We start from the raw sequence: 123,898 nt of genomic DNA, 5'->3' as shown, positions 1-123,898 counted from the left end.
AAGAGTGTGTGTGTTTTTTAAAATATTATCTTGAATATGAAGTTTAGATTTAATTATAATTAGGACAGGCCAAGATTATTTAATTTTTAGCAATGTTAATAATTTCCCAACTTGTTTGATAGAGAACGGACGAGGAAAAAAATTGCCCAAATTAATGGGAGTTATGTAAATTAAATATGTTATATATATAGGTATATTTCAATTTTCAATTTAGAATTGATCCCAATTCTTGAATTTGAATTTTGAAGAAAAATTAAAGATTACAGCTCGAGTGGGCGTAACGTTATGGTGCATTGTCTATGTGGGTGTTTCTAATTTGATTGAATGAGATAATAACATATTGACAACATAATTGGCATGACTTCCTCAAATAAATAAATAAACATAATTGGAATGAGAGATTTTAACATATTTTAGTTTGAACGTCAATTCAATCAATACATCAATATTTAATAATAATAAATAATAAATTACGATAACTCTCGATTCAATCAATATATCAATATGAGTATACACAAATTACAATAACTCACATAAAATGAGATAAAAACTCACGTAAAGTGAGACAAATACCCACACATGCATTCGATGGGATTCAAATCCATGATCTCGAACTTGTTCATGGGACCTCAACCTTAACTTCATGCACGGGCTAAAACATCGTTGGTAACTATTAAAATTATCATAATTATAATTATGTATATTTATTAAATGCTAATAATTTTTTTTAACAGTCGTGCACTATTAAAAATTAACAACATAGGTAATTTTGGTAACCCATTAACAATAATTTCTTTCTAATGCATAGTCCAATCTATTAACATTGATTAGGTCTAACAAAAGTGATTATATTTTGTACATGAGTAGTAGCAACTATAGTCATAACATATATGCCTAATAATGTAATAAATTCTGATGAGACCTATTGATAAGGGCATAAGGCCGTTTCTTGAACGTTTTTAATTAGGGCAGCAATTGATAATTATTGGATTAATCTATTAATAATTAACTACCTTTAATTAATAATTCCAAACCAATATCCCTTAAATTAATACACCATGTCTTTAATTGGATATAATTTTGGCTGAAAATTAAAGATTATATTTGATTCATAATTATAGCAACAGCAAATTAATTAAAGCACACTTGTCTAGATAATATAACATACAATCATGCATGATGTTTAAAAAAAATTAGCACTAGAAAAAATATTAACGACAAAAAAAAATCATTAAATGAAAATTTTAATATTTTCAATAATTATATATATATATATATTTAAGCTTATAAGAAATTCTAATTTGAGATTTTCTATTTTGCATTCAAAACGATGGGTTTTAATTATTATTTTGATAGCGATAATTATTTTATATAGTTGTCACTAGCAAAAAAAATATTAGCAAAAAAGTTTGTCCATAAAATTACGCACGTTGTCACTAAATATATGAAGTTGTCCGTATATATTGAGTTACGAATTGTCCATATTAATAATTTTATGCATAATTCTTATCATTAATAATTATATTTTTATTAAATAAAAATTATTATCACTTAATTTGTATATTTTTAATGACAAATTTAAATTTTTCACTTTGATGCTTTATCATTAATATTATATTTTCCTGAAGTGGTATCTTCAAACGACGAATAAATTCGTACTTTTATATGTATAATATTTTATAATATAATTACATATTAAAAATACCATTCATCAATACTACTTTGCAATCAATTATCTATCTTTTACATATACACCGATGCATTAAAAAAAAATATCGTATATCCGAATTACTCAATTATATTTAGAAAGTAATACACTTTATTTTTTTTTTTAAAAAAAAATCACTTTATAGCAAAGTCATACACTTTATTTTTTTTTTTAAAAAAAAATCACTTTATAGCAATGTGTAGGCTAATCATTAAATATATATATATATATGTATATATTATTCATCGTGAAAGAGACTGAATTAATTGGCTAAATATAATTGCAAAAAAGTGATGTTAATTATGTGGGATATATATATATATATGTATGTATATAACTTGTACATTAATTGAGGCACTAACCCTCCAATGATGTGTAGTGGAGTTGAACTTATGATTTGAAATTGTTAGGCAATATTCCACTCTAATGAAAAAAACAAATATAGGGGTATTTGGAAATTTTCAGGCACCTGTACTAGGATATCAAGTCAAATATGTAATCATATCCATGAACAACTAGCATGCCAATGTCATAGAATTTTTTTTTCTTTTTTATTAGTATAAAACAAATTAAGATAAATTATACCGATAATTTTTTAGATTAGATTTAATTACACAAATACCTTAAATTCATCAAAAAATTACAAATATACTGCCTAAGTAATTCACCTCAAGGGCTATATATACTTGTAAAGTTTTCTCCTGAACAGGGGGATGTACTTGTAATATATATCGCAAATATTGATATGAGGTATTTGTATAATTAAGTATAACCTCATGAATTATCAATGTAATTTATCAAAAATTTTGATGACTTCAACCCTACTCGCCAATATAGGCCAAGTCAAGTCCCGTATATATTTAAATATGTTTGTATTTTTATTTTTAGTGAAAAATATATATATATTTTTAATTTTGTATAGATTTTTGTGCGAATTGAAAATATATTTGGATTAATTAATAAAATTGTATTTTATATTAAACTCTGATATCATATCAATATATTTTTATCGAGAACACCTACAAACAAATATAATTCTGCCATAAAATGAACTGTTTTTATCCATTGAAGTAAAACGTGTTTGCATAATGTTCACAGTATGCTATTACAAAATAATGCAAGGACAATATGGGATATGTTGCGAATGCTTATTACATGTACTCTTTTGACATTTACAGCAACTTTTTGGATGTCTTGTCATAAGCTTATGTGGTCCTCCTTTGAGTGTTCACCAGAGAGACAAAGTGAAAATTGAACTCGTTATCTTGGGTTGTCGTGTTTGGTGCAAAATTGCTCATAAAATGCTATCATTATGCCCATTGACATTTTTTTTTTAAAATTCAAATACAACTTATTACGTTATGATAAATTAGATCAGAGAGAGATGGGATGCGACACAAAAACAAATATGACTTTAACTATTATAAAATTATGACGAATATTACTTAATTATGACTATGTAATGAATATTAATCGTTGTTTTTACAAGTGATGTCAAAAAATTTGTTACAGCAAAAAATTACAGAAAAATATTTTGATCACAGGTATATGGCGGATGTTGATTAACATGATCAAAACTTAAATTTTTGTGTTGATTTCTCTAAATCGTAGTAGAAAATATTAATTTATTATGATTTTTAAATTTTAATAATTTATAGTATGGAGAATAATAACTTTGTTGTAGCGTGAGCAGGGTTGTGATGCTACCAACTCTCAAGTCTTTGGCCACTTAATTCTCAATCAATACTATGAATTAATCCTAAATTATGAAATTAGGGTTAAATTCATACTATATTCGATTACTTGTATATTGAGTGTATGTTCATAATTTTATAATTAATTATAAAAAAATATAGTTAATTTTGAAATTAACCTCATTTTTAAGATTAATAAAGGAATTAAAAGAACATATATGATAAGTGATTAGATGAAAAACAATTATGGTGGGATTAAAAACTACAAAATTGTAGGTTTTATCAAAATGTGATTTTGATTAAATTCAGTCCCAATAGTATTTCTTTTTTTAATTTGAAGTAATGAAATATTATTAATTGAAATAAGTCGAGTACAATCATTCATGTCAAATATCTATACAACGCCTACTATTACGGAAGACAACACATAACTATGGAGTAAAATAACATCTCACGCATATATTGGGGTTCGAATCCATGACCTTTAAGGTAAACTTCGTCAATTGAGATATGACTCGTTATTTGAACAATCTGAATGGAATTAATTACAAGATAGCATCATTATTTTGTTGAAAGACACACAAATATATCACTCATACGAGTGATCCCACAACACAATTACAATTCAAAATCTACATATGATCCACCCAAAGAGTAGACATGTTCAACCTTTACACACACACACAACAACAACAAAAAATTTTAATTGGTTGGTTGAAAACTAGATAGTAAAACGAAAAGAGAGCATGGGAGTTTGTCCATATGCAGTAGGGGATGAGGAGTGGCCGACAAATGGATGGGGAAGCTGATGTTGAGGGCTCCTAATATTCTGCTATCCTATGACCAGATACTATGTTTATTATTTATCTTTAAACCCTACAATGCATGTTCCATGTCCCTAAACTAGGGTTTTTGGATAAGTATTATTAAATTTACGGGATAATTGCTTTTACACCCTAATTTATCATTTATTTATATAAATTGTCCCTACCTTTTTAATAATTAAACATGCACTCTCTAAAAATATTAATATCACTTATACAAACCAATCTAAAATTACATACATACCCTCAAAACGTCATCATTACATAAACTAATCCTTTTTTTTTTTTTTGCTATCATAAGTTGTTTCTGTAGTTATGCAAAAGATATGAATGATTTGTATAAATAGATGATTAGGAGTTTAAGAGTTATAAACCAATGAAAAATCTTATTACAGTTTAAGGCATAATAAATTAAATGTTTTTGTGACTTTTCTGGCCTGACTATATTTTTTTTTTGTATATTTCGAAAACGCCCCTCCGTATAATGGCTGGAATTATTCACCTAAAAGGGTAGTTAGATAATTTTATAAATAAACTGGTAACACACCAATATTTTTATCAAAGACTTCCACGTCAATATTTTTGTACTTATAATTATTATTTAAAAATACTCCCAACTTTTACATTTTAATCACTTATCCACTCTCGAAAAAGCATAAGGTTTTACAAACTTCCTTTGTTATAAAGGTGCTTATGTGATAGTAAAATCATTTTCTTTGTGGGTGAGAGGAGAATTATGACCAATTAGGTATAAATGCAGGTGCCCATCAAGAAGAAAAACTTTAGGGTTTGTCAAAATGTGAGAGCAATTATGGGTATGATGCTTTTTGAAATGAAGTAGAGGAATCACATGGGATTTCTTTGTCTGTATATCTTTGTGCAATGATATCTGTGTTTTCATAGAACACTGAAGTGAAAGATGTGGGCATTTTCCACTCAACTATCTATAATTAAAGAACCCCCCAAACAGGACTAAATTGTTTTCCTATCTTTTCTCCACTCAAACAAACACTCAAAACAAACAATAATTTCTTGGCCCCCTTTTGGCTGTCCATAATGTTTTTTTTCAGACCAAGCACAAAAAGGGTATGATTTATTGGCAGTGAACTAGGTTGTTGAAACTGAAAAGCCTGGATAAGTTGTATTGGTTTCATTGTTCAAATTGACCAATAGGTGGACATATGAACTATTGAATCAAAATACAATGATGTTATAAAATAAAATATTGATATAAATTCAAATATCTGTTTCAAGTTCTTCGTTTTGAGGGTTGACAGTAATGCCACGCGTTCTACATAATCGATTATAAATTATGAGGAATTTGAGTGACTTATAAGCCTTAAGACCTTCTCTTCTTATCAATATGTCTTTTCAAGATACAATCGAAAACTAATATGAAGTTAGAGCGAATGATATCTAGGGACAATAATTGCATTACATTGCATTATTTCAGAGAAAGTTGCTTAAGAGTGTGTTCAAATTATTTTTCAATTGAATAGGATTGTCTATTTCCCCTTGAGATATATATATATATATATATTTGCTACATCAGATATATATATATATATATATATATCAAGGTAACTTTTTATCAATTTTTCATTTTTTTCATTATAATAGGTTGGGTCCAAGACACTTTACATTTGATCCCAAGACCCTCTCTTTAAGGAGAGTAATGTCAACTCAATCAATTTGATGAAGCAATTGCCCAATGGGTATTTTTAGGGCTTGGGCATTGGGTACGGAAGATTTATTACAGACCATAACCCACACAAATTTTCAACAGTCTTTCATATTCTTTTCTATCAATTTTATTATTCTTCTTCTTACAAAATCCCTACCCGCAGCGACCAACCTACAAAAATTAGGTGGCTGATGAAGACACAATGGGGGTGGGGGGGGAGGGGGATGATTGAAGGCCATGGTCGGGCGAGGAGTGTTGAATTGGTTGTCGGGCGACAAAACGAGTGGTGAATCAATATTGGTTGGCAGCGGCGAGTGGCAGATTGAGAGTCGAGAGAAAATTTTTCACCTGGAGAGAGTTGTGTGAGTTTGAAAGAGAATGTTATTTGGATAGAGATAGGTTAAATTGGGAACGAGACTCTTGCATCTTGCTGTGTATATTATCCGATCCAAACCCAATCATTTTAATGTGATGAGTATGGCCTAATTTAAAATTATTGGTCTAAATCTGGGCTTGAGTATGGGCCCATTAAAAGTTTATAACGAGTATGGGTGTGGGCAATTTTAGCCCATTGACAGACCCAGATGACAAGTAATTTTTCAGTTGAACCGAAAGGAAATACAATAACAGTAGTGGTTTTAATTTGGGTCCAACACAAATCATTCACAAGGATCAAACAGCCCAGGCTCAACTACTTCAGACCCAGATCATCTGGGCAGTAGGTACACGGCCCAATAGCCCCAATCAAAATAGCCCACAGCAAATTTGTTTTTTTTTTGTGGGAAAAAGCCCACAGCAAATTGGGATCTAATGAAAAGGGGGGATTTGTTAGGGTTTCGAAGTTGCTCCCCTCTCCCGCTTTCCCTGGTTCGCTACTCCCCTTTCCCCAGTACGCGTTTAACATTAGAAAATTTTATTTGGTTCTAATTGTCTATCTGCAGAAGTATTAATATTCTCAGTGTGATTTTATCAGCAGTAGAACAACCGAAAAATCATGGCCGCGGAGGAGGCGCCGCCGCCGGCTCTGAACTACATACCGGAGGTGGTGTTGAAGAAGAGGAAGAACAACGAGCAATGGGCAATCAGAAGGAAACTAGAGGCACAAGAGAGGGCTAAACGCCTTAAACCTGAGAGCTTGTTCATCAAGAAGCCCGAGCAATTTATCCGAGAATATCGGGATAAGGTATGAGTTTTTCTGGGCTGTTAGTAATTATTTGTCATTTGATGCAGTTGTATCTTTGTAGATGTAAATTTGAATTTTAGGCATATGAAGTATTTTTTCCCTGGAGTAAACGGTTGATTGATTAAGGATTGATGTTATGTGTTGTTTTGCTGTTCAGGAGTTGGACCTCATTCAAATGAAGAGTAGGGGAAAGCGAAGAAGACAAGCGCCAGTGGCGGCAGAGTCCAAGCTCCTATTCGTCATACGCATAGGAGGGTTAGCTCAAATTGCCTATCGCCATTTTGCCGGATTTGTCCTTTAATAGTTTTTGTATGACCTAATATGTTTGTCTTTGTAGTAAAAATGACATGCACCCAAAAACTCGGAAGATGTTGTACTCTTTGAGATTGAGGAAAATATTCAGTGGGGTATTTGTGAAGGCAAGTGAAGGGATGATGGAAATATTGCAAAAGGTGGAGCCTTATGTGACCTACGGGTACAGCTTACTACTTCTAGTTGCTGCTTTAGTTTAATGATAAAGATATAATTGACCTTGCTTTGTTTAGAATTCGCCAAAATCAGCCTTTGTCCTGTTCACTTGTGGCTATCTTTGCAGTTTGTGTCCGGTTCGAAGCTGCATTGCACATAATTAAGACTTGTATGAACTGTTTTTGAAGAGAATGTGAAATTGGCAAGAAGATGTAAACGTTTCCTAAGGGATGGAAAAGCTGATCGTATAGGCACTTTTTGCGACTCTTCAAATCAAATAAACTTGTTCGATCTTCTTTCATATTAAAACCAATCCTAATTTTCAACCTTCTAGTCCTTAGCATATGCATTTGATGTTTCCCTTCCTTGACGGCAAGATCCTTTTACTATCATTCTGCGAAAACCTTCTGTAATGCACTTGTCATGCTTGCCTAAGTAGATTTATTGAGCTGAATTCGAGTTCTTTGCATATTTGCAGCAGTGTGTTTTGCTTATCTGAGAATTTGTTACTGTTCCTATTTGAATAAGCTGCTCAGATGTACTTCACAATGAGATCTTCGATTATGTTGCCTGCTAATCCTTTCTTCTCACTCACATAATCTTTCATTCTATTCCTTGCCGGTGTAGTTTCATCGTGTAACTTCATTTAATGACTGATGGAATTACTAAACTCTATGTTATTTGTCGTTGTAGCTATCCCAATTTCAAGAGTGTGAAGGACTTGATTTACAAGAAAGGTGTTGTGAAAATTGATAAAGAAAGGGTTCCTCTAACTGACAATAACATTGTGGAACAGGTATGAGCTACCTTTCTCATTGGGCTGCCCATTTCCTAGTTATTTTGTTTCTTAAGATTTCTGACGTCATCTTCTAATTCTCTAGGAACTAGGCCAACATAACATCATATGCATAGAGGATATTGTGAATGAGATTGCAAATGTTGGTAAACATTTTAAGGCAGTCACAAGTTTTCTCTGCCCCTTCATGCTGAACAATCCAGAAAAGGCGTTGCGTGGTAAGAAGAAACGATTTGAAGATGGCGGGGACTCTGGAAATCGTGAGGATCGTATAAATGAGTTAATCAGCAAGATGAATTAGCTAGCTTAAGGAAAATATATCTTGTAAGAGATGAATGTTGTGGAAGTTTATCCTTATACTTGGAAGTCAATCCTGGATTTTCTGAGATAGTAATTCAATTTTGGCATCAGTTTGGCTTGCTTGTAGGTCTGCAATCCTTTATTGATTAGATATATTTTCTCTTTGAAATCTAGTGAAATTAATATCTGATCTGGTAGTGAGATGTCATTGATCAGTCAAGTTCAGTTTTTGAGGTTTAATAAGTAATAGGTTACGAGTTTGCAACATCTTCAAGCTGCATTCGTCCCCTATATCTTACACTGCCTTATGAAAATGTTGACTTGACATATTTATTTCTAGGCCATATCCAATATATATCAGTCTTCTCAAACAATTAAGAGAGAACAACTCAAAAAAATTGCTTGTTTGTGTGACATGAGAAGTGCTCTGTGATCTGGTGTGTCAACATGGTCGCCTCGACGAATCAGAAGGGGTCCAACGATTGTGTGGGAGGTGTTGCAGAATGCCTCAAACCACAATAGCTAGTTAAGATAGCTCGCGTAGCAGCAAAAACCGTCTGAATGATCAAGATGCTTGTAGGGGTTGGTCACCTGTGTTTTCCAGACAAGATACATGTATTTTTGGAGCAATGTGATCATGATCTATATTGCTGGTAATATTCGGATCAGATCTGGGCTGGGTATGATCCCCGTAAAGCTGGAAACTTGCTCAAATCCTATTCTATTTGAGCATCCCTTTTTAGTGTTGATGTTATGTTTGTCCATATGAGTACAATGTCACTCCCATCGAAGAACACTTTTTTATTTTAAAATTTGATGTCACTAATGGCATATCTCAACTTCTTGCATGTTTCTATATGGTCTCTCTTTTACTCATAGACAACTCCCATATATGGGCCCTTACGGCAGTTTCATGTCATATAAAGGAATCTTCTGGCACGGCGACGATCCCTTTTCATATATTGGTTTGATGTCAGCTGCGCTTGCTGTCGCTGTTACATCCATGACAGTTCTTGTACCACTTTCTGCTGTGTATTGCTGAAAAGTTCGAGAATTACACAAGTATGCAAGTAACCGTACTACATTAGTATATAATATCTTCTGAATGATGTATAGTTATGATCACAAAAGCAGTAGATAATCTCCATCTACAACACCCTGGTAATAGGTATGCAAGAGTCTGTTGTGCGCAACACTTCTTGTTAGCATATTCAAGAATGTATAAGTGTGCGCCCACTCGCCCGTCCCGAACCAAGGGAGGGTTCTAACTATTTCCACCCGTGACGCTCTCGTTCCTTCAAGTGTTATAAATCATGTCCTCCATCTATACATAGGAAAATACAAGATAGGCATATATATATCCATCTTATTACAACGTGTAATATACATATAATCCTTCCTACTTCCTTGATAGAACATGTTGAGTTCCGTGCGTTTAGTCATCTTCTGAAGCTGTGTTCTGCTAAGGGCTTGTCATGTGGTTTTGGATCTTCGTCAGGCAGCTTCACTGCAGAGTAAACACCAGCCCCGGCCAGAGCACCAAGAATAGGCGCCGTCAGGTAGATCCATATGGCTGTATAGTTGTTTACAGCAATCGCGGGCCCCAAAGTTCTCACCGGATTCATCGAAGCTCCTGTAGTTCCCCTGCAGCACAATCAATATGAGAAGTCATTCTTGTATAATTCATCTCACCAACGCATATTAGTTCAATCTTCTTCTAAACACCAACCCATTTTTTTCAACGAATTTCTATGTTCAGTGAGATAAGTTGTCAAGTTTTTCGTCCCACACAAGTTGGGAAAATTCATCTCCAAATCACATTTGGTCAAATCGAATAAATTATATAAAAAATTTACTATATTTTTCATTTAATTAATTCCATATTAAATCAAAGAGAACTATATATTCATGTTTTTTACATGATTATAAATATATAAATATAAAATAAGCATTACAAATATGGGTAACACACAATATTCATAATAAATCAAAAAATTTATGTGTAGTAATATATGTACGTCAGATTCAGGTTCAAAAATTAAAATTCCAGTCCCACTCCAAGACCATTTTATGATTTTAAATCCGTCCAGACAAAACTAAATTGGGAATAGTACACCCTATGCACAAGCCCGCATGTGCATCTAGTAACATGTTTGTCCACATGCAATTAATCAAGAAAGAAAACAAATTAAAATAATTCCAGAATAATGAAATTTCAACGAGTTCAAGCGAGAAAACAAGGAAAGTTCCCGTTCAAATCAAATTTGATCATATATAATGATACTTGCTTTAGCATTTTTTTTCATTTATTTCCATTCGTTCCAAAAATCGGCAAAACGACAGCATAACTTGGGAGGAAGGGGTGCTCTCATGATTGATAATACTCTATACACTGAAAATCAATCATATGACAGTATAATACATTTAACGAATAATTTGTTCAAATTTAATCAGATTGAGTGTGAACAAAAATCCGCCGAAAAGAGACGAATAGTGTGCATTATTATTACCCGGCTATCAAGATATTGAGCATGACAGTAGCTCCGACCGCAATCCCCGCGAGCTCCCCCACCTGTTTTTCGAGACCATACGTTGCAAAAATATTATTATTATTATTATCAAAATTTGAGTCACATTAAAAGATTCTGCAAATGGTCTGTGCACTGTAACTGTATTAAGTTTAAGTATTCAGTGGGATCTCAGATCCTCCCTTGGTTTTATAACATTTTTTACATATATATATCATATCACCAAAAGAAAGAAATATAATTCTTTGTTTTTTGGATTATTTTTTTTAATCTTTATGATCCCAATTCAATTATTATGATCAGGTCATGAGTAGATCGTATTTAACTGGTGGGGTTGGCCTCTTTTATGGAAAATCTTTTTTTTTTCTTAAGTTTTGGCAATTAATGTTTATTGAAGTTTGGACCTTTAGTTGCCAATTTTTACTATTTAGGCATTGACTCTTTGTCAATTTGAGAATTTATTGGGGAACTTTGCAGTAAGGTTTCTATTTTAAATTTTGTTGTATTTTTTATTTTATTTTATATATTTATTATATAAAATAAAATAAAATAAATAACATAATTTTTGTATTCGCATGCGGTTATCAGTCACATAACTATCTTGAAAAGAAATGAGAGAAAATCGAACTATTATACTAATAGTTATGAAATTTAAGCATATAATAAAATTAATACATCAATATAAGAAAATTTAGATCTTATACAGTCATGTTTTACATTATAATTCCCTTATAAATATTGCGAGATGGAGAAGAAATTTATAATATAAAAATACGTTTATTGTAACATAATTTTTTAAAAAAAATAACGAATTTTTTTGTAATATGGCCAAAGTTTAGGAGCGTTGATGCAATTACTGAGAAAAGAGACAGAAAAATAACAAGAGAAGGAGTGTGCTTACCGCTCTTGTATCAGTGGCCACTGCAGTGACAACGAACATGAGGTTGAAGGTGATGATGAACTCCAACGCAAAAGCCTGAGCGTGTCCCACTGCCGGAACAGTCACTCCGCCCCCCATAACCGGGTGGAAAATCACCTTCAGCATAAACGCAGCACATATAGAAGCCATCACTTGCGCTCCTATGTACACCGGAACCTGGAAATTAACACAATTCAAGACCATCAGCCCCACATGATCAGATCGTTTCTCGAGATGTTCACCAGTGGTTTCTTACGTGTTTCCATGGAAAATGCCGGAGAGCAGCAAATGCTATTGTAACGGATGGATTCAGGTGCGCGCCGGAGATGTGGCCTGTGGAGAGTATTACTATCATCACGGCCAGCCCGGTGGACGCCGCCAGGCCGAGGAGCGTCTCCGAGCCCTGAGTCTTTTGGTTGACGATGGCTGTGGCCGTCCCGGCAAAGATGAGTATAATAGTACCGATGAACTCAGCTCCCACCTGATTTTACTCCGCCAGGGAATGATATTTGTCAGTAGAAATCAATGTGTGCGTGTAAGTGTGCGTGAATCAGCACTGGAAATTGAGCATTAGGCAGGGATAGATGTACCTTTCTTGCGAGAGAAACTGGAGGTGGAGGCAATGCACAAGAGACCGGCGGGAGGGCGCCTTCTTCCGAGTCCCAAGCTTCAACGCTGAAGCATTTGAAGCTGTTGCGGAGAGATGTTTTTCTCCAATTCGAAATTCTTTCCGACCTCAATCCTCCGAAGAGAGGAGCGCCGGGCGTCCCTGGCGTCACCGGCGTCGACGGGGCTGATCCGCCATCTTCGGTTTCCATAGCTGAAATTGCAGAAACAAGCAATGTGAATAAGAACAAATTAAGCTAAATTTACAAGCTCAAGTAGTGCTAGCTCTTGTCTTTTGCGTTTCCACTGCGCTGAGGGCTTGATGCATTTATAATGTGTTCAAGGTGGTCGACTTTTCTTACAGCGTCGAATCTGACTCAACATTACAAGTTCATTAAATTATTATGAATTATATACGGCTACAATAATACTATATATGCACCTCAGCATAAATATTTGATCTGTAATTTTTGTTATATAAAACCTATGCTAGTAAAGTCAATTTTGAGCGACCATAAATATAGAGAATTTCTTGAAAATATTGCATTTTGATTCAAACTTATTTTTTATTTCACCAAATTGCATCCAAAAACTCCAGAAAAAGAATAATTTTAATTTAAATCTTAATTCCGTTAAATTCTGATGGAAAAAACCTTATATGCCTTCAATACTTAATAGAACTCGTACCATGGATGAGTTGTTTTCATCAAAATTTAATAAGATCAATGCATGGCCTAAAATTACAAGGTTTTTAAAGTTTTGAGATGCAACATGGTGAATTCAAAATAATGGAACCAATATTTAAAAAAAAAAAAAGGGGGGGGGCTAAAATATGTGACTAATTAAAACGTAACATTCACAAAATTTCTACAAATTAATTAAATTTTTATTGTATATTTTTTTGGACACAAGTTGAGAATCCAAATGGATCCAAGAAAAGGTAATATTTTAGTGGATAATATGATAGAGAAGAAGAGAAAAGGTTGGTTTGGAAGTGGAAGGGGGTTAGGACATTGATCAACATCCTTGCAATAGGAATATGAAAGAACAATATTTGAAGGTTTGAGACAAGAATCATGGTTCCTGCTGTCCCTTCCACTTGGTTCTTGTCTGAGTTGTCCAAGGAGATGTCTCTGGCAAATGGAGGGACAGGAAGCTGAACGTGGATTCCATTATTTTAAGTTGATGATGAGATTTTAGAGTGTTGTAATGATTATTACTTACTAAAATCAAACCTTAAACTTGAGTCATGACAAGGTGAGGAAAGAATTTAAAATGAAGAGCGGCAAATGGCTAACAGGTTGTCTGTTAATATTTTGTTTACTACATAATTTGTTGTCATAATTATTGAAATACATTATAATACAGCCAGCAGATCTCAGTCACTAGAATGGGAATGCCTTTTGATTTTCAACTTTATGTGGTACATTAATTACATTTATACTCTTGAAATTAAGTTTAATTACATAAACACATTATGTGAATTGTATAATTACAAATACAATCCTTAAGTTATTAGTTGTAATTATAAGTAAATTCTTTATTTATTATCAAAATTTTGCACAAACACTCCGTATAAATTTACAGCCTGTAATTTGACGAGTGAGATGAGTATATGTAATAATTACGTCTAATTTAATATTTATCATGATTTTTAATTATTAAAGTGCTTGGCTTAGTTGTGACAACTGAAATTAAAAAATTAACAATAATAATAACGTAATTATTAAAATTTGTGAAGATATTGTTCAACTTGATTATTGCAATACTGTGTTGTATTATGTAGTCCAAATCAGCTATCATCAAATCATAATGCATCAAATAAAGTAACGAAGTCCACATTTTTAGGGTAAATTACAACGACTTTTCTTGAGATTTGACATAATTATGAATATCCTTTCGATGTTTGAAAAATTACCAATACATCTCTGATTTTATATGGTCGTCTAACAATTAGCCCAATTAGTTAGGTTTTTATCTATTTTTTTGTAGTGAGCTGAAGAAAATACCCCTATAAATTAAAAATTATAAAATTAAAATTTTTTTAAAACTAAATATTTTTCATCCACCCGTTCGATTTTCTTATAAGTTTTTATTTTTTAAAAAAAAATACAGTAAGGACAAAGTTAACAATTTCATACTTCCTTCCAAAAATTACATAATTTCATCAAATGTTAGGGGAGCATTTATAATTTTTCAAATAATAAAAGAATATTCATAAATTATGACAAATCTCAAGGAAGGTCGTTATAATTTATCTAAAATTTTAAAACATTTAAATAAAGAATATAGTAATATTTCTTTGTGCATAGGAACAAGTGAAATTAAGAATATGATGCAGGGTCAGTAAATAAGGAAATTGAGCATAAAGCTGAGGAAATAATATAATATTCCTTAGTTATCGTAAGTTCCTTTTTTTCCGGACATTCCCGTGAACGCGTATTCATAAATAAAAGGGATTCCATTTGTTCTTTGAAATTTATTATAATTATAGGTATTTTTTTTGTAATTCAAAATATTATATTTAGTATTTTTTATATTTATTTTTATCAATTAAAATTCAATAAATTTGCTGAATTTAGCAAAAAAAATTTGAACGAAAATCCATGTTTATCCCTTGCTGACTTATTATAGGTTAAATAAATTTTTTCTTACTAAACTACCCTTGTAAGGGCGAAAATGTACAAGTAAGACCTACATGTTAACTGCAATCTCTGCACATACTGCTGTTGCAATCATCTCAGCATCTCCAGGGGGATAGGTACATCCTCCCTGAGGAAGTGTTCGAGTTGGTGCCATTGCGAGCTGGGCCTAGATAGTCCACGGGATCAGATGAGTCTTTGCCTCCTCGGCTTGAGGGCGCTAATGGTGCTCCTGACACCACGTATAGGGCGTGAGCATCTCCAACTTAAGAGTCAAAAACTTTCTACTTCTCTATCCCACTATTTGGTATATCCATATTCCTCACGTCTTAACTTTGTATTACCCATAAATTGCTACTTGATGCAAATAAGAAGTTGCTCATTCGGAAAGTCCAACCTGGAATATTTGGGTTTAGCTTTTTCATAGGTTTTGGAATTGGGACATGCAAAAAACACGTTAGCAGTCTGACATTCAAGTCAGTAACCAACAATTAAAATAATAATCAGAATTGAAAAAAAATATAATAGCAAGTAATAAATTAGTGTTAAAAAGATTTTTTAGCTGTAGTGTTTTCCGTGTGCAAGTATTAAGAAAGCGTTATCCTCTACTGAGGTGACAGAAACCTCTTTTATAGCCTACCCCCTACCAGCTTGAAGAGTCTGATTCCCTTCAAACTCAAGAAGGTGGTTGTTGGTGCGGATGAACTCCAGCAACTAGTCGAGGGATATTCTCCTCCTTATGATATGATCCTTGACCTTGTGGAAACTTATCACTAAGGCTCGAAGGACTCCTTTTTCAAATAAGGCCTCTACTTTTTCTAGGGGGAGCTTGAGATGGGTCGAGCAACTTTCCTAGATCCTGGACATCACCCGCGGCAGGGAGATAGGCTTTCCTCTGTGTTGTCTGATTGAGGCTTGGCTAAGTTCTAGTTGCGTTTCTCTAACCTAGCCATCATGCATGTAGCCCCATGGAAGCCTTCCTGGGCCTCTGTGAACCTTATCGCTTAATGGACATCCTCTTACAGTTAGGGGGCCAGGATCTTTTATCCCTTGGTCTACTTGTAGCTTTAGATCCTTTTCGGCTTTCCTTCTGTACTAGGCTCTTACTTGAGCTTTGTATTTTTGAGTCATCATAATTAATTATTAAATAATAAATTATCTTATAAATATTTATAAATAAAGTTAGTGGAAAAAGATTTAAAAAAATTATTGTCTCAGATTTTACAAGAAAAAAGCCCATTTGTCTCCCACATTAATAGATCTCATCGCCTTTTCTTTTCCTTTAACAAAAAAAAAAAATTATTTGCCCATGAAAATTTTTCACGCAGAAGATGTAATACTTAATGTCCGTCATCCCTCATGCTCCCTACGTACATCTTCCGCTTTGAGATATAAATTCGACACGACACGAACTGACACGACACACCATCGATGTAGGCCACCCGTATGGCGCTACTTTGTGACAATGTATGAGACCATACATCTCATGTGCACGTAATTTTCTGCATCCGATTCGAAGAAGATGACAATTTAATCCAGAAGAAGAGCTACACAAGCTTAACCTGTTGATGGTCCTAAGAAAAAGCATTTTATTCTATCAAAAGTGAGGTCTTGGCAGTAGCCATTGCTGAAACTTTGTTTTGGTCCAACAAAAATTACGTACGGATACGATTCTTTCGTCAACATCAACACTTAAACAAAAGAAGAAAGATGCATATCTTTCTGGACGCATATCAGAATAATGCCACTCCCCTTTCTGCAAATTGCTCGTAAATCGGAAAATTTTTACCCAATTGTGTTTTGTCATCCGATACTAAAAGTATTGCAAGTAATATTATACTTATCGTGTAATATTTTACACAAATGTGTAGTGCATGCGCCCGCTGTAACTATTTTTATGCGTTTTAATATAGAAGGACTGAAGATTCCGAAAAGCTCCCCCACCTCTAGGTGGGTTTTGTTAAAAAAAAAAAAAAAAGTGTAGTGCATGCGCTGAATACTTCAAATTGAATTTTTTGTTTTGAATATTGCATCTTTTATTTATTTAATGTGTGATACTGTGCTCAAAATACGTATAAAAATTACGCCATCTTATACGAATTGAGTTATACCCACAAACGTAGTGCAGGTAATATTATACTGATCATGTAATATTTTACAATAACATAACAAGTGTTATTTGAAAAAGAAAAGTCAAGTTAAAGTAAGTATCACTATTCACTAATCATGATTAGATAAAATCGATGCAAAAATTTAGCTTATCAACCATGAAAAATATTTTTTGCCGTATTTATGATCCATGGCAAATATTATTGCCATGACTTTTAACCACGACGAATACACATTCGCAAAAACCACGACCAATAATTGCTGATTAGACGTAATCACTAAAGCTATTTATATATAACTATGTCTATTGACCATAATAAATGTTATATTTATTCTAGTATGTAATGCATTCGATGTACAATTTGAATTGAATTTTCGACTTCAAATCATATTGCATCATTTGTTAAATTTAACGTGTACGGACAACTTGTACAAAAATTACTCCATCTTTTTTATTTGATAAAAAAAAATGTACATATACACATATATATAAACGAAATAAAAAAATATAATATATAAAAAAATTGAATATTAAAGCCAAAAATAAGCCAAATCTCATAGAAAAGAATCATTAGCATGTAAGGAATAGTATGATAAAGTTTGGAACAAATTCGGTCAAATCTAAATAATGGTGCATGGTTTTGTTCCTTTGTTTTTCCCAATATTGCCATAATGTTGATAATTCGATTGGCGAGGAAATGAAGTTCTTTTAGTGTCACTTGGTGGAGGAATTTGAAGTGATTATTGGACTCGTGTCTACCATTTATGGGTATGTGGTTAGGGCTAGCCTAGGTATGGACATCGACCTCGTTTTGTCTGTTTTTGATATGCTGTAGGGCCTAACTTGAGAAAATTATTCCAACTACCAAGCCTTTTGTTTTATCAAATCTTTCAGGTCTTCTGAGGTTTGCATGTCAACTGCAATCCCCCGGTTCACATAAATTTGAAATTAATATCACTAATCATAAATTATGATAGCCATCAATCAAGATACTTCGAAAGTTAAGTTAGTATGATTTGAATATCGTTTAATAAGAGCAATAAAACATTTAAAATACTTGAAAATTTGACTTGATCAGTATTTATAATTTTCGATCAACGTACGAATGACATGTATAATTGAGGGATCATGCAACGTTGACCCCCAATTGGGGGAGGGGGGGTCCTTGTGGGCTGGTGCGGGTCAAAAATCGACTTGACGCATCTTTCTTAGGTGCTGGTTAGGGCTCGGGCCTTATTCCTTCGGCCCATATCATGTTTTACTGTTAAGGCTAATTTTTTAATTTTATATGTTTTAAAATTGAAATATCGATCATTTATTTTATTATAAATTTTAAAAAGTTTATTTTACCACATCTTAGAAAACTATCATAAAATATCTTCTTTTTTTTTTTTGGCACAAAAAACTATCACAAAACATCTTAGTTTAGATGTATTTTTCTTCTATCATGTCTTTTTGTATAGAAAATTATGTCAAAATATCTTAATCCAAATACATTTTCATTCTATCACCTGTATTTATATGAAAATCTACCATAAAACTCGATACAAAAGGAGTCAAATCCTAAACAAGTGTCGGAACTTGAGAAAACGAGTAAAAATTAGGTTTGATGGGAGGTCTCCAATTAAGGCATACTTAAATTGGTAAGGTTCCAAGATCAAGGTGGAACAAAAAGTATATTCTTTCAAAAATGGTGTACCTTCACCTTAGGTGGTTTTGAAGTACTTATAGGGTCAAATATTTGTATTTTGTATGAACACATGTGTAATAAATTTCACATTTCAAGTATAAAAAAATCAACGATAGTTATTTTGGATGGGTATAACTCTGATTCAAGTAAAAAATGCATGGGATTTGTGTCATGTTTGGGAATTTGAAATTTTGTGGGCTTCTTTTTTTTTTTAATCTTTTAAGCAACCTTCTTGTTTTTCTATCACCTATTAATAGATTTTTTGAATAATTCCATATTTGGAAAGAATTTCAAAATTTTCAACTTTCATTTCGAGCTAAATTTTCTGAAATTTTAATAATTTTAAACTCTTTTGGTACTTGAATCCTTTTTAAAAATACTTTTGTTTAAATCTAAATATTTCCATCCAAATGTAACCTACAAAAATTTATAAATTTTAAGTTTGAACTTTTAAAATGAATATTCTAGTTGACTCCAAAATCAGATCATCCCACACTGGGCTTGTGGAAGATCAAAGGCCCAGCAGCTAAATCTCATGGGCTGATGTAATTTAGCCCAAAGTTTGTTGTGGAGCCCAAAATTGCCCAATAATAAACATAGACGGATTTTTAAATATATTTTAAAAATACTATTTTAAAAAACACAATTTGATTTCGTAATACCTTTGAAAGATAAGAAAATTGGGTTCGGGGAAAAAAAGTGCTTATAATCTGATAGTTTTTTAGAAAAAGACAAAAATAAAAGTAATATGCAATTAGAATTAAATACAAAATCATAATAGTTTGTAGCAAAACCATTATTTAACTTTTTTGTAAATTAAGCTTATGCTTATGGGTCTTCTAGTTATAGTAGGTTGCAGCAAGGTTTTTTTATTCGTATTGTTACAGATAAAGAGTTTGAATGTCTTATAAATTTTAAGAACTCTTTCTTTATAATGTGATGTTCTTTTAGACGAGAAGAAAAAAATTTGAGTTTTGCACGAAATCACAATAGTAAATATCTTGTGCAATATTATAGCAATCGTCTAAATGTGCATTATTTGGCACTATATGTGGGAATGAGGTTATGCGTCCGTTTCGAATTCCTAGTTGAGGGGTTGATGATATAGGTATGCGTTCCATAACTATTGTGGATGAGGAATTTGAGTGATTTATAAGCCTCAATTCTAAAGAATCTTTCTTTGTAACGACATACATTTTTAGACTATCAAAACAAACAATACCTTACGTAAGAGAACTTGATTGTACCGTATATCACATTTAACCATTTTAATATTTTTTAAAGTAATTTTAAGTTAATCTATACATAATCTTTTATTTTAAGTTTTTTATCCTACTTATTAACACTTGTTACACGCACACACACACAGTAACACACTCTATTTGTATTATAATTCAAATTTCAATTTAATATAAAACTTATTAATTTTCTAAAATAATTTACAGGATCAGAATCTCTTATGTTGGTCACTGTTACCAAACCCAATCCAACCCAATTCTGCCTCTTTGATATTGAGACGGACTAGTCGGGACTTGGAGCTGAAACTCGGACCCACTTTTTCACCCCGAAACCACTTCCCGATTTTCATAATTCAGACGTCCGAAAATTCATAAAAGCTGCTGCTCAATTTACCACTGACCAAAGCTCCTCCCTCTCTCTCTAGGGTTGTTTCGGATTAACGGAATTATACCGGCGATCACCTTCGGAGGCGGTGTGGTTCGTCGGAGACGTCAGTGCACCGATCAGAGAGTCTAAGAGCACCGGCATTTACCCCTGGCGTTCTCTGTATATTGAATATTGTTTGTTTCTTCGAGGTGAGATAATTTTCTCGCTTCTGAATGTTTGATTTTGTAGTTTGTACCAAGCGAAGGATGAGTAGATATGTGGTTGAATGTTTTGGAGTTTATGTGTGAGTGCTACTGACTGGCTGATTGCGCCTGTCGTTTGTTGAGTGGACTTGGTCGTACCTGGTTGACTCAGGTAAACCGGAGTGTCTCTTTTTTGGAAACGAATGGCTTGTGGTGAGAGTCAATTTGTGATGACTGTGGTAGACTGACACTAGTAGCTTTGAGATAACTTTGTTAAAACTGGCGTCTTTGTGAGTGTAATATTTTTGTTTGATTGTTCCATGGTTCGCTTGCGAGGAGAATACTTGGCACATTGTTGGTTATTGTTTTCATTATATGTCCATTTGCAGATTCCGTTCATTTTATCTGCATTAACTAGTCATTTGTGAACTCCTATACCATTTAAAAACTAGTCATTGTGGAAATGCTTCTGGAGCAAACTATAAAAGAAATGAATCCCTGGATTTTCACTCGAGAAGTGTTCAATGAATAACTTCTGCTAATTCTGTTCTTCAAAGGACATATTATGCTCGATTATGAGGTGTTTGCAAAGCTCATATTTTTTTTTCCTTCTCTTCATATCAGAGTAAGTCAGGCTCAAACAGCGTCTCGATGGTGGTAATATGAAATCTTTGGTGCACTAATTCTTCTGTTAAATCCCCAATTTCCATATATATAGTCATCTTAGGTGGTCTTAGGTTTGACTTGCTGGCTTTTGTGTAAATCGGGCTGCATTGTTGGTTTGTCTATCTATGGCTATCACATGATTATGGTGCTTAATTTTTTCAAAGAGACACCTGGGTTCTACTGAAGTTCACCTTCACTGGTGCTTGTCTAGTTTTGCTCTAACAACATCAATGTTCATATAGTCACCCTGCATTCTGCAGAGCAAATATCAGTTTATCAAAATAATGTTTCTTTTGCATATATCTTTCATCTTTCAGCACTGTAAATATGCAAGTTTTCCTTTTTCGAAATTTTTCCTGAAAAAAGATTATCTTTTGCCTGTAACATGACAAGAATCATGTTAATGGTAGCAGCCGACTGTAAACTTTAGGTTATCAATTTATGGATTAATTCAGACCTTCTTCCTTTTTTTTTTGTTTTCCCTTTCTTATTGCATTTCTCATTACTTATCATTTGTGACATTCCTATCACTCAGATGGGTAGCAGTTCAGACGAAGAGTCAGACTTCAGCGATTCAGAGATAAATGAATACAAAGAGAAACCTTATGAGCTACTCAAGGCTGGCACTTATAAAGTAAAGGGCCCAAATGGTTCCCTTAGGTGCCCTTTTTGTGCTGGTAAGAAGAAACAAGACTATCAGTACAATCATCTTCTTCAACATGCGATAGGGGTGGCTAAGGGCTCAGCCAGCCGAAGTGCAAAGCAGAAAGCAAACCACCTTGCACTGGCTACATTCCTAGAAAATGACCTAGCTAATGAGGCTGAGCCACTACCTCAACATACTGCACCTTTACCTGCAGCTAAGCCTGAGAAAAGTGAGTTGTATTGTTGGCCCTGGGTCGGGATAGTAGCTAACATACTAAATGAGCCAAAGAACAGCGATTGCTTGGCTAGCCGTGGTTACTGGTTGAATAAGTTCTCCAAATACAAGCCTATAGAAATTGAAATATTCTGGGATGATCAACAACACACCGCACAAGCTGTTCTAAGATTTGATAATGATTGGACTGGGTTCAAGAATGCGATGGAGTTTGAGAAGTCCTTTGAAGCTAATGGCCGAAGTAAGAAAGAATGGAACGATCGAAGAACCTGTCCAGGTCCAAATATTTATGGTTGGTTTGCTCGTGAAGATGATTACAAACTGGAAGGGCCTGTTGGAGATTATCTTCGCAGGAAAGCAGAATTGAAAACAATCTCTGATCTTATTCAGGAAGCAACTAAAGATAGGAACAAAGTTGTGGGTAATTTGGTCAATGAGCTTGAGTTGAAAAACGAAAATTTGGATCAATTGCAGATCAAGTACAATGAAAAGACATTGTCACTCAGTAGGATGCTTGAAGAGAAAGACGAGCTTCACCGTTCCTTCTATGAAGGTCTGATGTCTCCTATTCTCTCATCCTACATCATGTTCTTATGTTACTGTGTCGTAGTGCATGAGTGTCCGTGAACATACATTGCATAATTGTACAAACATTTGAATGTTGTATTCAAGGCTATTACTGCACCAGAGATTTTCTATTCTCAAAGCTGTTTGATTCTCACTGAAGTCCCTTCTTCGCACTCTTGCCTTGGGATTTCAGCTCCTTATAATTTATATGCTCAAAAACTTTTATGGAACTTGCCTGAGGATACTTGAGTTTTTAATTCAATGACATTTTGGAGATAGCAAAGTGACTAATTAGATGCTATTTGAGCCGAAGCTATTGCCCTGGAGCTCTTTCAGCGTGTATGGTCTTACTGATGCCAAATTCAATGTCTTCTTTTCCCTCAGAAACAAGGAAGCTGCAACGCATTGCTCGCGAGCACATTAAGAGAGTTTTGGACGAACAGGAGATGTTGAACTATGAGCTGGAGAATAAGAAACGAAGACTTGATTCATGGAATAAAGAATTGAACAAGCGTGAAGCATTAACTGAACGTGAGAGACAGAAACTTGAAGAGGAGAAGGCAAAGGTTAGTCTTCGTTCATACTACATTTACATTTGCGTGTAAACTGACACATCCAAATGCAAATTCACACTTCATATCCATACTTGGAGTCAAATATGAGTTTCTGGTCGATTTTGCCAAAGCAAAATATGTGCGCGCATCAATTACTTCGACAGTTTTTATGGCATTCACAATGCAGATCATGTTCTTTGTATGTTTTCGTGATCTACAAGAAGCCTCTGTCTCCTTTCTATTACCATTGAATTTTTAGCTTACCTTGACCGCTTATCACAAGCCTTTTTGACACTCCTACTTGGTTATTATTCTGCTTGGAGATAAATCTAATTTCTTCTCTATGTTCCTGCTTTTAGTATTAATTACACGTGCTTACTTTGTATTAGTAAATATGAGTTGTTGATAGATATGCTGTAATATTGCTTGGTCAGAATGATTTGAGGAATAATGCGCTTCAATTGGCTTCAGAGGAGCAGAGGAAAGCTGATGAAAATGTCCTACGGCTAGTGGAAGAACAACAAGTACAACTGTTGACAATTTTTTCCTTCCATCACTTGCATATGAAATATCTTACATATGCATTGTTTAATACACAACCTAGTCAGTACTACTGAATTTATTGCTTCTCTTGCATTTTGATATGTTTTATAATATGCAGAGAGAGAAGGAAGAGGCTCTTAAAAAAGTGCTTGAATTAGAAAGGAATTTAGATGAGAAGCAGAAATTAGAACTTGAAATTGAAGAACTTAAAGGAAAACTAGAGGTGATGAAGCATATGGGAGGTGACGATGATGGAGTTATTCAGCAGAAGATAGACAAGATGAACCAGCAGTTGGCCGAGAAAAAAGATGATTTGGAAGGTCTTGAAGATTTGAATCAGCAACTTCTCGCAAAAGAGCGCCAAAGTAATGATGAGCTACAGGAGGCTCGCAAAGAATTAATCGAGGTATGATATCTCTGACATCTCATCTAATCTTCCAATTTCTGGCGGGATAGCTTAATATACCAGATTATAAGATTATAACCATTTAAAAAGAAAAAGGTATATGGAAATGCTAATGAAACTACATAGAAGAGTGGTTGAATTTGCAACTTATTGCTGACACATATGACATAAATATACTGTTCAACTGGTTGTTAAAAGATATTGGATGAAACTTGAGTAGAAGCTGATTAGATACATTTGAAATGTAGGTTAAAACTCCCAAGTTGCTAAATTCTTGAGTACTACAATGGCTTAGTAAACTTTATTGTTTCTTTTCACAGCCTAGGAAAAATTATGTTTATGTAGGGTAACAATAGGAATGGTCTAACAGGTTAACTGTGTGCCAGGGAGGTAATGTAATGCCCAGGCCCATACCAAAAGAGACATAATGTATTAAATTAATATGCAAACCCTACTCAACCCTCCTTAGGACCCAATAGATCTCTAGACCCAAGCCCACTGTTTCAGACCCACTTTTTTGGGTCGTGTTTTGGCTGGACCCATTGTTTTCTTCCCTAGTATTGTTGAATAGTATTTGACATATTTAGTGAAGAGAAGGTATTTAAATGCTAAATAAATTTTAAGTTAAAGCAAAATGATAAAATATGTTAGATATATATTTAACACATAATTACTTAGATCTAAATCAGCCAAACGAGGCAAAATAGATTAGTTATTTATATTTGGATATAAATGATATAAAAATGGGTACTTGCATTTTGAATCAGCAATAATTTACTACGTACATTAGATTTATCAATGTATTCTTAATTTTTGTTTTTCTTTTTCAGTTTTACAAATAATGTATCAATAAATTCACGATTAATCGATTATTGAGACCCGATTCACAAATAACTCTTTTTTGATTAAAATCTATTGAAGAATATATCATTTTAAGAAATAATATAATATGAAAATATTAAATCTACGTATTTATGGCAATTGAATTTAATCTATAGAATTTTAAGCTTCAATTTTATCATTTCAACCAAACATTACTGCCTATCAAGATGTTGAAAATTTTTCCTAGCATAATTAATATACTTATATAACTAATTATTCAATTATTTGTTGATTATATATTGTACATGGTTAAAGAATTATATGATTTAGTTTGTGAGATTTGTTCCCTTGAATTTAAATCGATTTGAATGATAATAATCTGATTGAATTGGGGAAAATAATAGAAGTATTGTTTCAAGTCAACATTGGGTATAATGGCCCATGGGTGACTGGGTATGATGGGTAGAGACTCAATCTATATTTTTCTAATGGGCCTCGGCCTAGGCCTAACAATATATATTAGGGCTGGGTATAGGTCTTCTTTTTTCCTATCAAACTGGGTAGGGCCTTACATGAAGGGGCTAGGTGAGCTTAAGGCTTAGAGGGTTGAGTTTTTGTTCTGGTTTTATGCCTAAGCGAGTTTTAGATGGTTTATGGGTCTTGGATGCTGTCATGTAAATTTACAATGTAATGTAACAATTAACGTGCAAAAACAATTATGGTGAGACTTATATATGCTAGTTACATATAATATTAGTTATATACAGAACAAATATACTTTTGATATATATGCAAATTTAAATCATATCTAAAAACTATCAATTTTAAGAATAAGCACTTTTTTGAATATGCAGCATTTGCCGCTTTAAGAATTACATTTCTTTTATCATGGTTTTGAAGGTTACTAGTTTACATGTTTTAAATTTTGGTCTATGTTAATAGTGTTCTTAAGTCTACCTCTTTGGGGTTGGGCGCTGAGGGGCTTTTGCTGGGGGTGCGGGGATGTTCCTGTGGTTGGCCATGTCTCCATCTCTGGCCCTCCTCTACTGCCAAACCCAGCTTCAATGCTGATTCATGCAATTGGCTTAGATTCCAATGAAATTAAATATTTTTTTTAATGCACTTCGCTAAACATTCTCATATGTAACCACATTTTTGTTTTATTTATTTTTAGGCCTTGAAAGATATGCTGAGTAGCAGCCGTGTTAATATCGGGATAAAGAGGATGGGTGAAATTGATGAGAAAGCTTTCAAGAATGCATGCAAGGAAAGATTCCCACCTGGAGAAGCTGAGATGAAGGCTGCAGAAGTGGTCTCCTTGTGGCAAGAGAAACTGAAAAATCCTGAATGGCACCCATTCCAGATCATCGAAGATGAGAAGGGGAATCATCAGGTAGTAAATGACCTTCAGTCATATTCCCTCATGCATTGGGTTGAAATTTTATTCATTTTTCTTGTCCTTAATTTTTAAAGGGGCACAGACATGAGATCCTCCCTTTTAGCATTCATGTTCTCTCATTCAACAACCTTTATGATCTTTTGCCCTGGCCCAAGTATGTTTATTATTGCTCTATAAGTCAGTGGGAAATGTGTTAGACATAATAATTGTTGGTGCTTTTAATGTAGAGTTTAATAAAGGAGGACGATGAACTGCTACAAGGCCTTAAAGAGGAATGGGGAGATGCAGTGTATGATGCTGTTACTGTGGCCTTGAAGGAACTGCATGAATACAACCCAAGTGGATGTTATGTGGTTCCTGAGCTGTGGAACTTCAAAGAAAATAGGAAGGCCACTCTGAAGGAAGTCATTGCTTACATCTTTGCTCAGTTGAAGACACTCAAACGCAAGCGAACTTGAACAGGTTTGCTAGTCTTCATAGTTCGCGATCGTTTAAGAGCCTACTTTTTCGGTACAAAGAAACTGAACTCGTATCTTTCACACAAGTCCCACTTGTTTTCCTGGCTTGCAATCTATGAATTAAGAATGGTTTATGCAGGTGCATATGTTGCGACCATGAGGAATTGGAGCCCACGTTGAGCATCATCCGGAGTTAACTAGGTGCTACCTAATGTTGAATATTGTAGCTAGGTATTGAGTTTTTACTGGAAATTATGTAATTGAAGTTTCAGATACCAACGTACTGCCTGCAGCTAACTTTGGCATGCTTTTCAGCAATTAGGTTGATGTTATGGATTATAACCCCTTGATTATCAAGTTAACCTGGCATCTACATAGATGCCTCGTTGCTTTTCCTATTGATAGAGCTACAAAGGTGACCAAAACCGGCTTTTACATTGGTGGATGGAAAAAATGACTAGTTGATAAATAGGGTAAATTACAACGTTCTGAGTTTTGGTTTAATTACGAATACTTTCTCGGTGTTTGAACGATTATCTATACTCCTTTGATTTTAACGGTCGTCTAGCCATTAGTCCAATCTGTTAGGTTTTCATCCATTTTTATGGTGAGTTGATCAAAATGCTTTTATGAATTTTTTAAAAAATTATTTTTTTTATGTATTAAGTGGATAATTTTTTCATTCATACTGTTAAAGTTATTTTTTTAATTTTTTTTAAAAGAAATTAAAAAATACAATGAAAACAAAGTTGATAATTTTATACTTTCATTTAAGAATTATATGATTTTATCAATTATTAGGGGTAGTTATATAATTACATCAAATTTCAAGGAGGTCATTGTTATTTATCTTTGATAAATATGTGATTACATGAGGATGGGATTAGGTAAAGATGAATAATATTTTGATTACGTGTATCGATAAAATATTAGATATATCTACGACATGTAATGTTCATATTTAGATGGATAAAAACTAGGATATAATTTTAAAATTTCGCCCATAAAGATTAAAACAAATTTTCTGGGCATTTCGTTATATTTTTATCACGTATTTTCTTTAAAGCTATAAAAAAAATTATCAGAACAAGATATGATTTTTTGTTGCTCATCAAAATTAATCATCCCCTGAGCTTGGGGAGGACTATGTGTGTTTACAGGTTTGCGGCAAATACAATAAGTTAGAAAGATTGGGAAAAGAATAGATAGATCTTGAATCAGTGCAAAGTATCTGAGTTAGCTCATCTCTCTGGCTATCATATTTAATGGATATGATTTTGTTTTATTATTCTGATGCGTTCAAATATTATAGCAATGCTGATCAACATATTAACAATTCTAAATTATATAAAAATTTAAAAGAGATGAAGAAGAATTGTAAATACACATTCACATTTCTACAATTTGAACTTACAACAAAACATGAACCTACAACATTTTAATTTTGAAGTTTCAATCCAACAGCTTAAGCTAGAAATGCAATTCTTATTCGTTTGAGTTCGTTAACAACATCCGCTATCACCATTCGATCTTGAGGCAATTCTCTCGAACACACCACTCCAATTCTTAGTATAGAAACCACACAATCCCTAATACTACTATTGATCATCTCACATTCCTTTTGCAAGATAAGTGGATCTATAATTTTCATTACACAGTTTAATTCTAAGCTAGTGGCTACATAATTTTGAAGACTTGCGTGGTCACTTAGCACATCACTTGTCGGGCTTATGTTTGTGAACAACTCCAATAAAAGAATACCGTAACTATATACATCTCCTTGTGTGGAAGCAATATCAACCATTCCATATTCTGACAAAAAAATCAAGAGGAAATATCAATTTCCTGGAAAGAGGAAAATGGCTCACTTTTGTATATATATGATTAAATACAAAAAACTCATGCCAGATCTTCTAACTCTCTAATTTATCACATTCAAATTCATCTCAATTCATTTTTTTATTTTTGAAAGCATCTCAATTCATTTATTTAATGGGATATAAATGTTATATTTTGAAGATCGTAAGATTGTATTTAATCATCAAATGGGGATAACATAATTTATGTCTTCAATGTGAAAACATACAAGAGGTTTTTGTAATTTTTAAAAATCAATATTATACGTTAAGGAAGAGTATCTCTATATTTTTTGGTCTTTTATTTACATCTGATTTAGTGTTTTTAATTTTTCATTTAACTTCCTACTCCCCATTATTTTTTAATAGTTATTCTTTCTCTTTCGTTTTAAATTTTCAGTCATTTTTTCACCATTTTTTAAAAATTTAAGACTGACTTATTATTTTTCAGATACTTTATTAAAAAATAAAATTTTATAAGTATCTTATTTTAAATGATATTTCTAGAAATTGCACAGAGTATGCCACAAATTACAAGTTTATAATAATTGGGAAAAGATGCCATTATAATTAGTATTTGATATGCAAAGGAGTAAAAGAAAAGGCTCGGAAGCCAAACCTGGAGCGATATAGCCGATAGTACCCCTTACTGCAACTGAATGGCTTTCATCCGCTGCGAAGCTGCTTGAAACATTGGATATCACTTTGGCCAGTCCAAAATCACCAACATGGGCAGTCATATCATCATCCAACAGTACGTTACTTGGCTTCAAATCACCATGCACTACAGCTGAGCCGGTGCCATTATGCAAATACTCAACTGCAGATGCGACATCAATGGCGATATTCAGCCTCTGCATCAGAGTAAGATACGGCATATTCTCATCTTGTCTGTCAGTATCCAGGTGCAGCCATTTGTCCAAGCTCCCGTTAGCCTTGAATTGATAAATCAGCGCCTTAAAATCATTGCCCTGATAGTCAATGCTAACGGAGATACTTAGTATCTTCAAGAGATTTCTATGTCTCACGCCTCTTAGCACATTGCATTCTCTCTTAAAACTTTTGTTTGCTCCTCGAACGTGGAGATTGAGCACTTTAACTGCTACTGTTGTGTTCCCGTTGCCGATAGTTCCTTTGTAAACGGATCCAAATCTCCCAGACCCCACCATGCTAGCCTCAGAGAATCCATTTGTGGCTCTCAGAAGGTCCCCGTAAGAAAGCCTGCGAAACTGGCTCTCAAATGGTGAGGTGTATTTGCCGTTTCTTGGTTTTGTTTTGCACTGAATAAATATGTATGAGGATGCTATGATAGCAATGAATATGGCTCCAGAAATTGAAACAGGAACTATGATTTTGAATGGGATGTGAGAGTTTTTCTTCTTGGGAATTGCTGATGGACAAGGAGGAAGTTTCAGCTCTGAAATGCCTCCACATAACTCATAGTTTTCCTCAAGTGAAACTGCACTAACATTCCGAAACACTCCCTCCACTGGAACTGGACCTCGAAGTTTATTAAAGGAAAGATTCAACTCCACCAAGCTTAGATCTCCCAAGAAACTCGGTATTAGCCCTGAAAAATTGTTTCTTGAAAGGTCCAATTCTTGTAAACCTTTCAAATTGCTCAATCCTTGTGGTATTTCACCATGAAATGAGTTCCCCTCTAAGTGAAGGTACTGCAAGCTTATGCAGCTGCTTATAGTGTTTGGAACTAGACCAGATAATCTATTGTTTGACAAATATAACTCTTCAATATTTCTCAACGTACTAACTTCAGATGGAATAGAACCTGATAAGTTATTGTTGGATAGATCAAGGTAACCAAATACATAAGACGTGCTCATGATTTCTCTGGGAATTGGACCACTAAGGTTGTTATCAGAAAGATCCAAAACTAACAATTTGGAACAATTACCCAGACTTGGAGGTATAGTTCCTGAAATATTATTTCTGACCACAAATAGAGTGTTCAATAGAGTTAAGTTACCAAGTGAAGATGGTAGCTTGTTCGTGAACCTGTTAGCACTCAAATTGATTTCTTCCAACTTCGTGAGTCCACCAATGGATGAAGGAATAGGGCCGCTGAAAAGATTGAAAACAAGAGACAAGCTGCTCAGACCTATAAGATTTCCAATAGCTGAAGGAATGGTTCCACGTATCATGTTTCTACCTATGGACATATAGCTTAATTGAGTACTGAGATTGGCAACGGACTGTGGCAACGAACCGGTTAAAAAGTTAGAGGACATATCAAGATATATGAGGTTAGTGCAATTTGTCAAAGATGAAATTACACTAATGTCATCTTGAATGTTATTGGACCAAATGGACAAAAATTGTAGATCCGGAAGCCTGTCAAGATTTTTAGGCATGGGCCCTGTAAACTTGTTTTTGTTGAAGTCTATGGTTTTAAGAAAATAAGCATTCGATAGTGAAATTGGAAGAAGACCAGTAAAATTATTGTCCCCAAAACCAAGAAACCGTAAATTAGGGAGTGAGAAACCAATATCAGAAGGAATGTTTCCCAAGAGGTGGTTAGAACTCACTGAAAACACTTGAATGGTGGAGATATTGTAAAGACCAGATGGGATTCTGCCAGTTAACATGTTTTCTGATAAGACAAGGAATTGCAAATTGTGAAGGTGGACTAATGACTCAGGAATCTTTCCTTGGAAGCCACAGTTGCGAAGAGAAAGTTGCCTCAAAAATGTAAAGTTGCCCATGAATGATGGAATAGTTCCTGATAGATAGTTCATTGCCAAGCCTAGAGCTTCAAGCTTCGACAAAAAACTAAGCTCAAACGGCACATTTCCTGTGAGCTTGTTGTCTATCAAGTTAAGATAGTAAAGATATTGACACTGAGATAGATTTCTTGGTATCTCACCATCAAAAGAATTATTGCTGAATTCTATATACTCAAGTCGTCTTAGGCGACCGAATTCTTGGGGGATCGGGCCATGGAGGCTGTTGTTTTGGAGATTAATGCTTCTGAGGAAGGAAAGATTACCTAAATGAGGAGAAAGGGATCCCACCAAGCCCTGAGAGTTGAGGTCGATGGACACGACTCTGATTCTATGTCTGCGACTGCATGAAATGCCTTTCCAGGTGCAGTAGCTCACAGTTTCATTGTATCTCCATGAGTCTAACGCCCCTCTTGGGTCCATGATGTTTTCCTTGAACGACAGTAGTGCATGTAAATCTGCTTCGTTGATTGAGCATGTTGCTGGACTGCTTGCAAAGTAGAAGAAAATCAAGAGGACCAAACACTCAACAGTTATAGAACTTGTCATGATTCTGATGATATCTTGGCTTACAACTTTAGTTGATCAATGCTTGTTTTTGGGTGGCGATCCACTCCACCCCCCGGGCCACACAATTCCACTCGCCAAAGAGATAAGATGGAAACAGTAATGGAGCTGACCTTGACTTCTACCTCCACAAAGTATGAACGTAAAAATTGGGAAGTATTAGTTTTCCACTTCCATTTATATATGTAACATCTTGGGCATAAATAATTGCTTCCTGCACTATATATATACACAACCCCACATCACACGCCAAAAACAAACATTGGCCTCAATAATAAAGTTGATCTGAACTGTGATTCCAATATATATAAAATTCATGTCACTTAATTATGTATTACATAAAATAGAATATGCTATTTTATTAAAGATATGACCCCTTAATAAATATATATAATATATAAAAAAGTATTTTTCCTTTACAGACAGAATAAGAAACGGTTATTCGAAAACTTAGTTGTTATTTTTGATAAAATAAGAGATGGAAATTTTTTCCTTTCAAAAAATTACAGACGGGAGTTATCCTTTCCTTAATTTAGACACTTTGTCTTCAACTATGACATGCGGTAATACATGCCTTTAAAACTTACACACTCTGTTTTCAAATTACAAATGGAGTTCTCCTTTAGCCCCCATGTCATATGCCTAATTTCTTGAGAGCTTGTTTAGTTAGAATGATGGAATTAGGCATGATGTGTATACTTTAAGGTGTTACGTATTAACATCTGACCATAATTGTTTCAAATATACAGTCAAAATTTTTAGAGTGATTTTTTTGGGAGGAAAATGTAAGTTCGTATTTTAGAGGGAACCAAAGTGTAATTAACCCTTTTCCTTAGCCATATACTTGTAGAGGAGCACAGATTGATACATGACTCAGAATATGAGATCCTCCCTCTTTTAACATTTATGTATCATTCAAGAAAAATCTTTAATAATTGTTCCCCTATAATGGGCTTTTACGAGCAGTATCTTTTAAACAATCATTAATTTTAGGAAAATATTTCAAACAACAATAGGGGTTACTTGTGATTATATATGGCAAACCTCAAGGGAGTGAGTGTATATACTAAATAATTTTTCATATTTTTAAATTTATTATAAATAAATATTAAATACATAATTCAACATATTAAAAGAAATGAACAAGAATCGTAAATATAGATTCACATTTTTAGAACTTGAACTTACAACAGAACTTGAACCTATAATTTTTAATTGTGAGGTCTCAACCCTTGAGCTAGAACCGTCATTCTTATTTGTCCAAGTTGGCTAACAACATCTGTTATCACCATTCGATCTTGATGTAAATCTCTCGAACACGCCACTCCAATTCCTAGTATAGAAGCCACACAACCCCTAATACTACTATTGATCATGTGATGTTCTTTTTGCAAGATAAGCGGATCTACAATTTCCATTACACGATCTAATTCTAATTTAGTGGCGACAAAATTGTGAAGACTTGCGTGATCACTAATTAGTACATCACTTGTCGGTCTTATATTTGTAAACAACTCCAATAAAAGAATACCGTAGCTATATACGTCCCCTTGTATCGAAACAGTACCAGCCATTCCATATTCTGACAAAATAATCAAGAGGGTATATTAGTTTTTTTGAAAGAGGAAAATTTCTCAATCTGTATGTATAAATAAATACAAAAATCAAATACGAGTTTTCCTAACTTTCTAACTTATAACATTCAAATTCATCTCAATTCATTTATTTACTAGGATATGAATGTTCTATTTTGGAAATCGTAAGATTGCATTTAATCACAAAATGGAGATATTTGTAAATATTATTTAATGTGAAAACATAGGTAAGGTTTTTGTAATTTAGAAAAAATGAGGGATTTAATCAGTATTTATAATAATTTGCAAAAGATGTCATAATAATTAATTTTTCATATGCAGAGGAGCAAAAGAAAAGGCCAGGAAGCGAAACCTGGAGCAATATAGCCAATAGTTCCCTTTATTGCTACTGAATGGCTTTCAGCAGTTGCCAAGCCGCTTGAAACATTGGATATCACTTTGGCCAGTCCAAAATCACCAACATGGGCAGTCATATCATCATCCAACAGTATGTTACTTGGCTTCAAATCACCATGCACTACAGCTGAATCTGTACCATTATGCAAATACTCAACTGCAGATGCAACATCAATGGCGATATTCAGCCTCTGCATCAGAGTAAGATACCGCATATTCTCATGTCGTCCGTCAGCATCCAGGTGCAGCCATTTGTCCAAGCTCCCGTTAGCCTTGAATTGATAAATCAATGCCATAAAATCATTGCCTTGATAGTCAATGCTAACGGAGATACTTAGTATCTTCAAGAGGTTTCTATGTCTCAAACCTCTCAGCACGTTGCATTCCCTCGTAAAACTCTTGTGTGCTCCTCGAACGTTTAGTTTGAGCACTTTAACTGCTACTGTTGTGTTCCCATTGTCGATGCTTCCTTTGTAAACTGACCCAAATCTCCCGGACCCGATCATGTTAGCCTCAGAGAATCCATCTGTGGCTGTGAGAAGGTCTGCGTAAGAAAGTCTTGGAAACTGGCTCTCAAAAGGTGTGGCATGTAGGTTGTCTCTTGATTTTGTTTTGCGCTGAATGAATATGTATGAGAATGCTATAATAACAATGAATATGGCTCCACAAACTGAAACAGGAACTATGATTTTCAATGGGATTTGAGAATTTTTCTTCTTGGGGTTCGTTGGTGCACAAGGAGGAAGTTTCAGCTCTGAAATGCCGCCACATAACTCAGTGTTCTCCTCAAGTGAAACCGCGCTAACATTCTGAAAAACTCCATCTATTGGAACCGGACCCTGAAGCTTATTGAACGAAATATTCAGCTTTTCCAAACTTAGCTCTCCCAAGAAATTTGGAATTAGCCCTGAAAATTTGTTTCTTGAGAGGTCCAACTCTTGTAAACCTGTCAAGCTGCTCAACCCTTGCGGTATTTGACCATGAAATGAGTTGCCATCCAAGTTAAGTTGTTGCAAGCTTATGCAGCTGCTTATAGTTCTTGGAACACGGCCAGATAATCTATTGTTCGACAAATCTAACTTTCTTAGATTTGATAAAGAACCAATTTCAAATGGAATAGAACCTGATAAGTTATTGTTGGATAGATCAAGGTGAATGGAAATCGAAGAAAGACTCACTATTTCTTCGGGTATAGGACCACTAAAATTATTATTTGAAAGATCTAAAACTAAAAGATTAGAACAATTACCAAGACTCGGAGGTATGCTTCCTAAAATATTGTTTCTGTTGACTTGAAGTAAGTTCAATAGAGTCAAGTTACCGAGTGAATATGGTAGCTCGTCCGTGAATTTGTTAGCACTCAGATAAATTTCTTGCAACTTAGTGAGTCCTCCAATGGACGAAGGAATTGGGCCACTGAAAAGATTTGATTCAAGATTCAAATAGCCCAGATCTATAAGGTTTCCTATGCCAGAAGGAATGGTTCCTTGTATCAAGTTCATACCCATGGATAATCTGATTAATTGAGTGCTGAGATTGGCAATGGATTGTGGCAACAAACCCGTAAAATTATTACCATAGATATCAAGAATTCTGAGTTTGGTACAGTTTGTCAAAGATGAAATAAAACTGATGTCATCTTGAATATTAGCCAACCAAATGTTCAGGCCCCATAGATCCGGAAGTCTACCAATATTCTTAGGCATAGGCCCTGTAAAGCTATTTTCAGATAAGCTTATGTACTCAAGAAAAGAAGCATTCGATAGAGAAACCGGAAGAAATCCACTAAAATTGTTGGAGGCCAGAGAAAAAAACCTTAAATTAGGAAGCGTCAAGCCAATATCAAAAGGAACGTTTCCTTGGAGCTGGTTAGAATACACAGAAAAGTGATGGATAGTGGAGATATTATAAAGACCAGATGGGATTCTGCCAGTAAACCTATTTTGTGCTAAAGAGAAGAAATTTAGATTCCGAAGACGAACTAACGACTCAGGAATCTGGCCATGGAAGCCACAGTCGCGAAGAGATAGTAGTCTCAGAAATGTAAAGTTGCCAATGAATGATGGGATAGTTCCTGATATATTGTTTTTTGCTAGGGCTAAAACTTCAAGTTTCAACAAAGAACTAAGCTCAAACGGCACGTTTCCCATGAGTTTGTTGTCTATCAAGTTAAGGAAGTTAAGATTACGACATTGTGACAGGTTTCTTGGTATCTGACCATCAAAAGTATTGTTGCTTAATTCTAAATACTCAAGGCGTCTTAGGCGACCGAGTTCTTGGGGAATCGGGCCGTGGAAACTGTTGTTTTGGAGATTGATTCTTCTAAGGAAGGAAAGATTACCTAGATGAGGCGAAAGGGATCCCACCAGGCCTTGAGAATCGAGGTCGATGGACACAACTCTTCTATGCATGCTGCTGCAAGAAATGCCTTTCCAAGTGCAGTAGTTGGCAGTTCCATTGTATCTCCACGAGTCTAACACCCCTCTTGAATCGACAATGTTTTCCTTGAACAACAGCAATGCGCGTAAATCTACTTCGTTGATCGAGCACGTCGCAGGATTGCTTGCAAAGCAGAAGAACATCAAGAAGATCAAACACTCAACAGTTACATAACTTGTCATGATCCTTATGACCTTAGTTCACTATTTTATTATGCTTGTTTGCTGGGTTTTCTTTGCTTATTCCTTGAGGCCTATATATAGATATGGACGAACACCCCCACCATTCATTCCGCGGCCTCTCCTCCAGTTGCATACAAAACATTGGACCTGACAGCATTCACACGTACCACTTGCAATTTTCTTATGAATGTATAGAACCCCACACCCACACCCCCTTCCCTATTCCACCACCCAAAGAGAAGAAACAAAAAGATTGGGACTGACAGCACTCAATCCACTACTCTGTCAGTCAACATCAAGTAACTTCTCCGAAAATGATAGTAGTCAAACTGCGCGTTCTAAATCATTCTCTGTACGCAGCATCCTTTCCACTTCCTCGACCCTAGTTGAATTTATTTATTTATTTTTCTGTCTGCAACATTTCTTTGATTTAATTTCATAATTTTGATAATTTTAGTTTTTTGTTGTCAAAAAATTGCATGCGACTTGTACACGACTTAATTAAATTGCATTACAAAAAATTGGCTTCATAGCAAAGAAAAAAAAATTAGTGTCGAGCATTACGAGAAATATAGCATTTAACCATGGCTAATTGCTTTGATTAATATTAAATAGTCATACCAAATAATCATTGACTATGGTCATGCAACGGTTGTTGCCCGTAATTTTTGAGAGAATGGCTAAATCATTTGTCATGGATAAAAGTCATGACAAATATTTTTCCCATAGCTCTTGGTAAATAATTTTTTCATAGTGGAAAAGCTAATTTTTTGCATTGGTTTATTTAATCGTGGTTAATAATAATTATTTACCATGATTTAGCCATATCCATTAATAGCCAATTATAAATTTTTTTCTAGTGAAGCTAATTAGCAAGTAATATTCTCTTTGCTAATTTACGTTATTTAATACAAGAAAATTTACTTACCAACTAATTTAGCAACAAAATATTTAAAATATATATTAAATAATATAAATTAACAATAATAATTTTATTTGTTAATTAGTTCAATGTAATTTTAACTTTAAATTCATTTTATAATTATTGAATAGTTTTCTTATAGTGTTGCAATTTTAGTTCACTGTTTTTGTTTGCTGGCTTTTCTTTACTTATTCCTTGAGGCCTATATATACATATGGACATTGAACCTGAGAGCATTCATATATACCACTTGTATTTTTAAATTCCAGTTGCTTTTTTCTCATAAATATATGGAATAATTACATTCGCCCCCTAAAGTTTGGTATAATTATATATAAATTCTTTATGATTTAAAAAATTACATCTAGCACTCTAAGATTTGCTTACATCTAACAAATAAATCCCTTTATTGATTAAAATTCTTTGAATTTGTTCATATTAACTAAAAAAGTGAATGAAAATTGATATTTACTCTCGGTTGACTAATTACTGACTTATTAGAGTCAAATATTTTTTTTGGACTAAACGTACCTTAAAACGTTGAAAATATACCTCTTTATATGCATTAACACGTGAATACGTATGAGTGTAATTTGGTTATAAAATAATCTATTTAAAATAGAATATGTTGTTTATTAAAGATATGACCCCTTATTAAGTATATACAATATATAGAAAAGTATTTTTTCTTTACAGACAAAATAAGAAATGAATTATTCGAAAACTTAGTTGTTATTTTTTATGGAATTAGAGAGAGAAATTTTTCCCTCTCTAAATTACAGAGGGAGTTATTCTTTAAAAATTTAGACACTCTGTCTTCAACTACGACATGCGGTAATAAAAAACTGAGATACTTTGTCTTCAAATTACAGACGTGAGTTCTCCTTTAAAACTTTAGCCCTCATATCATATGCCTAATTTTTGAGAGCTTGTTTAGTTAGAATGATGGAATTAGGCATGATGTGTATACTTCAAGAAGTTACTTATTATCATCTGACACTAATTGTTTCAAATATATAGTCGAAATTTGTAGAGGGAACTTTTTGGGAGAAAAGCCTAAGTTAGTATTTTAGAGGGAACCAAAGTGTAATTAACCCATTTCCTTAGCCTTATACTTGTAGAGGAGCACAGATTGATACATGACTCAGGATATGAGATCCTAGCTTTTTTAGCATGTATGTTATCATTCAAGAAAAACTTTTATGAATTGTTCCTCTATAATGGGCTTTTACGAGGAGTATTTTTTAAACAATCATTAATTTTAGGAAATATTTCAAACAACAATAGGGGTTACTTGTGATTATATATGGCAAACCTCAAGGGAGTCAGTGTATATACTAAATAATTTTTCATATTTTTAATTTTATTATAAATAAACATTAAATATATAATACAGCATATTAAAAGAAAAGAACAAGAATCGTAAATATAGATTCACATTTTTAGAACTTGAACTTACAACAGAACATGAACCTATAATTTTTTAATTGTGAGGTCTCAACCTTTTAGCTAGAATTGTCATTCTTATTTGTCCAAGTTGGCTAACAACATCTGTTATCACCATTCGATCTTGAGGTAAATCTCTCGAACACGCCACTCCAATTCCTAGTATAGAAGCCACACAACCCCTAATACTACTATTGATCATGTGATGTTCTTTTTGCAAGATAAGCGGATCCACAATTTCCATTACACGATCTAATTCTAATTTAGTGGCGACAAAATTGTGAAGACTTGCGTGATCACTAATTAGTACATCACTTGTCGGTCTTATATTTGCAAACAACTCCAATAAAAGAATACCGTAGCTATATACGTCCCCTTGTATCGAAACAGTACCAGCCATTCCATATTCTGACAAAATAATCAAGAGAGTACATTAATTTCTTTGAAAGGAGAAAAATTTCTCAATCTGTATATATGATTAAGTACAAAAATCAAATACGAGTTTTCCTAACTTTCTAATTTATAACATTCAAATTCATCTCAATTCATTTATTTAGTGGGATATGAATGTTCTATTCTGGAAATCCTAAGATTGTATTTAATCACAAAATGGAGATATTTGTAAATATTGTTTTAATGTGAAAACATAGGTAAGGTTTTTGTAATTTAGAAAAAATGAGGGATTTAATCAGTATTTATAATAATTTGCAAAAGATGTCATAATAATTAATTTTTCATATGCAGAGGAGTAAAAGAAAAGGCCAGGAAGCCAAACCTGGAGCAATATAGCCAATAGTTCCCTTTATTGCTACTGAATGGCTTTCAGCAGTTGCCAAGCCGCTTGAAACATTGGATATCACTTTGGCCAGTCCAAAATCACCAACATGGGCAGTCATATCATCATCCAACAGTATGTTGCTTGGCTTCAAATCACCATGCACTACAGCTGAGTCGGTGCCATTATGCAAATACTCAACCGCAGATGCAACATCAATGGCGATATTCAGCCTCTGCATCAGAGTAAGATACGGCATATTCTCATGTCGTCCGTCAGTATCCAGGTGCAGCCATTTGTCCAAGCTCCCGTTAGCCTTGAATTGATAAATCAATGCCATAAAATCATTGCCTTGATAGTCAATGCTAACTGAGATACTTAGTATCTTCAAGAGGTTTCTATGTCTCAAACCTCTCAGCACGCATTCCCTCGTAAAACTCTTGTGTGCTCCTCGAACGTTTAGTTTGAGCACTTTAACTGCTACTGTTGTGTTCCCATTGTCGATGCTTCCTTTGTAAACTGACCCAAATCTCCCGGACCCGATCATGTTAGCTTCAGAGAATCCATCTGTGGATTTGAGAAGGTCTGCGTAAGAAAGTCTTTGAAACTGGCTTTCAAACGACGAGGTATATAGGTCGTTTCTTAATTTTGTTTTGCGCTGAATGAATAGGTATGAGAATGCTATGATAGCAATGAATATGGCTCCAGAAACTGAAACAGGAACTATGATTTTCAATGGGATGTGAGAGTTTTTCTTCTTGAGATTCGTTGGTGGACAAGGAGGAAGTTTCAGCTCTGAAATGCCTCCGCATAACTCAGTGTTCTCCTTAAGTGAAACTGCACTAACATTTCGGAAGACCCCCTCCACTGGAACTGGCCCTCGAAGCTTATTGAATGAAAGATTCAGCTTTGCTAAACTTAGCTCTCCCAAGAAACTCGGTATGAGCCCTGAAAAACTGTTTCTTGAAAGGTCCAACTCTTGTAAGACTTTCAACCTGCTCAACCCTTGTGGTATTTCACCATGAAATGAGTTTCCGCCTAAGTAAAGTTGTTGCAAGCTTATGCAACTGCTTATAGTGCTTGGAACAAGACCAGATAATCTATTGTTCGAAAAATCTAAGCCTCCAAGATTTCTCAAGGAACCCACTTCAGATGGAATAGAACCCACTAAGTTATTGTTGGATAGATCAAGGAAAATAGAAATCGAAGAAAGACTCACTATTTGTTTGGGTATTGGACCACTGAGGTTATTATTAGAAAGATATAATATTAAAAGATCATAACAGTTACCAAGACTCGGAGGTATGCTTCCTGAAATGTTGTTTTTGTGGACATAAAGTAAGTTCAACAGAGTCAAGTTACCGAGTGAAGATGGTAGCTCGTCCGTAAATTTGTTATCGTCTAGGTAAATTTCTTGCAACTTAGTGAGTCCACCAATGGACCAAGGGATAGGGCCACTAAAAAGATTGGATGCAAGATTCAAAACACTCAGTCCTGTAAGGTCTCCTATTCCTGAAGGAATGGTTCCGTGTATCAGGTTTCTAGACATGGATAATATGCTTAATTGAGTGCTGAGATTGGCAATGGAATGTGGCAACGAACCTGTTAAAAAATTACCCAAGATATCAATAGCTCTGAGTCTAGTACAGTTTGTCAAGGTTGAAATAAAACTGATGTCATCTTCAATATCAGTTAATGCAATGGACAAGACCCATAGATCCGAAAGTCTGTCAAGATTCTTTGGCATTGGCCCAGTAAACCTATTTTCAAATAAGCCTATGGCTTGAAGAAAAGAAGCATTTGACAAGGAAACTGGAAGAGATCCAGTAAAATTGTTGTCACCAAGACTAAGATACCGTAAATTAGGAAGTGTGAAGCCAATATCAGAAGGAATGGTTCCTTGGAGCTGGTTAGAATAAAAAGAAAAGTAACGAATAGTAGAGATATTGTAAAGACCAGATGGGATTATGCCAATTAACCTGTTTTTATCTAAGCTGAGGCGTTCCAGATTTTGGAGATGGACTAATGACTCAGGAATCTCTCCCAGGAAGCCACAATTGGCCAAGGAAAGTTCTCTCAGAAACGTAAAGTTGCCGATGAATGATGGGATAGTTCCTGAAAGATTGTTCTTTGATAGGCCTAGAACTTCAAGTTTCAACAGAGAACTGAGCTCAGACGGCACGTTTCCCGTAAGTTTATTGTCTATCAAGTCAAGATAGTAAAGATTTTGACACTGGGACACGTTTCTCGGTATCTCTCCATCAAAAGAATTGTTACTAAATTTTATGTACTCAAGTCGTCCTAGGCGACCGAGTTCTTGCGGGATGGGGCCATGAAAGCTGTTGTTTTGGAGATTGATGCTCCTGAGGAAGGAAAGATTACCTAGATGAGGCGAAAGGGATCCCACCAAGCCTTGAGAATCGAGGTCGATGGACACAACTCTTCTATGCATGCTGCTGCAAGAAATGCCTTTCCAAGTGCAGTAGTTGGCAGTTCCATTGTATCTCCACGAGTCTAACACCCCTCTTGAATCGACAATGTTTTCCTTGAACAACAGCAGTGCGCGTAAATCTACTTCGTTGATCGAGCACGTTGCAGGATTGCTTGCAAAGCAGAAGAACATCAAGAAGATCAAACACTCAACAGTTACATAACTTGTCATGATCCTTATGACCTTAGTTCACTGTTTTATTATTCTTGTTTGCTGGGTTTTCTTTGCTCATTCCTTGAGGCCTCTATATAGATATGGACGAACTCCCCCACCATTCATTCCGCAGCCTCTCCTCCAGTTGCACACAAAACATTGGACCTGACAGCATTCACACATACCACTTGCAATTTTCTTATTAATATATAGAACCCCACACCCACACCCCCTTCCCTATTCCACCACCCAAAGAGAAGAAACAAAAAGATTGGGCCTGACAGCATTCAAACCACTACTCTGTCAGTCTGCATTAAGTAAATTCTGCGAAATTGGCATTAGTCAAACTGCGTGTTCTACTTCTAACTCATTCTGTGTAGGCAGCATCCTTACCACTTCCTCGACCCTAGTTGAATTTACTTATTTATTTTTCTGTTTGCAACAATTCTATAATTTTCTTTTAATTTTAATTTTAGTCCTATAATTGAGGGGTGGCATTTTTGGTCTTGTGCAAATTTATTTTTGAAATTTAGTCCTGTAATTTTATAATTTTGTCAATGCTAATACTTTTTGGCCTAAAAATTGCATGTGACTTGCACATAATTAATTAAATTGTACTATAAAAAATTGGCTCCATAGCAAAGAAAAAAAAATTAGCGTCAAGCTAACTAATTAGCAAGTAATATTCTCCTTGCTAATTTATATTATTTAATATAAAAAATTTACTTGCTAAAAATTTAACAAAAAAAATTTACTTACTAACAAGTTTAGCAACAAAGTGTTTAAAATATATATCAAATACTGTAGATTAACAACAAAAATTTTACTTGCTAATGAGTTTAACGTTGATTTTAACATTAATTTTTTTTGTAACTATTGAGTCATTTTTCTTATAGTATTGCAATTTTAGTTCTTTAAATCATGCATACAGAACCAAATTAAAAGGCCAACTTTTATAACTTATAGGACTAAAAATGCCAACATCCCTATATTAGAGGACAAAATTGAATTAGTTGGATCATGTGCAAATTATATGCAAATTTCAGACTAAATTGGTCGAAAAGTATGAAAATTGCCAAAATTTTAAAATTAAATGACTAAATTCTGAATTTCTATTCATGCGAGACAAAAAATGTCAGCTCCATATTACAGGATTAAAATTGTACTTTTTCTCATTTTCTTTGATAGTCTTTCTGTGGACTCGAAATTCTTCCATTTTTGTGTTAAGTTTCTTTTGTTTTTTTCTATTGATTCAGTTTTAGGCACATCAAGTTATATCAAGGCAGTATTTGTAATAGTTTAAAAAATATATTTTATCAATTTATTGTTGAAAAGAGTATTTTTAATTTATGACTTTTGCTTTTAAGCTAATTAAATTGAGAGATATTTGTAAAAATTTCTACTTTTATAGAAGTAATTTTTTGTAAAATAAGTTGGACGTTGTAGCAGTACAAAAGTGGGTGTAATTTGTAAAAAAAAAACAGTAAAAAATAGAGACAACTTAAATTGGATACTATTTGGGGAAAAAATACTTCTTAAACAAGCTTAATTAATTCAAGACATTTTGTCCCCATGTGTGGAAAAAAAACATTTGCTGCCAAAACGACTAGAAACTGAGACCTAATCTAAAAAATGGATGACCTCACCACTCCACTAAGTACACTACTTAACCATTTTACTAAATGAAATATTTTTTACACATAATGCAAAAAAAAAATTAAAATCAACCAACATCAATTATTGTCATTCTATATATCTTGATAACAAAAATTAAAATATAAAACCAATCAAAATATCACAAACACCAAACAATGTCATAAACTTTTATGTGCTGTGATTTATGATATTGTTTGGGGTTTATATTATTTTAGTTGGTTATATTTTAATAATAGATCAGAAATATTTCATTTAATAGAACAATATAGTGTTGTACTTGGTGGAGTGGTGAGGCTACCCATTCTTTCATGCTATGTCACGGTTTCAAGTCCTTTTGGCAGCAATTTTTCTTTTTCTACATAAACCCATTAAAACTTATGGATAGATAAAGGTAGGGACCAGAATTGATGGAATCTATAAAGTTGAGGGACTAAGTCTGATGAGGGATCAAATCTAAATAAGTGACATAGTTGAGGGACCAAAAATGATATTTATCCTTATAATTATATATAAAATATTACATATATATTTTGATTAAGTTTTATATAAATATATATTACTGAATTTACTATCTATAGTTCTATACTTTTGATCGGAATGAATTAAAATATAGAACATAGATCTGTTACTCAAATTTGAAGTTGATTCAAATTAAATCCAACACTTTTAAATAATGTAAAAGTTATGTTACAAAAAAGTATATAAAAAAAATAATAAGAAAAGCATGTGCAACACCCGCAACCACTTGAGAAGTTTTCTTACTTTATTTTTTAAAATATAAGGGGTTAAATTGTTATTCTTTTTATTAGGGATAAATTGTTCATTTCCGTTATCACTCGGCCAAATTGCATTACCCTTTATTTTGACACTCCTCTCCTCTGAGATTTGGTGTAATTATACTTAAACTCATGTAGTTTGAAAAATTATTTAAAACTCTTAAATTTGCTTCCGTCTAACAAATAGGTCATTTCGTTAGTTAAAATTCACCGAACACCCTCGATTGACTTATTACTGACTTATTGCAGGTCAAACAATTCTTTTTGACTAAATCACGCTTATAACGATGAAAATATACCTCCTAACATACATTAACGGATGAATATGTATAAGGATAATTTAATCATCAAAAAAAATTATTTGACTTGCAATAAATGAATAATAAGTCAATCGGAGCTAATATAGATTTTTATTCTATTTTTTTTTATTAATATCAGCAAATTCAATAAAATTGACTAACGAAGTAACTTATTTTATAGATGGAAGCAAACCTCATAGGCACCGAATATAATTTTTCAAATTACATAAAATTTATGTATAATTACATCAAAGTTCAAATGGATGAGCGTGTAATTTTCCCTTTTATTTTTAATATAATAATATAACAACCCAATGGAATAATACTTGGTGGGATCATAAATAATTTCGCCAGGAGACCAAATCAACTTGGTTTGGCCGAATTTGGCGCCTCACATCTCATTTTCAAATTTCTCTTATATGACTCTAAATTTAGGTATTCAATTTTAATTAATTTGAAAACCCAAAAGAGAAAAGTCTCATAGCCCAACCCATGTCATAATATAAAAGAATTAATTTATCTTGAATGGTCAAGCAATACAAACTCAATTGGGTCTATTTTGAGATATTTTTACAATCAAATAATGATTATATTTGAATTTTTAATAGAAAGCGGAATTAATTCGCTAATGACTCAGTTAACAAGTTTAGACTGTATATTTATTAAGTTATAGGTTCAAATTCCAACAATATATGAGTATTTATTTATTCTGATGGTAGTTGTTTATCCATTTAAATAATTGGTTTAGGTTATTTATAAATTATAATTAGATTGTTGATAATTACTAGAGTCAGCAGTACTCCAAAAGAACAAAGGGCCGATCGAGAATTGTAAGATTTTTTAGAATTTAACACTTTAATACTTAATTTAGTAATAGTTTTGCAGAAGAATAAAGCAAGAATATGTTGATAATTTATGAGAACGTATAATATGCATTTGACAAGTTAGTGAGCTGAGTGGACCGAGTAAGTATTGTAATTCACGTAAGTTACCTCGTTTGACCTAACTAGTTATACTCTCATTATATGAATCAGATGAGACAACTGTAGGGTTGGTTGAGCATGATCTTGATATCCCCAGATTCTTGGAGAAATCTATTTTCATGAAATACATTAGTCCAACTGTATGTTACATCATCCATGACCAATGGAAGTAGGAATTGAAACTGCCACGTTAGTAGAAAAATCTCTTGTTTATGGAGAAATCTATTACATATTTGGGCCAACCTAAAGGATTGATGCTAATAAAAACATGGAACTCTCATGATTGCAATATTTCATCGTGACAAAGAGCCTTTTGGATTTGCTCTATTGTGCATTTTTGTTGTGTGCATTCATTATGATGTTGAGTATTACATGTGGTGGAGGCCCATTTTTACATGGACGAGCAGGACTTAGGTAGCTTAGAACACTTCTATTGGTTGGAACAGTCATGGATCCTGACATGGACCAGTCTCTTAAAAGACCATATCTGAACATGTCTTAACCTATTTAGCAAATCCAAAATAAAGGACAAAGTTCAGTTTATCTTGGATCATTTCATCATGATGCGTAAAGCCAAGTTTGGCGTTGCACAATATATTATTTAGAATATATATAATGTCCAAATTTGTTATGAACTTTACTTTAAGACTGAATTATTAATTAGTTTATTTGAAACTTTAATCGATAATTTATTCTAAAATTTTATTATCAACAATAAACACAATTAGAAAATGAATGTAATATTTAATGTCAACAAATTTAATAGACATGTTCGTTTAGCTGGTGTAGTTTGTTTAAAAAATTGTATAAATTAGTCAAATAAAAATTAATTTTCTGAACTTGTTATGAATTTCAGAGTTTGTGGATGTTCGTCTTCAGGTCTCATGCTCTTTACTCGCCGTCATAAATCATAAACCCTTATGATTCATCTCTCGTCATCATGATGAGACCTTTGGTTACAATTTTAAAGCCTTTAGGCCATTTCTTTTGTATTAAGATGAACAAGAAATGACATAAGAATAATATTTCCTTCCTCTCAATTCTTATATTGCTACAATATTATATGATTTTATAATAGAACTGTATTTATACAGTGAATCATCAAAGATTTTTTATATATTTATTTGAAATTTAAAATATATATAAATTAATTAATTTTTCTTGTAGATACAAAAAATTACTATGAAATTGGAGATAAATTAATTTTATTACATAAGCAACGTCTCCTCAGTGAATTTGGTGGGAAATGTAATTGGCTATTAAGCTTAATATGGAAAGGACTAAACTCGCCTAGTATTTTAAAATGAGGAACCTAATTGAAATTTTCAACAAAATACGGGGTTAGAAATGCATAGCCCCTATCTCGTGGGATTAAAAGCAATTTCTTTCCTTTTTCAAAATTTGAAGAGTTAGGGTTTTGGTGAAATGGGGGGTTTTTCACGGAATTTGATGATACTGATAGAGGTTATTTTAAATTTTCATGCCTAATTCCTTGAATCTATTCCTCACTTATTAGTTATATCTCCCGAATTTTGTTTATTTTCGGGTTAATTCTCAGTGGAATTATATTTCGTGATAGTCGAGCGAATTTTCTTTCAAATCTCTTCTCCCTCTTTCTGTCTGCGTAGTGCATAAGATCTCCCAATACGTAGTGGGTGGCCAATAAAGTGGACAAATCGTCTGATTGAAGCGGTTTCTCGGTCCTCTATATGTACGGTAGAAATGGAGGCTATACTTACGGATTGTATACGGAACAGCCTACAGCAGCTGATGTACCGTAATGCCATTTTCATGTGCGAGCGCCTCTGCGCTGAGTTCCCTTCTGAGGTCAGCAGTGAATCATTTTTGAATAATGGGTGGCGAATAAAAGTTCAAATGCAGTTTAGAATCTTTAGAATGGATCCAATTTCTGCTGCAAGTTGCGTTTGCGTTTGCTTTTACTTGTGTCTTCATAATTACATATATTGATGCACTTGACCTAATTGGGATTTTTTTGAAGTTGCTACCTATTCAGATTTGAGCTGAATATGGGAACGATGCATCTTTTGTAGTTTGGGTAATTCAAATTGCCTGCTTGTCTATTGTAAATGGTATGAATCTATTTCTGTTGATAAGTATACAGAGAACTTATTTCTGATTCCTGAGTTCTGATATTGAATGTGGAGAAGCTAAGTAATTGAGACTATTGGTGGGAAGTTGTAATGCCATGTAGTTCAGACATCCTTTCACTGTACTGGAGCCAGTTTTAGGAGCGAGCAACATCTTGATATGGGGTGTAGACCCGAATATGTATTATTTCAGTTCTAATTCGTTTGAAACAACAGTCAGGTTTAGGGTTTGGCTTGGTTCAAACTGTGAGTGAAATGTGGAACTTTCTTGTGTTTAGTACTTTAGTGAAAATGGCATGGGTCATAGCTTTTTGTTGGAATGAGTTTTCTGGTCATTTCGTATTATGTTTGCTGCATAAAATGAATTGGTGATGCATATTGAAAGCCACAATTGCAATTTTCTTTTATGATTTTAGCTCCAGATGTTTAATGAATTATACAGATGACAAGTTTTGGACTATTTTCAATTGATTGCAGAAAAACATGCAGCTGCTTGCTAGCTGTTACTTGCAAAACAATCAGGCACACTGTGCTTACCACATTTTAAAGGGTATGTGGCGCTGGTCTTCTCATCTTAATTTGGCCAGCTGATCCTCCTTAAATGAATCTCATATGATCAATTTTTCTCATGTCTTTGTGGGATCCTGTACTTAGATATTATTTCACTTCTCTTGGAAAATGCTTTAGTTCATTATTGATGTTGTCTTTGCTTTTAAGGGACACATATGCCTCAGTGCCGCTACTTGTTTGCACTGTCATGCTTTCAGATGGATCTAATGAATGAAGCAGAAGCAGCATTATCCCCTAATGAGTCTTCAGAGGTATGCTTATTAAATATGATCCAGGCAAGCACATGTAATTCATTTTACAAAGTAATAGAACTCCTGTCATTCACTATTTATTTGAGTTTGAAATTTGCTGTTATAATTATTGTAGCACTTATTTTGTTCTATGCATGTTATTTGCTGAAATGATCATTTCTGGAGGTTGAGTAGTGTGTTATTTTCTTGTTGCAGGTTCCAAATGGAGCTGCTGGGCATTATCTTCTTGGACTTGTATACAGGTTCTTAACATGTTATGTTCAATTCTTCAATGCTCAAATTTTCATGCAATTTGTTCCATTTCATGTCAATTGCATCAATCAAGCTAATAGAGCTGGATTGTATTTCCATTTATGGGTGTCACCAGAATGTAATTATTAACTTGTAAACTATCATTATAAGACTAAATTGACGACTTCGCGCTCGCATTTTCCATATAAAATGCTGTAGTTTCTTTTCTGCTCTTTATGGCAAAGTTGTTGCATATTTTAATTGTGTACTGTTTTTTGGTGGTGAAGTCATATTTAGCTTTTTATTGTTAGAAGAAATGACTGGCAGTGATAGGTTGACTAACTTAATTGAAACTTGTGCTGTTAACAAGTTTGGACCTTGGAAGCAACATATAATATATTGCTGGAACCATTTGAACCACATGTCTCGAATGCTAATAACTCTCAGACAAAAAGTTGGACTATCTCGTTCACTTGATAATAGAATCTTATTATTTTTAGGGAAATTGTCCTGCAGATTTTTCCCTGAAGGTCCATGCCTTTTCTTTTGTTCCTTTTTCTTAATGATAGTAAAGTCCCTTTCCTTTGCATGTTGGCCACTATGCTGCTGGCCTTTTGGTGCCACTTGATCACTAATGACAGTTGATAAATGAGTGTGTCCTAGTTTATCATGAGATCAGCTAAACATTCTTTGAGAATCTCCTCTCAAGCTACCTGTAATCTCATCAATCTCCCAGCAATACGTTTCTCAGGGTAAAAGTCCTCCTAATACATAGACCCTAAATCTCTCTCCTATCACTCAAACTGGCTACCCAGTCTTGATATGTCGGTCCTTGAGACATCCATTTAACAGGAGAACGAGGTGAAAGCATGTCATGATGGATTTTAGCATTGTGATAGTGCAGAACAGGAACATTGATGTATTTTACTTTGATTTAGTAAATAAAAAAAAAAAGTAAAACATTTGGGAGCATGCTTAGAGGCATAACCACTGAAGACTTACAAAATGACATGCAAAGTGTTGTTTATGCATTAGTTTGTTCTGTAAAAACTCGAATACAAGTTTTCTTTCTATTCTTCCTAGTATAAACTTGTACAGTTGTGGCTGGAGAAATAGGAAGGGAAAGTGATAGCTTCTGCTGTAAAATGCACAAATAAGATGAGAGTTGCAGCAAGCTGGAAGTCACAAGACAATGTCGTTTTCTCTTGTTTAATGTTTCTGTTGTTTGGGTGTGTAACCCACTGTCTTATATTTTTCTGTTAGCCCGATTATCATGCAAAGATGAAAAGACAGAACTTGTGCTCCGATATATCAATTTGTGTTTAAAAATGTAATTCTCATACTTCAAGATGTTGATTTATTATCATCATGTCATAATAATTGTTTCAGGTATACGGACAGAAGGCAGAGTGCTATTAATCACTTTAATCAAGCTTTATCACTGGATCCATTATTATGGGCTGCTTATGAGGAACTTTGTATATTAGGTATGTTCAGTGTATTAATTTGGTTTCTAGTAATTGTTCACTGGCCTCTAACTTGCCTTTTAGCTCTGTCCAGTAAAGTGAATGGCTTTTTCAAGCTTCTTTCTTTTAAGGTTTTCTTCATGCTTGTGTTTGGCTACCGTCTTGGGATATAAAAGCTAGAATAGATAGGTTGATGGTTCTAATGCTTTAAGTTGAGGTTCATCAAAGCAACGAATTAAAGGTACAATCATGCATACTTTATAATTTTATGTAATGTTGTGTACGTGGTATCTACATAAATAATACACATAATGTTTTTTGTGAACCTATATTCATTATAATGTCATATATAATACATATATATGTCTATGCATATATAGTAAAGTCCACATATTAAATCTTATTTATCTAAATGACAATAACTCTCCAAAGGTACCCTTAGAGGAACGACATTAACTCCAAAACTACTTTTGATGGCTAAAATGTTGAGATTCTGAAATCGTTCACTTTTTCAACTTCCACCTGCAAACTTGATTCAAAATAGGACGTTTGAGTTCGGATGGCCTGAATCTACTTTGTATTGTGTATAAACACATTTTGTAATTAGATTATAGCTGCACCAGAGATCTTTACCTAGTGAAGGCGTAGAGAACTTAACACCAAGGGAAGAAAGAGCGTTTCTTTTACCAAACAGTGCCTATTAATTTTGAAGTTTTGATCATCATGTGTTGCACTGCTACCAATTCTTGAACTGGGTAGTGGTGCAAACAAGCAGATTCCAGCTAAACATTGGACAAGTTTGAGTCTGAACTTCATCCAACATCTGGACCTTGAGCAATCATTCCAGTGGCTTGAATTTTCTAATTCGCCTTAGTCTTTATAAATTCTACACAATAATAGAAATACAGATGCAATCTAAAATTAATTATTCTAAAACACTTCTAAGAAGGTGAGGAAAAAAGTTGAACTGAAAAACCACAGTCTTGTCTTTTTGTGGTGTTATTATTGTTGTCACTGTAAGATATCGCCGAGACCACATTGGAGGAGGACTCTTGCGGGAGCTTGCAAGGAAAGTTTGTTTACTGCTCCCTAGATTTTCACAGCTTGCCTTTACCATTTTTGTCACCGTCAGTTCGTAAATGGTGGACATAGAATGGGAGATCTGATTTCTCAATCCCTGACCTTTGTAACTTGTGATGCGAGAATGAGAGATTGATTATTCTAATGGTAAGAAGCTTAGGGATCTGCATGGGGGTTCAATTGGCATATCTTATACTTTCCAACGGGGAAAGAAGGAAATTCGTCTGGAGTTATGACAGGTTAAGATTGATGCCAGAAAGTGCAGCAAATCTAGGCAATCTGCAAATCGGTGAAGGGGCAAAACAGTAAAATAAATGGGAAAACCTATATTAGCTTAATATAGTTAATGTAATTATATAAGATAAAATTAAAGATATTCGTACCACTTAAAACCAGCTTAGTCTGATCGGTGTGTGCTCAAAATGGAATACATTCGTGCCAGTTTTAAAAGCTTCTGCATTGTCTCCATTTATTTGCACAGCTAGACTAGACCGGTGCTTTTGTCTTTTTAATTTCAATACTTGAGATAACTCGAGGAGAAGTTCAACATTGTGCATGGTGCACTTTTCTTTCATTTGGCATAAAAGTTGGACGGCTACTTTGATATCGTGTATGGTAGTCTCTTCCCTGAATTGGTATAATAATTTGAGTTGATGAACCTTTTAGAGATGAAATACATTTTCCTTTTCCATGTTGGTTTGCAAATCTTTTATTTTTACTCTCTCTGTCCAGATTTATGATTCTGGAAGTTCGGCATATGTTGCAGTTCATGTTGTCTGGTTATTATAAAAGTGAAGAAATCTACTGTAATAACTGATTTAGATTGTGATCACATCTATGTTATGATGAAGTCATGGTCTCCATTAAAATGATAAGAGAAAAAGAAAATCAGAAGCAGGAATCACCCTAATTATGGCAGTGTAGTTGATCAAAACATGTGGTCTGCCGATGTCCTGTTTAAAAAAGCCTTGTGTTACTCTTTTTACTCCGGAGACTTCCCTTTTTTGGCCGGCTGCTTTTCTATTTTACATGGACTCAAGCATGGCTCTTAGAAAAGTTGAAAAAGCATTAAAGATGCATGCTTATTTTTATTGTCCAATAGAGACCTTTATTTGTAATGCATGGCTGTGTGATTAAATTAGAGTAATCATTATATGAAATATTAAACTAATCATTTTCTGCATTCTTAGCGTGCATTCTTCATTTTTGTGTTGAAACAGATGAAGACAAAAGATATCTTGAAAATTAGTGAATGCCTAAATCTATTTCCATTTCCAGTTATTGCATGTTTGAACCCTGCAGCTGTCCTGAGCCAAAACAAGCTGTGAAACTCAGCCATGCTCTTGCAAAAGCACCTATCATACTCCTTTCTTCTGCACTGAAGAAATGAAAGAGATACTGAATTGGGTGCATTTATTGTGTTCATACTGTGTCCCTGACATTTCAGCATTCTGCCTTGAGTGAAACTGAAGATCTGTTTAACATTTGTATGAGCAATCAGGTTCTAAGAGTGGCATCCTAGTGCTTATGTGCGACAACTTTGCCATAGACCTTTACTTGACTGTGTTGCTTCCATTTCAGTTATTATATCGCAACATCTTGGATTTCTAATCTGTATGTTCTTATCTGGATAATTGGAATGATTTTCAGGTGCTGCTGAAGAAGCAACTTCAGTCTTTGATGAAGGGGCTTCTCTGTGTATTCAAAAGCAATACATGCACCATGGATTGGCTTCCCAGAGTTTGCATGCACCTAGTGAGGAGCATGATGTTGCTTCTACTAGGAATTTAAGCTCAGAAGATGTTAGCCCCAGGAAATTGAAGCACATACATGGAAATAACCTACGGGATATAAACGGGACAACTTCCAATCAGTCTATGAATGGTGCTCCCACTAGTTTGCCATTTTATAATACTCCTTCACCAATGGCTGCACAGTCACAGGTATAATCATTTATAGCATGAGACTGTGCTTTTGGGGTTTCTCGTGGTTGATTCTTTGTTGTTTTTTCCTCTTTTCTTCAAGAAAAATATTTATTTGTTTTTAGTACATTTCCTAGGCCCAAACTGATGCAATCATTGTTCTCATCCTAGATGTCGTGTTGTGACAATTGTTATTCGCCTTATTTTAAATAAGCTGCCTGCTTATGAACCAAGCATGACACTTTTTTATTTCATTGATGGTTTTAGGACTAACCCACTGGCTATTGTGTTTGGTTTTTATGTTTCTGCTCATTCTGTGTTTTATAACTGAACGATGAAGGTTGGTCTTATTCACTTTGACATTATGTTCTTTGTTCTTTTTTCTTTCTATGTGAAAACATTCTGACCTGTATTTTGCCAAAACATAGGATCATGCTTTTCTGTTTCTTTAGATTAAATTGAGCTTGATACTTCTATTGGAGAATGAAGTAGAGCATTCAGTTATGATTGAGAGGATTGGTTGTCTCTGTTGCATGCATGTGTTTTTTGTAGATTCTTTAGAAGTTATGTTATACTTGTATTTAAATTTAAACTATTTATGTCTTGCAGTTTTCAGGTGTTGCTCCACCACCTGTATGTAGAAATGCACAACAAAATGGTCCAAGCATGAGAACATATGGAGCAGATAACTCTCCACGAGTAACAGTGAACTCTGCTGTTGCAGGCCCTAGAAGAAAATTTGTTGATGAGGGAAAATTAAGAAAGGTTAAGACATTTTACTGCTTCCTTTGTCTGGTTCTGCCTGCCACAATCATTATTTTGTTGCATGCTTTTCTTTCATTTTGGTCACCTGTTCTTGGATATTTGTCTCCTCTTATTCCAGATCTTGTTCATGTCCTTTTCTTACTCTTGCATTTCTCACTAGAATGGGCAGACGTGCAGATGTCCTTTGCAATATTGCTAATTGCTGACAGTTCAGACTTAGTTCAGTTTTGCTTCACTTCCCAGTGTTTCCCTTTTGTAGTGTTGACTGCTAAGCTGTGTGTGAGTAAATTTTGTCTTATTCCAGATCTTGTTCATATCCTTTTCCTACTCTTGTATTTCCCACTAGTATGTGCAGACATGCAGATGTGTTTTGCAATATTGTGTCCCACTGGATTCCGCATAATTGGCAATTCGTATGTACTTGTTATTAGCAAAAGTCACTTTTCCCATTTTTCTGCTTGAAGTTGGCTTGGACACCAACCCTCATAGGATCCATTCTTATATGTTCCTACACTTTTATTACTCGTTACTAAGTTTTGTTTCATCTATATGCATTTAGGTATCTGAGAGGTTATTTTCTGATTCCGGCCAGCGACGGAGCATGAGACTTGCTGGAGAGTCCGTCAGCACAAATTCAAATGCGTCGGTAGTTTCTGGGAATGGAATTAGCCACTCCTCCAAGTATCTTGGAGCTTCTAAGTCAAGCTCTTTGGCGTCACGTTCTTTGACAATTCGAAAGGGTCAGTCATGGGCAAGTGAGACTGCAGATGAAGGTGATTAAACTTTTAGCATTTTAAAATAAATTAATTATTTTAGTTTGACTTTTAGATGGAATGTGTGTTCATTTATATGCATGTAAGTATGAAAGCCTAAAAACTCCATGTGATGTGACTTTGATTAGTTTCAAACTACTGGACAATAGCAAGCAATTGTAAGCAGCTGAATCATAATGTTCAGACAACATTCCTTGTGAATGTTAGTTTGTCAAATTTAACTTAAAGTAATCCACTTATTCAACTTTTGTGTTTTTCTGCTTTCACTATGGATGGTAAAGAGGTTAAAGTTATAAATCTGATTACATAGTATTAGTAATCATTGATAATGATGAAGTTTAACTGACAGTTGTTAAAGCATTGATCAATGCAACTGTCCAACGAATTAGTTAAGCGTGAAGTCTGAAGAGAAAGAGATGGCTAAATCAAAAACTATTGCTTGTGCTGCTATCTTGATCCTCATTTGATTTATACCTGACTGACGAAAGAAATATTGCTTGCCTAGGAATTCATCATGATGCGTACGATGATTCTAGATTAAACATCACTTCGTCGAGCTTGTCCCCCGGCGTTGATAATAGGTCTCTTGAACCAGAAGGAGCAACCAGGTCTTCGAGTGCAGCTGTTTTGAGCAGCTCGAGAGTCATTGATGGTGCTTCCGATATACTGAGTCTTTTAAGGCTTCTTGGTGAAAGCTTTAGACTTTCCTGCCTTTGCAGATGTCAGGTAGTAGTTCAAACTCCTTGAAGTAAACTGGTCGGTGGCATTGATTTTCTCACCATGTAAGTTATAATCATGCTTGTTCTGGACAGGATGCGCTAGATATCTACACCAAACTTCCACAAAAGCATTATAATACTGGATGGGTCCTCTCTCAGGTAGACTATACCTTTTTTATTTTCCTCCATTTTTGGGAGAGCATTTTCTACTTATCAAGTTATTTTACCTCTAAAACACGACTAGATGGACTAGATTTATCCTATATCATAAGGAGGTCTTAAATAGTATTTGATAAAATCCCAAGCATCTTTTCATATATCGAATCCAAAAGCAAATCACGGGACATTATTTGTTCTTATGTTGCTTAAATGTTCTGTCATTTTCTTGGTCTTCTAACTTCGGAATATTATTCTGATCTGACATCAATTTCTTTTTCAAATAAAAGAAAATAAAATAACATAACAATAAAATAATTGTCTGTCAAAATTATAAAAATATATGAATGGTAGATAGATTGTGAAGTCGAAATTCTTTGAAACTTAGCTTTCTTTACCATTTTGGTAATCCTGCCCGAGACTGATGAATCTGAAGTTGAAACTTATTGATTCTTTGCTCTCTATACTATTTTGGCAATTTATGCCCTGGACTGATGACTCTGCTTCTTTTATAGACTTGTACTGGTAGAACTTTATCCCAAGTTTATCTTTCCAAAAGTAATTTAAGATAGCTTTAATGCAATAGATCTCGTGAACTTCTCATTATTCATACATTTTCTTCTTCAGTCTTGGCGATTTGATATCTGTGGTAGTCCTATGCATTTGTGAATAAGCACCTTGGACCTTTACAGTTATATCTGACCATGTGGCATATCGTCTTACTGGAAGACAGGTTGGAAAAGCATACTTTGAAATGGTTGATTATCTTGAAGCTGATCGTGCCTTCAGTCTAGCACGTACTGCCTCTCCGTACAGTCTGGAGGGAATGGATATATACTCTACAGTTTTATACGTAAGTTTGTTTTGTTGTTTTTCAACATCTCATTCATTAGCTCCAGTGTCAAATTGTGGTTACCTTGCCAAATATACTACCTGTATAAATTTATGGTCCACTCCCATCTGGTGCTTGTATATGAGTATGTCTGTAAGCACATGTCATTCATATCTCCTATTTTTCCCTAACTGTGTTGCTCTGATCATTTAAATTAAGGATGATAATCGTATCCTGGATAACTCACTCCAATCTAGAATGATTTCCTCTTCTTTTCTGGATGTAATGTCATTTTTAGGTTGATAGGTATGCATCTTGTTATTTTAGATCACTTAAAAGCTGGCTTAAAGATGATAATAAGAGTCAGAGATTTGGAGCATTTCGTCAATGAAGTAATTTATTGACAATTATAATGAATCAGACTTGTCCATACAAGAGCTTAGTTCTAATTTGAGGAGCTTTGGGATTTTGACCACGGCTAAATTTGATGTTCTCTTAGTATGGTCATATCTCTTGATCTTCTTTAGATGTAATATGGTCATTGTCATTCAGTTGCTCTTTGGCTTAACTTATGCGTTTTACTTTTTATTGAGTCAATTTACCTTCATGTTTTAGCATTTGAAGGAAGATATGAAGTTGAGTTACCTGGCTCAGGAGCTGATATCCACTGACCGTTTAGCTCCTCAATCATGGTACCTTCACCTTTACTTGTTATTTCTAGCTCCCATGTATAGATGAAGATATTAGCTGTTTTACTTATTTGTGTTCGCATATATACACACACACATATTGCAGTTTATTAAATCATCCTCTATATGCATAGATTGCTTTTGTCTACCTTGTTACAGACATAATGCTTGGCCTAATTGAGGGAACCCTATAGGACCATGTTAAATCAGCTTTTTTATGTTGGTGGCCTGAAAAAATATTTAATTAGTATACCTGTTGACTTGTTCTGTGTGTTGTTTTATGATTTTTTGAATGTGCTATGGCAGGTGTGCTATGGGAAATTGCTATAGCTTACAGAAAGACCATGAATCTGCTCTTAAAAATTTCCAGCGAGCTGTGCAATTAAATTCAAGATTTGCATATGCCCACACCTTGTGTGGCCATGAGTACGGATCACAATTTCTATCCCCCTTCTGTAGATTAACACACTGCTGAGTGTTACCTTTTAATCTGGAAAGTCTTTATTCACAGATACGTGGCCTTGGAGGATTTTGAAAATGGTATAAAGAGCTACCAGAGTGCCCTTCGTATAGATACCAGACACTATAATGCCTGGTATGGGCTTGGAATGATATATCTCAGACAAGAGAAATTTGAATTCTCAGAGCATCATTTCCGGATGGCTTTCCAAATCAATCCGCTTTCCTCTGTTATAATGTCCTATCTTGGGACTGCTTTGCATGCATTGAAGGTTAGATGAACTATATGAATAAATCCCAAAGCTTGGAATTAGTTTGGACTTCATCATTGATTAACTTCCTCTCTTAAATTTTGACAGAGAAATAATGAAGCACTGGAGATGATGGAAAGAGCTGTTTTAGCCGATAAGAAGAACCCTCTCCCTCTGTACCAGAAGGCTAACATCCTTGTGAGCGTGGGAAATCTTGATGGGGCCTTGGCAGTTCTTGAGGAGCTGAAAGAGTATGCCCCATGTGAGAGTAGTGTTTATGCATTAATGGGTAGCATTTACAAGCGGCAAAACATGTATGATAAAGCCATGCTTCATTTTGGACTAGCATTGGATTTGAAGCCATCGGCAACTGATGTCGCTGCTATTAAGGTAACAAGTTTCATCTCACCTCTTTTGTCTGTATAGCAATTTACTTTGCAACAAATTTTGCCTGGTTATCACCTGATGAATGATGCTAGAATCCATAAAATAGCACCAAAATTTCCTAGCAAGAGAAGGGCTTTCACCGAGTGCTACTCGTATGTTTTGTGGTGGTTACAGAAACCTTAGATGTTCGCTTTGCAACACTGACTACTTGATTCAATCCCTTGTTGTTCCAGACATCTTATCATCTCTTCCTACCTAGTTTCTGAGGTTCACCTTCTATAATCTGCCATCTTTCGAACAGGCTGCCATTGAAAAGTTGCATGTACCGGATGAGATAGAGGACAGTTTGTGAATCCATTTGTTAAATTGTTGCTGAAGCTAGGGATGGTTTGAGTCACATGGCACATGATGATCCTCTACAATTGCACCACCTTGTGCTGTCGGCTGGATGCTATTCTGCCCTTCTTGCATATAGAATCTGTTGGTATCTGCTTCCAATTGGCAGGACAAGCAAGAGCGCCGTTCCACAGAGGTTTCGCTTTGTATACAAGAAAAGCCTACACCTCTGTCAAAGTTGTATATGCATGTGCCAACAAACCACTATGCCGACTGCAAAAGTAAGATGCCTCAACACCCAAGTGGAATTCTTCATACACCTCTCAGAATCTTAGCTCATTATGATCCATGTATTTAGGCATGTAAGCTGAACTGCAATTAGTATTCTTTTCCTCAGTTATTGAATTTCAGATTGTGATCTATGTCATGTATCTTATCTAATTTATTCCAACCATTTTGCGTCTTCTACTTTGCCATACTTTTTTAGTAATGAACACTGTATTTTGGAGTGATAAACAAGGAAGAAAAGAAAAGCACCCTTAGAGCAGATAAAGAAGTGAGAATGACTTTCTGTGTTTCTCTTTCGCTTGTAGGATAAGGGCGTGGGAGATGTGCATGAATAAATTCCATGAAAATGAAACAACACAATGTTAGCACCACAACTATTTCCTCCTCATCCACCGTGAAGGTGAGAGGAACATTTCTTTCATTTTCAATCCTATAAATATGGATGTGTTGCACTCTTGGTCCTTTATTTTTTCAAAAAACATATTTGATCCTATATGTTTTATAATTTTGACACGTTTAGTCCTGTTATTACATACTGCATGTATTTGTGTAAAACACATTTAGTCCTTTAATTTATTTAATTTGACACTTTTAGTCCTAAACTTGTCACCAATTGAGAATTATCATTGCAAAAAAAAAAAAAAAAAAGGGGGCGGTGTATAAAACACATTAATGATTTTGACAATGAAAATGGGAAGTCTGATGAGAACAATGCCAATGGAGACGACAAAATGGTGGCCAGAGAGAAAATCGCCATTAGTTGCGTCCTCGCCAGGCTCAGGGGCGACAGAGGACTCTCAGAAGGATATGCCACGCTTTATCTGATGCTTGTTTCAATAGACATGGATGGATATTCTAACTTTGGAGATTTTAGTTCAAACTGAATTTGGTGGGAGAGTTAGCTAGATAACGAGGAAAGAGATTGTGCGCTCCAGGCGTAGATTCTATTATCAAGCTTCTCTAAAAACGGTCTGCATTGTGCAATTCCTCATTAAGAGTAGCCGCGGACTTAGACAGAAGAAGTTGTCTTAGAGGCCAGACAGCTGAGCAAACTGACGTCGGGCATACGCCAATAGTATGATAGAATGCCCCTCTGCTTTGCAAAAAAACAATAGGTCATCTGAAAAGCTAAATATAAAGAGATTCATTTTACTGCATTTCCAATATTATGCAGAATTCACCGTCCTGATGTATATGATACTGAATTATATATATAATTAATATACAGGCATAAAATGAGTAATCGATCGAGCGTGCTTAAATTTATCTAAGTTGGGAATCTTCGTAACACATTAATATTTTAGGACATAAAAAGTATTAATTATATGGATAATATTGCGTATGTGATCATGTTTATTAAAAACTTGTCATATGACCTAGATATTGTGGGATTAGATAAGTAGGATTCTTATCCTTTAGAGATGCCCTACACACGGAGAGAAAGAGAGGAAAAAGTTGTGCCTTTCCACAAAAGAAAAGACCACACAGAGGTCTGATCTGATCAAGAAGAGGCCACATATAAAAAGACAAAATGAAAGTGTGAGAGTTGCTGCCCATTCAGACAGCAAAAAGCTAAAGCAAGAAAGGCCAAGTAATTAGACAATGAAGTAGACAACATGGTAAAAATTTCATCTCGTACAACTATTACTTCAAATGTTGTACAAGATCAGCGTGTGCATCATGCACAAATACGTAGTTTAATCAACACCTACACTTGCGCAATTCTTTTTTCTTTTTAATATTTTATTTTTCTGTCATTTCTACCTATTATCCACTCTCAACACCTAAGCCATACAACACACCGGCATACTTGTCCATCGAACCGCTGAAGAAGTTCCCTTTCAACTTCATGAACGTACAACAAGTGAGCAAACTATCTGACCCTGCCTGATGGCACACCCCGACTCTCTCCACCTCCAGCAACTCCGCCAGCTTGTTCAGCCCACCGTGCAAACTGTTACAGAACTTCATCAAATGCTTTATATCATAAACCACCGGAAAATACACATTGATTAATGTAAAGAACGCGGCCTGAGCATCGGGCAAGTTCTGGCACGTCAAGAGCTTGAGCAAGTACCCGAAATCATATCCACTGTGAAACGTCACCCAATTCACGTTGTCGTTCAGAACGATACCAGACGACATCAAGAGCTCCGCAAAACGCCTGGCGTCGATGCCGTTTTCATTGTTCCTCACAAGATCAATGCCGCTCTGGCTCAACAGCTCAATCGAGTCATTGGCAAAGACATCCTCATCGGGATTGAATTCGCGGAAATTGAATTGCCAGATGCAGAACTTGTCGGTTCCGCATGTTGGCAGATTCCCCTTCTCGTCGGAGAATGTGAGTCCTAACTGGATCAGCTTCAACAAGTTGACATTCTCCTTCAATGTCTGGTAATGGTAATCATTTGCATTCTTGAAATTGCCGACGGGCCGGAGGACGATGCCGGGGAACTCCGTGTCCATCGCAATATACGGGTACTCATCGACAATTTCACGAATCAATGCGAATTCTTCATCCAGATTGCCAGCCCAAACCTCCCGGATTTGAACCGAGTCGCTTTTGGGCAGAAGGGACATCTCCACCAATGAGAATCAGAACAATTTCAAGCCAAAATCCAATCGAATTCTCCTGTTACTTATTCACGACCGTTCAAAACTAATATTTTAGAAAATCCCTAAATAATTTCAAATTAAATCTGCAGAAAACAGGCAAGAGCACGTAATCAGCCCCAATTTCAACGTAAACCCTAATCAATAAACAGACGAATCACACCCCTGATTATACATTTCAATAAAAACCCAAACCCATATCTGAAACTAGACAACAAATGAACCCAGCCCAGATAGGAAACTCACCTTGCAATCAACAAATATCGGATCCCCGAACAACGGATGAACAATTGAAACAAAATCCAACCTTAGATCGTCGCGCAACAGACAATTTTACAGAAATAAGATATTCGCATAAGTAACTTCGGAATATATGGAAACAGAGGATGCTGACAGAAGGAAAAACGATAATGAATGTAAGGCGGGTACGTGAGGAAGAAAAGATGAAGATTGAGTTACAGCTTTAGAGAAATGTGATTCTTGTTTTTGTTTTGGAATTTTTGGTTTTTGGGGGAAAAAGACAAGTAGAAGAAGGGAAATAGAGAAGATGAACACGGATGGGGGACCCTTTTCCTCTGTTCACCTTGAAAAGAAAAAGGGAATTGCTCTGTTGAGAGCTTCTTTATCAAGCAGTTAGATCAGTTGTGATTTTGAATTAGCCGTAGATGTCGCCAGAGAGCTTCTCCTCTTGCCAAGCCACCAACATGCCTCAAATGACATGCTTGTCCTTTACTCATTTCACCCACAACTCCCACTCCCACCTCCACCTGCCCATAATCTTTTTACATTTTCATAACCACACCCTCCTTTTTTTAAATTATTTAAAGTAATTATACTTTGTATTTTTTTTTTCATCCAATAAACAAATTATTGGGTTAGAATTTGCTAAAATTAAAAAAAAATTGAATGAAAATCTATATCATACCCCCAATTAATTTATTATAAACTCATTGCATGTTAAGAGAGCTTTTCCGACCAAATTACCTTTATATATCTCTACAAATTAATGCATGTGATGAGGTAAAAATTAGCTCGTAAAGATGTATAGGGGTAGTTTGGTCAAAAAATTGTTTGACATGTAATAAGTCTATGGTAAGTCAATTGGCAGTAAATATAAATTTTCGTTCTATCAATTTGCTGATGTCAGCAAATTTTGTGAATTTTACTAATAGAAAAATCTATTTATTGGACGAAAATAAAAATTAAGGGTACAAAATATAATTTTTTAAATTACAGAGTCTACATATAATTACATCAAACTTAAAAAAAAGGTGGCGTAATTATCCCATAAGATAAATTACAATGACAACCCTTAAAGTTTAGTCTGAATACACATACACCTCCTACCTTCAGTAAAATTACAAATACAGCCCTGAAGAGGTGTTACTGTGATATTCCCCAAAGAGTATTTGTGTAAAATTTTTATCACTAAATATGGGAATGTATTTATAATTATAACTATAGTATCAAAGAGTTTACTTAGCAAGGGACGTTTGTGTATTTGGATGTTATTTATTACATTAGAAAATTGGGTTTTGGTGGTGGGCTTGCATGTTTAGGTTCAGTTTTGACATTTGGTTGTATAATTAATTATAAGATAATTGATTTTCTAAATAATTAATTTTAAATAAAGTGATTTTAGAATTTGATTTAATAATTTTTTATAATTAATTACACAAATACATATTATGACTAGTTCTAATACTAACCACATTTTTAAGGTCAATGAAAGAATATTTAATAGACATAATAGGTGGAAATTGTTGCGAGTATCAATCAATTAGTGGCGAATGATATCTGAGAAATTATAAAATATTTTTAAGTGTTTAATAATTTTTTTTTCTTAAATATATCACATTTGTCCCTCACCGTTAGTTGAAGTTAACGGTGTTAATTTTTTGTCAAAAGACCATTATGCCCTTATTTATTATATATTATTTTTTATTTTCTTTACCGTTGGATTTTTTTAACTGCATAAATGTCGTATGATTTAATTAATACATTTCAACCGTTAGATCTAAATTATTACGAGTCAAGATTTAATTATTTTTTTTATATGTATTATATCTATAATTATAAAATATAAATTATTATATTATAAAAATATAAAATAACAAAATTAACCCATTCCCTCGCCACCAAGCCCCCCTCTACTAGCTGCATGCTGCCCCTCCCCACCCCAACCCCCTTACCCTGTCCATTTATGCAATTTTGAAATCTAGATAAAGTGAATGAAGTTGGTAAAAATTGTAATAACATGTGATAACGTGCTTGTAGAGTGCTTAGAGAATATTTAGAAAGTAAGAAAGTGCGAGGGACGTGAGGGGGACGTCCAGAGAGTGACAGAGGTGTCGGGAAGGAGTGAGCAACGTTCAAGAGTGTGGTCAAGGTGTCCTCTGTATGGATGAGTAAACCTGTATTTATAGAGGATGCCCTATTTCGATAGAGCCCTGCACGTTTTCTCCATTTTTGGAAAAAGTGGATAAAGACTGTTTCGATAAGTCATAATTTGTTTTTATCTTCTATTAATCTTGTTGTTGTATGGGTATCTCCGAGTTGAGGGTCCCCTTCATTAGCAAGGATTCCTAACCGCCAAGGAGTCCAGGGCTTTGGAAGACCTCCATTGTCTGCAAAGAGTCCTAGCCATCAGGGATCTCTCCCTTACTAGGGCTGATGTGGTTTCATGTTACTCTGGGCTGATGAGGTGCCACGTGGAAGAGTGGACTGCCACGTGTATGGGTTTTTTAGATCGAATATTTTGTTAGACTTTGATCATGAATAGAGTAGGAGGATATCCTAGGCCTCCTCCCTTTGCCAATTTGCTCTCTAGGGGGCACTCGCCAGGGTCGCCTGTCAGGTCCTTTTGAATCTTCTAAAATGTTACGAGTCTCTCCTCTAGTTTTTTTTTCGCTTTTAGGATTGCTTGGGCCTTTTTGGTCCAACTTATTTTTATTCATATCACTATGTATTATGTAGAAAAATACAAAGCAATGAAATTATACGTACAATCAAAATTTTATTAAAAGAACTAATTATTTATAATTTTTAGATATTCTTTCATACGCAGCGAATATGTCATGTATCGCTAGTGCATAGGAAAGAAATGGGTCGAATATGCAAGCCCAAACTACTTGGGCCCAAAGGGAATGGAGAACCTCATGAATGGGCCAAGCTATGTAAGCCCAAACTCCTTGGGCCGGAATCATAATTGTTAAATCCAGTAATTGGCGGTAGCTAGGGTTTTAGGGTTTTCTTGTTTTTCTTTTGATATAAAATCGCGAAATTCACTGATAGAGTCTCCATTTACAGTTGCATGCTGCCTCCATATTTGCTGCTCCGCCTCCCCCCAAAACCTTTCTTTGGTAGGTTTCTCCCTATACTGTAATCGTTCTTCCGATTTGATATAGTTGAGTTTCTTTGTGCTTGTTCACTTTTTTTTTGGTAGGTCTTGTGAAAATGTATTCAAATTGATCGAAATTTAGTCCAGAATAATGTTCGTTAGCTGAAAATGATAAAAAATTTGGGTTTGATTTGAAACTGGAATGGTCTATGATATATGGTTTAGCATTTTTTTAGTGTCGATTCAGTTTGTTTGATTAATTTGATTTTGACGTTTGTGGTTCGTGTTGCTTAGTAGTGTTTGCTTGTAAATCAGCTATTCAAAAGCTTTATTCATTTATCATGGTTTAACATATTGTGGAGTTGTTATATCTGTAGATGAGTATATTCGTGAAAAGTTTTTTGTGAATGATTTGGTAGAATGCCGCATTCATAATTTAAAATTTTCTATTTTTATATCTTCTTGCCTAATAAGCTTTGTGTTTATGGCAGGTTTTAATTAAAGAACTTGTCTACCGAAGACAAAATGTCTGGGTATGTGAATCTATCACTTCTTTGATCATATATATATTGGACCTCAAGTCTCTGTATGAGTGTATATAATTCATTGCTTTGGGTTTTATGACCTGAAATTAGAATCAAGGCATTTTTGTGTGATCTGATACAATAGGAAAATTATTTTTGGAGGAAATATCTCCTTTACAATTAATAAAAGATGGTCGGTCATAAATTGCCTATTGCTGAAGATCCTTATTAATCTTCATCCAATTGTGTTGCAGTGAAGGGCCTGTTGTTGCAGAGACACCAGCTCCGGCAGCTCTTGGTGAGCCTATGGATATCATGACTGCCTTGCAACTTGTGCTTAAGAAGTCTTTGGCCCATGGAGGTCTGGTTCGAGGCCTTCATGAAGGTGCAAAGGCAATTGAGAAGCATGCTGCCCAGCTCTGTGTATTGGCCGAGGACTGCAACCAGCCTGACTACCTTAAATTGGTCAAAGCGCTGTGTGCTGACCATAATGTGAACCTAATAACTGTTCCAAGTGCTAAGACTCTCGGTGAATGGGCTGGCGTAAGTTCATTCTGCTGATTCCTTTTATTTACAATTCAAGATGTTAATGCGTGTTTAGTGATAGTACAGAAAGGGATACTGTATCTATGTTATTGGATGTGAATTCCTCTGAAATATGTATATAGGATTATGAGATATTGATTCAAATGAGTATTTGTTACTTATACTTGAAGGTATTTAAGCCCTTTTAGTGTCAATTTGATTTATCCTGGACAACAATGGTGATGACGGATGATCTTGAGCCAGTTGTCTTTCTTATTGCACAGGACACATTGAGATAGTAGTTGATTGTAGTGTTGATTGATGGTTTTGCAGTTGTGCAAGATTGATTCTGAAGGAAAGGCCAGGAAGGTTGTCGGAGCCTCTTGCGTTGTCGTGAAGGTAGTATAGCAAACTTGATGGTTTTCTTCGTTATTTGACCTAAGTATTAATCAATCATATTATTTTTCCCCACCTAGGATTTTGGAGAGGAAAGCGAAGGTCTCCACATTGTTCAAGAGTATGTCAAGTCTCACTGAGACAGACTTGCAGGGAAGCAAATTACCCAAGATGTTTTAGGGAGTTTAGAGATAGAAACTCTCTTTCATTATGCTTTAATATTTCCCAAGAAACAGTTTTGATTGATTATTGCTGAACCAGCAAGTGCACTGGATTTTGCCCTTCAGTGCAGTTAGTGCTCATGGAATTCGATCACATTTCTGAGGTTATTATGCGTTTAATGTTATTGGGGGATTTTACCTCGATTCTGAGGGTTTATAGTTGGGGTCAAAGATACTTTGTGGTAGACTTAATTGAGTTTTGAATTTTAAAAACTTTCTTGTATTTTAAAAATGGACAAAATGCCCTCTCTATTTTTTAAAATCTAGTTTATTTGCTCCTCCCCATCAAAATCATTTAACAATATTAATTTTTTATTGAACGACTGATGTCATTATATTATATTTTTTATTTTAATAACTAGCGGATCATTTTTTATGATATAAAAATCGTTAGATCTAGTTAAATCATCTCAGACATTCGGTTTATAGAAAATTAAGGTTCTAGATTCAATTAATTTTAAATATATATGATAAATTTTAAAATATTAAAAATAATATTTTAAAAAATAAATTTCCGGCGGCCCCTCCCTTCCATCCGGCCCCAAGTCTAAATGTTTTTATATTTCTGTACATAATAAAATTGAAATATAATGACTATTTAAGCAAGCATCATGTATGAACATATTTGATTTGGACTTTGAAATATGAATAAGTATTTTTTATTTTTGTTTAAATTTGAATAAGAACTTAATTATTTTGTATTTACCCAAAAATTTTCATAAATTTTTTGGATATATTATTTTGTAATATAATTTATAAATCATGTTGACCTAGTATAATTCTTTTATATTTTTTATTTATTGATTTTTTAATTCAAAATTTTAATTATGTACCTAAAACTTTAATAAGGTTCGCATTTAGAAATTACGAAACTTAGAGGAATGGTAATTTCATAAACACCGCAATTTTATTTCTAATTGTTACTATAATATTTTCAAAGTATTTGAATGATTATCATATAAAGTTCAACAAATTTTGATTCTCATTTTTTTAAAAAAGAAAATCTTTGAACTAACCTGTCATGTTGCAAAATTAACCTAAGCATTTTCAGTTACCAAAATATATATTTACGTTGTTCAAACAATTAAGAATTAAGTATTAGCAATTATTTATTAAAATAAATTGAATATAATCATTCCTACTATTCGCTCCGACTATTCAATAGACACAATATACCCACTATTGACGCAACATTACACACATAAAGTGAAATTCACCATCTAAGCTGGACTTTATTAGCCATTTTCATTGAATTCAACATAGGTAATTTAGAACCTGCAAAACAACTTTTATAATTTTATTTAAATAACTTAATTTACAAGATTTTGTAAACTTAATTGGGTAGCTGTAAGATTCAATTTATACCTTTATACTGGACACCATGATCCTGACCTTAAATTAACATAGAAAATCATCGAGAGATTTTAGAATTTAAGCGTAATCTAACTATTGGCAAACAAAAAGCCAAAATGCAAGACATAATGAAGGTTGCTGAATTGATAATGAAATCTAATCTCCCTGTGGGAAAATTACATAAGACCATTTTCAAAACTGTTTCGACCCTTGTATCTTCGTAGAAGCTTACACTACATTCTGTGACGGCAGTTGGAGGAAATTAAAGGGAAGAGGGAAAAAGGATTTGTCGTGATGATGATAGCAGGTTTTGGGCAACTTCACTTGCTTTCAGCTATGGGAAGATACACTCCTTCGGCTGCCAACCAGACGTTATCAGGTCGCTTTTCTCGAACACCACACACCTGCAAGAATTGTGGCATCGTTGAAGGTGTCAGAGCCGTGTGCTGAAGCATGGCCTGATGATAGATAGTCTCAGTAATTTGGTTCTTACCTCTTGCTGACCCCCAGCTATACGGGTATATTTCTTGTCATGGCTGTGGAGGTACCCACCAGTATCTACATGCCGAAGCCTGATCCTTTGATCTTGTCTCCAAGTCTTTCCACTCCCCTCAATTTCAAGTCTAAAGCAAAAAGGATTATGAATTACGGCTTTGTACAATAATCTAATGGCATAATCCAGAAAGGTTATAAGTTAACAAAAGGTCTCACCTCCAATAATCTCCAGTATCAGACTCTCCATCACTGCCAAAGCAACTCACCTGTATATTTTGATTTTCATGAATCAAGTTATTTAGGCATTAAAATTAGCCGCACTGGCTACAAACTTGAGTAGTGTAAGAGTGCACATCTTTCATCTTGAAGCCACACATGACGGAGCTATAAAAGTTTATCAGTTGATGAAGACAACAAAACATGGTTTCAGATGTTAAGTTCAGCATTTTCTTATGCTGCAGCACATAATCCACAACTTGCAGTAATCAGCAGGAGGATTTTACTACATTCCTCCACTACACATAAATAATAGGTCCTGAATTTGATGATGTGCGACTTTTCTGGATAGGTTCACAATATTTTACAGCAATATTAAGTAGCTGTATATTTCTCGCAGGCTAGATTTACGGGATGAGATTTCAAATACTAATCTCAAGATTTCTTTCAACCTGCAATTATGTCTAACACAAACCTTCAAGCCACTCTAGGCAGAAAAATATGGCACAAAAACATGGCATAGTAGAATATGACTCCATTTACTACAAATTGCATTCCATCCCAAAGCATTATTATTTTCACAAAGGGAAAAGAAAAGAAATGTTTACCTAGAAATATGTCTATTTGGTAAAAGATGATAACCATCCAGTAGAAGAAATTAGATCTCTGCTGCAACACACCTCAGGCCTAGAAATATGCATGGCAACTTAGGTCCAAGCATCCTTAACAATTGTTTCTCTAAATCTTAATACTTTCAGGCTGACTTGTCTAGCAGAGCGTAGTAACTCTCAACAGGCTATTACACGATTTGCTATATGGTTTATCTAACTCAGTGCAATCAAGCTTCCAAAAGCAAAAATTAGATTTGTCACACAAAAGATTGTAATGCAAACAATGAAAGAATTATTTGTCGTATGATAGTGCTAGTGAGAGTACATGATTAAAACTCAATCACCTGCTAATACTCATGAAAGAGTGAAAAACTGTTTCACTTTATTTCTATTGACAGGGGAAGACAATGATGACAAACTTGATCCAGATTAATACTAGAAATCAATGGTTGAGCCATATGAGTACTTTGATTTGAGGAAAGTTAATTGTCACGCCATTTACATGCTTATAAGAAACATATTTAAATTCAACATATTCCATCATCATATAAATATAGGGCTCAGTTTGATAACACTGAGTAGAGGAAAAATATGAGATTTGGCGGTCTTATGACTCCAAGAGAGTACTTGCATTTACAGGTTTTATGCAATACAAAGGATGTCTCTTAACAGACCCATGCGTACTAACCTCCAAATTTCCAGTTATGGGAGATGCGTGCAAGTGACTGTGCAGCCACCTCCTAGTTCTCATATGCTGCAACCTGATGAGCGTTCCGCCTTTGATTGTGTCCCCTTGCTTCGCAGATGAATCTACTGTAGGCCTCACAATCTGCAAATGAAGCAACAATTCCCATTAACACCGGAAACCTGCAGTGGCATGTATTTCATACTCTACCAAGCAGACACATATAATAGAAAAAACAGGTGGTATAGCATTTACATACCCAGTAGCTGTTAGCATCATCGACATTAGGAAAACCAGTAACAGACTGCTGCCCACTACCAGAGCCATAAGGAACATCATGTGAGTGTAACCGGAACTTCGTTCTCTCATGCATGAGCTTGATGACAGAACCATATGTAATCTACAAAACATTCGAGAAAGGCATAAATTCTTGGTACTATAACAACTGAAAACCAAAATATAAGAGTCTTGCACATGATGTTGGCTACAAAATATTTAACTTAGTTAGGCTAAAGTATATATGCAAAAGCAGCAAAATAGTTTCATTTAACTTTTAAATCGTGTCATTGCAAATAATTTCTCAAACTTGATGCCACGCAAGACCATGGGCTGAATCCCTCCTTCATTTCTGCTTATTTTCTAAACAGCCAGGTACTTCATTCTCACTCTGTTTTCTGGGCAATCCTATAGTATTAATACAATAACCAAATGAAGGAGAATATTTGAAAACTAGCTTAAAGCTTAGTAAATCAGTCTTAACAAGTCCACATTTCTTCAAGAACACAACAAATCAAGTTAGATATTTAAATAATTCACCACCAATTTATCAAGTTACTTGATCTATTCCACTTATCCAATCACTAATATCCAGCGTTCACTTCGAACAAATTAGTACCCGGAAATGAAAAGCAAGCCCGAAATATAAACCCAAATGTCATTCAAATTCAAGTACAAGCTTCAAACAACTAAATTCCCCAATTCACAATGCCAAAACTCGCTCAACATAGCCAACCTACACACACACACACACATATCAAGCACACCAAAAATCTCCTCCCTCACACACACAACATCCGTTTCAAACAAACAATTACGTGATCACATACCTGAACGCCTTCGGAGGCCGCGGAAACCGGAGCCGACGCATAATCAGAGTCGAGTGTTAGCAGCAGGAAAATCGCGAGGCCAAAAAACGAAACTGCCATGGCAAGCAACAAAACTATGAACCAAGTCTTCTGCCAAAACGGTAGGTTCAGATCCGAGTCGGACGAGGGGCCAACAGACTCCCTATACACTATTCGGGTCGGACCCGATGTCGAAGCGGAGGCAAAGGCGGACGCCGGCGCCGATTTTCTACGGGTGAGGCTGCTGTTTTGATGCTGGTGGCCGGAGGGAGCCACGGTTGGAGCTTCTTTGCGGTGCCGGAGCTCCGAATAGGATCCGATTGCGTTACAATTCGGGTCTTCTGAATCGAACTACGAGAGAATGCGGTTCATTTGAGGGGAATCTTCTGAGATTAAACGGGACGCCAAGGTTAATTAATTGAAGGAAGGGTGGGGATTAGCATTTTTGGATCGCCACGTGTATCTCACACTGGCTGCCAATAATATGCTTCCACGTGGATTATTGCTGACGTGGATTTACACCATTGGATGCTAGGCATAACAGGCTTGTTTGTTTTTTAATTTACTAGATACGGTGGACACATAATTTTTAATAATGCTTTTATTTTATTAAAGTCATAATCATTTCTTTATATTAAAATTTGTTACTTTTTTACAAACTCACGCGTAAAAACTATTTGGTAACTTTTTTTAATGTCGTAATTACTAATACATATTTTGCTCAAATTAAATTAAAAAATTAATACTTTATATGATATATGTTATATTGATAATGATGATTATATACATGTAAAAACAAATACTATTATGTTATTTCAATTAACAATAAGTATAAATAAAATGGGATTAAATTTAATTTTTTAGTCCATGTAATTGCATGGAATTAATTTTCTAAATGAACTTGATTGAGTAGTTAATTTAACACGAGTTAGGAAATAAAAGGTATTTTCTTTTGTATTACTAGTCGTCATGGTACGCCGCTCTTGCGTGCATATAATAAATAATAATTTATATTTTAAAATATATTATAAATAAGAAAAAATATATATAAACCAATACTTCATATTTCTAAAAAATAAAAAAAGAAACGAAGAAAGAAAGCAACAAGAAAAAAAGAAAATCAACTTAGGGGTATTATTGGCATAACAACAAAATTGGGGTTGTAGTGTCATAACCCTATTTGTGAAAGAAAAATGTTTTTTTTCTTTTTTTATAGTATAGATATAGATAATAATTTGGTATAGTGATATTATAATAATTCTAAAGCGGTTGTGGCTAAATACAGTAGGTAAAATAGAATTAACTTGAAGGGTATTTTAGTAAAATATAAGTTCTGATATAAATCATATGAAAACTACCCTTCTCTTTGTAATAGTATAGATGTAATTTTCTGATAAAGAGAAAAATATATCAAATTGTCGGGATAGAATAGATCGATTAAAATTTATTGAAATTTAATTTATTAATTAAACTTGAAAAAAAATTATTTGATAAGTTTGTGAGTGCGATCGAATTCAACTTAATTAATGTCAAAATAATAAAATATATTAAACTCAATTTTTCCATTCAATTAAAACTCGTTTAAATTCGATTAGATTAATAATCAAATAAAATTCAAATACAATATTTTTTTAAGTTCGATAATTTTCACATAAGCTTGAATAAAAATGTATTCAGCTCGATCCAAATTATTTGCTACCTATTTTGTCACATAGATAAATGAATTATTTTTTTTAATACGTATAAATCACGCTTTATGTATGTATAAGTACTTAAGAAAATTATTATATTTTTCAATCAAGTAAAAATAAAAAATAAATATATATTAATAGTGATATTAATAGTAAAACTCGGTACTAATTAAGTTGTTTTCAATTATTTAGATACCAAAATGTCATTAATGGAAAAATTAGAGTACTAATTGAGTTTTTTTATAATTATTTAGGCACTAAAGAAATATTATTGCCACTAACTTTACTATAAATTTAAACGAGCTACAATATTTCTTTAAATTCAAAAAGATAATGCTAAATATTTGTATTGTTAAATACAATTTATCTATCCTGAAACAATAATTTACTTGGGCCCGTTTACTTTATATTATTATATTGAATAAATTGCTCAATATATCTTATATAAAGTGTTTATTTTATATTATGAAGGTTCACTTTTTATCTTTAAATTCAGTACAAATTATTATTCCTTTTAAATTATTCAGTCCACCTAAATATGTGGGCTAAGTTATTTAATTCAAACAGTCAAAGTAAACATGGGATACTAATACAAGTATTTTTTTTTTAAAATTTTATTATCCAAATAACTCATATCATAGTCCTTGATAGTTAATTATAAAAATAATATGATTTTTATTAGCGTATCAATTTGATTATTCTATCAATTCAAAAAAGAACGCTGAAAAATACAAGCACCCCTCATGTTATATAAGGCATGTGCAAAATACCCCATGTAAAATAAATACTGAATTATCTTCGTGTTCTTTTAAAATAACGCAATTTAACCCCTTGAAGGAGGGGGTAAACTGCTCTATTTTGAAAAGGATAGGAAGGTGATTTGCTATTTTTTTTATAGGGCTAATTTGTTCATTCGCAATATTACAAGGGGAAAATTGCATTAAACTAAAAAAAATAATTAAATTTAATATATTTAGTGAGAAAAACATTGAGAAAAAAGGTATTGCTTAAAACACACTAATTCTTTTGCTTTATGCTTTTTATTTTTTCTTTGATACTTTTCTTTATTGACCACTGACCAGTATTCAGATGGACCTTTAGTGGTATCAAATTGTAATGTTTTAAAGTGAAACTGCTCAAAGCGTCAATAGCAGAAACCTGAAGGGGCTAAGTGAAAATTCACGAATTTTATTTCTATCAACTACCTTCCTTGCTTTGAGGCTTGAGCAACATTACATATCCTCTCCAGACAATGCTGCCGATTCTATCGTAGTAGTAGTGAAATATCTCTGGCGCTTCTGCTGCAGCTTGGACAGAAGGTGTTGCATTCGTTTCTACAATTGAATATGAACTTTGTTTATCAAGAATTTATCTACTCTCTATGGTTTTTTTTTTCTTTTTCTTAGTTTATGTATTTCGTGTTCAATCTTTCATATTTCACGGAGGATTTTTGCTTCAGTCTTGTGGAGTTGGGCTGAGGAATTGGTTCAAGAATTCTACCCCCATTTTACTTGGAAAGGAAAAGAAAAGTCAATCATGGGACTTTGTTGTGGGCACTGATTATGGGTTTATGAACTTTGAAGCTCAAAGATATTGCCAAGAAAGATTGTTACTTTCCCGTTCTGGGCTGGAATTTTGGATCCGTTTGGTACTTTGAGAAAATTATATGGCTGGGAAAGGCTTGATTTGCCTGACATTTTTTGGTGAAGTTTCAACTGAGATCACTACATGGCTTGTTTGGGTTCGTATGCAGTATGTGGGGTGGGGAATGAATGTATTAGGTTATGTGGTATGGGGATTTAGAGGTTCAATTACAGTCTCAGTTAGAGGTATGAGAATATTTGTAGCTAAATCAGCTCATAAATGGTAGAAATATGATTCTAAGTGACATTACCGTCTCTGTCAGTGTCTGTGTCCGTTTCTATGACTCAATTGGTAATAAGACATTTCATAAGTCAGTGCTATATTTTGCTGTTTTTCGGGCAGTTAGAATGGCGAGTGGTTTCAAAAGTTGTGATGAGAACTTAGTTGGCTGCAGGGTAAAGGTCTGGTGGCCAAAAGACAAATTGTGAGTGCTTTTGAATACAGCTGCTTTCAGTTAGTATCTGGTGTTTTCCTTTTGACTTTAACGTTCACCATTATTCCATGCCTTGCATGATCCATCGGTGTATATCACCTTGTTTATCTCATGGCTTGCATAGTTAATCTTTGGATGTCCCATGTACCGATTTTTATTTTTTTATAGAAGGTTTCTATCTATTTATCAGTTGCTATGCATGTTTTTCATATTCAGTGTGCTATTCTGTAGGTTCTGTGAGGGGATTGTGTCTTTGCACGGTCATTCAGGGAAGAACTTGGTAATGACTCTATCTGATCCGTTTAGTTCTAATGGCTACATGGTATTTCTGTTACTGGATTTAGGCAGCCCAAACTGTCTAGCTATTTCTCTTCCTTCTTTTCTGTACTCAAGATCTCTTTATTTGTTATAAAGTATGATGTAGCCATCAATCTTGACTTTTTACTTCCTTATCGACTGCTATAAGGTGGTTTGCACTGATGGTGTTGAAGAAATTTTGAAACCAAGGGAAAGAAACTACGGAGAACCACTTCCAGATGTTCTAGCCCATGAAGTAGGCAACCAGTAACGTTAAAATGCTTCTCTTCGTGGTGGTTCCTCTCTTCAAGTAGTATGCGTGTTTGCTCATTACCTTTTTTGTTTACTATAGGGCACAGAAAAACACTGTCCAGCTCAAGCTTCTTTCCGTATGTAAGTGTTTCAGAGATAGCTGTTTGGCCTTTTATATGCTAATTTATAATGCACAGACACTCTGAAAAATCACTGTGTGCAATGTCAGACATGTATGAGACACGGATATGGCAGGGGACACAACTAATGGCGTGTCGGCACTTTTCCCACACAATGGGTTTTTTTTCATATTCTTTAAATTTTAGGGTTTATATAAAAATTAAAAGAATTCCTAAAATAGGTAAGAAATGGTGTTCCTCATGAAAATGCACTTTCAATTTCTTATAGTTTGTTTATTCCTGCAACACCATTGTCCACATGTCACAGTATTCAATGTTCGTCATCGCTCCAACTTCAGTATCTTTCTCTTTATAAATCTTTGCACAGCACAAGTACACTATGCGCACATTTATATACAACACATGTATACATACTATGTATATATATATGTTTGAACTTTAATATAGTTTACACTTCACACTATAATTTGAGGGTTGGAAAAATATGTCAAATTGTGTTTCACTGAACCTTGTGTATATTGCTTTTCCCTTTTCTCCCTTAATGTGGAGGGATTAGTTACCTTGCGATTGGAAAATGGAAGTGAGGAATTAGAGAGGACTAATTTCCTTTTCCTTTTATCTTAATCTAAAATCTGGCTGAAGTTCTGAGTTTCTAAGACATACTCTAAGTCTTAACATTCAAGATAATGAAGTGACATTATTTTATTTAGAGCTGTAAACAATGAAGCTTTGAAGGCTATAATCTTGCTTTAATCCTGAATATCTTATTGCTGCAACATCTTTGCTTCTTCCAAAGAATGACATTGAGTTGTAATACAATGTAACTTATGAATGCTTGTAGTTTCTGTTCTGTTAAGAGGAGAATTCTCTGTATTCAAATGATTCACTAATTAGTTTCTTAAGTCCAGGCCTCCGGAAACAGATAATGTCAAAGATTATGGTGAAAAATTGGTTGGCTGCAGAGTAAAGGTTTGGCGATCCAAAAGCAAGACGTGAGTGTTTTAAAATATTGGCCACTTTTGTGTCAGAGCACTTCCTAGTTATTGCTAAGGGGTCTAATTTGCAGACATGCATCCTATTCAGCTTATACCACTTCCCCCAACTCTTCCATTTTCCTTTTGACCCTCCATAACCTGTTAACTGATTTCAGATTTGTTTTCACCTTAAGTATTCTTTTTCATTATTTTCTCACTGTAGTTCCCATTTTGCAGGTTTTCTGAAGGGGTTGTTGCTTCATATGACCTTTCATCTAAAAAGCATTTGGTAAGTTGGCTGCTGCAAACCAGCCCTTTTTGACTGATGTACTTCCTCAGTTTATTTCATACCACCTAATCCTTTTATCACCCTTCCTACCCACCTTCTTGTCTTAGTCATTTAACATATAAGTATGTACATTCTCTGATGTTCTTTCACCTTGTTTTACTATGTCTATTTAGGTGGTCTATACTAATGGTGTTGAAGAAATGTTGAACCTGAGAAATCATAGAGAAACAGCTGAAGACATTTCCCTTGATCAAGTAGGCATTTCAATATATTAGTATATTTCCCTATGTCAAGTTTATATATCCTTTTAACTTTCATTGTTAAATATGTCTGCTACAGGCCCAAAAAGCACGTGCTCGTGATTCATCTTCTATGTAAGTGCTTTTAGATATTGGCTGGAGGCTGTTGGCTTCCAGTTTTGCACACAAAGATGAAATATCTTTCACTGCATCTTATGCATTAAGGCAATTGATTGCTTTACCAAAGAACATGCCACAAAATTTTTTGATTGTAGTGGTATTTATATTTCGACTGGAGGTATCAGAGCCCACTCTGAAAATCTTCCTGCCATCAGTCTTTGTATAAATCGTTGAGGACAGAACAATAACTTCTGTAGTTATGTGCAGGTATTCTGATAGTGACATGGATGCTCATTGGCACGCGGCAAAAAAGCATAAGGTAGCTACTTCCTTGCACTGAGCGTCTCTGTCTATACGTGAAAGTGTGTTTGCTTTGAGAAATACCAGTAATTAAAGTATAACCATTTGAAGTTCAGTGTGTGGACGAAAAGAATTGAAACTTCATAGAGAAAAAAGTTAAATGATTTTATTATGTTCCCATTGTGGTTGTTTTAACAACTTAACTTTCGTCGACAGGGTCCGACTTTTGATCTTATGCCTGCTGGAGCAAGTCCTCTTTTGTAAGTGTGCAACCTACATAGGACTTTACATTCAAAGCTGCCTTATGTATTGAAATTTCAAAAAATTAATCTGTACAAAGAGGCTCCAAATGCTTGTTTTTGGTGATTCTTGTTGTGTTGAACCATGAGCTTCTTGGATTGGCTAATTTCCCAGGTCCAAGAATCAGAAAGTGCCGAAACTGGAGGTTGGTATTGAACCTATTGATCCCAAAGTATCAGCCGTTCTGAGTGATGACGGTCTGGTTAATATCAATGGCTACAAAGTCAAGAGCGCTACTGCACCAGTACTCGAGGCCATATTTGCAAAGTACGGTGACATTGCAGCCCATTGTTTGTACAAATCAACATCTGTCAAAGCTTCTCTACTTGAAGTAATATGTAACATTGTCCAGAGACTGCAATTCTATGACTTTGAAGCCATTTTATCTGATCTTGAAGCCATGGAAAGCGAAGTCTCAGATGTAGAAGCTAGCAAAATCAAAGTATCATGGCTGCAAGAGCATTTAGTAAATGTCCGTAAAGTTGCAGCCTTCAGAGCAAAGTCTTCCCAGCTCAAGAAAACAAAGGTAAAAACTGGCCTCATCACTAAGGCAGCCGCTAAAGAGTTGAAACAACGTCAGGCTGAGCTGCTTCTCGCACAGGAGCATTTCAAAGAGGCCGAGAAACGGGTGAATGCTATACGACTAGTCAGCCGGAAAATTGATGACGACATACTTGAGTCCGAGTCAGAAGAATACTTCTGGAAGAGACGATTGGACGATCTTCTGTAGGCTCTGTCAATGCTACTCTTTTGAATATGGAGTCTACTGCTTTCTCTGTCGTCTATTTTCTTAAATCTACTGAACATGCTGTCTTGATGAGATGCTGTTCTTGTATAATCAACTTCAGGACATTGGTCTGGGTTGTGAGTTGTGCATGTAAATATATATATATATATATATATGTCTGTATTCTGGATTTTGTTCTCGTCTGCTGTGTTTTAATGACTCTTCATTTAATTTCTGCCGACATAGCAAAATGGTTCAATTTTAGTATGTACAAGCCGGAAACGCACACTCGACCCGTGTGCAAATGCGATATATATAAAATACTTCTGTTGAAATAATAAATTTCTTGTCAAAATACATATTAATGAGTTAGGAACACGTAAATCATGAAATGGTTATTTATACATGTCGAAATTTTCAGTTATCTATACTATGTACAATTTGATGAGAGTGTTTGCTGTCATGGTCTTGCATGAATACTTTCCGCAGTTCTTTTATTCTCTTCTCTCACTATGCAATTATTTTCTTTCGCTTCATTTTCAGGCACTATGCAATTATTTTCTTTCGCTTCATTTTCAGGCCTAATTTTATATTCTTTTTTTAGTCAAAACATTGTTCATACGTACATATAATAAATAATATTTTAAATTTTAAAATATATTATAAGTAAAATATTTGAATCAACAAATCACATTAAAAAAATAAAAGAATTGATGCAGTGGTGTTAAAATAACATAAAAGTCACTTTTGTTAAAAAAAAGTTACGGTTAATTTTTAAAATTATATAATTAAAGGTATAATTTAATATTTAAAAATTAATGTAGCAGCATCACAAACGACTAATCGTGAGTGTAGAAGTATTTATATATATGTATATGTTTATAGATTATAGATGTTAGTAAAGATTATATATTTTTAAATTTTGAATTTATAAAAATATAAAGTAATACGTAATTAACAACATGATATCAAAATCTCTCTCTCCGTTTTCCAGTGAGACCCCTCTCCCAACCAAATTCCACAAGACATCTTGTTATAGTCTTATCCCGCCGTTTCTATCACTTTTCAACCCACCACCACCATGACTGCTTCTTTCTCCGCTGCCCCGGATGAAATCGAAGGTATCAACTTCGTGTTCATCCATGTACAATTAATTTATGAAGAACTTGAGGTGTCTTTAATTTTTCATTTCTTTTCCTGGTTAGGTCATTAGTTTTTCAGTTGCTTTATTGTTATTATTTTTTGGTTGATGGACTATGGTGATTTATAGTTGTGAAGGCGCTTCAATGGAAAGAAGTAATGGATTTCGAGTGGATTAGGGATTGGAGTGAAGCAGGTCCGGCCAACATTGATAACCGCAGCTGTAATGCTATTGTTGACCTTGTTCTTCAGCTTTATGAGAAATTATAGAATATTCGGAAGGTTAAGTTTCCACTTTTACATTCTTAATATGAGCAGTATTTCAATTGTTAACTCTTGTCATTCTGTTGTTTGTATCATGATATTTGGATGAAGTGATTGCGTTCAATTTCTGCCTACAGATAAACCAAACTCTTTCTCACTTATTTCCGGTGATTTGGTTGTAAAATGCAAGTATGGGAGGACAAGGTTCGGTTAATGAACTTTTCAGCTTCATTTAAGTGAAAATAACTGAAAATTTTGCGAGATGACATTTAGCTATGGTATTAGCAAAGATCTTCTATGTCTTGACATTTGTAACGATTCATTGATGATAATAAAACTCATTCTCTAGTTATTCACTTGGGCTTGACTTAATGTTCCTTTTCCACTGCAAATAATTGACATCAACATGAGTTGTTATTACTGATTGAGTTGCATACTTGGAAGCAAATGCTTCATTTACAATAACTACTTTATTTTGGTTTTGAATATTTTTACCAAATTGAGATTATGATGTGCTGAAAGCATTTTAATAATAATCTTACAAATCAAGGAATTCTCTAAAGACAAGTCATTGTCAAATGTGCTAGTATTCTGCACACAACTTTCAAAAACACGTTCTTTTTTTTTTTTTGGGAAATTGTCTGTTCACTTGTCCGTATTGCATTCTGTGCTTTCTTTTTTATCCCTGTATTGGTATATGTTGTATCTATATTGGATCCTCTGAGCTTTAGAAATTGATAGAAGGAGTTTACCTGTTGCACTTTTATGTCTTACATCAACATCTCATTTAATGTTCCAAGTATGTTTAGTTCAGGTGGAAATCTTAAGAACAGTGTTATTACCCTTGAAGAAGACCCACTCAAGCTCACTGATGAACTCCAACAGGCAGCATAATCGGTGCCAAACTTGATGCATCCAGATGTTCCAGTAGGCTCAGAAGATTGTTTTATTGTAGATAGAAAAACAGGTATTTGCTTCTCTTGAACTCGTATACTCTCAGGCATAAACTGCCCTCGGACCACTTTTTTTCCTCTATCTCTTACCGTTTTCCCCCTCCTTTTGTAGGTTGGTAAATCCCATGTGTTTGACTTCTATCTAAATTAATACACCCAGCTTGGAAAATATTTTGATTTTATTTCGTTTCAATGTTGCCGCTCAGGTACTTCTCTAACAAAATCTTTCAGTCATCCATAATCTGGCAGGGAGGAAGGAGCTGGCTGTTAAAATCTTGGAAATTGCTAATTCTGTTTTAACAGCCACTAAAAAATTCTTTTGCAGGAAAAGACTACTTCACTTATGTGCCCCAAAGGCCAGAGCAATATAGCTAATTAAAATCTTGTGTTTTCCTTTTGTTTTGTGAAGCAAAGAATGGGTGCTTCCACTAATTATGATTCACAGAATGAGCTTGAAGATGAGTTGACATCTATTGATGTGCAACTACTCGTCCTCCTTGAGGTATAAAACCCCTAACATTTATTTTACATTCAGAAAATCTTTTCACAGTTGCAATGCTGAAAAGCCTCGTTAATGGGGATTGGGGAAGGAATTATGTGAAGGGTTTTGGTACTAGTTAGTAATTAGTTTTGGCCTCATCGGCATATAAATGAAGTATCCAGAACAAAAGGCTGGTGGATCCTGAAGTTCTATTAGAGCTGAAAATTTGACACAATTTTGAACCAAATGGTGATGATATAACTAGCAATATAAGCAAAGGCGCAAAATATAAAAAAGAAAATCAAGATAGAGAAAACACATAAAGGAAGAAAGTTAAGGTAATGCAGGCGGACATGACCTGTGAAGAAAAGTATTAAAGATTAGCACAAATTGAAAACTTGTGAAGAATATTTAAGAATAACTTTAATGGACGACTTTAGGAAATGGGGGAAAAAGTTAAAAATTTTGACGTTGTGCACATAAAAACACAATACTAGGTGAGTAGGTGCCAATACTTGCTGTTCTGGACATTAACTATCCTACCATGATTTCTTGGATTTTTCCTACCGAATTTGAAATAATTTCACAAATGACAAATGCCACGTTTTGCGTTCTCTCGTGCATGGTTCCCACTTTTCAGAAAATCCGTAATCTGATTTCAGTAATATCTCGTGATGCCTCTCTGTCAAACCTTGTGCGTTACATAAACCACTGGTCATTTCAATTTCACAGGGCATTTGAATTGAGGTTCTGAAATTTATATTTTTTCCTTTGTGGGTCTTGCATCAGCAGCGGCGCTACCCCGAGTAGAGGTTTCTCTTGGTTTTCTGGATCTCGACACAAAGAGGAATGGCTTCTTCAAGTTTGGGTTTTACAGAGGAGAAAGGGTCTGAACATGAGACTTCTGATGTTGTTTCCTCAGAGATGTTGGAGGGAGATCTCCATCAGGATCAGGTGGAAATTCTCTTCTTTATCGTCCGTCTTTCTCTGACTCTTGCAAATATGGGATGAATCCCTCATCTTTCTCTTTCAATCACATGAATATCTAATGAGTTTCATGGATCTGGCCCCAGAGTTAATATTTGGCTCTTGGTGGTTTTTGTAATAGATTTTCTTTTAATGATTCGTGATAAACTGATACAAAGTTAAGAATGGTAAGTTTTTTACTCCACTAATTGATGATTTTTCTGCTGATTATTCGTACAAACTTGGATGCGTTGTAGCCCACATCAGAATTTGCCTAGGTAACCATTGCCAAGAGTAGTAAATCTCCTCTGCTGATTCATTGTTTCCGTTTGATGTATTAAAATGTGTGTTTGATAGTTGATACTGTATAAATGATTTAACTTTTTGAGTACGAAAAATAAGAAGGTGATTTTTTAGATCATCTCGATTTCTGTTGCTGAATGAATGATATGAAAGCAAATGTTTTAGTGAAAAGAGATTGATCTTCTAGGAAATTATCACTCGACAGTTAGCTTTATTGCTCTGTTTTTAATTTAGAGCAGACATGATCTCCTTACTAACTTTGCAGTTGCTTATGATACCTCCTTATTTCTTCTTCTGGACATGTCCTATCAGAGCTGATTATATTCAGAAGGATCTCTTTGTCTTTTTACCAAACAGTTAGAAGAATTAGAAATTGATTGGGGATAGTTGAGAAAGAGTGGGATACTTCTGGCTGTTAGTTCGTACGCTACTAGATTTAAGATTAAAGTGAGGTTTCTGATTCAATGACCTTAATTGCCTTTGCAGATTATTTGGACAAACATGCTTGTTTGTTTATGTTTTCATTTTCAGTTTGTATTTTCAATTTTGTATAGGTTTTCTGGTGAAATGAGAATATGTTTGGATTAATTAATGAAATGGTGTTTTATATTGGATTGTGGTGTCAAATCAATATATTTTCTATGAAAATATGAAGCAAACATGTTTTCACTGATGTGAAGGTGTATAAGATGTTCAGACTTCTAAAAATGTAGAACAAGTGTCAATACAGAGTTGTACTTCCCATGATCTCCTCCCTGTCTTCAAGTGCTGCGTCTCCCAATTTCATTTCTACACTTTTCTTTTTACTCTATTTGAGGGTATTGTGCTTGGGAAAAATTGTGACTGTCAATAACTTATCCATCTTAATTCTTATATTACTTTATATGTGACTACATGCCTTTTTATTTCACCACATATTATCTTTTGATGCTATGTTGTCAAGGAGTGTAATTTACTAGAGAATACACAGCAGCTGATGGTTGGATTCTTCATCCTGTTCTTGATGAGGTTTGATGTAGAGGATAGGCACAATGTTTTGCTCATAATCCTACCTTAACCCTGAAACCTTGCTAGAGGTATTCTCATGGCTAAGGTTCAACTACAAGCTTCTTATCTCTCTTCTTGAAAGGTGGATATAACTTACCAATTATTGGTACCGGTATCCATCTTTGAGAGTGAATGCAGCTTGTAACTTAACAGTATCAGGCTCTCACTCCTGAAAGATTGGCAACAGATATGCAATTATGCAGTCAAATAAGATGGTCTTGAGACTGTTGTTTATTCTGCAGATTGATGTTGGAAGGGAAACAGCCTTAAATGATGAAACGAAAAGGGATGCTAAAAGAAAATCAAGGGATGAGGTGAGCTACTTTCTGCATCTACTACAAATTCCTCATGTCAGAATTTGTGCCATATCTTACTCTTAAGTACTCAACAGGGTCGTGCAATCCGTAAGAGAAATGCTGCTGCTGTTTCCAGAATGTAAGTATGCAAATGTAGAATCAGTGGATTTCTTTTCTATTTCTTTTAAAAGGTGATAACTGCACATATCAAGCCTCAGTTTTCAATTTTGAGTTAGTTATTCCTATTCTTGATATTACCAATTAGCTGCTGATGGTATGGTGTATCTTAACACGATAATTTAGTATTAGTTAAACTAGAACATGTTTTTTCTTCCTATAACTTTTATTTGAGAATATGAATAGAAGAATACATGATGGTCTTCAATTTCTAGTAAAACTACCTTAAATGATCTTTGAGACGGGATCAGATAGGTGACTAGGGACAAACCTGTGATCTATTTTAGATTAATTACTGATAACATAGAACTAAATCTCCACAAAACTTGTGACATCTTGCCATCCGCCTGCTTTGACACTGATGGAACTATATAACAGGACTGCCTCAAGAACTGTAACATATGTGAGAAGACCGAGAGCACTTCGCCGCACATCAATATATATTGAACGTGTAATCCCGATTATCGAGTTGGAGTATGTTGATGGGCACCCAGTGAGGCCTGCCTTTGCACCTATGGTTCGTCGTATTTTTGCTAAGCATGGGGATATTGCTTCCAACGTCCCATTCATGAGGCACCCAGAAATCACTGCTGTTCTGCTTGAGGTCGTCTGTGATGTTGTTAAAAAGATAGTACAGAACGACTTCCATACCGTCCTTGTTGACCTGGACGATATGATGGTTCTTGCACCAGTTGCACAGATGGGAGAGATAGACACTTCTTGGCTGGAGAAGGCCCTCGAGGAGCTCTATGAAATAAGAAATCTCATTGTCAAAGCAGCTGCAAAGGACTTTGATGCAAAGAAGAAAATGATGATGATGGCCAAGAAGCGCTTCAAGAAAGTGCAAAGTAGCTTGCTTGATCAGGAGGTCTGAGAGCTCGGAGTTGGAATCTGGTTAAAGGATTGTGAGAAATAAGCGTGTGGTTTGGACTTTGGAGAATGAGACAATTTCATGACATTCTATGAATGTTTTAGTTTCTTTGTGTGGAGACTTGAATTGGTTTTTAACTTTGCATGAACTAAGTTATGTTTGGTTTGGAGTATGGTTTGGGCTTGTATTAAATAATTATACTTATCATAATATCAGATATGATATTATGTCTCAAAACCCTTTTGGAGTTTGAATTTGCTTCGGTTCCTTCATGCTATTTTACATTTTTGCATTGTTAATTTGAATTTTAGGATGTGAGCATGGCAGATGATTCATTGTTACCAACTCTGAGTTGATTGGAAATATTAGTATATCAACATAAGAAGCCAACCTTTCTTTATAAATCTAATGTCTTATTATGATCTGCATTTACTATATAATATTGCAGGTATAGCTTCCATTCACCAAGAAAAGGTACAATCTCTCAGTCCCTCATCAGACCACCCTCCCCGAATAACAGCTACCTCACTTCACTCAAGTTTTTAGTTTGCCCAAATAACACCTCACCAACATCACCATTTCCCCACAAATTTCTATGATACTGATATAAGTTATGATGCTGTCTAGAAAGAAGAGATTCAGCCTAACTAAAGAAGCACTAGAGAGCAGAGAGTAAAGCCATGGGAGAAGGAATTCCACTCACCCCATCTTGCAACATGAAATCACCCTCATCATCTCCATCTCCCTCTCCCTCAGTCAGTAGCATTATTAGAAAAGCCATATATTTTCCACTCAAAAACAAGAAAGTCATGGGCCAAGTATTTGTTCTGATCCTGTTTTCCTTTCTCATTCTTGTTCTGCTACACTCTTTGATAGTCACTCCTTTAATGGCAAAGGTGGAGGATAGTTATGAAAACTCCTCATTAGATCATCAAGATTTAATCTCTCTTGTGGCAATAGAAATCCCTTTTGCATTTGCCTTTTCTCTTCTATTGCTCGTTGCTTCAGCTATTACCACTTCTGCATCTGTCTCAGCTCACCAGAGTGCATCCCTTGGCTTGCAGGACATTTTGCTGTCCCTTAAATCAACATGGAAAAATCTCTTTGTTTCTGGGCTCTATATTTCATTTCTCATGACTGCTTTCTTTGGTGTAACCGTGATTTTAACCCGATTAACTACTATAATCGGAGTTGTTTCTGCACTAACTTATCCCTACTTAGCCTCCATTTGTAACCTTGTGATGGTCATTTCCAGTGTGGAGGATGAATGCCACTGGAAAACGGCATTTAGACGCGCCGGAGAAATCACTAGACAGGGAAGATTCCATGGTTATTGTCTGATGCTCATGTTAATACTACTGAGTGTTCCAGTGTATGTCCTGTTTTATGTTATATCTACAGATGATGATGACGGGAATGGCCTGATCACACAATTTGGCTTCCTGCTGCTGTCAACACTTCTTTTCTGCCTGACGATTTTTTTCAACAATGTGGTGTATTCCTTATTTTATTTGGATTATAAGCAGAGGAATGGTGAGAAGATAGAGGTGGAAAATCAGTATCTTTCAGTGCCTACTTCGACTAACATAGGTAGTTAGGAGTACTAGGCCATGTTTACTAGCTGATATGGAATAATGTTTTATTTAAATTAAGTTGTGATTATTTTTGTGACACGTTAGAATAGGATTTAGTACTAATTTCTTTACGTTTTGCTAATTTGTTTGTCATAATACTATTGAAAATAAAGTTTCATGTTTACTATTGAATATAAGGCACATTCGGTCACCCCAATGCTGCCCCCCTCACCTTGCCCTCGCCTCCGTTTTGAATCAGATCAAAACAATCCTAAAATAACTAAAAAAAAAACCCAAAAATACGTCGTGGCCATCGTCGTGGTCGCCAACATCTGCTCTAGGCGACCGCGTTGGTAGAGTTGGGGCCGCCGCCGCCTCCTAGATTTATTTTTTTAAATTTTTTTTATTTTTAAGTTTTTATATTAAATTGATTTATATTTTTTAAAAATTGATTTGAGCTAGAAACTTTGATTTATGTTTATACAAAAAAATTAATTAAATATTCTTTATACAATATAATTTAATTTAAGTGTTTTAATTAAAATTTTCAATTTAAATTATAGATTTTAATTTTTTAAAAGATATTTACATAAATATAAAGAACAAAATTATTTTCTTCTTTTAGAAATGAGGAAAATACAAAAGCAAACCCACAAAAAACACCCTCAAACTCCTAAGACCATTGCTTTTATTTTAAAAAAAGAAAAAAATCTACAAATTGTACAAATTCCTAAGACCCCAAGGGCAGTTACGTAATTCTTCTTCCTCATTACAACAAACACTTTAAAGGCCCCTTTGCAGCTCAGCAATGCTGACCCCAAAGTTTCAGACATGACAAACAGACAGTAAAAAAGCGAAGATTGTGTGTAGTTTTTGCATTAATCCGCTTCTCTAATCACACACACAAAGAAACGAACACATCAGCGAGGAGGGGAAAAGAATTGTAATCTGTAATACACGGATTTGAAACCCAAGAATTAGTAGTAATTGATGGGGTGAGGCGAAATCCGGGTGGAGGTTTAAGAGGGGCTCTGCATGCAAGACATTTTGTAAAAGACCCCTCTTTTACTCCACCCACCATTTCATCATTAGTTTTGGCTGTGTCTGAGCTTCAGTTTTTGTTCTTTTTGGTGTGTATCATAAAATTGAAGTGCATTTTGAATAAGAGAGTTTTTGTGGGTTGCTGCTGCTGCTGGGGTTCTTGATTCTTGTGTGTGTGTGTTCTTGGCTTTTCTTTTTTCTTACTGTTTGTTCCTTTTTAACAGGTGAATTGGAGAAATGGGGTCTGCTAGTTATGATGAAGTCTCCCAGAAAACGCTTGAGGATGACTTGGTTGGTGCTGGCGATAGGCTTCTCGCGCTTCCTTCATCAACTGATGAGCTACTCATCCTGCTTGGGGTATGGAGCTTACCTTTTATGGGCTCACGCATCCATTCGGGCTTGTGTCTATGTGCTTTTAATGTTGTTATGTGTATAATCCTGGTTCATGTGGAGACACAGGGGACCATTTGTGTGAATGTGTGGAGAATCTTGTATTTTATGCCATGCAGGAGAACTATTCGTTCAAATTCCTATTTAATATGTGAAATTCCAATTTTCTATTCACATGTTTTTTTCCCTTTTTGTGAATTTCCGGCATGTTTAGATGGTCTAATTATTGTTGCATATGTGGGAGTTTCCTATTTGTGTTAAAGATCCAGTTTTTATGCTTGCATTCTTACCTTATTCAGATTTGTAGTTGTTGTATATTGGTGGAGGATCAATGCAGACATACAGACTGAATTTTTGTTTCTTTGTTTAATTTTTTCAATCTCTGATGTATCTTGCTCGTGCAACTTTGTGTTTTGATTGGGTTGGTAACCACTCTGGGCTGCCAATGGTTAATTGTATGGCCTTCATATAGTTTCTAGTTCTTGATGATAGGATGCTTCTGGAAAGCATGGACTTGCGAGTTTCAGAAACATCTTTCCTCCTTATGGTTAAAGTTGATTGAATCAGCTTGTAGATAAGAGTGGTGGTGGTGGTGGTGGTGGTAGTGGTGGGATTCTCTCTATGTGCTACAATATATATTGCTTGTCGGAACAACAAATACATATAAAAAAATTAGACAAACCTGCAACTTATATTCTCACACTTACAATCATCTAAAGAAATGTAAAGCGATTCGTTATTGATTGAAAATGGTTATGCATTAAAAATATTATCCATAAAAACTTGTTTTTTATCCTGTTTTTATGTTGATCCACTTGCATTAGACTATATGCAACTGGCACTTGCGTAGAAAGTGCTTATTTGATGGATATTTTGATTGATTTCCAATTTCCTTTGCTGCTTTATCAGTTTTGAGGACTAAAGATTGCTTTAGTAGCAGCTTGCATTTCAAACCAAAATAGTTCATTTACTGTTGACAGAAGAGAGAAATCTGCTTCATGCGTGATTGCTACAGACATCTCCAATTTTCTTTGCTGCTTTATCAGTTTTGAGGACTAAAAACTGCATTAATAGTAGCTTGCCTTACGATCCAAAATAGCTTGTTTACTGTTGATAGTAGAGAGAAATTTTCTTTCTTGGTGATTGCTACAGACATCATTCCCCTTTGATATTACCGTATACAACATTTTTCACCAACTTTGTTATATTTTCTTGACCTTTTAGTTATTTTTCCATTCCTTCATTTTACCCATCCTGTTTGTAGCTAGGTGGATATGACTAGTCTTCTGTTCTTTCAGGAAGTAGAGATCCTTTTAGCCAAGGTATGGCAAAAGCCGCCGAGGTCCTTATGTTGTGCACTTCTTCCAGCCATGAAGGCACTGATCACTGATGAGATACTGCACCATGGTGATGTAAGCATCCAAGTTGCAGTTGCATCTTGTTTTAATGAACTCACAAGAATAACTGCTCCAGATCCCCCTTATGAAGACGATGAAATGAAGGTATGCAGATGTGGCCAGTTTTTTCTCCTGTGTAAATTGTATAACTATTCTTCCCTTCTTATGAACACATCATGCTATTACAAACCTACTAGTTTTTATTGGTGGTGACAGGTATTTTTCCGATTATTCATGATTGCATTTAAGCATTTGCCCTGTGAGTCTGGTCGCAATTATTCTAGGGCTCAGAAGATTCTTGAAACTACTGCAAGAGTCAGGTCATCCCTGATGCTGTTGGACATAGATTCTGATGGGCTGATTGTTGAGATGTTCCAACTTTTTCTCAATAATATTAGGTAAGTTACTTTAGTATACTTTAAAGGGTTGGGATTCTTGCTTTCCGCTAATGTAGTGGCTGAACTTTGCAATGCTAGTGTGTTATCGGGTTGCTGTATCTATGATTCTTTTGTAATGCCTATTAAATAAGCTTTTAATTGTATTGAAGGTCCAATCATCCATTTCTTGTCTTCAAATACATGGAAATGATCATGACTTTAGTGATAGAAGAAAGTGATGAAATATCATTTGAACTTTTGAGGCCCCTTTTAGCTAGTGTCAAGATGGACAATCAGGTAGCAGTTTCCTTGATATTTCATCCATTATACTGTTCTGTTATTTATTCTACTTCTTTCTACCAAAATGTATTTTGTATTCTCCTCTTTCCTTCAGAATACTTCATCTATTTCCTGGGACTTGGGGAAAAAAGTCCTTGAAAATTGTGCAACCAAAGTCCAGCCTTATCTCAGAGAAGCAGTGAAGGCAATGGATCTGGCTCTTGAGGATTATGCTGAAATAGTTACTTCTATATGCCATGATATGGTTCGTGCTTCTCCATGTAGTCTCTGAATTTAAAATTGTGCTTTGTTTCATTGCTTTCTGTTGGACCAAATTCATTTAAGCCATACTATTTCAGTTTGTCAGATGATCAATGCTTCAGCAACCTGATAGAACATGGGAAAAATCATATTGCATGATAGACTATCAAATGTTTATGGAAGATGAAAGAGATGAACACCTGGCCTCTGCTTTAATGTGTAATCACAGATGGTCATTTGTTAATGCCAATACCTTGATATCAAGCCTTGGTCATACTTTGGAACTAACGTAACTATTCTTGTTCTATTAAAACTACAATGTGTTTTATTCTTGTTCTTTTCCCGTTCAATGTGAACACAAAGAAATATGGAAAATGGATCTGTGCAAGCTATAAATAAGATATACATGGTAACATATAAGCAACTCAGGGATTTTTACAAAAACAAGTAGGTGTACATTTAGGAATTGAGCAACTATGTATTAGCTACAAATGCAGCCTTAAGTGGATCATGGAATTTAGATTTCCAGCACTATTTGAGGTGATTATGATAGAATGTAAATGGCTAGTTGGAGAAATATAAATGATTATACTACACAATAGGCAGTTTAGGAAAGAATAATAAGAACACAGTACTAACAGCTGGCATTTTTTATCACTCCCAGCCCCAAGCCCGTTGGATATGAGAATTGCTTCCAAACCCATTGAATGCATTAGCAAAAAGGATATCTAATAGCTATATTTGAGATTTTGGTCAAAGCGTATGAAGTCTTCACTTATCATTTCTTACTTGATGTGGGACTTTGTATCACAATCACTTTTCCTTCAGAAAGCGACATCATGACATAACCTGTGATCAGTTGCCGGATATTGGGAATCTAGGTGGTTTTTATGGGTTCAAGAGGTGGTTCCCATATCGCATTTAGTTCTACGTTCCTCCTAATGATCGACTTTGATATTGTTTGTCATGTTTCCGGTTTGTGAACTCATTGTCTTTGAGCCCACCAACACCCTAAAATTAGGCCATGAGCAACTTGCCAGAAAGGGGTATCCAAGGGTTGCATTTGAGTTTTTTTTTTCCAAAACTTATAAAGTGTTCAATTTACATGGGTATCACATTTCTTCTTTTTGTCCTGCGTGTAGTTTGCACATATTTTATGGTGCAAGAGTAGTTGATAATTACTCCAAATGAGCTCCATCCTAAGCAAATAATTGTATTGTTATTCTTTATATAACCAAAGTCTTTGAGTCACATAAATGGGTAGAATTTAGGAATTTCTAGCTTTTACTTCGGTGTCGTGTGACCTCGAGAGGGCAGATGAACTAGGTGGTCCATTTCCTTACTGCTCTGTAGTTATAACGTAATTCAGAGTGCTGGCAAATCAGGCTTGATTGATTGCTTTATTGACTGAAGAGAGAAGCCATTGGGGAAATACTGAGATTTAATATCAGATAAATGGGAAAGGAGACTTGGTGACAGTTTTCCAGTTATCCAGAGGGTCAATGAGCATGCCTTTGTATATTTTTCATTAATGAAGATAAACCTAGTTAGACACGCTATGCTTTCTGACATCTTATGATTTAAAAAACCAAGTCTGACTTCTGCAAACTGATTTGATTTTTTTCATATAATTAGAAGAAGAGTAGCATGTACACTTAGCTTTGGACGTCATTATATCATATTTATGGCTTTACTATTTCCTTTTACGGGTGGACCTAACCAACACATTTTTGAGGTTATGATTAAGTCTGTCTCATCAACCAACAGAAAACTTGAGACTAGACCTGTTGCTGTAATAGGCTCGGCCTGTTGGCGGTCTTTTTCAAATAGGAATCTGTACATAAAATCTAGCTGGCAACACTTATGGCTAATATTTATACTGGAAATGAGTTTTATACCGACTACCCCAATAAATGCTAATTCTTCTCTACAAGCTCGGTTCTTCTAAAAATAAACCATGATGAGATCTGATCATGCATTTGGAGATACTCATGCCGAATTTATGTTATAATACAACATCTATCATGCATCTAGAGACGGTCGCATGCCAAAATTATGTTAGAATACAACATCAAAGACAAACTTATGAGTTGGAACTTTCTGTTACCATTGAAACATTACGGAACTTGACCTATACTTTTTTTGCAAATCATGACAGTCTATCATGGCGTTTCGATATTGGACTTGTTGGTATTCCATGAAAAGTATCATAATCATGATATGAAGCATTAATGTCTAATTTTGTAACTGTGTTTTGTGTGATTATCCAAATAGCCAAGCAATTAAAGCAATTGTTTCCACACTATCATTTATTTGATGAATCAGGTGTCAAAAGCAGTTGCACCGACTGTTGGTGATGGGCCATCCCAGTTAGATGGACTTTCTAAGAGTGCTCATAAAAATGGTAATGAAACTCAATTGGATGATGAAAATTCAGTGGAGGCATTAAAAGATTGTCAGCAGATCGGAAAGTCAGGGACGGGTAATAGTGCTCTTCAAAAGAGAAGGGGCAGAAAACCTAGTTCTGTGATAAGACCACAGGAGGGTTATGAACATACTGGGACAACAGGTGGCAAGTATTCCGGTGAACTATCCTCTGATGGTTATAATGAGGAGAAGAAGGACTTGGCTTTGCCATCAGAGCTGGGAAGCATGAGCATGCTAAGCGACTCTTCACAGAAAAAAGATCGTTCTTCTTATGAAGCAAGTCGACCCAAAATGGGTCAGTCAAAGAAGAAAAAGAGCATGATTACTCAGCACAACAATCTGCAATTTCCGTCCACTGTGAAAAGGAACATCCTGCAAAGTAAGCTGAAGGAGAGAGGTAACAATGCCCCAAAGAAGACAGGTAAGAGAGCTCTTGCTGCATCGAGTAATATCAGGGCTGAGAAGGAAGAAGGAATCCTTCGTGATACCCGCATGAAAGCAAAACATGAGTTGTTACCTCAAGAACAGTACGGAAGGAAAGAAATCAGGGAAGATTTTATTTCTCAGAAACATGTACAGGATGACGTTGCCAACAAGGTAGTCACATTATGTCTGTGATTGTTCTTTGGGGTTACATGTTCTTAGACTTAACTGCTTTTGGGATAATTGATGCAGATAGAGGAGCTTCCTATGTCTAAGCAAGCCAAGGACCCAAGGAAAGAAAATGAAAAGGTACCTCCAATTGACCATGCCGTAAGTTTAAAATATTCTTTCAGATGCCTTATCTTGGAATGTGTGCTATCAATTCAGAAGTCCAGGAGGTCCAGAGTTGATTATGGAGAGGAATTAGTTAACTTAAGGATACAGGTCTGGTGGCCGATGGACGAAATGTGAGTATTTACGTGTTCAGATTCTCTCATTAAAGTAGTTTATTTGTGATCACATCATCTTATGGTATATCCTATTTTCTTATACCACTTGGCATCATAGTAACTGACCTGGATCACGTTTCTTGTTTTCTAAACCTGAAGCTTTTTAGTTGTTCTAGAAAATCCCAAAACTGCAGGCCACCCTGCTGTCCCAGCCTGACTAAAGGAAAAAGCAGATCATTTCATTAATTTTTTCTTTGCTTTAATTAAAAAAATACTGTTGTGAGCTTCCGATAATGTTGATAATGCTGCCTGATTTGGCATTTCTTTTCATTTATGATAATCTAGCTCCTAGGTGACTTTGGGATTATGGGTTTAAAATGCAAGAATAACTTTTCTGCTTTACTTACCAATGGGCCTTGCTTACATGTGGAAACTAAACGTTTCATTAAATGCTTCCCCTGATTTGCTTTAATAAAATTGATCTATCAATATATCTGTGTACACCTTTAGTGATTGCATGAAATAGTAAACTGTCACTTTCTATAAAACTTGGTTTCCACAAGTTTCACCTGTGAAACTGTTTCCTTCTCAACTGCAAAATAAAGCCTCTTTTTGACGTATCGAACTTCTTTCTAATTTCAAGACTCATTATATGCAGGTTTTATCCAGGCACTGTTAAAGCTTTTGATCCTGTGACAAAGAAGCACACGGTGCTGAGATGCTTCTTCTCTTCTTCTTCCTGTATTTTCCTTTAGTTGACTACTTAGCTGTCATACGCATGAATCTTGAGTACTCCTTACTTTTGACTAGAATTTCAGAACTGAACTTTTTGTTGAGCCTCTGAACATGCAATTCCTTCCATCTTCATTCTACTCTTTCAATTGAGGAAGGGAGTCCTCCGACTGGGGGACTATACTAACTACTGCAGATCATGCATCCACCGTAGTGAATTCGTTGCATTATATTGCTCTAGTTACCTTCTTATCTAATGGCTTAGTTTCCTTTTGTTTTCTTGCAGATTATCTATGATGACGATGAAATAGAAATCTTGAACCTGAGAAAAGAAACATGGGAACCGGTTGCTCATGAGCAGCTTCGACGAGTAAGGTTCTTTGTTTTGATTATTTGTTATCTAATAGTTAAAGTTATTCCTTGTGGTATTGTAGTTGCATCCTACATTTTTGGTGCTAACATTTCCCTGCAAATGTTGATTGTCTTTTTCAAAATCCTCCCAGAAACGAGCATCCGACCATCCATCTCCTGCTAAAGAGCGTGTCAAGTAAGTGTAATTTAAGGAGTACCAAATATATCTGATCTGCAGATGTTTTTCTTCAATTATTTTGTATCTTCGTTGAGCCTTTATTCCTTGTTATGATTAAAGAATAGAGCTTTGTTTCCTGCATTCTAAGAGGTGGAGTTTGAAGGCCATTCTTGTCTAATTAAGCAAGTGCATGTTTGTCCTGCTTCAGGCAGTAGTACTTTAGTCAAAATTTATGGTACTCCTTTTTCATCATTTCAAGTATAACTTTTAACTCATATATATGGCAACCTTAGATTTTGGTTTGAGGGGATCTCATACTTTTCGTGGATGTTCATTCACCATTTGGAATTATCGTAACCTCCATTAACACTTTGGTCGGTTTTGTTACAACTTTTTGCCCCGTGACAAAAGTGAATTTGTTTTTGTTTATCAACTCTATCAGGACTCAAGAAAAGACTGCGAGAGGGAAAGCAGGTTTATTGAAAAAACAACATGCTGCCTCATCATCCAAAAGGTCAGTTTCCCTTTCTGAGATTTGAAATTTACAAAGGCGGATTCGAGTATAGAGATCCAATCAGTCCAACACTTCCAATGCTTAGTTTTAAGTATCTTGATGGCCCGTAATGTCTTTCTACCGTCAGATCAAAAAGTGAACACAGCAGCATCATTAAGAATTCTGTGCCCGACATCATTCATCTGGATGATGAATCCAACTACGAGATGCACGAGACAAATGTGTTTAGAAAGGATGACGTAAAGCATCACGCAGGCAAGGAAGAGTAGGAAACATCGATGAAGAGAACCGAAACACATGCTAACATGCAGATTTCTTGACTATTGTTCGAGGAAGTGGAAGTGGCCAAGATCGGGGAGTGTATTGGCCTTTTCTTGACTTGTTCCAACTTTGACAGCTATTCATTTCTGTGGTATCTGTCATATCATGTTGTCTTCTTAGATTTCATAGTACTTTGGCAAATGGCTGTATTTGGCTACTCTTCTTTGCATTTGGTCCCTTGATGCATGGATTATGTAGATTTCTCGTAGCATGTGTCAGCATGAGTTCGGTTTCCGAAAGTGTACTTTTGCCTCGCGGAATATTCAAGGTTTTGATCATATCTAGGAATTTTCGAAACGATGGATAGATTATCTTGATATGGTTTGTAGCGTTTGTATGTAGAATATATGCGTGTAAGAGATCCTAAATTGACTTGTAGTTCCCAGTGTTGGTTGTGGATTTGAGTCTCATGAGTTTGGTATATATATATTATCATAGTAGTTAGATCCTAAATTGACTTGTAGTTCCCAGTGTTGGTCGTGGATTTGAGTCCCATGAGTTCGGTATATATTTATTATTATAGTAGTTATTTATTCTGATCGGAATTTTTTATGTATTTAATTAGTTTTTTATATTTGAATGATCCATGACTTATATTTATAAAGGGTAAATTATATTAACATCTCTTGAGGTTAGGTTCAATTATATAAATATCTCTTATTATTTGCAAAATTAGAAGTACTTTTGAGGTTGTACTTGTAGTTACAAATAAATTCCCCATTTAATACCGAAATTCTACACAAATACTCCCCAAGGTGGGTTATACTAACACCTTCTTAAGGGGAGTATTTGTAATTTTATAAAAGATATTGGGTGTTTGTGTAATTAGACTTTATATCAAGGGGTGTTGATGTAATTTAACCTGTATAATTTTTTTAAAAGGACGTTTTTAGTTGGTGGGTAGTTTTGAGCCCACGTTTTCAATTGTCGTATGTTTATATCATGACGAAGAAACTAATACTAGGGATAATTGCATTGTTCTTTTTTGAGGTTTGTATAATTATATCTACATACCTTGTGGTTGGGAAATTTTACATTTAATACTTTTGATCTTTTTTTCTTTTTGTTTTTTTTAATATAACAAATAAATTCATTCGTTAGTTAAAATTCATTGAATTTATTGATATTAGTAAAAAATTGAACGAAAATTCAAATTTATCTTAAATTGACTTATTATTAATTTATTGGAGGTCAAATAATTTTTTTTTTAACAAAAATATCCTTATAAGGGTAAAAGATATATTTTCTCACATGCATTATCATGTGAAGATGCATCTTAAAAGTAGTTTGATTAGAAAAGATTTGTTTGACTTATAAAAAATAAATACTAAGTCAATTAAAGGTAAATATATATTTTTATTTAATCTTTTGCTAATATCAATAAATTTTAATTAAAATTCTGACTAACGAATGAGGGGTTTATTTGTTAAGATAAAAATAAATGTTAGAAATATTAAATATAATTTTTTAAATTATATAAAATTTATATGTAATTATATCAAATCTCGGGAGATGCGTAATTATCCTTGTAAGTAGGAGAGATGAAATCTTGGGAGGTTTTGGTATGTAATATGTTGATGATTTATTGCTTGGTGGGACGTGCAGCTTCCAATGTCCTAAGAATAACTTGTGAAGGGGGAAGAGTCAATGGTCCAATTCTCGTAATAATTAGCGGATTGAATTTTTTATTATAAATTATATTCTATTATTTACGTTACTAAATATACACATATCAGATGTATAAAGATAATATTATATATTTTATTTAAAAAAAACTATATATATAATGTCTGAATATTGAATGAAATAAAACATAAAATAGAGTTTGCAATAAAAGATTTGATATGCATAATTAGTAGTGGAGTATTAAATAGAATTTGCATTAGAAAAAAAGATGAAGAAGTATAAAATGGTTTGAAGCAAAAGGAGAATAGGGCAAAATGCATACTACCCACCCGTGCTATGCGAAAATAGAAATTTACCTCATCGTGTTAAAAGAAATAAGTAATTTACCCCATGTGTTTTAATAAAATGAGCAAATTACCCCCCCCCCCCTTCACCTATTTTTCTTTTTAAATTATTTTTTGTATATTTTTTTTATAATTGTTAGATCTTATCTAATATAAATCAATGGTTCATATTACATCTGTAATAATCTATGATTCATATAAAATCTTATTTAAATTAACAATTGACATCTTATTTTAAAAAATCAACAGTCCAAATTTAATTTGCATATATAATTTATATTCAAAATTTTTAAAATACATATTTGAAATATATGTATAGATAATATAATATACATATGTATGTATAGTCCAACCCCACAACACACATCCCCCTCCCTCACAGACCGCTCCAAGACACAAATTTAGGAATATAAATATCATTTTATAGGTAAAATTTAATTAAAATTACACATAGGACGTATATGTTGCACCTCTCGCATGAGGGCGATATTTTACTTTTTTTTTAAGACCACAAAAGAATAAATTGCTTAAATTTTTAATATAAAGGGGTGAATTACTATTTCCGTATGACACAAGAAAATATGCTTCAATTGAATTTCAGCAAAATATACACAAGATTTGGAAATAGTCAAAATAGTAGGCCACCCTTTCATGTTGGTGAGTGCCAATTCTCTGTCCCTTCCTCTCCCTCTCTCTCTCTCTCTCAGTTTTATTCAAACATATTTTAGTTAAGTATATTATGGGTTAACTTATAATACTTGATTGAATGAGGATTTGAATTTTGAATTCTAATGCGTTGATGGGGTTCTTGTGATTAAATTGGTCATTCCAATTACTTTATATGGGTGCACTAGTTGCTAACGCTGTTAGCCAACTTAGACTACTTGAGATGGTGGAGTTACGGTCATTTTGCTATCTTCGTGTCGAGTCGAATGCAGATGAGAAGTTTGATTGGCTTACAAGTTTCAAGAACTCTCTTTCTAGTGAAATGTTTTTTTAAGTCGATAAAATTATGAGCATCATATAAAATTGTAACAGAGAATATTACTCGCACCGAGACAACAATTACATTGCACACCACTCCTTTAAATATAAGGATGGTAATTTTGAATATTTGGAAATTAATTTTGGTAATTTACTCCTCTAATTAAAAAAAATAGCAATTTGATCAAGACAATTTTAGCCGAAAATCATAAATTAGCAATCTTCCCTCCCTCTTGTATTAATTTCAGGAATAATTATACCTCCTGATATTTAGTGTAATTATACATAATTCCCAATAGTTTAAAAAAATTACATTTAGTACCTTTTAAATTTATTTTTATCTAAAAAATAAGTAACCCAAAAGTTAAAATTTACCAAATTTAATGGTACTAACCAAAAAATGGATAAAGATTCATATTTTTATCCCAATTGACTTATTATTAATTCATTACAGGCTAAATATATCTTTTATGACCAAATCTTCACTGTTATAAACATGTAGTTTAATTACAAAATATTTGTTTGACTTGTAATAACTCAATAATAAATCAATTGTGTTAAATATCGATTTTCATTTTATTTTATTTATAATACTAATAAATTCAATATATTTTGCCTAATGAAGAAACTTATTATTAAATAAAAACAAATTTTAAAAATAATAAATATAATTTTTTAAAATAATTACTCCTAAATTCTACTACATTTGTGTTTGACTTACAGTCTAAAAAAGTTGCAAGTAAAAGGTGTAAAAATCAACTACAATTTCACAAAGTTGCAACTCTTTTCCATTTAAATTCGAAAGTGGTTGGTGAAGTGATTGCATTATAGTTTTACAGTTATAAATACAGCGCGGTGCTTCACAAATTTCTTTCATCATCACAATCACCGCGCTATCTTACTGTCATTCTTGGCTCGCTCATCATTTCCCCTATTCCTCCACCAACCTCCGCCGCTCAACGCCGCCATGGCCTCGGTTCCCGGAAAGCTAGTCTGCGTCACAGGTGCCGGAGGCTTTGTTGCTTCTTGGCTGGTTAAACTTCTCCTTGAGAAAGGCTATAGCGTCAGAGGCACCGTCAGAAATCCAGGTGAAATTTTCAGGAACAATTTTTAATTAATTTTCTTTTCTCTGTTCTTGCATGTAGGGTTTTGTTAATTTTGTTTATTTATTTATTTGGGGGGTTGCAGATGATCCCAAGAATTCACATCTAAGGGAGCTTGAGGGAGCGGAGGAGAGATTGATTCTGTGCAGGGCTGATCTTAATGATTATCAGAGTTTACAGGAGGCCATTAACGGTTGCGATGGCGTCTTCCACACTGCATCTCCGGTTACTGATGATCCAGTGAGTACCCTTTCTGATACTTTTAGTGATTGTGAGTAAATATTTGAAGAAATAAAGAAATGATTTTTATTAATTTATGGATATTATCAAGAGTATTTTTTCACGTTTTATCCGTGTGGAAAATTTCGTTCTTTCTCTTTAGGACCACAACGTTAATGCATAGTCTGGAAAATGAGCAAGGCTTGGTTCCGCATTTTCCATTTTAGTCTTTTCGATTAAGAGGGTGTTGGGCAAATCTTATCATAATGTTTGGTTTCGATTTTGCCTCATTTTTTATATGGACCAAAACATGGACAATGTTTTCCTATAGTCCCTACAAGTAAAAAAATTAGTATATCCTCATACATATATATAAATATATATAAAAGAGATATGATACAATGAAAACGTTTTGGCAAAATTTTTTTTTTTTTTTTTCTCTAATAGCTTCTAAGATCCTAATATAAGATTATTCAGATTTTATAAGCTCTTTTTAAAAAGTTTACCTTCGCCCATTTAAAGAATCTTATAAGCTCTCTAATCTTAATATTCAATAAATAAAAATACATTTATAATTTGTTAGTATTTTATTTTTACCCTTCATATAATTGACGTGTTTCCCTCAAAGCAAAATTATTTTATTTATATAATTTTAAATTCTAATAGTTTAATAACTTTTCAGTCATTATTATAATATGAAAAATTTATTATACTAAACACACATCTTATAAACTCTAACATCTTTATTTATTTAAACATTTTAAAAGCTTATTTTTAAAATAAGAGACATCTTTAAGCTATTAAAACATCTTATGTAGGAGCTTATAAGATGTTTCCTCTAAATGTTGTTGAAGATTAATAAATGTGGTTGTCTATAGATATTAAACAAGTAATAACTTACTCCCTCTTAAAAAGAATGATTTTCATTTTATTTGCGTCCAAATTTTACATATAAGTTGGAGAAGTGATCGATTTTCTCTTTTTTACTCTATTTCTGAGAGCTAATGATGCCATGTTGTCATATATTTTAAGAAAAGGTTTTGTTTTGAGATGTTTTTGAAAAAAATAAAGAATAGTGAAGTTGAGAGAAACGGATTGTTGAAGTTTAGGCATATGTGATCCTAAGTTGGCTGCGGGGATGGTGTGGTTGGTGGGTGGCGGTGGCGGTGGTGTTGGTGATTGGTGGTAGGTGGTAAGAGTTGGTGGTGAGCATGCTTGCATTTGACGTAGGAGTCTTAGTGATGCATATGGAAAATGACGTTTGAGAGTTGGAACAACTGAACTTTGAATTTTCTTTGAGATCGTTTCATGATCTTACGTAAGTTGATCAACCTAAACTAGGACCCTGAATAATCTTGGGATATGGCGGAGGTTAAGTCACTTGTCCTGATTTGCCTCTTATCTACATGATACAATGGATGAGCATGTTATTTGCCTAATACTTACTAATATTGATTGCAACTCAACTTTCCCGACGGCCGAACCTAGTACTTAGTTTATCCTATCTTGGTGTTTTAGTCTTGCGTTCCCATGTTTGATCACAGCTTGCATATGGTGTGTGTGTCTGATGTGTGTGTAAATGAAGGAGGAAATGGTGGAGCCGGCAGTGAACGGGGCCAGAAATGTGATACGGGCGGCAGCAGAAGCCAAGGTCAGCCGTGTGGTCTTGACCTCCTCAATAGGTGCAATATACATGGATCCCAACAGAGACCCTGATAAAGTTGTGGACGAGACTTGCTGGAGCGACCTTGAATTCTGCAAAAACACCAAGGTTTGCATTTCATCTACGTGTACCATCACCATAATCTTTAGTTTATAGCTAGAAAATATTGAAACCTACTAATATTGCTAAGAGGATTGTGCATTAACTGCAATGTGCCGTTGTTGTAGAATTGGTATTGCTACGGCAAAGCCGTGGCTGAACAAGCAGCGTGGGATACAGCTGAGGAGTTTGGGGTGGACTTGGTGGTGATCAACCCGGTTTTGGTGCTTGGTCCGTTGCTTCAGCGGACTGTGAACGCCAGCGTTCTTCATATACTCAAGTACTTGACTGGATCTGCAAAGACTTATGCCAACTCCATCCAAGCCTATGTGCATGTCAAGGATGTGGCATTGGCTCACATACTCTTGTTTGAGGCACCGGCTGCATCAGGGCGGCACCTCTGCGCCGAGAGCGTCCTCCACCGCAGTGAGGTGGTGGAGATTCTGGCCAAGTTCTTCCCGGAATATCCTATCCCTTCCAAGTAAGTTGAATCATTTTATTTTCGCACGATTGAACCATGCCTAGCTAGTAGTGGAAAGAATTAAAATGTCCTCACCTAATCCTAATGTCATTGTCAAATTTGAAATGTGATGTCAATTCTAGTTGAATTTGATTTGGTGGGACTCAAGTTAATGAATGGAGTTGGCGGGTGATACATGATGAGAGTAACCAATTATGATTTCCGTAGTAATGTACTTTAAAAAGTTGTAAATATCCTAGAGTAAAAATATGGAAAATCTGATTATTATTTTGAATGTGCAGGTGCTCAGATGAAAAGAATCCAAGAAAAAAGGCATACAAATTCTCAAACCAAAAGCTGAAGGAGTTGGGGTTGGAGTTCACACCCGTGAAGCAGTGTTTGTATGATACAGTCAAAAGCCTTGAGGAAAAAGGTCACCTTCCAATCCCAACTCAGAATGCTAACCCCATTGCTATTGGGCTTTAGGCCCATAACTTGTACTTAATTGCTGGCCTTTAGTGTGTTCTTCCTCGGTTTTTTCTTTTTTTAGGAGATGGGCTAAATAGTAATTACACATGAGGAAGTGCCAAGAAATATATTTAAACCTATCATCTGAATTTTGAAACCTAAAAACCGGAACTTTATTCATCCCACAAGATATATTAATGGTTTAGAATAAAATATTTTACATTTGAGGTAATGAATTTGAATCCCACTCAATATTACACCCAAACCTAAAAACCTTGCACGGTCAACAATCATAGCATGATCATAGTCAATCACTATTTATTACGACTGTTTGTTTTAATCATGACTAATATATGAAATATTTCTTCTAATATTGATATATATATATATATAATCAATAAAGACTACAATTATATATATATATATATATATATGAACGCATTAATAATTATATTTGAGATTATTGAGTAGCTTTTTGTTGTAGCTGGATATGACATTATTGTTGATAATGAAATTTTGGAAATGTGTCTAGTCTAATTAAAATTAATTTAATATGCCATAATCATGAGTTGTCGATCCCTTGATGGATTTAATTATTAATTTGACGATGAGGGTTTTGTTGCACGTTTCTGTCTTTCTGATGATAATATATTATATATAAAAGATAACATTTTCATATTAAACATTTAGCATAATTAAAACATATTATATTTTTATTAAAGAAAAAGGTCTGTATGGAGTCACATCCAACCTACTGTTCAACACTGCATCATTTAAGCATTTTAGTTATTATATATAATTTAGATACAAGATTCATCTAATCATATTTAATTAGTTATTTAATGTGTTATATATTCTTTTTTGTGAAGCATACATGTGAACCAATCTTGAAATTCAAACTTAAAATCTTTTATTTAATTTAATTATAATATGATTTATTATTCCAAAACTTAAATTATTATTTAATATTTTAATATTTGATGTTAAAAAAAATATATATATGCAAGTTTTTTCTCTAAGGCTTTAAAAAATTCAGACCCATTGATATGTATAATAGCATTCTCCATAAAACATTTTGGTCCTATTCTTCTTGTCTGCAGAATTTGATTGCTAGAAAAAAGTTCAATTATTTTTTAACTTGACATGGTGAAATTTTTTTATTTAAATATAGTTTGATTGAACGCAATTAATTATAAAATAAATATATTATACTTGCCGCATAATTTAATTCAGGTCTAATCAAATTCAATTTCAACTATAACTTCTCTGTTTTAAGTATTTATTTTTCGAAATATTTGTCATAAAATATTCGAGAAAAAAACATATAACTATATAACAGCCCGTCAACTTTGAGCAGCTCAATTGCGAGCACGTTGCCAAGAAACTATGATCAAAATTAATTTTGGATGACTCAATTAATTAAAATCTCAAAATTGTAGAAATGCAATCATTATCAAATCCCAAACAAATAAAAAAATATCTTGTTTGAGTGCACATGTTTTTTTTTTTTTTAATAAAAATAATAATTACATTATTTTTTCAAATATTGTCAATACTTGAATATATTTCTTAATATATAACATTTAAATTACAGCTAATGATAAAAAAAATAAATTATTACAAATTCACATAGAGTAACATAAATATGCATATATGTAGTGGGATTCAAAACTCGTGACCTTATATTTATTTACGGTTAATTACACCGTCCTCCCTCACAATTATGGTAATATACAAATTCGAAAAACAAAAAATTAAGAAAAAAATGCAAGGATCAAATTTTTTTTATGTGATATGACTTGCGATTCAATCGATACTCTGTTGCATAAGATATTATTCACTGTGATTATGTACTTGCCTCACAATTTTATCTTGAAAAGACTCATTGCTAAAAAGAGAAGGCCAACAAATTCTTTATGTACAATCAATATGAAACGTATTCCAGCATTATTATTTCTCCATATTTCTAACTTTTTCCAATTCCCAACTGCAGTTATAATTGTAGTAAATGTAAGAGAAAGACATGTCATATAATAGTGTAATAACAAAGGAAGGAATGAATGATTGATTGAAGTGAAAATTGTTGAGGGGTTGTATTATTATTGGCTACATAATTGTGGTGGAAGGGTTACTTGGAGAGAGATGATTGGCGAATGCCCTTCAGCCTACAAGAAACCACCACCTCTGAATGGGTGTGCCATCAAAACAACTCCCTCAGAATACTTTGTGCCTCCAATGATGTACACACTTTTATGTGGTTGAAAAGCTGCGTTCTATCAGCAGATGCCGAAATTTAAATTAAATTACGATAGAAATTTGCTATAATTAAAAATATTTTTTATTATTTAAAAAATTATCAGAATTTTTTTTATTTGATAAAATTATATAATTTTTATTTTTTTTAAAAAAATTTAAAAATTTAAACCGAACACGATGAAGGAAAAAACTTGAATAATTATAAAATGAGAAATTATCTGCTTAGTCCACAATTTTTAAATTAAGTTATAATTCATAGTTTGTAAGGCATATTGATTAGTTCATTACAAAAAATGGATGAAAATTTAACAAAGACAAATGAATTAGGCAAGTTGTTGGATGACTGTTAAAATTATAGGAATATTGATAATTTTCTCAAACAATGAGGGGGAATTGATAATTTTTTCAAATAATAAGAGAGTATTTATAATTATGCCAAATTTTAAGAGAGCTTGTTGGAATTAATGTTTGAAATTTAGTAATTATAAAATCATAAATTTAAGTTCTAGTTGTATGTGAGTAATTATTTAGTTTACTACTAATTGTTTGTATATGTTAATATTGAGGCAATTTTATAGGATTTGTAAAAACCAAATAAATTCCGGAATTATGAATACAATTAGTGTTATTTTAGTATTTTAGTTATTTTACTGTTGAATTTTGGAAAAAAAACAATTAAAATAGACCGTGTATATATGGTCGTAAAATGTACCAAATAAATATGCTTTGTAGTCTCTAGGGGTGTTCAAAATTCGACTAAACTGATTTTATTGAAAATTCGGTGTGAACCAAAAATTGAACCAAAAAATTCAATCCGATTTTCAGTTTTTGGTTTTTCGATTTGGTTTTTTTGTGATTGTTTGGTGACCGAAACGAATTGAAAACTGATCTTTTTATTATTTATATTATATTAAAATACATTATTATATATTATATTTATATAGTAATATTAATATAATATAAAATAAATACATTATATATTGGATATTAAATATTGTAGTTGTACATTTGTAACTTGTACTATTAAATTTGAATTTAAATTAAATGGATGGATTGTTATTTTGTTCTTTTCTTTTGATTTGAAATTTTGAATTGTATTCATAAATATTCTTTTCATGATACATTTAATTTTTAAATTTTGATACTTCAGTACATGTATTTTTGAACAAAATTGAAAAATATCAAAATTATATATAGATATATATTATTTATAAAAACATAAATTTTGGATTTTTTGAACCTAAAAACCGAATCGATTTCAATTTTAATTTCAGTTTGGTTTTTAAAACTGCCGAACCGAATTTTAGATTAATCAGAAATTCAGTTCGATTCGATTCGATTCACCGAAATACACAGCCCTAATAGTCCCTACCATATTTGTACGTCGAATTTGTCTGACTCGTCTTTTGATCATGTGTGTTAGTGGAGCGTTTGATGCTATATCAAATTATTTTTCAAGTGTCTTTACATTATTGATAACATCCTCCGCTAATAATTAAGGATAACTATATGCATATTTCTTGATATATTAATTATTTATATTTTTAATTTGCTTAATTATAGAAATTCCTCATGTCAACAAAAAAATTAGGGATAATTTATGTAATTATATCGATGTTTTGCGGGATATATATGTAATTTTTTTAAAAAATAAGAGTAGTTTGTATAAATAATATTATACATTTATGGTGAGTGTATATGTAATTTTAAAAAATATGGGTGATTGTGTAAATAGATCAAAGGTTAAAAGGTGTGGATGTAATTATCCCTAACAATTAAGAAATGTTTATAGGTAGAACTTTGATGTAGGTAGGTGTCCCATCGATTGCAAAACAAGGAGTGGGAATGATACCATTTTCCTCCGCACAGTGAGATACCGATATCGAGTTGCAAGTCGTATCATTTTCCTCCGTCAGTGGGAATGATACCATTTGCCTGTCCCAACCTCCTCGTTTGAGGAGCTAATGATGTAGATAAACGTCTCTCAATAATTGCAGACGAAAAATTTGAGGAGTTTATAAACCTTCGAAGTCTCTTCTTCCTAACAAAGTGAAAAACAAACAATACCTCACGCAACATCAAACTTGATTCCAGAAATGACATGTAATTAAGTAAAACTGCCATGCGATTGAACAAATTCAAAAAAAAAAAAAAAGAAAAGAAAAGAAAAGAAAAAGAAAGAAGAAGGATACAACATAGTTGTAGTGGTAATAAACTACTTACATTATTGTTGGAATATATTCTCAAATAACAAGACCCAATTTTCCTGTCTCTGAATTAATTAGTAATTAATTGGTAGTTAGGCCAACCAAAAGCGAGATCAGGTTTATTAATTATTGTGAATTAATTAAGAAATAAGGCAGATACATATGAACTCAAACAAATTCAAAGGAATGACCGAAGCATGCATCTATGAAACTCTGAGAAACCTTGACAAGTCTTCATTAATTGCATATTGTGTTGGAATAGTGTCAAAACAATACATTGTTTCATTGTCTTATATTATTAGGTCCTCTATAATAGAGAGAGAGTATTTTATATAGATTATTTGGCATTAGCAATCAAATAGTGGTATGGACTTCAATTCATGGTCGATTCAGAGGGTCCACAGCTGGGCATGATCTCAATCCCATCATGGGATCACGACATTTGTGCATGAATCAAGAAATCATGTTACATAATACATTAAAATATTGCAAGAAAATAAATACATATGTATATCTATATATATTAATATAGTAATAAACAAGCTTGTCATAGGAGAAATTTCCAGATACCTAATCAAGTCCAGGCCGAGGCTCCTGGACTTGGATTAATTAATTAAAGTTGATTCTATGATTAACAAAGAGGTCTTAGATTCCATTTCTACTTAGTAAATTAAATAAATATTTGTCAATTATGTAATTATTTAATTTTTTTTCTTTAATTCATTGTGTTGAAAGGCAGATTTGACACACCTGCAATCTGATTTTGCCAAATGTGCCTTTTTTCTGGTGCAGTCATTATTAGGGTTTCTTACATATAGTATTCATATATATGTGATAATAATTGCTTTAGATGTAATATATCTAATTTAAAATTTTAAATCACAGTGTCGTTATTGATTATAATGTTTAAAATTATAATAGGCGTTCAGTTTAATATGTGATCGTAAAAAGTGATTATTCTTTGCTAATTCTTGAACTCTTATTCCCTGGATTCGACCGGATCAATGACTTATCTTTTACAAGAATAAAGTGTCATTATTGAGCCACTTGATTGTCCCTAATAGTGAGAACCTGATATAATCAATAATCTCAATCTCTAGGTTAAAAATTAATTCAACAGAGAAACCTCATTACAACGTCGGATAGCTTCCATCTAGGATTCTTCGTTGAGTAAGTAAAGATTGAAATAAGTTTGTTGAATGATAACGTTCGTTCCTCTAAACTTTGTTGAAGGGTATCTATAATATATGAGATCACGTGAGTGAGACATATTAAAATTTTCAAAACATACAAGGATCATAATCAACTACCACGAAGAAATATAATATTTAATCATGGTTAATTGTCATGATTACTAATACATAGCCATAGCAAAAGTTAATGACTACGGCCACACAACGATCTTTAGACGTGGTTTTTGGTAGGGTGGCTAAAACATTTAGCCATGAAAAATATTTTTACCATGACGTTCGTTGTAGCATTTTCATGATAAACTGACCAAAATATTCATGTGACTGCGAAATAATTTTTATTTATTTATTTAAAATTTTTTGAATTTTTTTTTGGATTAGAAGGGTAATTAATGAAGAAAATTTTACCTTGTCAATTTTTTTAAATAGTTTTTTTACTTTTTTGTTAAAAAAGAAAAAAACAAAGTGGACATTTTCAATCCCTCGTCCAAGAATTACGTAACTTCATCAAACATTAAGGAATATCAATAATTATCAAACAATAAAAAGTATTTGTAATTAGGCCAAAAATCTTGTAATTTACCCTGTAAAAGTACACAAAGTTTAACAGTAAATATATAAAACTTACCACAAACAAAATTGTCTTTAAACTATACATATATATGCCTACACATCAACTATAAATGATAGAGAGAAATTAGGTGATTTCAATGTTGTTAGTTTGGCAGTCAACTTAATAACCAAAACTAATTAGTTGAGCTGCAAATTCCTACTCATTTCATTTCACTTTCTTTCCCTCTCTACGTACGAAGAACACTCAGACACGTGTATGTTAACTCTATATCTCTTGCACCAATCTTAAAAAATAAAAAATAAAAAATAAAAAATAAAAAAACATCAAACGTACTAAACTTAATACATACGAGAAGTAATCTTATCTGTTAATAGTTACCAAAAAAGGTAACTGGAATTGATATATATATATATATATATATATGTAGATATGTAGAACAACGGGATCGAGTAATTAAACGCGACGGATTGAAGTCCCCAAGACTCAAACTCCAAAATTCAGACAAACCCCCAAAATTAGTTTAACTTGTCGGACTGACCCTCTCTCGAAATCAAGCATTATTTGATTTGAAGTTTTGAGACGGAATGGAACTGTTGATATCATCCGTGTCGAGTTTTAAGTTCCACATAATGGCTACGGAATCGCGACGTCCACGATGGAGACGTAGGCATCATCTTAGAGATTATAAATATAAGATGGGCTATTTTGATGGTTTTTTCCAAACGATATCAATATTGCATGTTTTTTTTTAAATAATTTAAAAATATCTGTTGTTCCGGACAATAGAACAAAGTATCTTTAGTGGGTTCAGAGATGGTTGCTACTCCAAAAGTAATTGGTATTACCACATTGAGGATTCGGATGCTAAAGTCAGTAATCGAGAATGAATATGAAGAGAATACAAAACAAGTTCATTAGTATAAGTTGTAAACTTAAGTTGGAGGGCCAATATTTATGGGAAGGGTTTAATTGTATAATTCCACGTGTGTCATTGATGTCACGGATAAATGTTAACCCGTACAGGTTTTGGTTATATTTAAATCAATTATATGACAAGTATATTACACTTGTTGTGTGAGTGACATACAGTTCAAGAAAAATGATCAATCACATGATAAGTATATTAAACTCACTATGTGATTGATTTGTTTTGGTTATACATAGTTTGAGTAAGAATTTTTCTGGATGTCGGGATGATCTAATTATCACAGTTGGTTCATGCATATTAAAGTTTTTTTGGACCTTAAAGGTCAAGTCGTCAAGACCTTCATTAAGTATTAGATATCCAGAGCATTTTAAAAATTTAAGATATTGGCAGGAAGGTCTATAGAACCTTGATAAGATTACTCTCACATCAATACCCAAATAATTAGTATTATTTTTATTTTTAAATGACGAAAGTTGGCTTGCAACCTTCTCCAAAACTGAAATGAAGATGTATATTAATCGATACACATACTTGTATGATACTATTGTGTAAAATGGAGATGATATTTAAAAAAAAAATCCTTCAACCTATTCAATAAATCCATTAATATATAAAATCGAAAATTAGTGGATGCAGTTCTCTTTCTACCTTAAAAATAGGGGGAACACGAGCAATGATGTCCAAGAAAATTTTAGGTAAGATTTTGGGGTCACTTGACCACGACTTCTCAAAAACAGCAACACCACTTTCTACGAAAATTCTAGCTCAATTTGGATTTGGACTCATCTAAATTAATTTAATAATATATATAATATATTTGTGGTGTGATTGATATACAATTTAAAAAGAATGATCAATCACATGACAAGTATATCAAACTTAGCTTGTGATTGATTTAACTTGATTTAACCTGAATTGGGTTAAAAAATTTTATGTACCATCGATTTCTTACAATCTTGAGCTTATTGTTTCTCACTCTTCCACTTCTGTGGCAATTTGTTTTAGACTAAACAACACTTCACTATGATGCCACATGCCAGTAAAATTATTTGGTAACTAATATTTTTCTTTGAGTTAAAATTTTGTTTACTCAATTAATTTTTTGATCACTCTTTTTAAATTATAATATTTCAATAACATGATATCGCACTAGCCATTGCATTGCACTGATGATATTGACTATGAAGCCGCTTCTGGACCACTCTCTACTGCCGAAACAACGCCGCTCCCCTAACTCATCTTGCCCATTTTCACACCCACCACAATTCCCAGATAAGCTGTTGCCATTGACAATAAAGTTTTAACTTTTTGTTGGAAAATTCTAATTTAAATCTGATCTGGTTGGACCAAAATCAATTATATGTCAAGTATAACATACTATGATGTGATTGATGTATAATTTAGAAAGAAATACGAATTAAATAACAAGTGTACAATATTTGCTCTATGATTAATTTAGTTCTTGCAAATTTGATTTGGATAGGAATTTCCCTAGTTTGTCTCTTTCTTTTTCTAGAATTTAAACCTTAGAATCAAAATTCTTTGGGCCCGAAATCTTCTAACCAAGAAAACCTATGCACCACAAACATTTTCTGGCAAAAACGCACACCACACACACTAGCCACTCAAGAACTTTGCTCAAGATGAAGTGTAACGAGGCCAACACCACCCCTAAATAACTTCAAAATATGTACAAAGAGGTTCTGACCATAGAACCATATTTGGTCAAGACACACAAAATTGGCTAAGTGTAACATATAGACACACGAAAACCTTTGTGCTGTAACGACGAAACTAGTCCTGGCAGGCACGACTCTCCCCTTGCCAACTCCACACTATGTCTTTCAAGGCTGGCCTTATATCATCCTCACACAACTTCCTGTACTCCAGCGTGTCCCCGGCGGACTTGGAGAATTCCACCACCGCCACCTCCGGCGCCACCTCGTACACCTCTGCCGTCACCGACAACTTCCCTTTTCGTCCCTCGGAAACGCCCTGCATCCTCAACTTATAGTCCTTGCTCCAGACGATCCGGAAATTGAGCTTTTTGGCAAGTGATTCCAGCTTGGCCATGATCGATGAGGCCGAGCACCTGGACGTGAACAATGAGCCCGATTTCGTCCGGTTCTCGAATAAGTTCGACAGGTCGAAGCCCGACGACATCGAGGATATGAATTCAAACGCATTGTAGAAGGGGGGCGACGATTTTGATCTCACAAGCTCCAATTCTTTGCTCTGCTCCAAGAGCTTTTCTTGATCAATCGGTTCTTGGATTGTGAACGCAGCCGGCCTGGTGAAACCTCGACAAAACCAGGGCACTCTCATGATTCCCTGGATTGTAATCCTCCTCTCTGGATCAGCAACCAAAAGCCTGGAAATCAGCCTCTTTGCTTCGTATGAAAACCATGGTGGAAACTCGAACTCCGCCTTGAAGATTTTCGTGTACATTTTCATCACATTCTCGTCCTGGAACGGCAGAAACCCTGCTAAAAGCACGTAAAGAATCACCCCACATGACCAAATATCAGCTTTTGCACCGTCGTACCCTTTCTTCCTTAGCACTTCCGGCGCTACATAAGCCGGAGTCCCGCACCGTGTGTGCAGAAGCCCGTCGTTCCTCAGCTGTTCCGGCAACGCCGATAACCCAAAATCAGAGACTTTGAGATTCTCATCCTCATCAAGAAGCAGATTTTCGGGCTTTAAGTCTCTGTGAGAGACCCCCCGGCTGTGGCAAAAGTCCACCGCGCTTATAAGCTGCTGAAAGTACTTTCTCGCAGCGTCTTCCTTCAGCCTTCCTCTGGCGACTTTTGCGAAGAGCTCGCCGCCCTTTACATACTCCATCACGACAAAGATTTTCTGCTTAGTGGCCATCACTTCTTTGATCTCCACGACGTTGGGGTGTCGGACTAATCGCATCACAGAGATTTCGCGAGTGATTTGCTCCATTAGCCCTTCTTTCTTGACCAGATCTTTGCTGATGACTTTGATAGCGACGCTCTCGGAGGTCTTGAGGTTCCTCGCGTGGTATACCTTTGCAAACGTGCCTTTCCCCAGTAACCGCCCCATTTCGTATTTTCCAAAGATGATGCTCCTGGCGTCGCCGCCGTTGCAGGGGCTGTGGTGGATTTCTTGGGGAGAATGTTTTCTGGGTTGCTCTTCCATTGACGACGGCCAATCAAGAATCTAGAGAAGACAATCAAATTCTTGGGTTTTATAAGGCGAGTGATCAGTCAATTTTGAGGTTGGAAGGTGCTATATTTTCGGTACTAGAACTGTTTCCATATTGACAATCCGATGATTGCTTAAAGTTGGGAAATTTGTTCTTGGCTAGTGGTGAGGAGCGGTTGCGGCGGCTGAGGTGCGGCGGTGGTGGTCTAGTATGGTTATTAAAGACTAAGTAGTGGAGAGACTTTCACAAAATATAGGGGGGAGAGCGGCAGGGAATAGCCCATAGAGAGAGAGAAATATCTGGGGGTGTAAAATAATAAGAAAAATAGAAAAAGGAATTATGTAAGTGGACACCTAATCACATTATAAAAGGCGCATTATACGGCTCTTGATGCACCAAATCCTCAACCCCCCATGGCCCATCGCCCTCTCTTATTACTTTGGTGGCTGATTTGATTGAGAAAACAATGCTTTCCTTTCCTACAAATACTAATTTTAGGACTTCAAAGTGGTACATGAGCTGTAATAAGACTATGCTCTTGCTGTCTTCTTATATTGCCTTTTTTTTTATAATGGTGCATTACTTATTGATCAAGATATTAAGTATTAATAAGGGTAAGTTGCATCAATATTCTTTATTTTTAGCTTTAATTACACGAATACTTTAATAATATTAGTCTAATGTAGTTTATGAAGTGTAGGTGCATTTATAATTACAACGAAAAATTTTAAGATCTGTGATTGTTTTTTGGTAAAGGACAACTAGTGTTTGCACAATTAAACTTAAATTTCGAAAGATGTTAGTGTAATTTACTCTATTATGATTGTGACTATTTTATTATAATGGGGGGGAGGGGGGGTGGAATCATGTCATTTTAGTTGGATTTTATAAATTATTGATCTATGATAAGACATATAATAAAATATTGAAATCACTAAATATAATATATGGTAAATTATAATAGATTTTCTTGAGATTTTTCATAAACAACAATTGAGTATTTGTAGGAGAATATTTGTAAATTTTTATAATGGATGTTCTTGAGATTTTATTATAGGAGGATATTTTTAATTTTTTAAACAACAATTGAGTATTTGTAATTATGACAAACCTCAAAAGAGTTCATTGTAATTATATTGGATTAATTGACCTTATAAATTAGAATGAATTGCATTCACATCTCCTAAAATTTGCCTTAACTATAAATACATTTGTATTAGATTGAAAATTATAAGTACCCTATCTAAAGTTTTTTTCATATTATATGTAATTTTACCCAGTAAGGGTCTGACACTTTGACTAGTGGTCGATAGAAAGAGATAAGACCAAACTAATAACATGAAAGAGAGAAGAGAGAACTGGAAAGACAACATTTGAATACTAGAGATGAGCTACTCGCCACGACAGAAAAAGACCTTATGATCAACAGCTGACGATGACAACTTGAACAAGAGTGAACTGACGAGAGAGAAATGAGAAACGAGACTGAAAATTTGTTCCGAAAGAGCAACGACCTAATGATATATGTTTGGAGTGCCAATTCTTGATATTCCATGAAGGGAGTTTTTGTTTATCTAAAGGTTTCAAATAATAATATTTTTTTTATTTTGTTTGATGTCGGAATACTTGACTGAGTCGAGGATATGTAGTAGTTACGTACTTTTCCTACAAACATTATAAGATTTCACAGACTTTTAAATGGATAATTGTAACTTTAAATTTAACATGGAATATTTTTATAATTATAACAAATTTTAGGGATAAAATGTAATATAATTCTATAAGTAAATATAAGAAGATACTAGTCATGGGTATGGTCCTAGTAACATGGAGTAAAAGACAATGGTTCCGCTGATTAGAAAAGACAAAATGAAAATGAAATTTTGTTGGAGTATTCGATAATTATAATGATAATGAAACTATTATTTAATTAAATATCTTCATTTGTTTTCTTCTATATAGGAGATTAAGACCAAGGGGTTGACCCTATGCAGCCGTGGTGAACGAAAATTCCGACAAAGTCTTCTCTGCGCGCTCCTGTAATTTTATTTCTTATTTCACGAGACTTTGGTACACTATCATAAATATAATATTTAATTATAATTAACTGTTATGAATAATATTAAATAATTATAGTAAATAGTCATTCATCACGATCACACAACAATTATTATCCGTGAATTTTATGAGCGTTGACTAAAATATTTGTCATGATTAAAAGTTATGATAAATATTTTTATCATGACTCTTAGCTCTGATAAATAATTTTTTCATGATAGAAAAACTAATTTTGCATAATTTTTATTTCATCGTGGTTAATAATAATTATTTACCATAATTTTTTGCCTAAATCGATAATATTATAGCCAATAGTAATTTTTTTATAATGGTTAGTGAAATTGCAGACTATCACTACAAGAAAATATAAAATTACTGATAGAATGACAAGTGAAAAGTTTAAAAGTATCGTCACTAAAACTATATATTAAGTTACAATTATTTTAATTTTAGCACAATATAATTAATAGTAACAATAATTGTACATAATCACTAACATATTTATAGTGATTATAAATAATTATTATTACTAATTGTCACTATATATATATCAGTAATTGCTTTCGTCTCAAATTTTTAGCAATGAAAATTTGAACAAATTAATTATGAGTGACATACATCCATAAAAAATATCAATATAATTCACATAAATTACTATTTTTTTTAGAAAAATTACATATATATCTCCCAAGAATGTTGGTATTATTACATGAACTACTACTATTTTTCGACTGTTAGGGTTGGTTTATATAATTATATAAAAGATATGAGTAATTTATGTAAACAATCATCAATCCACCTATTATTCAAATGTTTTAAATTATTTTTGAGTTGATTTTTGATAATTTAATAAATTACTACAACTATTTATGTATTTAACCAGGACAATTAACTATGATTAATATTATATATATTTCTTCTAATCATCGGGTTCCATCTGATTTGGCTCGATCCGATGACTCAAACTCATCACATCAACCATTCGACACTTGAGAAGCTGCTAAAATCACGATACGTGCGAACCCCAATAAATATGGACATCGGGGCCAAGATGCCTCGTTTGTTGAGAGAATATTTTTCATCTTTTCGTTCAATTTTATGTATATCTTCGTTGAAAACCTTAAAAAAAAAAAAAAAGCTAATATTTACTTATTTGGACTACCTTCTGAATTATTGCAATTTGGAACAAAAATCATTTAAGCAAAATTTAATCCACTCATGAAGAGATTAGTTTCATCATTATTATAATAAAAGTGTAGTTGTAAATTCTTTATATGAATGAAGGGATAAATATCCAAATACTTAATTAAATTTAAATCCGCACAATTATATATTCACATAATCTTTTTGATTGGTTAATCAGGGAGGCATTGGGATATAGTAATTTGTCTTTTACTTCACCAGCCCGTAACTCTTATCCTTCCTCTAATATTTAATTAAATAAAACATAAATAATCTCACGTTTTAATTAATTTGACAACGTACGGAGTGGGAATGGATATGCTCTTTACCTTACTTCTTATCCATTTTGCAAAGAGCCTAATACTAATAATAGTTTAGAAGAAATGTGCATCAACACCATAATCATTTCTCTTATCCATTCGTTACCAATTCAACATCAGGATTCCCACTTATCTCTTCACTCACTCCACCTTTTACCATTCTTTCAGGATCCACAATAATTTGGTTTTTTTATGATATTGTAAATGAGTAAATTATTTTTTTATAAAAAAAAATAGTAATGTATCCTTTATGCTTTTTAAAACGAAATATTTTATCTTCTTATATAAGGAGGTAAATGGCTTCATTTTAAAAAATATAGGAAGGTAAATTTTTTTTTTTTTTCATAGAAGGATAATTTGTTTATTCGCGATATCATAGGAAGGTTGCTTACATTTTTCCCATTCATTTAATCATTGTCAACAATCCCATCCCACCATAACAATGTGATTGAGTGGTTAAAATCAAATATTGGTATATTTATGATATATATGGGTATGAGTGATAACAAGAATTTTTGTCCTATATTTTCGGATAAATACACCTCTTGTTTAATTAGATTTTGTTAGTATTTTGATGAAAAAAACCCATGCTAAATACGCCGTCATTATCTAAATACTAACAGAATTTGATGAGATGACTAAAAGTGAATTTTTTTTGTACTTAATGCAACTATTAACAAAAACTACGTAAATAGTGACATGAAAAATATACCGACTCTAAGAAATAGGATGAAAACTGCAAATATCCACGTCTTTGTCAAGACATTTGGTGGTATTAAACATACATTCTGATTTAGGTGTTGAGTCTCGTATGAGGCCTTAAACATGCATTAGTTATCACGGCAAATAATTAATGAAACATGTACGGTGATAATAATTATAATTGTCATTATATTTATATTGTCACTAGTTGTTAATAATGACAGTTTGATGTATAATTTTTATCATCAATTATTATATTATACCAATATCAAGATTATTAATTATAATTCAATGTACATTTTTTAAGTAATATTTTTAAAATTATCAATTTAATAGTTTATTAATAGTACTATATTTTCTTATAGTGGAGTGCTCCCACTTCCCATACATTCCAAGCCAAATTAGGCACAACTAACACACAAAAACACAAAAAAGATAATAATTTGTATGCATGTGAGGTTATTGATTCAGCCTAAGATAAGCACTGATAGAGTTGGGTTTGTATCAAGAAACATGCAACCAATGCGAATTAATCATTTGGATGCTTGTCCTATTGTGCTTATTTTTAAAATACCAAGAAATAGTGGGGCCTCTTTGCAATTTATACGTTATAATAATATATATAGCTCTTTCAATTAATTCCTAATATCTATCATTCTCATCACATGGAGGGCCGTGTGCGTATTAGTCAATTAATTTAGATGAAAAAAATATAAAAAAACGACAACCTGGTCTAATTTAATTCGCATAGTTAAAAGTCTTATGATTTTAAGGTCATGAATTCGAATCCCATCAATATATGAGTTATTATCTATTTTAATTGTAGATATCGTTCTGCTCCAATTGAAGTGATTGATTAGATATAGTTGTTGGTTCTTGTTAGATTTCGATAGATATTGATGATTATAATTTAAAAAATGATAGTTCATTGCTTTAACTCCAAAATTATACGAAACAGGAACATGTAATCACCACTTTAAATTGTTGATGAAACGAGGCCGAGATGGCGAAGTTGATATTTTATTGATCAAGACGTCATGGGTTCAAGTCTCATCAATATGTGAGTATTAATGTATTTTAATAGTAGTTGTTGTGTTGGTCTACTGTGATAGTATTTATTAATTAGTTATATATATATATTTAATATTATTAATTGACGTATATTGAAATTCATGATGTGCTTGTAATCAATTCATTTAAAAAATAATACAGGGGAGTTTTAAATTATCTTTTTTTTATACACGAGGCTTTTGTCTTTTTTATATATTTTTTTAAATATATTATATCAAGATTATGAAATGTAGGACCAAGAATAAACCTTTGAATTAAAGATCTATAAAGTGATCTACTTTTCCTTTAATCAAGCTGGATTTTCGGGGTTGGGGTGGGATTTTATGGTTTTTTTTTAATAAAATAAATAGTAATTGTTACATTATTCTAACATTCAATATTAAAAATTCACTAAATACATTAATAATATCAAATTAAAATAACGTTCGTAGGAAAAAATAAATATAATAATTTATGTCACGAACTCGAAATCAGAACTTGAGGATTGTGAGATTTCAATCTTGTAAGACATAATTAAAAGCACAAGAAATTGGACATATCATAAGAACATGTGATCTCACAAATAAACTACTCACACCAGACATTCCGAGATACATGTAATACTCATTTTTCTTTCACTGCCCGCCGTGACTGTAATATCCCATCCCACGTTCATTCCGAATTCAAGATTCGCTTGGTGAGTTTGGATGCAATTCTCGTGTCCAACGGGCTCGTAGCCTCGAAGCACTACAATAGTTTTATTTATCTTTAAATTAACATTTCTATCTGTAATTCAAAACTTTCTCTATACTTACATACCAGATGCTAACCGAATCGAAATTTTATAAATTTATTTTTGAATTTTGTCACCGTCATAAGTCCTTCATGCAAGCAAGTTGCGATGGACAAATAATTTTGTTCCTGCAAAGATTGCCAATTTTTGGGGTTTCTTTTCCTTCTTTATTGCTCTTGGGCTATTGTATCAATTGTAGTACTAAAGTGGGCGCTTGTAAGAGTTTAAAATAAACGCTTATGAAATTAAGTCGGGAAGAGTGTTCTTTTATCTGCATTTAATTACTTAAATCAAGTTGGTTTAGTTAAAAAATATTAGCAGCTTCCTACTAATTTCTATAATTTATTAATAAATTTATAAACATAAAACTATTTTTCTAAACATTTTCCAACCTCTTTCCATTTTTCTACTCTTTGGGATAATTACATCTGCATCCTCGTCTTATGGTTTATTTACACAAATCACTCGTATCTTTTAAAAAATTATATATGCACCAATTAAAAACGTCAACATCATTCACATAAAATATTCCTACTTTATGAAAATCTACACATACATCCTCTAGAAACATAAATATCATTACACAAATTACCTCTATTGTTTTGATTTTTAGGAGCGATTTATGAAATTACGAAAAACACGAGGATGGTTTGTGTTAACATATAGACCACAGTTTAGGGAGTGTAAATATAATTATTCCTTTTTTTTTTTTGTCCAAACAATTTCAATTTTTACTGCAACGTAATTTTTATAATTTCTTTTTTCAATTTATTCCCCCTGTAAAAATTACAAGGCACTGCAGACACCCCCTAAATTAATGGATTTAAATGAACTTTTTTTCTCTTCAAAAATGGAGAAATCAACCAGAAAAATCTGATTCTTTGTGGGCTAAATGTAATTAACAGATGAGGCCTTGAACAAATTGGACTCTCATTTCAGATCCATAAGATCAAACACCAACCCCAAGAATCCAAAAAGAAAATCATATCTGATTTTTTTTTCTTAAAAATTTAAATAGGGCGTAATATTGTCTGAAAAAAAGGGCAATTTTTAAATAAATATCCAAGTAAAAATCGTTAATTATAAATATTTTATGAGTAAAATATATGATATTTAGATTTTAAAACACTTTATACAGAGATAAGGAGAGTGGGGCAGCCCATAGAAAATTTTTGAAAATTATACCACTTTAATCCATTTATGGACTCGTGAAATTACCCAAGTTTGCGATTTGCAAAAATTCTACTTTTGGATAAGTGATTTTCTAGTAAAAAATTATAAATAGATTTAAAAGTAGATAATATTACAAAAAAGTATGAAAAATAAATAAAAGCTAAATTGAGTAGTGTTTGTGATAAAATCACTTTTGAAATAAGTTTAATTGATTAAAAATTATTTTGCCCTTATATATTAAAAGATATTATTTTAGCTTAATATATACACTTGTTTTTTGTTAATATTAATTATTTTTTTCAAATAACGATAAATTTATTTCAATTAGTATTTTTCATATTTAATTCTATTCAGATATTTGCCATTTATATTATTAGAGTATTGAAAACTATTAAAAAATTAAAAGTTTATCCAATAATGTTTCTACTAAGTAATACAATTGTTCATTCATACACAGTAAAATTGTCAAAAAAAAAATATTTCTATTAATCAATCATAACAATTTAATTTATATCTTTGTATGATATCAAAATAATATCATATATATATATTCATTAAAATAGTATAATAAAATATTATAATTTTATTAGTATTAAACTATTCAAATTTTATTAGTGTTAGAAGTTGATTTGAGAAGTCCTCTCGAACCTGAGGACTTGTGTACAATGAAATATATATAAATATTCCTAATAATTTATTAATTTAAAACTAAAAAAACACATATATTCACTAACATTTAACAAAAATATTATTTTTTAATTGCAGATTTATGTGCACAAAATTAAATTATATGGAAATAAAAATTTGAGGGACCAGAATTATTCAACGTAAAATTTTCAGAAGAGTAATTCAGGAAACTACATAATTTGTTCGGAAATTAATGTCGAAAAATTATTGAAAGGAATAATTTGAAATTAACTAAAATAGTAGAGATGATTTTGAAGTTAGTCAGAAAAGTTATGGATGTCAATGAATTTTACCCCCCCCCCCCCCCCCCCTCTTAATTTTTTTTTTTTTTTTTAATTTGGGTATATAATTCTTCTTGCACCATAAACACTTCTTACATGATAAGCTCAACAATCACGGCACATATTCAATGTTATACCACGGAATCATTCTCTTCCCATATGCATTGTCATTTCTTGAAAATTCAATATTATAATTTACAAATCATGTATAGAATGAGCATATATATATATATATATAGAAAAATACAAGTAAACTCTTTTGTGATACAATAAATGAGCAAATAACCCTCTTATAAAAAACTAAATAGCGATTTACCTCTCTGTATTATTTAAAATATAACAATTTATCTCCCTATATTTTTTAAAATGAAGCAATTTACCTCCAGAGGGGGAAATTGTTCTATATTTTTCATAAGGGGTAATATGTTCATTTTCAATATCACAGTAGGGTAAATTGCTATTCACCCTAATTATAAACGTTCAAACTTGCAACCCAACTCGATCAATTTGATGCAAATTACATGAATTGGAAAGAATTGAATACTCCAACGAGGCTTAATTCCTCAAAAGATTATAAATTTGAATCCTACAAATATAAATATATGTGTGTTTTTTTTTTACACTAGTTTTTTGTTCTTTCATGTCAAATGTATTTATTTATTTAAATTTGATCATATCGAATGATGTAATAAATCGCATATTATAAAAGAAGAAAGAGTTAAATTAAAAGAAAAGCCTAAACTCTTCCACTATTTATGGTTCTACCTTACATAATTGATCCAAAGAATTCCCCACTTGAATACCTAATCTACTGCTCCAATTTCGGCCTCCACTTGTTTTTTCTTATTATTTTTGCGTGCAATAAGCAATTCAATTACTTGCAGCATTGGGCATAAATGTTTTATTTTTTCAAACAAACAAAAAATTAATGTGTGCTACTTAACTTGTTGAATAGTAGTTCTATGAACAAATTTAATTATTTTTTGTGACTTTATTAGATACATGTTGTATGATCTTTTACAATAATTAATGATGGAGATGGGTCTTGATTAAGGTAAATTTTATTCTAATTAAGTTTGATTAAGTCTAAATTAGTCATACAATGGGTGCATTATTATATGTTGGCGTATGATTAATCTTGGCTGTTGATAGATGTAAAATGTTATGTTCACCTTTTTACGTACTTTATAAAAAATGAATTGACTCGGAACGATCTGCATATTTTTATATCATCAAATTGGATTCGATCAAACTCGTAATTGGTACTGGATATGTACGTTCTCATGACGAGCATCCAGAGGATGGTTGAGTCGTATGATCATAATTGCTCCCTTTGTTGGAGAAATATGTGTTGTACAATTTAAATATTTGAATCGCACCACCGTCCCCAACAGTTATAACTTTTGGATGTGACGAAAAATGCTCCAAACTCAAATTGAATTAAAAGAAATAATAGTAAAAGCATACAATTGGTAATTACTATTTCAATAATAAGCAATTTGGGGCAAACAAACAAGAAATGTTGAAACCCTAATCTTAGAATTGACTAATGATCAAGAAAAAACAAAATAATGCATGGTGGTGGTACAAAGAGGAATATTGACCAAAACATGAGTGAATTGAGAAAGCATCATGCATACACAAATCAATTGTTACATCATTTCATGCATGGTAACCACATGATCTGATCACGTGTGTGTGTGTGTGGCTCTTCTAGGTCTTATGGACCACATGCTTTTTCATGCAGTCTAGAAGCCCAAACTCCAAAGTCAAGCTCTCCTAGTTTTTTATGGGTGAGGATTGGATATTTCAATTCATATTTGGTGTTA

At 33.8% G+C, this 123,898-nt stretch overlaps 15 protein-coding genes across 33 annotated transcripts; 8 read left to right on the top strand and 7 right to left on the bottom strand.

Moving 5' to 3' along the window:
* LOC105158324 (60S ribosomal protein L7-1) lies at positions 6,705 to 8,776 on the top strand. 4 transcript variants are annotated; one of them, XM_011075045.2, is made up of 6 exons: positions 6,705 to 6,799; positions 6,884 to 7,093; positions 7,251 to 7,348; positions 7,431 to 7,568; positions 8,255 to 8,357; positions 8,443 to 8,776. In XM_011075045.2, the coding sequence occupies exons 2-6, from the start codon at positions 6,905 to 6,907 to the stop codon at positions 8,656 to 8,658; spliced, it is 744 nt and encodes a 247-aa protein (XP_011073347.1). In that variant the 5' UTR covers positions 6,705 to 6,799; positions 6,884 to 6,904; the 3' UTR covers positions 8,659 to 8,776. The 4 variants fall into 4 exon arrangements, with proteins under 4 accessions (XP_011073347.1, XP_011073348.1, XP_020548527.1 ...); XM_011075046.2 differs by having other exon boundaries at positions 6,706 to 6,799; positions 6,887 to 7,093; positions 8,443 to 8,658; XM_020692868.1 differs by having other exon boundaries at positions 6,720 to 6,777; positions 8,443 to 8,658.
* LOC105158323 (aquaporin NIP6-1) lies at positions 8,603 to 13,075 on the bottom strand. The gene is made up of 5 exons (XM_011075043.2): positions 12,695 to 13,075; positions 12,361 to 12,585; positions 12,087 to 12,281; positions 11,168 to 11,229; positions 8,603 to 10,301 (listed from the first exon to the last, which is right to left on the bottom strand). The coding sequence occupies exons 1-5, from the start codon at positions 12,920 to 12,922 to the stop codon at positions 10,097 to 10,099; spliced, it is 915 nt and encodes a 304-aa protein (XP_011073345.1). The 5' UTR covers positions 12,923 to 13,075; the 3' UTR covers positions 8,603 to 10,096.
* LOC105158322 (factor of DNA methylation 1) lies at positions 20,650 to 27,694 on the top strand. 2 transcript variants are annotated; one of them, XR_847517.2, is made up of 8 exons: positions 20,650 to 20,966; positions 22,162 to 23,059; positions 23,458 to 23,639; positions 24,062 to 24,151; positions 24,289 to 24,576; positions 26,573 to 26,791; positions 27,025 to 27,307; positions 27,395 to 27,694. XR_847517.2 is itself a non-coding variant. In XM_011075042.2 (8 exons), the coding sequence occupies exons 2-7, from the start codon at positions 22,162 to 22,164 to the stop codon at positions 27,253 to 27,255; spliced, it is 1,908 nt and encodes a 635-aa protein (XP_011073344.1). In that variant the 5' UTR covers positions 20,651 to 20,966; the 3' UTR covers positions 27,256 to 27,259; positions 27,395 to 27,694. The 2 variants fall into 2 exon arrangements, 1 of the variants encoding a protein (XP_011073344.1); XM_011075042.2 differs by having other exon boundaries at positions 20,651 to 20,966; positions 27,025 to 27,259.
* On the bottom strand, positions 28,642 to 33,420 carry LOC105158520 (probable LRR receptor-like serine/threonine-protein kinase At3g47570). 2 transcript variants are annotated; one of them, XM_020692331.1, is made up of 3 exons: positions 32,423 to 33,420; positions 29,731 to 32,336; positions 28,642 to 29,067 (listed from the first exon to the last, which is right to left on the bottom strand). In XM_020692331.1, exons 2-3 carry the CDS (start codon positions 32,270 to 32,272, stop codon positions 28,721 to 28,723), a joined length of 2,889 nt encoding a protein of 962 aa, XP_020547990.1. In that variant the 5' UTR covers positions 32,273 to 32,336; positions 32,423 to 33,420; the 3' UTR covers positions 28,642 to 28,720. The 2 variants fall into 2 exon arrangements, with proteins under 2 accessions (XP_020547990.1, XP_011073605.1); XM_011075303.2 differs by having other exon boundaries at positions 29,731 to 33,420.
* On the bottom strand, positions 33,544 to 37,092 carry LOC105158519 (putative receptor-like protein kinase At3g47110). The gene is made up of 2 exons (XM_020692330.1): positions 34,364 to 37,092; positions 33,544 to 33,998 (listed from the first exon to the last, which is right to left on the bottom strand). The coding sequence occupies exons 1-2, from the start codon at positions 37,026 to 37,028 to the stop codon at positions 33,628 to 33,630; spliced, it is 3,036 nt and encodes a 1,011-aa protein (XP_020547989.1). The 5' UTR covers positions 37,029 to 37,092; the 3' UTR covers positions 33,544 to 33,627.
* On the bottom strand, positions 39,351 to 42,993 carry LOC110011725 (putative receptor-like protein kinase At3g47110). Its single transcript, XM_020692671.1, has 2 exons — positions 40,172 to 42,993; positions 39,351 to 39,804 (listed from the first exon to the last, which is right to left on the bottom strand). Exons 1-2 carry the CDS (start codon positions 42,831 to 42,833, stop codon positions 39,434 to 39,436), a joined length of 3,033 nt encoding a protein of 1,010 aa, XP_020548330.1. The 5' UTR covers positions 42,834 to 42,993; the 3' UTR covers positions 39,351 to 39,433.
* LOC105158321 (cell division cycle protein 27 homolog B) lies at positions 47,917 to 60,318 on the top strand. 2 transcript variants are annotated; one of them, XM_011075041.2, is made up of 17 exons: positions 47,917 to 47,993; positions 48,158 to 48,356; positions 49,115 to 49,187; positions 49,355 to 49,458; positions 49,654 to 49,700; positions 51,079 to 51,176; positions 53,886 to 54,178; positions 54,767 to 54,922; positions 55,482 to 55,695; positions 56,201 to 56,421; positions 56,508 to 56,573; positions 57,304 to 57,423; positions 58,018 to 58,094; positions 58,398 to 58,517; positions 58,603 to 58,822; positions 58,910 to 59,191; positions 59,490 to 59,988. In XM_011075041.2, the coding sequence occupies exons 2-17, from the start codon at positions 48,252 to 48,254 to the stop codon at positions 59,538 to 59,540; spliced, it is 2,247 nt and encodes a 748-aa protein (XP_011073343.1). In that variant the 5' UTR covers positions 47,917 to 47,993; positions 48,158 to 48,251; the 3' UTR covers positions 59,541 to 59,988. The 2 variants fall into 2 exon arrangements, 1 of the variants encoding a protein (XP_011073343.1); XR_847516.2 differs by lacking the exon at positions 47,917 to 47,993 and adding an exon at positions 60,118 to 60,318 and having other exon boundaries at positions 48,252 to 48,356; positions 59,490 to 59,805.
* LOC105158320 (probable CCR4-associated factor 1 homolog 6) lies at positions 61,395 to 63,069 on the bottom strand. Its single transcript, XM_011075039.2, has 2 exons — positions 62,672 to 63,069; positions 61,395 to 62,511 (listed from the first exon to the last, which is right to left on the bottom strand). The coding sequence occupies exon 2, from the start codon at positions 62,390 to 62,392 to the stop codon at positions 61,580 to 61,582; it is 813 nt and encodes a 270-aa protein (XP_011073341.1). The 5' UTR covers positions 62,393 to 62,511; positions 62,672 to 63,069; the 3' UTR covers positions 61,395 to 61,579.
* Positions 65,679 to 67,588, top strand: LOC105158319 (40S ribosomal protein S12). The gene is made up of 5 exons (XM_011075038.2): positions 65,679 to 65,787; positions 66,257 to 66,298; positions 66,544 to 66,832; positions 67,148 to 67,213; positions 67,291 to 67,588. Exons 2-5 carry the CDS (start codon positions 66,291 to 66,293, stop codon positions 67,348 to 67,350), a joined length of 423 nt encoding a protein of 140 aa, XP_011073340.1. The 5' UTR covers positions 65,679 to 65,787; positions 66,257 to 66,290; the 3' UTR covers positions 67,351 to 67,588.
* LOC105158318 (stromal cell-derived factor 2-like protein) lies at positions 68,902 to 72,317 on the bottom strand. Its single transcript, XM_011075036.2, has 6 exons — positions 71,898 to 72,317; positions 71,051 to 71,191; positions 70,795 to 70,935; positions 69,496 to 69,545; positions 69,278 to 69,407; positions 68,902 to 69,188 (listed from the first exon to the last, which is right to left on the bottom strand). The coding sequence occupies exons 1-6, from the start codon at positions 71,994 to 71,996 to the stop codon at positions 69,105 to 69,107; spliced, it is 645 nt and encodes a 214-aa protein (XP_011073338.1). The 5' UTR covers positions 71,997 to 72,317; the 3' UTR covers positions 68,902 to 69,104.
* On the top strand, positions 74,764 to 79,586 carry LOC105158317. Its single transcript, XM_011075035.2, has 12 exons — positions 74,764 to 74,925; positions 75,645 to 75,674; positions 75,915 to 75,963; positions 76,150 to 76,236; positions 76,333 to 76,373; positions 77,281 to 77,364; positions 77,584 to 77,635; positions 77,809 to 77,889; positions 77,975 to 78,009; positions 78,262 to 78,313; positions 78,511 to 78,554; positions 78,709 to 79,586. Coding segments are annotated over exons 5-12 (966 nt in total). The 5' UTR covers positions 74,764 to 74,925; positions 75,645 to 75,674; positions 75,915 to 75,963; positions 76,150 to 76,236; positions 76,333 to 76,371; the 3' UTR covers positions 79,325 to 79,586.
* On the top strand, positions 80,298 to 86,023 carry LOC105158315 (MATH domain and coiled-coil domain-containing protein At3g58210-like). Of its 11 annotated transcripts, none has more exons than XM_011075034.2 (9): positions 80,298 to 80,442; positions 80,592 to 80,743; positions 81,540 to 81,692; positions 81,791 to 81,884; positions 82,088 to 82,180; positions 82,952 to 83,113; positions 84,718 to 84,789; positions 84,867 to 84,910; positions 85,327 to 86,023. In XM_011075034.2, the coding sequence occupies exons 6-9, from the start codon at positions 83,009 to 83,011 to the stop codon at positions 85,820 to 85,822; spliced, it is 717 nt and encodes a 238-aa protein (XP_011073336.1). In that variant the 5' UTR covers positions 80,298 to 80,442; positions 80,592 to 80,743; positions 81,540 to 81,692; positions 81,791 to 81,884; positions 82,088 to 82,180; positions 82,952 to 83,008; the 3' UTR covers positions 85,823 to 86,023. The 11 variants fall into 11 exon arrangements, with proteins under 11 accessions (XP_011073336.1, XP_011073334.1, XP_020548222.1 ...); XM_011075032.2 differs by having other exon boundaries at positions 82,949 to 83,113; XM_020692563.1 differs by adding an exon at positions 80,863 to 80,929 and having other exon boundaries at positions 81,791 to 82,180; positions 82,949 to 83,113.
* Positions 88,199 to 96,911, top strand: LOC105158314. Of its 3 annotated transcripts, none has more exons than XM_011075028.2 (14): positions 88,199 to 88,388; positions 88,659 to 88,791; positions 90,123 to 90,326; positions 90,438 to 90,619; positions 90,769 to 90,895; positions 90,993 to 91,142; positions 93,464 to 94,162; positions 94,241 to 94,297; positions 94,376 to 94,455; positions 95,096 to 95,147; positions 95,456 to 95,539; positions 95,673 to 95,716; positions 96,141 to 96,212; positions 96,340 to 96,911. In XM_011075028.2, exons 2-14 carry the CDS (start codon positions 88,672 to 88,674, stop codon positions 96,479 to 96,481), a joined length of 2,013 nt encoding a protein of 670 aa, XP_011073330.1. In that variant the 5' UTR covers positions 88,199 to 88,388; positions 88,659 to 88,671; the 3' UTR covers positions 96,482 to 96,911. The 3 variants fall into 3 exon arrangements, with proteins under 3 accessions (XP_011073330.1, XP_011073332.1, XP_011073331.1); XM_011075030.2 differs by lacking the exon at positions 88,199 to 88,388 and adding an exon at positions 88,402 to 88,523; XM_011075029.2 differs by lacking the exon at positions 88,199 to 88,388 and adding an exon at positions 88,473 to 88,568.
* Positions 100,328 to 103,735, top strand: LOC105158313 (cinnamoyl-CoA reductase 1). The gene is made up of 5 exons (XM_011075026.2): positions 100,328 to 100,575; positions 100,676 to 100,830; positions 102,395 to 102,580; positions 102,700 to 103,052; positions 103,334 to 103,735. The coding sequence occupies exons 1-5, from the start codon at positions 100,455 to 100,457 to the stop codon at positions 103,515 to 103,517; spliced, it is 999 nt and encodes a 332-aa protein (XP_011073328.1). The 5' UTR covers positions 100,328 to 100,454; the 3' UTR covers positions 103,518 to 103,735.
* LOC105158312 (CBL-interacting serine/threonine-protein kinase 5-like) lies at positions 112,209 to 114,051 on the bottom strand. The gene has a single exon (XM_011075025.2). The coding sequence runs from the start codon at positions 113,814 to 113,816 to the stop codon at positions 112,449 to 112,451; it is 1,368 nt and encodes a 455-aa protein (XP_011073327.1). The 5' UTR covers positions 113,817 to 114,051; the 3' UTR covers positions 112,209 to 112,448.

The sequence above is a fragment of the Sesamum indicum genome, linkage group LG3, assembly GCF_000512975.1.
Source record: "Sesamum indicum cultivar Zhongzhi No. 13 linkage group LG3, S_indicum_v1.0, whole genome shotgun sequence".
Classification (NCBI taxonomy): Eukaryota; Viridiplantae; Streptophyta; class Magnoliopsida; order Lamiales; family Pedaliaceae; genus Sesamum; species Sesamum indicum.
This window is presented reverse-complemented; position numbering and strand designations above follow the sequence as displayed.

What these genes read in the sequence shown, in the direction of transcription:
- LOC105158324 (XM_011075045.2), top strand. Translation starts at nt 6,905, where the DNA reads ATGGCCGCGGAGGAGGCGCCGCCGCCGGCTCTGAACTACATACCGGAG. An exon ending in GAGCCTTATGTGACCTACGG is followed by an intron (nt 7,569 to 8,254) that starts GTACAGCTTACT and finishes TTGTCGTTGTAG; the next exon opens with CTATCCCAATTTCAAGAGTG. An exon ending in ACAATAACATTGTGGAACAG is followed by an intron (nt 8,358 to 8,442) that starts GTATGAGCTACC and finishes CTAATTCTCTAG; the next exon opens with GAACTAGGCCAACATAACAT.
- LOC105158323 (XM_011075043.2), bottom strand. Translation starts at nt 12,922, where the DNA reads ATGGAAACCGAAGATGGCGGATCAGCCCCGTCGACGCCGGTGACGCCA. An exon ending in CAGTTTCTCTCGCAAGAAAG is followed by an intron (nt 12,586 to 12,694) that starts GTACATCTATCC and finishes GAGTAAAATCAG; the next exon opens with GTGGGAGCTGAGTTCATCGG. An exon ending in GGCATTTTCCATGGAAACAC is followed by an intron (nt 12,282 to 12,360) that starts GTAAGAAACCAC and finishes GTTAATTTCCAG; the next exon opens with GTTCCGGTGTACATAGGAGC.
- LOC105158322 (XM_011075042.2), top strand. Translation starts at nt 22,162, where the DNA reads ATGGGTAGCAGTTCAGACGAAGAGTCAGACTTCAGCGATTCAGAGATA. An exon ending in TTGAAGAGGAGAAGGCAAAG is followed by an intron (nt 23,640 to 24,061) that starts GTTAGTCTTCGT and finishes TTGCTTGGTCAG; the next exon opens with AATGATTTGAGGAATAATGC. An exon ending in ATGAGAAGGGGAATCATCAG is followed by an intron (nt 26,792 to 27,024) that starts GTAGTAAATGAC and finishes CTTTTAATGTAG; the next exon opens with AGTTTAATAAAGGAGGACGA.
- LOC105158520 (XM_011075303.2), bottom strand. Translation starts at nt 32,398, where the DNA reads ATGACAAGTTCTATAACTGTTGAGTGTTTGGTCCTCTTGATTTTCTTC. An exon ending in TATCGGCTATATCGCTCCAG is followed by an intron (nt 29,068 to 29,730) that starts GTTTGGCTTCCG and finishes TTTTTTTGTCAG; the next exon opens with AATATGGAATGGTTGATATT.
- LOC105158519 (XM_020692330.1), bottom strand. Translation starts at nt 37,028, where the DNA reads ATGACAAGTTATGTAACTGTTGAGTGTTTGATCTTCTTGATGTTCTTC. An exon ending in TATTGGCTATATTGCTCCAG is followed by an intron (nt 33,999 to 34,363) that starts GTTTCGCTTCCT and finishes TTATTTTGTCAG; the next exon opens with AATATGGAATGGCTGGTACT.
- LOC110011725 (XM_020692671.1), bottom strand. Translation starts at nt 42,833, where the DNA reads ATGACAAGTTATGTAACTGTTGAGTGTTTGATCTTCTTGATGTTCTTC. An exon ending in TATTGGCTATATTGCTCCAG is followed by an intron (nt 39,805 to 40,171) that starts GTTTGGCTTCCT and finishes TTATTTTGTCAG; the next exon opens with AATATGGAATGGCTGGTACT.
- LOC105158321 (XM_011075041.2), top strand. Translation starts at nt 48,252, where the DNA reads ATGGAGGCTATACTTACGGATTGTATACGGAACAGCCTACAGCAGCTG. An exon ending in GCGCTGAGTTCCCTTCTGAG is followed by an intron (nt 48,357 to 49,114) that starts GTCAGCAGTGAA and finishes AATTGATTGCAG; the next exon opens with AAAAACATGCAGCTGCTTGC. An exon ending in CTGATGTCGCTGCTATTAAG is followed by an intron (nt 59,192 to 59,489) that starts GTAACAAGTTTC and finishes TCTTTCGAACAG; the next exon opens with GCTGCCATTGAAAAGTTGCA.
- LOC105158320 (XM_011075039.2), bottom strand. Translation starts at nt 62,392, where the DNA reads ATGTCCCTTCTGCCCAAAAGCGACTCGGTTCAAATCCGGGAGGTTTGG.
- LOC105158319 (XM_011075038.2), top strand. An exon ending in CTCTCGGTGAATGGGCTGGC is followed by an intron (nt 66,833 to 67,147) that starts GTAAGTTCATTC and finishes ATGGTTTTGCAG; the next exon opens with TTGTGCAAGATTGATTCTGA. An exon ending in CCTCTTGCGTTGTCGTGAAG is followed by an intron (nt 67,214 to 67,290) that starts GTAGTATAGCAA and finishes TTCCCCACCTAG; the next exon opens with GATTTTGGAGAGGAAAGCGA.
- LOC105158318 (XM_011075036.2), bottom strand. Translation starts at nt 71,996, where the DNA reads ATGGCAGTTTCGTTTTTTGGCCTCGCGATTTTCCTGCTGCTAACACTC. An exon ending in ATGATGCTAACAGCTACTGG is followed by an intron (nt 70,936 to 71,050) that starts GTATGTAAATGC and finishes CTTCATTTGCAG; the next exon opens with ATTGTGAGGCCTACAGTAGA. An exon ending in CCATAACTGGAAATTTGGAG is followed by an intron (nt 69,546 to 70,794) that starts GTTAGTACGCAT and finishes CAAAATATACAG; the next exon opens with GTGAGTTGCTTTGGCAGTGA.
- LOC105158317 (XM_011075035.2), top strand. An exon ending in TTTCATCTAAAAAGCATTTG is followed by an intron (nt 77,636 to 77,808) that starts GTAAGTTGGCTG and finishes ATGTCTATTTAG; the next exon opens with GTGGTCTATACTAATGGTGT. An exon ending in ACGCGGCAAAAAAGCATAAG is followed by an intron (nt 78,314 to 78,510) that starts GTAGCTACTTCC and finishes TTTCGTCGACAG; the next exon opens with GGTCCGACTTTTGATCTTAT.
- LOC105158315 (XM_020692569.1), top strand. Translation starts at nt 83,009, where the DNA reads ATGGCTTCTTCAAGTTTGGGTTTTACAGAGGAGAAAGGGTCTGAACAT. An exon ending in GAGATCTCCATCAGGATCAG is followed by an intron (nt 83,114 to 84,717) that starts GTGGAAATTCTC and finishes TTTATTCTGCAG; the next exon opens with ATTGATGTTGGAAGGGAAAC. An exon ending in GCTGCTGCTGTTTCCAGAAT is followed by an intron (nt 84,911 to 85,326) that starts GTAAGTATGCAA and finishes ACTATATAACAG; the next exon opens with GACTGCCTCAAGAACTGTAA.
- LOC105158314 (XM_011075028.2), top strand. Translation starts at nt 88,672, where the DNA reads ATGGGGTCTGCTAGTTATGATGAAGTCTCCCAGAAAACGCTTGAGGAT. An exon ending in CTTTTTCTCAATAATATTAG is followed by an intron (nt 90,620 to 90,768) that starts GTAAGTTACTTT and finishes ATTGTATTGAAG; the next exon opens with GTCCAATCATCCATTTCTTG. An exon ending in GCTGCCTCATCATCCAAAAG is followed by an intron (nt 96,213 to 96,339) that starts GTCAGTTTCCCT and finishes TTCTACCGTCAG; the next exon opens with ATCAAAAAGTGAACACAGCA.
- LOC105158313 (XM_011075026.2), top strand. Translation starts at nt 100,455, where the DNA reads ATGGCCTCGGTTCCCGGAAAGCTAGTCTGCGTCACAGGTGCCGGAGGC. An exon ending in AGGCACCGTCAGAAATCCAG is followed by an intron (nt 100,576 to 100,675) that starts GTGAAATTTTCA and finishes GGGGGGTTGCAG; the next exon opens with ATGATCCCAAGAATTCACAT. An exon ending in GAATATCCTATCCCTTCCAA is followed by an intron (nt 103,053 to 103,333) that starts GTAAGTTGAATC and finishes TTGAATGTGCAG; the next exon opens with GTGCTCAGATGAAAAGAATC.
- LOC105158312 (XM_011075025.2), bottom strand. Translation starts at nt 113,816, where the DNA reads ATGGAAGAGCAACCCAGAAAACATTCTCCCCAAGAAATCCACCACAGC.